Source organism: Talpa occidentalis, unplaced genomic scaffold (genome assembly GCF_014898055.3).
Source record: "Talpa occidentalis isolate TD23 unplaced genomic scaffold, MPIMG_talOcc4v2.1 talOcc4.2, whole genome shotgun sequence".
Classification (NCBI taxonomy): domain Eukaryota; kingdom Metazoa; phylum Chordata; class Mammalia; order Eulipotyphla; family Talpidae; genus Talpa; species Talpa occidentalis.
The window spans coordinates 97,403,312-97,547,490 of record NW_023602073.1 but is presented as its reverse complement, the minus strand read 5'-3'; the positions used below and the strand labels follow the sequence as shown (position 1 = coordinate 97,547,490).

General features: G+C 35.8%; 1 long non-coding RNA gene across 4 annotated transcripts; it reads left to right on the top strand.

Annotated features, from left to right (window-relative positions):
• The first annotated feature begins 73,221 nt into the window (after positions 1–73,221).
• On the top strand, positions 73,222–133,224 carry LOC119252704 (uncharacterized). Of its 4 annotated transcripts, XR_005126895.2 has the most exons (6): positions 73,222–73,355; positions 116,511–116,761; positions 121,461–121,508; positions 129,482–129,530; positions 129,923–130,239; positions 130,607–133,224. It is a non-coding gene; the product is annotated as an uncharacterized LOC119252704 (long non-coding RNA). The 4 variants fall into 4 exon arrangements; XR_008553287.1 differs by having other exon boundaries at positions 116,672–116,761; positions 129,923–133,224; XR_008553286.1 differs by having other exon boundaries at positions 116,514–116,761; positions 129,923–133,224.
• The last annotated feature ends 10,955 nt before the right edge of the window (positions 133,225–144,179 follow it).

Here is a 144,179-nt window from a genome sequence, read left to right as displayed (position 1 = left end):
GGTTACAGGAAAAAAGCAGTTAGAATGGGAGGCTAGGGCATGAAGAGTGGGAAAGCACAGATGTGGAAACAAGTTGATTCTAAAGGAAAGAAAAAGAAAAGTTGAGGGACTTACAGGCAGAACTAGCTATATGTGTTATGAAATGCCAGTGCCAACAGCTGAGAAAGGAACCACAAACATCTATGCAGATACAGATTAAGATAAAGTTCTCCAGTGGAATTATAAAAAATAACTAAGTGATCACACAATGAGAGGGAAAATATTAGAAAGCCATAGATCTGTAGCCTCACACAATCATGCACATTTTGAAGAGTCTGTTCAAGTGGAGTATAGATTTCTACAGTAATGATGCATTGGAGTCTTGGCATTTGTAGCCTGTATGTTAAGCACATTCATGAACAAAAACTAAGACTAAGGAAAAGATAAAATGAGAGGAGGATCTCTTTAAAATTCAACAATACACCGAGCAGTGCCCGGGCACCAATAACCAGGATTGAACTATATACTCTGACACCGTTATATTTTCAAAATGGAATCATAACTTTTTTGACCTATACCCATAAAGCATGATTTTATAATAATATAGTAATAAAGAAATCATAAAGGCATATATAATGGTTTAAAAAATAATGGAAGAGATGAGATGAAATAGAAGAACTTCTGTCTTCCTTCTTTTTCTCACACTTAGATAAAAAGGGAGACAACTCTAATGAAGAGAATCAAAAATGAAAGCAGAGATGGCACAACAGGCATCTCAGAAATACAGAGAAAAGATGTTCACACTAATGAGCATCTTTATAACTATAAATTGAATTACCTAGGAGAAACTGACAATTTTTTAGAAGCATCTAATCTTCCAAGATTGAATCTAGAAGAAATAGAAAACCTAACATACTAATTATAAATACAGAAATTAAAAATGGAGGTAGCACAATCCTAGAATTCAAATTATACTACAAAGTTATAGTAATTAAAACAATATGGTATAGGGAGAAAATAGACACCAACCGATAGAATTGAAATTTTGGAAATAAACACATACTTCTATGTGTAATGAATCTATGACATTGCTGCCAAGTATAAACAATGGACAAAGGAAAGTCTAACAAATGGTATTGGGAAACTTAGACAGTCATATGCAACAGAATGAAACTAATCCGCTATTTCACATCATAAACCAAAATGACTCCAAATGATTACAGACTTAGAATCATTAAAAAAAAAAAATAAAGCAAATAGAGAAAACACTTCTGCAACACTGGCTTAAGTGTGGTCTTTGGGGACTCAACTCCAAAGATAGTGGAAATAAAAACAAAAATAAACAAATGGGACTGCATCGACATAAAAAGCATCTGTACACCAAGAGAAATGAGCATTAAAATGAAAAGTCTCTATAAGAGAAAATATTTGTGCACATCTGATAAGGAGTTAATATTCAGGAGCCACAAGGAATTCAGAACTTGAGAACCAGAAAACAAATAATCAAATCAGAGAATGGGTAGAATAGCTAAAGAGCTGCTTCTACAAAGAAGACATACATGTGGCCAAAAGGGACATGAATAAAATGTTCATCATCCCTTTATCATGGAAATGCAGATCAATCTTAATTGATTACCATGGCATTATATTACCATAACAAAATATTTGTCAATTTTGCTAACAGTAGCTGAGACAAAGGGAATTTTATGTCTAAGTGATCACTAACTGCTTCAAGAGAGTAAAAAAGGTTCTTTTGATTTCATGTCACCTCCATTTTACCATCTTTTTGAGGTATAATTGACATACAATAAACTGTACATAACTGAAGTATAAAAAATGTCATCTGTTGCATGGTTCTTTTATATTCCATTTTCAATAAGACAAAATACACCCATGTATACATATCTAGATATATTATCTATCACATGTGATAAAATGGCCTACAACTACATATTATTGTGCCAGTGTAAATGATATTGTGCCAGTGTAAATTTCTGATTTTGATATTGTACCATAGCAACGTTAGATATCATGGGGGGATGCAATTGAACCCTTTCTGTATTACTTTTGTGACTTTCTGTGAATCTATATTTATTTCAAAACAAAAAAACAAAAACTGCATTGACAGACACAATGCATTTATTATTTATTATTTATTTATTTATTTATTAAAGATTTATTTATTTTTATACAAGAACCCCAGTACAGGCCAGATGTACGGGAGGGTGAGAGGATTCACTGGAGACAGAGTGGGGAACAGAACAGGCAGACTGATGAAATACACTGCTGAGGGGAGCAGCGGGCGAAAGAGGAGAGGTCTGCTTTGCCATGTAGGATTCTTGCCTGGCCAGGATCGAACCTGTGCTGCAGAGGCTGAGGACAGCTTCATAGTGTGGTGCTCAACTGCCTGCGCCACCAGGGAGGCCCTATTTATTTTTTTGAAGTGGAGTATAGGCCAGAGTCACGGGGGGGCAGTGAGAAGATTCACCAGAGAGAGTGGGAAGCAGGACAGGCAGATGGACCGAACTCACTGCTGAGGGGAGAAGCAGGTGAGACAGGAGAGGTCCGCCAAGCCATGTGGGTTGCTCCTGGCCAGCAAGGGATAGAACTCACACCTCAAAGGCCACAGACAGCCTCACTGGGCTGTGCTCAACCCCCTGCACCACCAGGGAGGCCACACAATGCATTTATTGACCACATATTGCATGATTTAAATCTTGTAAAATTCTGAAAAAGTCAAACCTATAAAGACAGAAAATATTACAATGATTGACTGGCTGAAAGTGGTAGACTAGTAGAAGGAGTAGTGTAAATGGTCTACGATTGTATCAAATTGGATATTGGTGATGGTTGCACAGTTCCAAAAATTTACTAGATCTCACTAAATTATATACTTTAATGGGCATATTTTATGTTATGTATTTTTTCTTTTTTTTAAAAGATTTATTTATGCATACAGTAACTGGGGTATAAGGCCAGAGGTGTGGGGGGTGAAAGTATTCACCAGAGACAGAGTGGGGAACAGAATAGGCAGACTGACAGAAATCACTGCTGAGGGAAGCAGTGGGCGAGTCAGGAGAGATCTGCTGCGCCATGTGGGTAGCTCCCTGGCTGGGGATAGAACTTGGTCTGCAGAGGCTGCAGATAGCTTCACAGGTTGCATCTTAACCCCTTGTGCCACCAGGGAGGCCCCGGTTATGTATGTTATATTCCAAAAATCTGTTTAAAATGCAAGGTTCCTTTGTATGCATCAATAGAAACTAGAATTTTGATGCTGATCACTTTGCGGCATATACAAATGCCAAATTATTATGCGTACACTTAAAACTTACGTAATATTTAATAAAAATATTACCCGAATTAAAAAAAAAGTACATGGCCTTAATGACCATGAGAAAATAAGGTCATGTTGAGCTGTTCTTTTTAGAATTTTGCAATTTGAACTGCTTTAGTATCTGTGGAGGAGCGAGGGAGAGCACCCACAGCTTTTCTCTGTCTAAGGATTCTGGGGTCTTTTCCCAGCACAGGTGTGTACATGTCAGGGCAGGTGAACAGGGAGGGAGTCATGTGGGACACACTGAAGGGAATCTTTTATCCCCGTTGCTGCATTGGTTAAGAGTTATCATCTGTCCCTATTTAGAGGAGAAGATACTAATATCAGAATCTACTATATATGTTTTATAGTTTGCTGTCTGTGGGTATATTTTTCCTACATAGAAGAGGCTGTAAAATAGTTGTCATCGCAGAGTGGATGCTTATTCATTGTCAACAAATCATTTTGTCATCTTTACAAAACCCTAAGGAAGAAGACAAATGTTCACACAAACAAACAAAAAAACCTCTAACCTTTCTAATCAGGGTTGACTCTCTCTGACTATTTAGTATCAAGATTCCAGTGTCTAGCATGAGAAAATAAGGCCAGTGTCACACTTTGCAGACAGTCTTGTAAAGATTTATTTCTGCCCAGATGCATTTCACTTAAAATAGCAACATTTTATGCTACTATCATTTATTTATTACTCTGACCTGTAAGAGTCTGTTTATATGCTCCACTAGACTGCTAGTTTGTGATGGAATGAGCAGTAGGAAGGTGAGGGTTATCCTCTGTATTGATAGTACCTATGAAATGGTCTAAAAAATTGCTTGATGTGATTGCATAATTAATGGGTAGTTAGTGAACAGGCTATTCTAAGTGAAAGTGGACACTGGTATGAAATTTGGAAGTCAGAAACTCTGTAGATTTCAAATTGACAGCATAATATTCATACTAGACAAAGTTGAAGTAAATTCCTGTGGTTTTGCATTTTAGATTAGCAAAACCATGTCTTATCACAGAGGTAGGAATCTGAATTATTCAAGAGAAAATGAGCTGGGATAAATATTTGAAACAGAGTGGATTTAAAAGGTAACTAAGCTAACCAAGATTCTAAAGAAACAAAATGCCAGCAAAAAAAAAAATTATGTGGGAAGTGAAAAGTCTACCACAATTTAGTAGAAAATGGCAGTAATGATAACATTATTCTGAAGTAGCTTATATCTCTCTTAAATAAAAAATAAACCTAAATTAAAGTATAAATCATTTTTCCCACCTATGTCAAAATTACCTACTTTGGTGGGACTGTCTACCTCAAATTCATATATTGAAATCTTAACACCGAAACGTGATGATATTTGGAGATGGGACTTAGGGGAGGAATTAAACCTAAGGGTGAAGCCTTCATGAATGGAATGAGTGACCTGGTAAAAGGCCTGCAGGGAGATCTTTGGACCCTTCCAACATATGATGACACAAGAGGGATGGGCCGGGTATAAACTGGGACAAGAGCCCTCACTACCCCACCATGCTGATACCTTGACCTTAAGACTTTCCAACCTCTAGAACATTGAGAAATACTTTCCATTGTTGATACCTGCAGTATCCAACAGTCTAAATGGACTAAGAAGCTACCACAAATATAAATTTAGAAGGGGGATGTCTGCTTGGATAGTCAAAACAAAATACCATAGACTGGGAGGCTTTGACAAAAATATGTTTATTTTTCACAGTTCTGGAGGCTGACATCCAAGATCAAGTTTCCAGTTGACTTGGTGGTTTCTGGTGAGGACTCTTTTCTTGGCTTCTCTATGGCCCCTTTTTGTTGGGTCTCCATATGGCTGAGAGAGATGAGCTCTAGGTATCCCTCTACTTATAAGGGTCAATCCCTACTAGTAGGGGTTCCGAACTTATAACCTCATTTAACATGTATCAATTCTTCAGAGTCCCTGTTTCTAACCATAATCACACTGGGGCTTAGGAATTTAATATATGAATTTTAGGTGGATGCAATTCAACCCATATCAGGGTTTTAATTGCAAATAGATACAGTGTTATGTTAAATCTCTATCATGGCCAATACTTGAACTGAGTATTTTGATTTAATATTCTAACTGCATTTAGTACTCTACTGCAGACTAGTTTTATATTATCCTACATTATTTATAAAGAAACAATGAGGGAGATATCAAATACATTTACCAAGATTGTATAGTTAGTATTATGATTTGTAGCCAGGTATTTCTGGCTTAAAAACTAGTTTTCTTAATTTATTAACATTTGGAAAATGATAGGTAAATGAATTAATTGCTAGTGCATAGCTATTTAATTTTGCATATTTTTTCACTTTTTCCCTATACTCAAGACACTTTATCTCATGAATTTTCCCTGTTAATATGCTCTATGCCTTCTCAGCTAGCAGTCAAGTTCAGCTTTAGCAAAGTAAATAGTTGCCACACACACTGACAGCCTCCCATCACAAGTATTTCTATATCTCTGCTTTTCTTTATGGGGACTTTACCTGGCACCAATAGAATATGCTGAGCCAAGGGCTGGGCAGCCTAGATATAGCAGGTATTTAACACACTTAGATACAACTCCCCTTTCCCCCAAAAAATAGCTCAAGAGAATCTTGGAAAATACTGTCAGTGAGAAACAATTCTGAGGAAGGTTCTCCAAAATTCCTTGAAGTCTCCCCTCATGCCTCATGGATTAAGCCAACATTGCTCACAGTAGTTGCATATTCATTACCCAATATCCCCCATTCAGCTCATACTTCCTGGGATTCCCTCCCACACACCTTCCTGCACTCAGGATCTGCATTTAGGAGCCCACTTGTTCCCTGATGGTGACCTCTTTTGTCTTCCTACCCTCAAATCAGAACTTCTGCATTAATTTCTCAAAGCTAATTACTCTTGGAAAAGCATCCATTTAATTAGTCAATTATTTTTTAAAATTGACATTACACTGAAGTGTAGATTTGAATAAAATATTAAAATAAAAGACATTATTTTTCTAAGTGATAATGGCTGAAGAAAAACCATCATCATCATCACCATCATAATCACTGTACATTAACAAATGTTTTTCACCCAATGACTATTATTTCCACATCTATGGCAAATGAATCTACGTAACCTGAATCATCATCTTCCTATTTATATCTGTACAGGATATTAACAGTTTTACATGGCTGTCATGCATTCTCTCATTTGTACCTCACAGTAATGAGTTCAATAGGACAGATATTATTGTGATTTTTAAACCAATAAATCTTAGAAGGAAGTTAAGCCAAATTCAGTTATATTATACATTTCATAAAAACAAAAATACAATGAAGCATAATCCATAATTCTGATGCTGAATAGAGCTATGTTGTCTTGTTTGTAATAATTAAACATTTTAAAAATGCATTACTTTTCACTGAAGGAACATTGCATTATAACACTATATAAGTTTTAAGTGTGCATCATTATAAATCGACATCAGTATATACTACATTAAGCTCATAACTAAAAGTCCAATTCTATCCTTTACCTTAGAAGTGACATTATCATAGGATTTATGTAACCACTAATTTAGTATTTGTAGTCTTTGAACTAATTGCTTGATTCCTGGTTACTATCACTCAAATTCATAGTGCAGACCCTTGTGACCCAGAACACCAAAGCAAATACAATTTCTTCAACTTGGAGCTTTTGCTTTCTTTAAGATTAAAGTCAGCATCATTGTTCATAGCAAGCATTTTTTCCTGAGATATTAAATATCAAATTGTAGTGCCAGGAAGGGCACTGAGCGGGTTTTCTAGGATACGAGCAGATCAGACTGGGTAAAGGAGAGTCCTGGAGCCCCAGGTGGGTTTCTCAGGCTTTTATTGAGCTCTTACGTGTAGTGCAGCAACCAGGTACACAGCAGGTGGGGGGTGGGGGGCAGGAGGCCAGCAGGCCTCCAAACCCCCCACAAGTCTTCACTCTGGGCTTCTCTGGCTTTCTCTCCTTCCCTCTCCTGCTTCTCCTGCTTCTGCTTTTCTCTGTGACTATCTCAATACTCCTCCCATGGCCCACAGAAGTGAACAACACAACAATGTAACAACTGCAGCTGCCCCATCAGAGGAGACAATCCTAATGGTGGGAGGGTAGAAAAGCCTGGAAACCATTTATCCTACACATATCTACTTAATCCACTTTGATATCCAATAGGGAATGTGTCAATCCACAGTGGCTTGTTATTTATTTATATTTAGATTTCTGTCATCCACCCATCTAAACCTTTCTCTATAGGCCTTGCATAGTTTCCAGCCAGAGGCCTTGCTTTACTTCTTTGTTTCATATTTCTTATAAGGACTGTCAGTGTTTCTGTATATGGCAACTTCCATATGAGATGGCTGCCACTTTTCAACATAGAGACCCTACTCCCAGTAACACCCTCACCTCTATCATTGCTTGTACAGCACCAACATCTCTCAGCCCACCTGCTTCTCAACAACACTTAGGAGACATGATAGTACTTGGTAACTTCCTGCTGAGGAAAGTTATAATCTTCAAACTCTTTCAAAATACATAGTACAGTATCAGATATAACTGTAGCCTTAATAAGTGATATTGTGGGTTGTGTTAATGTGTACACAGGCAGATATATTGAAAAGAAGAATTTACTGGACATCTGAAACCATGATACCATCATAAGGTTCTGATATAAGACTATCTTGCAACCATACTCTGATAAACGGGATTGGATAAGAAAATCCATTTTACAGAATTCATTTTTTTACTAATTTCAGCAGCTAGAGTAGGTAGATATTCAAATGAAAAATTTTTTTAAACAGGCTCCAGATCCCTTAGGAATTTGATCATAGCCCCAGGTGCACTTCAACTGGAAAAAATCTTCTAATGTCATTTAACTTAATGGCTTTGTTTTCATTATATTTGATTGATTTCAAATATAGATTGTTATGATTAATAGTTTAGTAGGAATTTATTTCAGAAATAAAACTGTAGAGTTTCCTCAAATTACCAAAAATGCATCTACTATATTACCCAGTGTTTCTACTCCTAAGAATCTACCAAAGGACACAGAGACATTAATTCAAAAGGATACCTGCACTCCTATGTTTACTGCAGCATTATTTACAATAGTTAAGATATGGAAATAACCTAAGCACCCAAAACGAGATGACTGGATCAAGATGTGGTATATATACACAATGGAATATTATTCAACAATCAAAAAAGATAAACTCATGCCATTTGCAGCAACATGGATCTAGAAGGGATTATGTTCAGCAAAATAAGTCAAAAGGAAAAACAATATCAGATGGTTTTACGTCCAAGAGGAATATAAGGAAACCAAACAAAGGGTTGAAATTAAAAAGAGAGAGACAAAGCTTGCAAGCAAACTATAGATCTAAGGCATATAGTAGGGTAGTGGGAAGGGGAGGGATCAAAACAGGAGGGATGAGCACAAGGGACTATGGGGATGGGTTCACAGGTGATGGGGTGGTGGGAGATTTATGGGGACTAAACCTAAGAAGAGAAATCAAATATTGTGCAAAAATGAACAAGAACGTATGAAAATTAAAAGTTTAATCAATTAAAAAAATTCAGAAATTAATAACAGAAAAATATTTTATCTGAAAAAGATCTTTATATTAGGTAAGTCACTCTGGTATCATCTGCTTAATGATGTCAGTAACATTGAAACTATTAACTAATAAATCAGTATAACCTCAAAATTATTGTGACACACTACAGTTTCAATTAAGATTTTAATGGTGTCAGATCCTCATTTGGAGAATTATTTTTGATAAAGTTTTCAAATGCAGCTATTTTGTATTTTTTTTAATTTTAGCATTATTTTTTTTCTTCCATCAATTAGATTCTAAGCTTCAGAACCAACTGCACCTAATAAGAAAGAAGAGGGATTGAAACTTTGATTTATTATGCCCTAGTTCTTTTTAAACATTTTCTAAGGAACAAAGACTGAGACTTATCCAGAATCAGAGCTTTATTCCTCCTAATGTTACTTAGGCTGCTGTGTCTCACTGAGGAATTCACTGAAGTGAAAATCTGATAAAGCAATGATGAGTTTAAAATAAGACATTCAGAAACAATGAAACCTTAGTACCCTGTTAAGTGATAAAATGAAGTATTTCCACACTTTATACAAAAAGATTGAAATAAACTGATTGCCTGACTTGTTAAATAAAGAAACATATGTCAATAAACATTTCTCAATATGTGTTTGTATTTCACATAGAGCAAAATCTTACTGAGGCAGATGTGACAAGAATGTCATTTGGTAGGTGCCTTACAAACAATAAAACTTCATTTAAGTTGTCCTCATGCTCTCTTTGTTAGCATATCTGATACATATCTGATTCTTCATGGAAAATGATAATTTCCTCAGCTTGGCTTTATTGATTCAGCCAATGTTGCATGTTTGTTTATTTTCCTTTTTCTTTTTTTAACTCTACATTCTGTCATTTAAATTCAGAGATTCTGAGGTGTTCCTTTGATTAAATCATGAGGAGTATTGCTTAATTCTTTTGGAAACTTCAAAGAGAGAAATATTTACTTTTAATTATTAAATTCCTAAAAATCTACATAAGAGAAGGCATCTTTATGGTTTGGTACAATAATAGACTTGTTCTAAAGCAATAAAACTCAGGAGCTTTTCCTAGGTACACACATCTACTACCATCAATGAGATGGGAAATTTTCTATTAACTCAATTAATGGTTCAGAATTAACACCTGAAGCATTTTCATTCTTTGTATTTTAACTGCTATAGATTTTTTTTTTCAATTGCATTGTGTGTTTATTCTAGAAACTGGCAAAAATTAATACAAAAATAAGAAACGAAAGCCAGCATCATTGACATTTTGTTATATTTCCTGACATACAAATATGCACACATACACATAAAGTTGAATTGTATATTCTGTTCCATTTATCAATATTTTTGGAACACTAACTAGCTCATAATGTTCATTGCATTAAAATTCATCATGGTGACATGTCATAGTTTAATTAGTCTATTATCAAAATTACTTTCCACTTCTGTTTTTATATATGATGCTATGGTGGTCATCTTTGTACTTAAAGATTTTTCATGTTTCTGATGTTTTATCAGGATAAAAAAATTAAAGATTCTCAGGACAAATGATGAGAAATTTTAACCCTTGAAATCCATATGGCTAAACACTTCTGTGATCTTTCTTTTTTTCCTTTACAAGGGCTCTGAAATCACGCATATACTGAGTTCTGCCAAATGTTTCATTACGGCATGTTAATCCCAAACTGCTTTTGGCTTTGAATTTCTCCATTATTCTTTCATGTTACAGTGGAACTATTCCAAGATTGAGGAGGATAATTTACTACTATTAAAAAATGTGAAAAAAATCTGTGTGCCACTATTTATCTATAAATAAATAATGATACATTTGCTAAAACTTTTATATTGGCCAGGAATGCAATGCTCTGATATTAAAATACTGTTCAGATGTATAGTCAATTCAAATGTCGCTTATCTTCACAAAAATCATTTTAAAATCAGCCCTCAAAATATTTCTGCTTACTAGCCATATCATGACAACACACTGGAAATATACACTATCGAAGACAGACGATCTTGAAATGTTACAGAATTTGTCACATCCTTATTGTTTGACAATCAAGTTGAGTAAGATTAGGGTCATATGTCAATTTGAATCAAAGAATTCTAGATAAAGCCAAAAACCATTGCTGGAAACAATGAACCATAACATCTTCAGTTAAATTTTGCTGCCTCAGAAGTATCTTGTCAAATGATGCACAAATAGACAAGGGATTAGAAAGCATACCAAGATACCCTGACCATCTGTTGGTAGATTATCAAACAGTTTGGTGCCAATAAGGCAACAAATGTAACATCAAGGTCAGCATCTAAAAGGTACTATAATTTTAAGAACTATTATGTGGGTTTAGACCCAAATTCTCTTCCTGAGATAACAGAAAAATTTTAGCTTCATTTTGCATATTACAATCAGTATCAAGTACAGAAAGAGATCATCTTCTCTATTAAGTAATATATTATTCAGTTTATTGCTGCTGCCTCCCAAAAAAGCAAGACTACATTATTTCTTTGAGCTCACACTTCTTCACTCTGTCCAGCCCTGGGGTTATATTTACAGAACAGGAGAAAGTAAAATGCTGAGATCCTCTCTCCAACTTATTAATGGACTCTGTACTGTGACCTTAAGGTAATGCTTGGATTCACATTCCACATAATCTTTGCAACAGCCTTTATCCCCACTGGTAGAGTTGGTAGAACAGGCCTGGTTTAAATACACATCTATTCCTAAAGTCAGGCTAGCACAAAAGTTGATGTGATGGTTAATTTTATCTATTAACATGACTGAACCTTCAAATGTCTGAATATTTGGCCAAACATTACTCTATGTCTGTGAGGTTTCTAGATGAAATTAACATTTGAATGGGAAGACTGAGTACAGTGGATTGCCCTCCCCAGATTACATGAGCATTGTCAAAACAATTGAAGACCTGAACAGAACAAAGAGACTGAGTGAGAAGGAGCTCTTACTGCCTAACTGCTTGCTTAGCACATTGGTCTTGCCTGGCTTTCAGATCCAGACTGGAGGATCCACTCTTTGGGTTTCCAAACTGTCATCTTCCAGACTGGAACTACACATTACATCTACTGGGTCTTTAGTTCTCCAACTGTATATCTTGGAATTTCTGATTTAGGGAACCATGGCAATTTCAAACCAGGTCACCATGTGCTCTGCTCTGAATTGGACTTCTGTCCCGCAAAGTAGCATGGAAAGTTTAATAGTATATTCAGAAGCTTCTACCCTCTTCATTGCCAAAATATTTCTCCAATTTTGGATCTGCCTTTATTTCTTGCTTAGAAAAATTGCAAAAGCCTCCTAATTTTCTTCCTACTTTGGCATCTGCCCTCAACAAAATAGCCAAGCGATCCTCTTAGAATATAAACTATACTATATCATTTCTTTGCCCCAAACCCTCTGATAGCTTCCATCTCACTCAGAATAAAAGCTGGTCTTTACATTAATGTGTCTTGGTCTACTTGTTATGGCTACTCATTATCTTTCTGATCTCATACATATCTTGCTATTCTTCCTTTCATTATCTCTGTCGACAAAACTTCTGTCCTCCACTATCTCTTAAATTCAGTGGACACATGCCCATATTAAAGTTTTGGCATATGTTTCTCTGTTTGAAAGATTCTTCCTTATGGCTTGTTCCTTAAACTTTTTGAGATTTTTTATTCAAATTGCACCTTTTCAAAGGTATGTGATTTCCTATCAAAATTGTTACTACCTTTTGAGACACCCTAAGCCCTTAAGATGTTTTGTTTTCCTTTATCATTTACCAACATCTGAAGTAATATATATCTTACCTTTTAATCTTAGTTATTATTTCTTCTTTTCATGAAATGTATCCATAGAATCAGAGATTTTTAACTGCTCTACCATTAGCCCCTAGAAATGTACCTAGAGTATTTTATGTGCCAAGTAAATATTTAAAGGTTTACAACTTAGAAAGTCTGTATTTTTTTTTCTTTTTTAATAGAGGCATGTTTTATTTATTTGTTTGTTTGTTTTAGAAAGTCTGTATTAACATTGGCATATACTGAGTTGGGTTCACAAGTCTTATAGAAGTTTGTCTTTGGAGCCATCCTCACAATATACTTTTCTATTTTCCTTGCTCCCTCCCTTCCTCCCTTCTTTCCTTTCTCTTTTGCTGAATTCCAGAATTACAGACAGAATCCTTATCCTGAAAACTCTAACTGGCAAGAAAAGATAATTGCAATTGTAATATACGCTTTTGTATGACAACAAGGCCAGGAAGTTTTCTGAGTGTATTACTTATAGTTGAATAGGCTCAGTGTCTTTTATTTCTTCTTTCTGGCTCAAAAGTTAAGAGGGGAACGTATTGGAAATTGTCATCTTCATCTTCTTTTTTTTTCTGAGAACCTATAAAACTCCTCCTTGACACCTTCCTAAGAATTCCCTAGCCTATTCCAGCCATTGGCACCACCAATTCTTTAATTTGCCCTCAGTGAGATTTCTCTACTTGCAAACGTTTTGTACTATAGGTTCATTGCTCAGTGCCTGGGGATCTGGAAAAAAAAAATGCTCTAAAACTAATGGAACTTCACACTACAGCTTTTCCAATTTGTTGCCTTGCTTCCCTCTTTCTCCCAACCCAATGGTGACCAAGTCCCCTCAATTTTGATTCTGAATCATGCTCAACTGCCTCCTTCCTATTGACTCCCTCAACTTCTCACTTCTGTCGGCTGCATCATTTCTCATTTGAATTATTGTGACTGGACTTTCAGGCCCCAGGCTGCTTGGGCTTCTGATCTTTTTCTATAGTCTACTTGCAGAAAGATGAATTAAAAATTCAAAACTCTGAAAAACCTAAAGAGCTATTACTTAACTGCTTAAAACCCCTTCGAAGCTTGCCAATGCCTTTAGGATAAAATTCAAAGTCCAAAGCATAGACAAGCCAGCTTATGAACTGGTGTCTGCAAAAATCTGCGGGCTCAACTTTTTTGACTCAGGAACTTTTAGCATCCAACCGTGATTAACTATTTAAGTATCCTTCAAAGTATTATGCTGAATGTGTGTGTGCGCGTGTATGCACACATGCACGTGCACAGAATATTATCTCCTTTACCCATCCCCTTGCTGGCAAGTTCCTTCTCATTATCAAAATTTAATTGAGATTTCATAATCACCAAGAAACCATTCTTGATCATATTTTGCCTTCTTCTTCCTCCTAGGCCTTCTTTCTTTCATTCTAGCTAGAATACCACTTCTCTATTCACCTTGTACTTATTTATTTAATTTTTACATAGCTCTAGTTACACTGTGCTGTAATTACATGCACTCTTCATACTTCATTTCCTATTTAAGCTGCAAAACCTTCAGGACTTAATGAACTGTAACTTCTCATCGTCCATCTGCAGCTCTGCTTCTGGTATCGTCCTGGATGTAGCTGATTCTCTCTTCCTATATTAACCCTCTAAAGATATCAAATGAATATTTCCTTGAATAGAATCTTAAGTTTCCTTCTAGAATGCTTTTTAATCAAAGAGGAAGTAAATCATTTTCAAATAAAAACACAAAGTATTTTCTGATCTATTTTGTTATTTATAAAATGGGAAGGGAGGGAAAAAAGCTGTGACAGTTAAGTGTGGAATATACTTAGAAAGTTTGTATTTTTTAGAGTAGCAATTTGATGTCACATTATTTCACTCTACAAATTTCATGGTAACATATTACTATAACCCTCAGATTCTTTCTTTAATACTAGATTAGGAGTCTTTTGTCGTTATAGGAATTACAGTGGTGCTGAGACCACTTGTCCCCAGTCAACCACAAAGTAGGACTTATCTGCTTTTGGAGTGTCCAAAGTGCATCAGATGCCTGACTTTGATATTTTTTTTCTTCTTGCCAAAGAATGTGAAAGCTGAAATGGAACTGCTGTTAGCTGGCTTGCTTCTCTCCTGCTCATGCTTCCTGTTGGGAATCGCTGCCTTCATTTGCGTTTGTTGGTCCTCGTCAAAGTTTCAGTTTCCTTTAGGAGAAGTCCCATGACCAGGGTACTTTGAAGTGATCCAGTCAGCAATCTCTCAATTGGGTAGGTTTGTTTTCTGAGAAGCAAGGTGAGAGGAAACCCTTGGTTATCTTAAAAGAGCTAAAAGTATGAAACTAGATATGAGACTGCATAGGTTAAATATTTAAATGCATAGGCATTATAAGTCATAGCCATTCAAAGACTACCATTTGAAAATATAAGTTCATGGAAAGTGATCACAAATAATCCTTCCAAGAATGCTAGAAAGACAGAACTTAAATTACAGGTTCAACATGGAGAAGTCCTAATCATAGCAGAAAAGACAGAACTTACTAAATAGCAGATAAAAGGAAATCAAGAAATATACTTTAATTTGTATCTTAACCACTTTTTTGGGCTTCCTGGGTACAACACAAAATTTCAAACAGTATTTAGTGGTTAAAAATAGACTTTGGAGTCAGAGTACCTGGATTCAAATCCTAGTTGGACCTCTTCTTAAACTTGGGAAGTTATGTATTCTCTCTGTGAGTCAATTTGCTCATCTGTGAAAAGGTGATAAATATAGCCTGAATTAATAGACATAGTACATAGGAAGTGCCATGTTATAAACTATGCAAGAATGATAATGTTAACTAGCATTATGAACTTTATTATTTATTTATATTAGCCTTTAGATATACACCTAAAGTGCTTAGATACTCAGAAACTTATTTCTCTCTGAATAACAAAGAATTTGGAAAACATTTCACAGATTATAGTGTTCTTTTAAGAATCTGAAACGCTGCAATAGCTCAAGGGTCTATTATTTATAGGACTCATTTGGAGCAGTCCAAATCTGTCCTACTGTATATCCTCATATATGCTATTCTCCTAATTACATATGTTGTTAAAGAGGAAAGAAAGCCACCCATGTTTCTTTAGTGTCATTTAATAAAATTAAACCAATCAATCAATAAATCTCATCTTCAGTTGTGTATCGCTTTGCCAGCCAGCAGATTGCCACTGTGAAGTGTGTCCTGGGACCGGGATGAGTGCAAGGTCCCCTCAGATCACATCATCTCACAACTTAAGCTGTTTAATCCATAAAGCCTAGAACATGGTGAAATACTTTTATTAACCATATTTTTGGCCAGGGAAAGAGAGAATAAAGGCTTTTCCTTTGTGGGCATGAGTTGAGCGTTTTTGAATTACTATCTTATGAGCACTGATAATGCAGTGGCTCATAAGCTAGTGTTATTTGGTCCCTTGTTTAGGTTGCAACTCTGAGCTATTTAGTTGCTATGGTGACAGTAACGATAAAGGCTGATTGGAAGAAGATAACATCTTATTTGGGAGTTTTTTTGTTGTTGTTGAAATGTATTTGAGAACACATTCCATGTTGTCCTATTAGACAAGATATTGGGTTACATCCATTTTGATTAGCAAGTCTCACTTTTTATACTACAGATTGTTTCAGTGTGGTACTTTATGACTAACCTCTGTAAGACTTGACATGGGATTTAGCAAGCTTAAGATAACCTAATCTTCATCTAATGGGATTTTTCTAAAAGTAGTTGCTCAGTATATGAATTATTATAAGAGAAGAAATACTAAATTTAATATCAAAACTTCAACTTCAGAAGTTCAAGCAACAGTACAATATACCTTTTCCAGTGATTAAATTATTTAATAAGAAACTATTAACAGTCAAGAAACTATAGGAACTCCAGCAATAAGTAAATTATGAGGACTTATTTCCTTTTAATTCTCTGATCCCAGCTGGAACAAGGTGCGATTGGAGAATGGTTTAATTGTTCCTGGACATCTGTCTTTGGAGTCAATTGAAAAATAATATCCTGGGCATAATATGGCCTACAGAATTTTTGACATTTTTATATCTTTCACAATCAAGGCTTTGTCAAAAAGTCAGGTAGTGAAACTCCTAAAAACTTATGGATACATTTAGAGTAGAAGGGAATAAAAAACTGGTAATATATCAATATGCACAGCTGGAAAGCAGATGTTCAATTGAATGATCTCAGTACTTAGAAAAAGCTATTAAAACTGTTACTTACTTAAATGAGAAATTCTCATAATTTATTGTCCTCATATTTGACTTGCTTCTTTTTGCTCCTTTAAATTAACTCTGGGATTATTATTTCTATTATTATTGTTGTTGTTGAAGCCAATTACCATGAAAGTTTGACTCCATGCAACAGAACACATGAGTGCTAAGAAATGCCCAAGGCTGCTGTCAATCAAAGTAACCGGTGAGTTACAAGTTGTTTACTGTGCTGGGAAATGAAGTGATAAATGCATGCCAACCAGTAAAATGTGGCATTTATCATTAGCTCTACCAACTTTCAATAGGCCTTTTTTTCATCTCTCAGAATGCCAAAACATAGTTTCAATAGATCCTTCATTATCAAAAGAGATATCTAACATTCAGCTATTTAAAGTATTGGTGACTGTGCAGTTGAAACTTTTCAAAGCCGGCACACATGGGAAGAGGGCTGACATACTTCTATCAAGGCCCATTTTTATCCTTTGTATGAGTGCCAGCCAATCACGTACACTTCCACCAGTTTCTTTGATTCAACCAAATTAGTGGGATGAATCATCGCTGGCTCATAATATTACTAATTCACTGAACCTGAAAGAGAGGATACTTCACAGGGGTTTTTATCATCCTTAAAAAAAATTAAAAATCATATCTGAGAGCGTTATTTGACCTTATATAGTCATTTTAGGTTCACATCGAAGGCCTTTTAGTCCATGATTTACTAACAGGATTTCTTAAAGGGTCATATTGGAGGGCAAAACTGCCCTATAGTCCTAGAAACACTTAATGAGATGCCCAGAGGAACTGGCAAGGAAAATTCCAATTCTAAAAGTACCACTTAAGCATGAGTACTGCATCCCCCTCCAGAGGGAAAGAGATCCCTTTTCTCATAGTCTCTTATTAAAAACAAAAATTAAATGCTTGTGAATTGGTGCTCTATGAGTCTAGCTATGCCATCTCCCAGAACACATAATTAGATAATTACATTTTAGACAAAAGAGTATTATAATAATTCACAGCACAAATTCTAGCTAGGGAATAGAAATTGATACATGAAATATGTATCAATACAAATATAAATACTTGCATATGTGTTCTATGCAGGCTTGAGCTATTAAGGGCCATTAAAAATACTGGAGCAAATAGCTCCTGGGGATTAAGCACTAAGAGCCCTCTTTATAATCAGAAGGCAGCTAATCCCTGCTCACCTATTTGAATGCTTAGCCTCCCCAATATAACATTAAACTATTATTTTTTTTTATTTGTGATGCTGCATGAGCATGCAAATATTGGCAAAAAAAAAAAAAAAGCCATTCCCAAAAGATCTTGTGATGCTTTCAGATGGAATAAATATAGAGGTAAAAAAATACAGTTTTAGGCTAGAGAATTTTTTTGAAAAGGTTAACTCAAGGTTAAATCCATTAACTCACCTAAACCAGCTGTCCTGCCATTTTCCATGACCTTCCTTTATTTAACCCCTTCCTCAAACTTCTGTTTACCCCCCAAAGCTGAGCTTCCAGTTTCAGAGAATCACTCCTGAATTTTTCATGACCCCTACCTGTACATTCTGCAGCACTAAGGATCTTCCAGGACAGGGCTTTTGTTTCTGATAAGCCTAAAGAAATGCAATGACCCACAAATTACTCCCTCAAAGAAGTCATTTTCTGTCTGCTTTGACCAAGGGACCATTGTTGGAAGTGACTGTTAGGGTTCTCCTAATGAGGAAACTAAGACATTCTTGAGTTTTTCTCAAGTATTTCTGAGCTTTATGTGTAAACTTTTGGTATGAAAGGGTATGTCATAAATATCATAGATATTAAATACCAAGACCCTATTTTACTATTAGGTTCCCACAGAAATGCTTCTGCACATCTTCCCACTCTCCAATCTTGGCAACTTCTTGTCTAACAATTGGGATGTAAAATACTTATCTACATGTACAAATCTGCTCAAAACATGGTAAATTAGTATGAACTTAGTAGAATCAATTGAATACAAATTTAGTAGAATCAATTGTATTGCCTTGAAACTCACAGTTCAAATGCTCTATTGTCATGTCTTTTATGCTAGAAAACAATCTCAAGGAGAAGCATTTTATTTTTTGTCTCCCTCCTTATTCTTACCCTTGGCTTTTAAGAAGATGCTCAATGGCTTAGATTTTCTGGGTAGTATTTCTTTCTTAATCCTCAAACAATACTTCTTTAAAGGAAAGTACATTTTGATAATAAGTACAACTAGATTTCATATGTATGCATGTAAATGCCACTATATATTCATATAGATCCATATCCATGTTTACAACACTACTTCAGTACATTATGAGGCTGCATTTGCCTTAGAAAGCCATGTCAATGACCATGGATGGCATCATGTATGAGACTATAGACACAGACAAGGGAATCCTTTGCCATTTGCACTTTAGAGTATCTCATGGGTCACAAAGTCTCAGAAATAAATGTATTAAAAACTGCAGGTGCCTCTCTTTCAGGATCAAGCAGTCAACAATAGCACCCAGAACAGCCTGGAACCCCAAACACCTCTCTGGTGACTAACATCTTTCAGACTCCAACTTTTGGCCTTGTTCAAATTGAGATATAGTAAAGAGTTGTAACTAGTATCCCTGTGCAATTTAGAGATGGGCAGTATTGGGGGGGGGGGAGGAACTATGAGTGTGCTTAGGTAAGAAATATTCAAATTAATTACTTGTCAAATCTTTCCCTCAAATAGTAGGAATACAAGAGATTCTTGCATCTCAAAATGCTGTTTCCCAGTAGTACTGAGCATCCATTTATTTTGTGTCTGTTCACATTCCAATTCATGGCTCCAGAACACTAAGAGTTAACACATCATGTACATAATAGCTGAGAAATCTTTTGCAATGTTAAACAATTCTTATTATTCTTAAACTTTCATGTATGTTGGTATCAACTTAACATGCATAAGGTGAAAGACCAATTCCTGAGAATGCCAACTAGAGAGACATGCTAAAACTGTGAATGGTTTTACTTGTATAAAAAGTATATAAAATTCAATTGATTTGCTAAAGTTAGTTTTTTCATGTATTTGTATCATTTGTTATTCAATAATTATATATATTATGTTTTGCATAAATACATTTTAAGTACTTAAAAGCAAATGTGAAAATATAACAGTTTTTGATTTCTTACATTTCTTTTAATTTCTATTCTATTAAAAGATTAAGAAAAAATAGAATCATGTTTAATAACTACACATTACTATCAATAAAACAAAAATTTAGTACATCATAACATTATTTTGCTGAATAAAGGCAAGTAAAACATTTTATGAAGGAATATATAAAAATTCACCAGATTATCTACATCTTTATTTTGCTCCTTTTTAAAAGACCACCAAGTTATTAATGATAGTCATAAACAAAAATAAATAAAAATAACTAAGTTCTGGTGTCTTTGTTTACAGTGTTATGTCAATACCATAGCTGAAACAATTTTTTTATATTGTCATCATAAAAGTACATATGTTCAGGTAGATGGATATCATGATCTGAACTTTGATTTATATTTTTTAAATATGTTGGTATATGTATTCCTTTAATAACATTCTAATAATATTCTATATAATAATAAAAAACATTAAAATGTTTTAAATGTCTTTAATGACATTTGAAAATACATGCCTAACTTTATATGGGGATTTTGTTATATTGGGGATCACAAAACTACTCTCCATCCTTTGTCAAGCTTCTACTTGCAGAGGCATGCAACAATTTTGTGATATCTGGTTACCCTCCCATAATTATTAAGCCATCAAAATTTTAATCAATATCTTAATAACCCCAGAATACATACTCATGTTAAAACACAGTTGATTTGAAGAAATCCTTAACTGAAGAAGCAACCAAACTTTGATGAGTTTGGAGTTTCTAGAAATGCTAGAATATGGCTTCTGGTGGAGGGTGGTGCACTAGATGGTGAGAAAATGTGGGCAGGGTGGGAGGGAAGGAGATGCTGTTGTCAGCTGTCTCTACTCCCTGCTAGTAGGGTTATTTTTACAATTGTTTGCTGAGATCAACTTCCTATGTCATGGATTTTATTCTTCCATTTGTATAATATTGTGTTCTGGGCTAGTTGGTATTGGTCTGTCTGCTGTCATATTCTTGGCAGATTTCCACAGGGATTCGAAAAATTAAGGGTTGGTAGTTGACTTGTTACTATGGAACATAACAAAGGCTATTGAAAACTTTGTGTAAATGCTGTGAGTTAAAGACCCTAATGATTATTATTTTATGCCTATTTGAAGAGACAATGCTGGGTGCTTTAAAGAATAGTTCTATTACATTTAAATATAGAATAGTTATATAGAAGTAGTTATTTTGTTTTTGAGGCATTTCACATATTTGTTATACTTCAACACCAAATAATTTTAGGTTAAAACATGTAATGAAAATTGTGTAATAAGAATAGCCAAAAACACTGTAATTCTTATTGATTTACAGAATCAATATCCTAGCATCCTAAAATTTGTTCAGCTTTTCAATTTTTTCTTTAATGTGGATAGCCACATTTGAATTAGCATATCTTTTTATTATCTATGAGGTACTTTTGGTTTTGAAAAGGTTTATTTAATTTTTTAATTAGGGTAACATTCAATAAAACTCTAAATAATTTTTAGTACACAAATATGAATGAAATGCCTTTTATTTTATTTTTCCACAGAAAAATCTTAAAACACAAGACATAATAAGACATGTGATATTTATTGGATTATATATAATTAATTAGAGGCATAAACAAAAATTCAAAGGCTATTATTAGTTACCCATATTTTGACTGTCTTCTTTCCTACCACTATGCATTCGCTATATCCAAATAACCTTATTCTGTTGCAATAGCAATAATTATGGTGCTTTTCAAGGTTATTCACAGAAGTGCAGTTTTCCTTTAATATGATATAAATTTATCCTCAAGTTTATCTCTTTTGAGAACTTGGAATATAATTATCTTCAAGGTTAAGGAACTTAATTAGTAAGGTGGGTGTGGTAGAGTGAGTCGAGGAAAAAGAAAAGAGAAGTTTTTGTGGGGTTTCTTTTTTGGCTATAAAGTAAAATCATGAGTTGTGTGATTTAATGGCATCTAGTAAATGCAGTTGAAAAAATTCATATAGTTTGATCACAAAATTTGATCAAAGATTTACTTATATAAAAAATGTCATTAGGGAACATAATAGGCATGCAGAAAGATGTTTCTGACTTTTCTACGCCCAAAATATATCTTGCCAGTTTTCCCAAAACTGAGTATTGTTTTATTCTGGATAAAGACCTCTTTACTGCTGGCTGACATTTATGCTTTCTTTCAGACTGAATATGTAGCTTTCCCATTTCCAACACTTCAACTTCTTTCTTTTCTATAAAGAAATATGTATTAAAATAGATTTAAATACCTACCCTAAGATATCAATGAAATTTATGGAGATAACGTTTTAATGATGCTACTGTTGATTCTTAGTAAATATAATTTTAAGTAGGATACATGTTATTTTAAATGTATCATCATATATTTGGCCTTGTTGCAGTTAATTGTGCATTGTTGTTCCTATAAAGGATATCTGTTCTTCTACTGACACTTTTGTACTCCTTATGAAGTTACGAGTCTAAATCATATATAAGGCTGTAAATCAATATTACCTCAAAAAAACATGCAGGAGGGAGAAAACTTTGGATACTTTTAACTGCATAAATGTGAACCAGGAGGACTAAAGTGGCATTTGCAGTCAAGATAAATTTTCCCAAAGTAGAAAATCTAGGAAATAATATTTTACACATTATAGTTCCTGAGCTAAATCTATTTATACTTCACACAGTATATAAATGCATCCTTTTTACTATTAGACATTGACTATTGCCTAATTAGCACAACCATATTAGGTGGTATCTTGATCAACATTATATCTTGTTCTTGAATGTCAGCACATCAACTGCTTTTCCCCACTACTAAGCTTGCTTAGAAACTGGAGGGGAAAGAAACTCAGTTTAAAAAATTCTGTACTTCTAGTTCTAATGGTATTCATTATTAGGTATTTGCAAAGTAATGCTTTCTAACGTGGAAATTTTTAGACTAAACATACTAAATGAATATGCTTTCTAAAATATATAGAATATGCTTTTCAAAATATATAGAAATCAAAATAAATGTGAATCCACATGTCAGATGTTCTATGGTTCTTTTCAACCAAGTATTTTAGAATGATTTTTTGATAGTTATCAGCCCAACAATACTCAAATGACACAGGTTAGTGCTTTTGAAAGTTCTATTATAAATGGAAATAATAAAGAAAAGTGGACTACTCGATGTGACACAGTTGGTCCACAGAATTGGTATTAGGAATAAGAAGGAAATATATAACCATAACAATAGAAGAATTCACATGATTATGCAAATCACAACTTTGGATCGAATGTAATATAATTCAAGCCTCTGCCAATCTTTCAGATCAGTGTAGACAGATGGAGGATATTGGATTTATTGAAAAGTTAAAATAAAAAGTGATATTATTTCAAATAAAACATAATACATAAAAATGTAATTTATATTTGTTAAACCACAATGCTGCTGAAATAGAAATCTACTTATGATTATAGCATTCTCGCATATTTGACAATATAAATAGCATCTGAAGTTCCATAATAGAGTATACTAACATGTTTTTATTTTCATCCTTGCACAATACTCTAAAATATGTCTAACAATAACTTCTTAACATGCAGGAGTAATAGTGTGTTGTCTCTTAGAAGCGTATCAGTGTGCTAAGCATAGTGTCTTTATAAAATCTTTTAGAATTGTTTCTAAAAATATGAGCTACGTTCAGAGGAAGAGTTTCATTTCAGCAAATTTAACAACCACTTCAATTGTCATTTAAATCACAATAGAAACATATTGTATCAACAGTCCTTAAAATTTTATATATTTTACAAGCCATTTATAAAAAGTGTCTTTATAAAATATTTATAAAAATTTTAATAAAGGAAATGAGGCAAGGTGTTTTAAAAAATTGAAAGAATATACATAGAGAGAGCAATTATATGTGAATTTGTATTTGATAGTTGCACTCACAATTTTTCAGAACATATTGAGTATATTTAGTCTTATATCTAATGTATTTTATAACTTAGAATCCTTTCTTTTAAATTTATTTTCCAAAAATGTGATCAGTGGAACTGATTATTAGAATAATATGATCCCAAAATTAGGAAACATTGTATTAAACTATGAAAACTTTGATAAATTACTAAGAATTATAGTCCCTAAAAGTTCTGTGGTATGCTTCATACTTCAAATATTTTGATCTTGAAAACTGTTTTTTTCCCACTAAATGCATTTAGAAAATGTATTCCACAGAACATTTTAAATAAGATATCTAGAAACCAATCTCAATGAATAATTATTGGTTATGTATCTATACTCTCCCATTAATCATAATATTTATTATTATTGCTATTATTATTGGGTATTAAAGTCATAGATTTTATTGGTATTAAGTAACAAGTAAAGTCATGGAATTTTATTAAGTATTAACTTCAGCTTGATTTTAAAACATCATTTGGTAATTTCATTTTTTATGAGTATTAATATTTTGAAATGTTTCAATTTCAAACATAAAATTATTTTAGGAAAATTTAGTTTCACTAATAAACATTCTTACACAGGAAATAGAATTAAAATAATAATTAGAATATGAAACTATACATCTTACTCGCATTAATTATTGATTTTGGGGGTTATTTAAAATCTATAAAATGAGCATGCATTTTTTTTTCAAAGATTCATTTATTTATGCATACAAGAGCTGGGGTACAGGCCAGAGATATGGGCGGGGGTGAGAGGATTCACCAAAGACAGAGTGGGGAACAGAACGGGCCGAATGACTGAAATACACTGCTGAGGGGAGCAGCGGGAGAGAAAGGAGAGGTCTGCTGCGCCATGTGGGTTGCTCCTTCGCCAGCCAGGTATTGAACTCGTGCTGCAGAGGCTGTGGATTGCTTCATAGTGCAGTGCTTAACCTCTTGCGCCACCAGGGAGGCCCGAACATGCATTTTCTATGAGAAATTGACTAGAAAAATGAACCTGGTAAGTTCTTAAGCATGAAAACATTCTATATAAAATAGCTGGTTGATACATACATATATATATAGCAATCATATCATTTGCAATTTATGTAGTTTATGTTAAAAGGAACACCTACTCATTTTTTGTTGAATATATCAACATTATTATAGTAAATTTAGTAGCCCTTTTACTTATCCTTACAGCATTTTTGTGTTCTAGTAGCAGAAATAATTAAGACAATACATTTTGAATTAGAATAATGCAGTTAGAAGAATTATATATAAAAGATTCACTTATACATAAATTTCTTTACTACCTCTTTTCAATGATAATAACTAAACCAATTAATTTTCATAATAGTTAAATTTAATCATTTTACATGTAAATATTAAAGTTGAATTATCTAATTGTTAGCTATGTACATTTTAGTGATTTTTTTCTACTGTGTTAAAGATATTATTTCTATTTCAGGTAGGAGAAAATACTTCAGGGTCAAGTGTAAGAGAAATCATTAGGGAAATGTTTTCTTAAAGGATGGCTAAAATTTTGATGAGCATGGAAAAAATGCAGGTGGAATGGTGTTCAGTTATTTCATTAAGCCATTTAGTATTTTCAGCAATAATGATTTCACTTATCTCATAAGGTTTTTTATGGAAATTTAAGTGCATAACAAGGTAAGAATACTTTCAAAGCAAATATCATTATGCAAGTAGCAGGTATTTATTTTCAGAGTTCTTACATTTAAACAGATGTTTGGAGAGAGAAAAATGATGAAAAATTGCATGGTTACCTGTTACATATTAAGTATTTAGTTTGCAAAATATTCAAATAAAGTATCCTTTAAATGCTCCCACTTTATTAGGTAGGTTGCAAAATGATACAACTTTTTGCAATTCCTCCCAACCTGACATAGAATCTATGTCTTCACTTCTTGAACCCAAATTGGATTTGTACATTGTTTTGGTGGAAATGATGTACAATATTTTAAATGAGTCAAAAAGAGCCTTTGCATTCTGTTGCACTCTTGGGACAATTTAACCCTTATCTACAAGCTGTGAAGGTTAGTAAAAGGGCTATTTAATAGATAAAAGTAAACTTAAAAATGGAGGTGAAGGATCTATACAATAAAAACTATGTAATGTTGCTACATAAATAGAAGACACAATGAAATGGAAAAATATTCCATGTTCAGTAATTGGTTAAATTAACATTGTTAAAATGATCATCTACCCAAAGCAATATAAAGATTCAATGCAATCCCAATTAAAATCTCAATGGTGGGCCTCTCCGGTGGCGCAGCGGTTGAATGCTGAGCTGCGAAGCTGCCCATAGCTTCTGCAGCTCCAGTTCTATCCCCAGCTGCTCCCCGGCCACCGGAGGAGGGTCCCACATGGCGCGCAGACCCCTCCTGCCGCCCGCTGCTCCCCTCAGCAGTGTACTTCGGTCCTTCTGCCTGCTCTGCTCCCCGCTCTGGCTCTGGTGAATTCTCTCACCCTCCCGCACTTCTGACTGTACCCAGTGCTTGTATAAATCAATCAATCTATAAATAAATAAATCTTTAAAAAAAAATCAATGGTATTCTTCAAAAAAATAGAACAAATATCACTTAAATTTACATGAAATCACAAAAAAAACCCAAACAGCCAAAATAACCCTGACAAAAAAATGAAGCAACATAATCCCAGGATTCAAACTATACTATAAAGCTATAATAATCAAATCATTTTGCTACTGGACTAAAAAATAGACACACAGACCAATGGAATAGAATTGAAAACCCAGAAATAAACCCACACTTATATGGACAGTTAATCATGACAAAGTATTTAATAGTGCGCATTGCAGAAAGTCTCTTCAACAAATGGAGTTGGGAAAACTGGACAACCACATACAAAAGAATAAAACTAGACCACTATTTTACACCATATATAAAAATTCTCCAAAATAGATTAAAAACAAACAAAAAAAAAGACATGGACAATAGATATAAGACATGAGACCAAAACATACATAGGAGAAAACAAAGCAAAATACTTGACCACATTGACTTCATTTATGTCTTTGTGGATTCATCTCAAACATTGAGAAAAACAAAAGTGAATATAAGCAAATGGGACTACATCAAACTAAAAAAGTTTCTAAACAAAAAAAGGAACTTTCCTACACTGCTGGTGGGAGTGCAAACTGGTCTAACCACTATGGAAAGCTGTCTGGAGTTTCCTCAGACTACTAAAAATGGAGTTACCATATGACCCAGCCATTCCACTCCTAGGGATCTACCCAAAGGACACAAAAACACTGATTCAAAAGAATACCTGTACCCCTATGTTTATTGCAGTACTATTTATAATAGGTAAAACCTGGAAACAACCCAAATGCCCAAAAGTAGATGACTGGATAAGAAGATGTGGTATATATACACAGTGGGATACTATTCGGCTACCAACAAAAGATAAACTCATACCATTTGCAACAACATGGATGGAGCTAGAAGGGATTATGCTCAGTGAAATAAGTCAGAAGGAAACAAAAATATCGGATGGTTTCACTTATAGGAGTAATATAAGGGAACTAAACAAGTGATCAGGGAAAAAATAATAACAAAAAAATGGCAAGCAACTATAAATCAGAGACATTCTGCAGGAGAGGGGGAGGGAGAGGGATCAGAACAGGGAGGGAAGAGCACAGGGGACTATGGTGATAGAGTGCAGGTAAATTGGTGGTGGGAATTCTATAGGGACTACATCTGAGAGGAGAAAGCAAACGTTGTACAAAAAAGAACAATGATGTAAAATATAAATAAATAAATAAATTATATATTTTTTAAAGTTTCTGCACAGTGTAAGAAACTGTCATTACAATGAGAAGACCTTCTACTCAATAGGGGAAAATATTTGCACATCACATACCTCGATTGGAAACATGATCCTAGTATTTGGTATTTCTCCAATATCTAATATCCTCAACATCCTCATATAAAGGAGACATAGGTGGTGTGGAGTATATCAGTAAGGGAGTACAGAGGGAAAACTTTTAAGTGATGAAAATTTATATAGAGTAACCAAGCAAAGGAAAATGCAAACAATAAGCTACTAATGTACAATAAACAATATACAATAAACTACTAAGCATACTCAAGTCTTGCCAAGTCATATGCAAGAGTCAGTACAACTTTTAAAAGCTATGTGTAGAGGAAGGTGTGCAGAGAAACTTCCCACCCATATATTCCTTAGGTTTTGTGCAACGTTCATCCTCAGACGTTGCAACATAGATGATGAAAAATTAATGCAAAGGCTGAGTGGTGAGGCTAGGAAGTAAGAAAAAGATGTCTCTAAATAAGATGATTTCATCTTCAAATCTGGTATCCTGGCATGTCAAATATATTTTATTCCAGCATTATAATTTTACATTTTTGAATAAACTAACTTTGCAGTTATAATGCCCCCCTGATACATTTTTTCAAAGAAGAAACTAAGAATTTTCTAATCATGAGATAATAAAAAATGCAAAACCTTATTATTTGAATTGAATTTTGTTAGCTGTAAGTAAAAACGTTTGAGTGTTTACTTATTTGTGTAGTAGTTGCTTATAGAAGAGTAGACATTGCTTAAATTATGGAGAAATCTCACAGGAAGGATCTCACAGATCCATGGGTTTTAGCTTTCATATACAAAAATTTGATTTATATCTTTCTCTTGGTTAAAACTAATTTCCCACAGAATCTAAATCATATATATTTTCCCAGCTAAAAGACTGACTCACTTCTCAATTTTTTTCCTTATAATTTATATTTCAGCAGATTGAGCAATTGGTGCAGTAACTGTTCGATGCAGCCTCCTGCTGGGATGAAGTTCATGCTGAGATTGCTGAGCAGTGGACCAACCCCTCACTTCACCCAGGACACCTTGTTAGAAAAATTTTAACTACAAATCAATGAAAAACAGCCAAAGCTACTCATGTTTTCTTTAAAACAAGCAAATTAATCTCAGGCATGCTAGGGAACAGTTTTAAAAGATAAAACTACTTACAATATGATAGAAAATTTAAAAGCAGATGACATTTTAACCCTACTTTAAAAATAGAATATTTATGTAAACCTTCAAATTCTTGTGCTGTAAAGTTATACTTTGTGGTAATGAGATATTTAGTGAACAGAATTTATTTTGAAGTAGTGAGTACTATAGCAAAATCAGATAGTCAAAATTATTCAATACATATTCTTTATGAAATAATTTTTGAAACTGCATTTTTGCAATAGAAAAAATTGAAAATCATACTCTTCCCAAATGTTCAAACTTATCAAAACTAATAGTGGGACAAGTTGGAATTATGCAGCTCACAAAGTAGTGCAATATAATGTATACACAATGATGATTAATCTGAAGCTAATTAAGCCTTTAGATTTAACTTTTAGTTTACAAGAAATGTAGGAGATGAAACTAACAACACAATGAGGAAATAATCAGGCAGAGCTTAAACAAGGGGACATTCTGCAAAACCAAAGGCTTAGACTCTTCAAAAGACAACATTATGAAAATAAATGAGCTACTTGGAAGGACAAATTAAAAGGGACTGAAGAAACATTGTAATCAAATCTAATATGTGAAATTACCCAAGCTTAGGAAAAACATACTATAAAAATATGTGGGCCAAATGGAAAATTTGCATATGATTTGGATACAGGATGATATTACAGAATCATTGATAAATTTTCTAAATATGATAATGACATTTTGCTTATGTAGAAAAATGTCTTATTCTTTTTTTTTTTAAACATTTGGTTGAGTTAATCGTTTTTTTTCATTTATTTATACAAGAACTGGGGTACAGCCAAGAGGCATGGGAAGGTGAGATAATTTACCAGAGACAGAATGGGGAGCAGAACAGGCAGACGGCGGATGAAGACAGGATGAAGACACTGCTGAGGGGAGCAGCGGGCGAGACAGGAGAGGTCTGCCGCACCATGTGGGAATCTCCCTGGACGGCCAGGAATTGAACCGGCACTACAGCGGTTGCAGACAGCTTCACAGTGTGGCACTCAATCCGCTGCACCACCAGGGAGGCCCGAAAAATGTTCTTATTCTTAAGAGATGTATGCTGAAATTTTCAGTAGTATTATAATTCTGCAGTACCATATGTGCTCTGTGTGTGTATGTGTGGGTGTATGTGACTATGCACCATATTTTCTGAAATGTTAACCATTGATTAACCTAAATGGAGCATGTACAGGTATTTGTTGTGCCATTTTTTTAAATTTTGTTTTGTGTCTAGAAATTTGTATAATATCTGTTTAGAAACAATTATCATATATTTGCATATATGTATAGATATAAAGGTAGCAAATATTTATTACAAAAATCAGTTTAAGTGAAACAGTATGACTTTTGTTTCAGAGAATGTGCAACAATCTCTGAGGCTTTGATCTTGAATCTAGTCATGTTGTTAAGTACCCAATTCTACACCTCCTTGCCTTCTTACTCAGAAGCTGGTGTTGATCTCTGTGCTGAGATGTTAACATTGACTTTTGTCTCCCTGTGACATACATGTAGGATAGTTAATCAATACTTTCAATAATGCAATACCATTTTTCAGAATCATCTGAATTCATGCTTAACCCAGACTCTTCTGATTTCCAAAGGATAAACAATGGCTATGAATTGAACACAGGTGTCCAAATTACTCAGAAGGAATCCTTATAAAGCAATCAAATCTGAAATTACTTAATTTAATTGATTCTCTTGATTTTAAAAATGCTAGAGTCTGCTAAGGAATTCAGGTGAGCAGCTTTGCTTTCCTCCTACCTTTAATTCTGAAACACAAGCATTTATTGAGCAATCAATAGGTTCCAAGCATGGTACTAGGAACTGCACATAAATCCCAAATATTGAGCTATTTATTGATTATTTCTCACCCTTCTTCTTCCTTGATTCACTCACAGACAATACATAAACTTCCAGAGTAACATGTCTCTCCAGCCTCATTTTAAACTCTTGATACCTGGTAGTGGGTGTGAGCTGTGATCTTATTCATCCAAATCATATACAGTATTATAAATGAATGTTACCTCAATTAAAAAAAAAAATTAAACTAAATTAAATGAGTAAAATAATTATAAATAACCTTCTTCTTTCCTTTATCACTGTATGGAAATGAAACACTTTACAAAAGGAGATAATCTGTTTACTATGTTTTAACAAAACAATTATAAGAAAGTAGGAAAATTCCTGCTTCTCTTTGGAATGTCCCCTACTTGCCAGTCCTTGAGAGAGAATGGAAGGGGAAGGATTGTGAATGTGGCATGGAATGGTGTCAAATGACAGCCACAAGCAAGCCCTGGAGTGTGTGGATTGTGCTGATGCCATTGGAGAGTAAGCAGAGGGCTCATTTTGGCTCTGCAGCTTACACGGGATAATAAATGTAACTGACTGATTTAGCTGTCTCTCCAACAGGCATGACTCACCTGCCTTCTAGATAACAGAAGTTTCATTTTTCGCTGTGCTTCCATGTGCTTTTTGGGAGGCTCATTTCCTCTGTAAACATACTGATTAAATTATGATTGATCAAAGCCAATTACTGCCATTCCTTTTACCAATAATGGATTAAATCAGGGGCATAAGAAGCAACAATAACTAATGATTCAATAACAGATACCTTCTGAGAGACCATTGGGAGTGGTTTTCCTCATGGGTGAAGATATAGGCAATGGAATTAAAATTCCTGTCTTTCTGCCTTTAATGCCATTATGGTACCTGAAACTGAGACAAACAACTTGAAACCACAAAAGGAGTCAACTCTTAAGAACAAACCCACATATTATAAAAACAGAGCAGAAAGACGAAAGTGTGTAGTTTCTTGATGACATCATTGAACTGCTGAATGAAACTACCCTACCTCCACACTCCTATCATGTCTAAAGACATCATAATTGACTGGCTGGGGGTAAGAAGAGACTGGCACCAGTCCTAGACTTGAATCCATCCATTGGAAGCAGAGAAGGCTTTTATGAAAAGGTAAAATTCTATTATTTCCAGTCTTGTAGTCTCATCTGAGTATTCCCTGTGAGGTCCAGAGACTCAGGCCTGTTGCTGCTACAGGTGTCTTGGCAGTATCATAAGTCCCCATAGTCTTCACTGGTAGCAGAAATTATCATGCCTAGCTGACAACAGGGGGATAGAGGATATGATGTAGGACCTGCTCACATCAGTGAGCCACTGAATAAATGACTCATGCTCAGCCTTAGAGGCTGTGAGAAGCATGGTGTAGATGGGATGTGGTAGTAGCAGAAGTGGGGATCTGGGGGATGGGGTGCAGGCAGTGGAGGTGATGGTGAGGAACTAGGAGAGAAAGACTGGGGGGAAGTGAGCTGTGCACTTTTCATTCCTGAATTCCTAGCAGATTGCCTGGCACACAGCAGGTCCTCAATGCATAATTATTGGATGAGTGATTTAATTAATTGAGGGTGTTTTGTAGCACGTTATGATCTAAGGGTAATACTTCACAGTGAGAAGTGGATGTTTATTGCTGTGTTCCACAAGCTGACCTGAAGTTTCTTGGCCACTGTATCGTCAACATTTTAAACTGGCCATATTTCTTATTTTATAAAATGAAACAAATGCTAATGTGCTAGCAAGGGAATGTAAACAAGTGTTGTTAGACAAATTCAATGTGACTAAAAAGAAACTGTAGCAGGTGGATGAAAGTGGTCCCAATTAAGATATATTTGCTTTTGTGCCACAGATTCTGATTTTCCAAATAGAACTGTTAGATGCTAAGGGAATGGGGACTATTTTTGACTCAGTTGTTTTTTTTTTTTTTAATCTGTGAGAAATACATTTTCTTGTAGGTATTTTATGTTGTTTTCTTGTCATACTTTGCTTTTGTGATGCTTCCTTTAAAGACTTCTTGTTCCTTTTTATTTTATGCCATTGTTTATGCTGAATTTGTTGTTATTTTTGCATTTATATTCTATAGAGAAATGGTACTTAACAGTGTAAAATCCCAGAACCGCATCAGGATAAAAGAGGTGATTTATAAACACATAATAGTCGTTTTTGATACTTTTCATCATTAGTCAAGCTGAGAGAACAAATTGGAATTTGAGCTTCTGGTGGGCTTTCTGAAGGGATCCTCAAATAGCCAAAGATAAAAGATAATTCCAATTAAAAGATAATGGATATTATACACAATTATGGTTGTGGCCAAGTCAAAGCACTTTGAAATTAAATGTCTTTGTGTGAGAAACCACAGTGTTAAATAAAATAATCAACAGGAATTTATTCTACTTTCTCTCCTCAGATCTACACATATGCTCATTCCCTATTTTGGTAGGAAGTTACAAATCTGTTTAAATAAAAGAAACCAAGTTTTCTAACCTGGAGTAAAAACTAACATTTAAATGAATATAGTATTAGACTTATTCAAACTATTTATAATGTAGCATTTACTTATATTTGTGCCCATTTAATTTTGCTTTGAGTCCCAAACCAACAAGCTTCTACATGGTACATAATATCTGACTCTGAGGCCGACTCCTCTGTACATTTTAAATCAGCAATTTACCTCAGCTACTTCTTATTTTTATGAGGAACTATGACAAAAATATACAATAAAAAAATCATGGTGGGATTATCCCTCTAAATGATATGGTCCCACACATCACTTCACAAGTATATACTTGAGATGCACAGAATTTTGACAAGGAGAGAACTAAATTATAAAACAAAATGAGTAATATGTGTACTACAATTCATGCACACCTACCAGAATCTAATTTAATATGATATGAATGTGTCAACTGCAGATCTTAAAAAAAAAAAATTAAATTCTTCCTTGCTAGAATGTTAAACTTCTGATATTACAAATAATAAAGCGGAACAATTACAACTTCATAGGAATTTTGTTATTTTAGCATGTAGTTCCAACAAAATAAAAAAGAAAAGGCAGAGATATGTCGATGAAATACAGAGCCAAGGATTACCATGATTTATCACCTAATTCTTGATTTAATTTAAAACTCGAAAATTTTCTCAAAGTCCAAAGCAACTTAATCTTTTGTCACATGGATCTTCTCTGTGTACTCCCTGCAAACCTAGCTCAAGGCTCTGTGGCTAGTGGCTGCAGTTTTGCCAAAGCTGTCCTGGTAGAAAAACAAATCAGATCACTGGACACATCTATTTTGTTCTATCCAGGCTATGATAGGTCAAGCAAATAATAGGAGCTGCTGCATCTGTCTAGAAACTAGTTATGCAGAGATATGCCTATTAATTTAATTTCTTTGTTTTGTCCAGCCCCTCAATTTCAAAACATATAGCATGGGAGGGAGGATTTGAAATTAGAACTGGCTATCAAGACACTCCCCAAATTGGGCTTGGGGGACATTTTGGGAAAGGGTACAATAGGGCCCCTAATGTTTATTGCTCCCACTGCAAAGAATACAATTAAGGCCCCTTAATGTTTATTGCTGCAGCTCTGAAAGAACACCATTAAGTCAGAAACATCACCTGGTGGCATCCTCATCAAGCCACACTTCCGTGAGCACAGATGGGACATTATGTAACACAAAGAGAGCCGGGCTGCTCACCCGGCTGCATTTGGGAACCATGGCAGAAACCTTTCTTCAAACAAATCCAGTAACATGATAATGTGGCAGTCAACCTCCCCACCACCATCTTGTGAACTCCGTGGCAACGTGAAAAAAAAAAAAAACCTGTATTAATATTCATGACTCGTGTTCTTAAGAAAAAATTGAAAGAAAGAAAGAAAAAAATACCACCACTGTATGCTTTGCTGTATTAGTGTGTCTAATGAGAATAAATTAAAACCCAGCTGAGACATGACCCTGAACCCTTTGCTTTCTCTTAACTGTCAATTTGACTTTCCATAGCACTGTGATCAACTGCATTCTAAGTGGAAGTTGACACGGCTCAACTTCCTGTGAGAGCAGGTAAAGGCAATGGGAACTGCCTGAAACTCGGTGCTGATGTAACCTGGTTCTGCACCATTACCCGTAATCTGTGTCTTCAGCTTTGTGTAGCTCCAATTTCATTTATTTAATAGCATGGCTTTTGATAAGAATCTTTCCTTCTCTCCCCCTCCCGATGCCACGTTTCCTTTGTGGTGTCATTGCTAACTTTGTATACAATGCAACTTCATTTCTCTAAGAAATTCCCATCAGTGGTCTTTAATAGCAGGTTAATGGACTGTTAAATATCAAATTTTCCTGAACGATTTTGTTACTAGAAGTAGCCTTCCTCCTGTTTCCAATGTGGTCAATAAGAGGCTTGTTTTAAAGGCACTTAATGTTTCACATACCAAGGGACTGTGCCCCAAACAAGAGATATTTTTTATTCCCTTATGATATCAACACCATTTTAGGGGAATGTCTGCCATGGGCCCTATTTGTTATTCCTACATAAATCAATAAAGGCTCTGAAAAATACAGGAAGCTTTGCCAGCTGTGCGCTTACAAATATTAGATGAGAGGGTTCACAGACAGCAGATCATCCATAAGCTGGGTCTCAAACCTGTGTTGTCATATGCTTCATGACTTGTTTCATTATCTGCCACTGCTACTTTATGTTGGCTATTTCTTTCTGAATCCCTCATAAACAAAATCCTTAATGATATATAGTCCAAGTGAATTCATTTACCAGAAAAATAAAATAGAGCACACGAATATATATAAACCAGAACCCCAGGTGTCTTGCTGCAGAATTTCGGTGAAATAAAAGAGACTGCTAAAGATTTCCACAATTTCTAATTATTTAAGTACTCTTAATAGTTAGAAACCAAGCCAATGCAGATATCAAATTATTCCCAATGATTTTTAAGAATGGGAAGTAAGTATTAAAACCATGACAGTTAGAATAGGTGGCAAAGAATAAATGACATAATAAAGTACTTTCCAATACTTCTCGGTCCTGATACTTTTGATAGATACCTTGGGCTAAAACAATTTAACACACAGTTTTCATTGACTTCTTAAAACAAAGGTTGTCATGTGTCATTTCTTAATATATAAACTTAAGGAATTTACTCATTTTTTAAATAACACAGTATTCTTTCTCATTTAATAGAATAGCTTTATGAACATTTATTAGGGGTTTAGTGGGTATAGTCAAAGGAGATATTTTTAAACAAGAATCTCAAAATATAGTAGAGAAAATTTTACAAATATAACAAGTACTCACTTAACATTATAAATAAATTCTTAAAAAATGGAATTTTAGAGCCTCCCCGGTGGCGCAGCCGGTTGAGCACAGCACTGTGAAGCTGTCCTCAGCCTCTGCAGCGCGGGTTCCATTCCCAGCAGGCCAGGGAGATTCCCACATGGAGAGGCAGACCTATTCTGCCTCGACCGCTGCTCCCCTCAGCAGTGTTTTCCGTCATCTCCCTGTTCTGCTCCCCACTCTGTCTCTGGTGAATACTCTCATCCTCCCGTGCCTCTGTCCTGTACCCCAGCTCTTGTATAAAAATAAATAAATCTTTTTTAAAAAATGAAATTTTAAGCAATGTATAACAAAACTAACCTTAACATATGCTAGTTAACATAGTTAAAATTTAAGTTCTTACACCACTTTTTGGGTCACATAAACATCACCAAACTTCTAAAAAAGACCATAAACATTTTTAATATTAAACAGCTTGCATTCATTTGCTCATTCATTTTCCAATCTGCTTAATCCAGTCTAGGGGTTTGGATGGCCATAGACTCTCAGTAGCTCAGGGCAAGATGGAAACCAATGTTGGACAAGATGCTGTCCTATCACAAGGGCCACTCACTCACACACACACACACACGCACACACGCAAATGCACACACACATGCATACATACGCATTCTGGGACAAGTTGGACACACCAATTAAACTGGCATACACATATTTGTAATGAGACAAGAAACCAGAAAACCCACAAAATGCCCCTGCAGATGTGGGAAGAACATGCAAAAACTCCACACAGAGGCACTGACCTAGAATTGATTTTTTTTCCTCATCAAAGATATAAGAAATGACATCATTTGAGGACTTGTTATACACATAAGAGTAAAGCACAAAATGAAAATTTAAAAATGTTTGAGCCACTCTTTATTTCCTTCTCAGTGTATCATTAATAAATGAGATATAACTTAAGTTCTTCCTAATAGAACATAGGAAGGAAAGTATAAGGCAACAAATGCAACGGAAGATAATTTCCCATTCACAGAAGAGTTCAAAACAGGTAAATATCTTGTATAGATTTAGGGAGCCAGTGCAGCTCCATCTAGTGGGTCCACAATCCCGGAAGACCCCATTGTCACTTCATCGAACCTTCAGAAAAGGAAAGAAAAGCTGTAAGGTGTATACCTGCTTCTTGAAAGTCTTGGCTCAGAAATAGTGCATGCTGCTTACACTCATATTTCATTGGTTAAAAGTCAATGGCAAGGGCATCTCAAAGGAAGGTAGGAAAATGATCTTAGTTGTAACCTGGGAGGAAAAGAAAATGAATTGTCTAGTTAGTACTGCCATTTATGGTTAAAGTATTGTGACATTGAAAATTTCTCTACTGGATCAACTTCTGCCACTCCCTGAATAGGGAACTTTTAAGTAGGAATTTAGAAGCTCTTTCAAAGTGAGGAGACAAAACAAACTTCATAATGAGTAGATATGAAGTTGAAATCAGAATGCTATCGTGGTACAAGTAAAGTGCATTATATAATTTTATTAGAAACCATTGGGGGAAGGAGTAAAAGAAGCAGACATCAGGGATCCTCAATGTTGGGTTATTGGGGTTGAATAGCAAAAGGGTAAAATAGTGAGTCAATCCTTATTTGCCAGAAGTAGATAGTATGACTGAGAGGTGGTTTAGATAAAAAAGGAAGGGGAGATGAAATCCAAAAGGATATGATAAACTAGCAAAGTAGTGAAAAAATCTAAAATAAAAATAAAAAACCTTCTAACTAAAAGATTCAGTGGCAAACAGCTGAATAATTCAAAATTATTTCCATAAAAAAAAGTAATTTCAAGACAAGATATTGGGTAAAATGTTATTTTTCTCAAAGATTTATTTATTCATTTATACAAGAACCAGGTTACACTGCTGAGGGAAGCAGCAGGTGAGACAGGAGTGTTCTGCCGCGCCATGAGAGTTCAGACCCTCACCGGCTGGCGGGATTGAACCGGTGCTGCAGAGGCTATGGACAGCTTCACAGCGCGGCGCTCAACCGCCTGTGCCACCAGGGGAGGCCCCACAATATTATTTTTATTGATGTGGTTGTGACATGAGTTTTTGCCATTGGATGACTGAGTAGACATGCAGATTAAAAGAGATCACACTCAGGGCCTCCCCCGTGGCACAGCAGTTGAGCGCTGGGTTGCGAAGCTTCCCGCAGCCTCCGCAACGCTGGTTCGATCCCCAGCTGCCAGGTGAGGGTCCCACATGGTACGCAGACCTCTCCTGCCGCCCGCTGCTCCCCTCTCAATATACTTCGTCAGTCTGCCTGCTCTGCTCTCCGCTCTGATTCTGATGAATTTTTTCACCCTCCCGCGCTTCTGACTATACCCAGTGCTTGTATAAATAAATAAATAAATTTAAAAAAAAAAAAAAAGAGAGATCACACTCAAAGTACGGGAAAGTAGGGTAATAAGAGGCATTGATATAAACATGGAAGGCTCTAATGATACAGGAAAATGGAGTCACAAGGAGAAAAGGTAGTTACCCAGAGCTTGACAGTGGGGAGGAAGAAGTATTTCACATCACTTTTCATTTGAAAAGAATTATACCTTAATGAAGGTCGGTGTAAGAAATGAAAGTATGTAGGGCAATATTTTGTCACATTACTGAAAGTTAGGAAATGGGATTTAGACTAGATGACAATGTTGTTTAGGATGTTTCTGTTCACAGGGATAGTAAATAAATCAATAAAATATTCAGTCCAAATATTTTTTAAGCTAGATTTAAGATAAGATGTCATAATTCATTTCTTTGAGAGCTCAAAAACAATGCAATTATTAATTGACAGTACTTCATTTAGAAGAAAAAAATGAAATGCAAATCCACAGTGTCTTTGTCTTTAAATCTGCTTTCAGAATATGACCTCAGTTAGCAATCTTTGCTAAATAAAAAGTGTTCATGGAATGTAATTACTTCTTGCAAAATGATCATGGGCAAAGTATAAGCTTATTTTTATTTACTAAAGGCATAATAAAAACAGCTGTTAGCTATTTTTAGCTGTCTTTAGGATTAGAAATTGTGGAACAATATAATAAATTATTTGACTAATTAATCTTTGTTTCCATAAACTTTAAATGTATAATTACAGTTTTTAGTGATAGCTTATAGAAGGCTCAGAGGAATTTTCCAGGGTAAGCACAAACTTTGATGGGAGTAGCATAGTGGGTGGGAGAGTTGGAGGGCCTGTGTCTAGTACAATATCTAAGTGTTGTTCATATGATACGTGTATTTCCATTAGTAACCACCTAGATAAACATAAAAGTAAAAGTTAGAGTTCAAATCTGTAGAATATATGAAAAAACAGAGAAACTTTTACATAAATATTTCTGATATCTGCATGAAATAAAGATCATTGAAGATTACATAGAAAAAAGACAGAAAACGAGTAGGAGAAGATGGGTATCACGTTTGAGAAACAATTTGTCTCATTTTAGAAAACTTAATTACACAATTATATATGAAATTCTCACTAACTTCAGTGGATAGTAATATGATTTTTTAAAAATATGCACTATTTCACAGCAGTTGTTTTTTGACTTTTTTGTCTACAATATTTACTATTATTAAGAAATCATCTACACATGACTCTATGTTGAATAGGCACTTGATAAATTTTCCTTGAATAGATGAATGATAGGCACAATGGACTTTATTTCAAGGAGATCAATAAAATAGTAAAAAGATTATAAAATTCATCTTACACATTATTAATAGTCATGTGCTTTCTTACCTTTCAAAAAAACATTTCAGGAATCTTTTATGGAGAAGAAGAAATTAACTATATTGGTTTTGTGTATTTTTAGAGTAAGAATTTCTGTGGGAAAAAGAACAGACATGGAGTCCAAGCAATATCATATTGGTTTCTTAATAATAAAAGAAACTACCATATTCAACTGATGTATGAGACACAGCCTCAAGAATATGAAAGCTGCGCATGGAATTCCACAGAGACCCATTGAAAAGTTGAATGCACTTTCTTTCTCTCCATGAAGTTAAGAAAGGAGTGTCTTAAAGACTGGCTGCTTAACAAAATCATGGAGTTGGGTAGAAAGAAAAAAGCAGTGTCACAAGTAGACAGGCAGTCCCAGGGTAGTGCTTTGGTGTAGGGAGGTCAATCGAAATCTGGACTGGACAATGGCACTTCAATAACATTTTCACAATAATTCTTGTGAGTCTGTACAAGAATTCATTTTCTCTCTCATAAAAGAATATAATTTGATATAGCTTTCTCCTTTTTTTTATTGTCTCTGCTTTCTTCTATGTTTCAAGTTTATTTCTCTCTCTGTTTTCTACATATTAAATACAAATTACTGAAAATGCCTTTGTTGTTCCCATTTCTTATAGTAACAATGCTGCACATGTGGTCGTCTTGTTCATCACTTATTCATTTCTGAGGACCTCAGGAGGCAAAGTAAGCAGACTTTCATATACCAGTTTTACAGTTTTGCTGCATTCAAACATTTACTAATGCTACATTTGGAAATGTGTATTTGTTAGCTGCTGGTAGTCCTTGGCGGTCTTATTACAAGTGTCATTAAAGCATCATAATATTTGGAGGAATCGCTCTGCTTCAAGATATTCAGGTTCATTAATGAACATTATCCATCTGACACATTTGGTAAACACCAGAGTTTCGGAGAACAGCTCATCAGGGATAAGCTCGGCCCTCTAGGCTCACTTGGAGAAGCTCACGAACTCTCTGCTGTTCACCCTCATTAGGCTTGAGATGGAGAGAAAAAAAGCACTGAAAACTGCCAATATTTGTACTGTAGAATTTAGAAAGTCTAATGTCTTCTTTTGTTGTTGTTATGGAGGTCAGTGGCCAAGAGAAAAGTAATACTGTATAGCAGTTATGTTCGTTTCCCTTTGGAAAATGTTGGTGTTACCTTTAGGTTAAGTTCAGAGAAAATAAAACAAGCTTGGAATGGGAAAAAAAATAACTTTATATCTTTTTCTTAGGTTTTGAAAAAACCAAGAGCATCTTTCAAGGCAAAAGAATTGTTGAGGAAAAAGTCATAGAAAAATATGAACATTATTTTTCTTCAAAATGACAATTTCCCCAAAATGCTGGTATATAAAACATAGCCGTGGGCCACATTCAGCCATGGCCTGTGTACACAGCACATTCAGCCATGACCACATTCAACTATGACCCTATAGAAATATTCCATAAAATAGAATTAAGGCAAATTTCTCAAAAGCAATATAATCTCAAGTATTTGGACACTTCGAATACAAGTGCTATCCAACAACTAGACAGGCTTTTATTATTGTCATGTATTATGGATTAAAATATTTGAATAGAAGTGTAATTTTCACACACAAAGAATATATACAACCATATCTTAGAATCATTACATGGGAATCACTGAAGAATATCTTCAACATTACATGTTGACATTTTCATGTCGATTTACTATAGCACCTGATAAAGGCACAACTAATTTCTCATTAAAATCTTAAAAGTTCTGGGCTTCCCCGGTGGCGCAACAGTTGAGCGCTGGGTTGAGAAGTTGCCAGCAGCTTCTGCAGTGCCGGTTCCATCCCCGGCTGCTCCCCGGCCACCAGAGAAGGGTCCCGCATGGCGCGCAGACCTCTCCTGCTGCCCGCTGCTCCCCTCAGCAGTGTGCTTCGGTCCTTCTGCCTGCTCTGCTCCCTGCTCTGGCTCTGGTGAATTCTCTCACCCTCCAGCGCTTCTGGCTGTACCCAATGCTTGTATAAATAAATAAATCTTATAAGATAAATAAATAAATAAATAATGAAATAAAATAAAATCTTAAAAGTTCTCAATTTAATATGTGAAATCAGTGAAGTTGCTGATTTTAAAGGTTTGGGGGATTTAGCCTCTCAAATTCCCCCACCCCAAATCTCCACATTCCAAATGGGTCTATGAAACCATCTAGATAGTTGCTCCAGACTATAAAAATAAGATTCCATTATATTATCCAGAAATATTTTTAATTATCATGAAAATAGAAAACAATAGAATTATTGGTAATGAAGCTGGAATCAATTTTATACTCAAAACTATATCCAAGAGAATTTTAGTTCTTATTAGTATCAATAACTTCATTTGTCAAATATTTACATTCATATTTTCTCTCATTTTAATATGGCAGTTGTAATAAAATCAAAATAAACAAAATGGATTATTGAATGAACAAAAACTGTACTGGCAAGTTGATAATTTTTCAAAAACTTAAGGGGAGTGTATTTGATTGTTGTTATTTGTGCATTTCATGTCCGCAAGTCTGCTTACTTGCTAAAATTTATTTTAACTCCAAAATCAGTACTCAGAGTGCTTTTATGATTATTTGCATTCATGCATAAAACAACAAAAAATTTGAGTTGCCCTGTGCACATGTTCCCAGCTGAGGTCAAACAGGTGATTCTCTGCCATATTTCAACTCTCATATAGTAAAACAAGTGCCCTTTCTAAGGTCTGCTTAGTGCCAGTTTTTTTCATTATTTTGCTGTTTTCTGTTTAAAATATTCTCTAAACATAGTTCTAAAGTTTTATCTAGTTTTTCTAAACACTTCATATGTTTTATGATACATTGGTACCGAGAAAATATGTTCAAAAATAAGCTTTGTTCAGGCATGGATTATGGTGCTGTTAGCTATGAGTACACTGGTAATGAATCAACAATAAAACATCTTAAAATAAGGTGTCTCTAAACAGAAACACACATAAAACATGGTTATGTATTGATCAGTTGATAAAAATGTTGTGACCAGAGGCTCGCAGGAAACTAACCCTACATTTTTACTAGGAGCACGAATTGCATAATTTGCTAATTCAGTGTTCATGGGATTGCATACAACATCTTTACCATGAATAATAAGAATTAGCTGTATATGTTTTTGATATGTCCTCTTAGGTGCCACTGGAACTGTAGACACTGCTCTTTCGTTTAGCTATGTGAGATGCAAAATTCGACACACCCCCAAACAAAAGTCTTTGTAAGGATATGATGAGTTCATTGTAAGAAGCAAATGCAATACTATGACTATCCTCTCCACTTTTCTTTGGATACCTAAGCATTTCAAGGAAAATATACAGAAATTTATGAGGCCTCTTATTTGATCAGAACAATTCTCTTGTAAATATTTTGATTTGATTGTGTTGTGGTAAGTCACATTAAGTTGTTACCATCATATCTTATCAGAATAGATCTGCTCTTTTCCAGATCTATCCTCACCAGAATTTCCCCACATTCTCTGGTTCCTAGGTACTCTTTTTTCTAGTTCTTCTGAGGTGGAGGGGGAGGTCCTCTAGAAATGTCATATAGTTCTACTTGGAACTATGCATTGGAAGGAAAGAGGAAAAAAAGAGGGTTGTCCCCATTCCCATAACAAAGGCACCTTTTCTTCATTCTATTTCAACATATTCACTGAAATATTTTATGTGCTCACCATTAATCCATATGACAATACAGCTCTGGATAAAGAGTTCTATATTGGGTGCCTCCCCGGTGGCGCAGCACTTGAGCGCTAGGTTGCGAAGCTGCCCGCAGCCTCTGCAGCGCCGGTTGGATTCCAGGCCGCCAGGTGAAGGTCCCACATGGTGCACAGACCTCTCCTGCCACCTGCCGCTCTCCTCAGCAGTGTACTTTGTCAGTCTGCCTGCTCTGCTCTCTGCTCTGACTCTGGTGAATTCTCTCACCCTCCCGCGCCTCTGACTGTACCCAGTGCTTGTATAAATAAATAAATAAATCTTAAAAAAAAAAAAAGAGTTCTATACTGTTCATGTTAAATAGCAAAAGACAAAATGTTATAAGTAACTAATAAATCTGGTACTGTATTTATATATTGCATATGTGTGCTATATGTACATATATTTGTGTCATATTTTCACTTGTGGAAGCAAAATATTCATATTCTATGTGCCTATGAAAATTTATATGTACTGGAATTATCTCAAGTAAATTTGAAGATAATATTTATTATATTTGTTAAAGAAGTAATCTAAGGAAAACATTTTAGTCCTTTCAACATAACTAGTACTCAGAATTGAGTCAAAAAATTAATAGATGAGAAATAAAGATTTGTTATAACAATCAGAAATTTACAAATCCATCCTATTAAAGCAACATCTTTGAAAGATTCAAATAAGGGTCTCCCCGGGAAGCAGCGGTTGAGCGCTGGGTTGCAAAGCTGCCCACAGCCTCTGCAGCGCTGGTTCGATCCCCGGCTGCTCCCCAGCCTCCAGAGGAGGGTCCCATATGGTGCGCAGACCTCTCCTGCCACCCGCTGCTCCCCTCAGCAGTGTACTTCGGTCCTTCTGCCTGCTCTGCTCCCCACTCTGGCTCTGGTGAATTCTCTCACCCTCCCGCGCTTCTGACTGTACCCAGTGCTTGTAAAAACAAATAAATAAATAAATAAATCTTTAAAAAAAAAAAAAAAAGAAAGATTCAAATAAAATATTGTTTCAAATCTCTAATTTCTGAAAATCTAGTTGGCAGTTGTTTGAAACTATCTTGCCCTTGGACTTCACATTGCCATAAAGAATAAGATAAATATAGCATCAAACGTTAAAATAAACAAATACATGCATAGTAATAAACAGCATGTAATCGTGAGTAGAGGTGAAAAGTCCAGTGAAAGAATGACAGGAAAGACCACAAATTGGAATAAGTAACAGCAAACAAATTGGGCTCTGGAAAGACTGTAGGATACAAGTGAGGCTCAGAAAGAGGGAGTCAGTCTGGTTCCTGAAGGGGCCTGGGGTTGGGGTTGAGTTTGCAAGTGGTGGTAATCGAAGTGGAGTTTCAATCTTGGCTCTCAGGAGATTTCATGCCCTTGTGCATTGTTTTCCTTTGAGAGGTACCTTTCATGTCTCGGACTCTTGCCTAGGGTTCTCCCTGCAATTTGTCATCCATAGTTGGCCACTCAGCAAGCAACAGAGCTTAAGAAGCAGCATTTGTTGTTCCAGAAAGATTTCTGGGTAGTTATACCATCAGACCTGTCATAAAAACCAAGAGCACTGATTTAAATTCTTCGGTGTGTTACTTAATTACCTTTTTAATTAGGATAAAATGTCTTTTCACCCTCTCCTATTTGAATACCGCCATCCCTGCTTTCAGGGCCAAGTTATAAATACACTGCAATGAATAGCTCTCCCCCCTCCCATTCCTTTCCCCACTGAGCCAGCTGCTCCTGTGTGTTCAACTGTCAGTATCAGCGCTGCAGAGACGCTCCGAGTGCTCCCTAATAACTCGGGGAATCGGTGCCGCTCATGGCGGAGGCTGACAGCTGAACACAGCTCAGGGGAACTGAATGTGCAAGAGGAGCAGAAAGACGAGGGTAGATTGATTCTCTGAGCTGCAAGGATAAAATGCCGACGAAAATAGCCATGATCTTGCTGGGTGGGTGATGAGGGTAAGGACCAGGAAATGTGTTAGTCAAAGTGGAGAAGGGAAAGGAAAACTTGAGTTTGAAAGTGGAAGAACAGATAATTTTCAAGGAACACTTGATTCATTTTTTCTCATGGAAACGTGTTATCAGTGTGGAAAGAATTAGAAAATTTCTTCTGCCTTCTGGGACTCAGAACTGGGAGACCTGGGTGACAAGTTGAAGACAATTTTTTGCCCAGTCCTGCTTAAGAGCCCAGTTTTCCTTCAGGGAAGAGTGTATGAGGCTGAGAAAAAGTCTGCAAATAGCTCATTGCCGGGTTTTAAGGAGAGTCCTCGGAATTATAAAACATTCTAACAAGGAGAATACTATGATAGGATTTAAAGAAAAATTTAATTGTGATAAAATACATATAACATAAAATTTACTATCTTAGCTAATTTAACTGCACAGGTCAGTGGTATTGAGCACATTTATATCGTAGCGCAACCCTCATTACCATCCATCTCCAGAATTCCTTTCAACTGAATGTCTGTACGCATCTTTTCCTACCTCCACCTCCTGCCAACCTCTACTGTCTGTCTCATCCAGATTCACTATTTTAGATACCTCATATAAATGGAAACAGAGTATTTGTCCTACGTAACCAATTTATGCCTTTAAGCACAATGTCCTCAACATTCCTCAATATTGTAATGTGGCCAGCATTTCCTCCCCTTCAGAGACTGACTAACATCCTACCAAGTATTACCAAACATTTTGTTTACCCAGTCATCTGTCTGTGTGGACACTTAGGTAGCATCTGCATTTTAATTATTATGAATGATGCTGCCATGAACATGGGTGTACAAATACCTCTGCAAGATCCTCTTATCAATTTTTAAAATATATATCCAGAAGGAGTTGCTAGATACTCTCCATACTTTTTTCCAAAGTGGTTGTACTAGTTTTCATTCATTTAAACTATTTTACATTAATTTACACCCACTAGCTATGCACAAGTGTTCAAATTTTTCTATATTCTTAGAAATGGGGTACTTGAAAAAAAATACCTCCAGAGTAGTTATAATTTAAACATAAGTGAGTCAGCAGTGGTAACAGGACCAATAGAGTGAAAAGGACAGAAAATAACCAAGAAAATCTTCTGACAATCCTATGTAGCATCTGAAACTATAGGATCTATGACAGGATAATACGTGGTAACACTGGATGAAAATTTCTAGTTGATAAGTTGAAAGAAATCATGTTGCCAGAAGAATGTATACAGTGGAAATTTCTATTGTATGGATGTTCTTATGAATGTTAACCTATAGGAAAGAATAATGCATAGATACTAAAATGCTACTTTCAGATTTTGTGATCCATTTGTTAAACAAGTATTAATGGAATACCTGTTGCAAGCTAAGGAAATAGCAGAGAACAAAACAAGAAGGCTTCTGGGGGCCTCCCTGGTGGCGCAGCGGTTGAGCGCTGGGTTGCGAACCTGCCCGCAGCCTCTGCGACGCCGGTTCAATCCCCGGCTGCTCCCCGGCCACAGGAGGAGGGTCCCACATGGTGCGCAGACCTCTCCTGCGGCCCGCTGCTCCCCTCAGCAGTGTACTTCGGTCCTTCTGCCTGCTCTGCTCCCCGCTCTGGCTCTGGTGAATTCTCTCACCCTCCCGCGCTTCTGACTGTACCCAGTGCATGTATAAACAAAAAAAACCAAACAAACAAACAAATAAATAAATAAGCATGCCTCTATAAAAAAAAAAAAATTGAAAAAAAAAAAAAAAAAAAAAAAAAGAAGGCTTCTGGTCTCTGGAACCATCTTTTCCAGAGGGAGATAACTTTAAAGAAAAAGCAAATAAGCCAGATAACTATTGTTTGTGATGTCCCAAATATCAAATGTGTCACCAGTGTGCCAAATATTACTAGCAGATTATCAGTTTTGTTTGGCATGCAGGTATATATTTTTAAGTGCAAATAGAAGACACCAGGTAACATTTAAAAATTTGAAATCTTCATATAAAAATCCAGATTTCTGGCTTTTCTTGAAAAATTTGGAAAATCTTCATACAGCATACTTAAATAGGGCAGTGGGAAAAGTCATGCTGATAAAATGATTTTATAACTAAAATTTGAAATATGAGAATTAGTCAGGTTTATGCAGTTCCAAGGAAAAAGTTTTTGGTTTCATGTTTGTTTTTTGTTTGTTTGTTTAATTTAATTTTAAAGATTTATTTATTTATTTACACAAGCACTGTGTACAGTCAGAGGCACAGGAGGGTGAGAGAATTCACCAGAGCCAGAGCGGAGAGTAGAACAGGCAGAGTGACGAAGTACACTGCTGAGGGGAGCAGCGGGAGTCAGGAGAGGTCTGCGCGCCATGTGGGACCCTCTCCCGGCAGCCGGGGATTGAACTGGCGCTGCAGAGGCTGCGGGCAGCTTCGCAACCCAGCGCTCAACCGCTGCTCCACCGGGGAGGCCCTGTTTGTTTTTTTAAACAGAAGAAATAACAAACCCCAAGTCCTGGAAAAGACAAAAGTTGGAAAAAGATGGGACAAAGAGGTGGCAGTTTCTGTGAAAAGCCTCCAAGATATGACAAGAAGTTCAACAGTAAAGAAGTTCATTCTAAGAGTAAAAGATGTTAAGCCAGAGATAGAGTGATTTATTTCTTTTCCCCTGTCTATTCCAAATATGTCAATATGAAGATCCATATTATTGTAAAATGAGAAATATTATTTTAAAAAAACAAAGAAAAGGTATCTTCTTGGTGAACAGAAGTTTTAAATAAGATTTGGAATGGGGGAAAAAGTAGGATTATGATATTGTCCTTATTGGATATAATTATGACCCTAAACTTAAAGTCATTTTCCTCATATAGATATGTTCCTTATAGGAGAGATAAAGGAGATAAGATTAGATGGGTCTCACCTGGGAAAGTGACAGGAGTTACCAATACATTGCATGTCACCATTTCTAGACAGACTAAATTTAACTGGTCTCTAAAGATAAAACCAAGCACTGGCCTCAACCATGAAATGGAAATGTACTGTGTGGGGACACAAACTGTTGATTTACAAAAACAAGAAGTTTTCTAGGCACCAAAAAAGAAAATTCTTCGAGTTAGGGGAAAGAATGGAAACAAAAAAAAGGGAAAATATGTAAAAGATATGTAAAATATATAAAAGATAGTAATTCAAAGGAGTCATGGAAATAAGCTCAAGGATATTCAAAATAAGGCTGGGTTTTGTTCAGGCCCAAGTTGTACATCAAGCATCCATGTAACTGATGACTGGGGGAACTCAAAGCCCCCAGGCTTGAATCTGAGCTCTTTGATGCTCTAGAATTATACTTCATTGCCTCCCACACTCATCTCTGAATCTACCCCACAATCACCTTTAAACTAAAACCTGTGAAACCAAGAGGGGACAAGGCAATTGGGATTTTATAGCTCTTTCAACCTGGAATTTTCTTTCATATGTTCACTTATTGTATTTTGTGTTTGATTATTTTCCTAACATGTTTTCTTAATGTTACTGGAAAAGATTTGATGAAAATTAAAATATAAGCAATAAATATCAGACAATTTGTGAAATGCTCCTGTCAGAGTAGACCACTGTATATAGAGAAATCTGAAGAAAACCATTGGTCTCAGAATTTCGTAATGATTTCTTGAAACAGCCCTTCTTTCAAGGGAAATAATATAGTCTTAAATCAGTGCAAGAGTATTAATCTGAAATATAGGTCAGCTGAGTTTGTGGGGTTGTTTGAAATGTTATCATGGTATTAGATCAGTTTAAAATATATATGTATATATATATATATATGAATATCTATGTATTCTTAAAATCAGCCTTAAAGCTGACATTCAATAAAATAGAAAAATCTTACATCACAGTAGGTGAAAAATATTATTTTTTAAAGAAATAATGATTAGTCACTAGAGCTTTTTAAATTAATTATGGGAATAAACAACTTCATAAGTAATCAACATTTATAATAATAAAAAATATTTTCAATACCCTCTTCTCTCATTCAAAAAAAATTATGAAGTCTTGCCTCTGAATTTTTAAATGTCTCTTTCCATCACCTCTGTTTTACCTACCACTGTCCCTGTCCATCTACCTGAGATATTACATAAATCAGACTCTTTTATTTAAAATCCTATTTCTATCATTTTGGGGAAAGAAATGAAAAATAAATCTTAAACCTGTTGTATAGAATAAGATCCCCCATGATCATCTCTTCTCCTTCTTTTATGTTCCTGTCTGTTTCACTTGTTCTCATCTTTTGCCTTTATGCACTAATATTCTAGGCACATGGAATTAATCAACAACTGTTTTTGTTCAGTGTCTGCTATGGGAATGTGGTGATTCTTGTGCTCAAATGAATTATTCTAGAGAGCAAAGTAAAGACAGTAAACCAATTATAATTTCACTTTTCTCAGAAGAGTTAAACCAAAAAAAGAAAAGAAAAGAAAAGAAAATAGGCAGTGGTTGTGGGTGGGGAGAACTTTGACAGTAGGTAATGGAGGGTCTCTTGGAATGAGTGGCATTTGAGCCAGACATGGAGTTTAAGAAAGACCAGCCATTTGACGCACAGAGACCAGGTGATTTCTCCTTGGGAAAACCAGAAGAGCCAAGAGCATAAGAGGAAGAAAGGGGTGTCTGGAGCAGGATGTGAAAGGAGTCCCATGTTGGAGCTGTTTCCAGAGACAGATATTTGACAAGTCATGTAAAAGCTTTTAGGCCATGAGGAGGAATTGGGATGTTTTTGCTATTGAGACGGACTATAGCAAGAGAGTGACATCTTTTTTTCAAATCTCACTATTGCTGCCATGTGCATAATGTGATAGTTAGAGAATGTTGGCAGGAGTACCAGCCTCTGGTCCCTAAACAGGAATTGCAACACAAGGAATATTCAGAGCAAAGACACTTTGATGTTAAGTCCCATATTACTCTCTTATGCTGGCAGATGATTTGGGGACTGCAAACCTGAAAGAGAGGGAAGAAGCCAGGGAGAGTAGTGCTGGTATCCCCTGCAGAATGGACACTGCAGCTTGGAGTCTCCTAGAGTAGAGCAGCTGTGGACATTGTGTTCCAGCTCAGCCATGTATCATAACACAGGGCTTTGCATTTCATGAATCTCTAATCCAGCAGCTTTTCTAATGGGTCAGTGTATAAAACAACAGCAGTTATAGGTAAATGATAATAACCAAAATTAAACACTCACCACTGCCTAGGTATTTGTGATGGAGAGTTTATTGCAGAGCAGCCGTGGATATTGTGTTCCAGCTCAGCCATATATCATAACATAGGGCTTTGCATTTCGTGAATCTCTAAGCCAGCAACTTTTCTAATGGGTCAGTGCATAAAACAACAGCAGTTATAGGTAAATGATAATAACCAAAATTAAACACTCACCACTGCTTAGGTATTTGTGATGGAGAGTTTATATTGTCTTTACTGTTTTTAGCAACTCTGCAAGATAAATAGTTTCCACCACCTTAGAAATAAACTTCTGGGGTCTAAGGTATTTAATCTCAAATGACAGAGGCAACATTCAAACTTTAGTCTTGCATGAAGTCCTTTCTCTTTTCACCACATTATGTCAATGAAAAAAGGTTTTGTTAGGGGTTTGTGTTGCATTGTTTTAGAAGAGAAAATAATATGGTCCTTTTCATTTCTTCTCTTAACCACTATAGTAGTTTGCAAGCAAAACCGCATTTAAAATGTCCAAGTCAGAAAAATAAATAAGAAATACAATTATGAGAAATATAGAAAAAAATAATAAAAATTTTGAAAATGAAAAAAATCCCTGGTATTAAAAAAAATAAATAGGATCTCCCTGGTGGTGCAGTGGGTTGAGCGTTGCGCTGTCTGCAGCCTCTGCAGTGCAGGTTCAATTCCCGGTCGGCCAGGGAGAGTCCCACATAGCGTAGCGGACCTCTCCTGCCTCGCCCGCTGCTCCCCTCAGCAATGTACTTCAGTCCTTCTTCTGCCTGTTGTGCATCCTGCTCTGTCTCTGGTGAATCCTCTCACCCTCCCACACCTCTGACCTGTACCCCAGCTCTTGTATAAAAATAAATAAATCTTAAAATAAATAAATAAATAAATAAGTAGAAGGGAGATCTAACATGGGTTGGCCTACTTTGGGTCTCCCTGGTTAGGGAGCCCTGGCTGGCAAGAAAATGCCTGCTAGAGAGTTAGACTTCCCTTCCTGAAGTGGGTCAGGCATTGCGGTGACATGGATGGCTCCAGGTGGGCCTCAAGTTTGACACCTAGAACAAAGACCAAATCCCCTTTTGGGTGAATCCAAAGGACAACAGACGCTCTCAAATAAATATCTCCAAAGCTGGTCATGGCATCTCTGGTATTAAAACTAGTCCTGATAAGGTGGGGATGAAGATATTGTGTCCTGATGAGAGATGCTGATGACTGCCCTTGCCTCTCTTCTCACTTAGCACCTAAAGCGTGTTCAGCTTCACCCCAGTGCTGGAGAAGGCAGCTGTTAGAACAGGCACCAGTCCCACTGTGTTCTATTCCTAGTTTCCACATTTTATATCTCATTGCTGGAGAGTGAGGTCAGGGGTCAAATATCATAATAAATAACTCTTTGGCTGAGTGCTGATAATGGCCTTGGGAGAAGAACAATAAGAATGATGTTTTTTCTTTGAGTATTTAACTTTTTCCTTTTTTAAATTTTATTTTCTTACATCATTTTTCATTTTTGTACAATACTTGATTTCTCCCCGCAGGTATAATCTCCATAAATATGAAACCCTTCATAAAACAAAAAATAAAAACAAAACAATAAAAATAAAAGAATGACTAATAGATATAGGCAAACTTGTAACCCAGTTTATATTTTTGGGAAAGAAATTTTTTTAAGATTTATTTATTTATGCATACAAGAACTGGAGTACAGGCCAGAAGTGCAGGGATTGGGAGGATTCACCAGAGAGAGGGGACCAGAACAGGGGAGCAGTGGGTGAGACAGGAGAGGTCTACTGTGCCATGTGGATTAGTTCTCTGGCTGGCTGGGGAAGTAACTCTTGCTGCAGTGGCTGCGGATAGCTTCATAATGCTGCAACTTAACCTCTTGCACCACCAGGGAGGCCCCAGGAAAGGAAATTTTTAATCAATGGATGGGCACAAGTTTTGGAGTGAGACAAAACTGTATTTTAACATGGAGTTCCCAGTTTTCCTGTGACCTTAGGGAAGTTAATTGAATAATGTAATTCAATGTGGAATCACAATATTTACATAATGAGAATAATAAGCAGTTGAGAACATATAAAACAGTGCCTTACAATTAGATAGTATTCAATAAATAGTTATTTCCCCCCTTATTTGAAGAGTTTCTGGCAGCAAATAGGGGTTTAACTACTAAATAGTGCTTGTTCAGACATGGCATATTGAACAAAATCATCAAGGATCTATATGTCCTTAACCAACTCATTTAACTTCTCTGAGTCCTAGTTTCAGTATCATTCAGAGAAAGGTATATTCCCTCAAAGCAATTATGGAAAAAAGATAAGAATAATTATTATTCTCTTAATCTTTGTTCAGAGATCTTTACTCAAAGAGTTTGAAGAAAAATGTTAAAAAAATAACAGGTACTTTGATTATAACATCGTCATATCTTTTTATTGGGGCTAATAAATACCCAAAATAAACACTAAAAGTAAGAGATATTTGAAAAGCAATGTTTACTTTTAGAAGTTGCTCCTTTCCAAAATTTAAGATGATTTTGATGTTCCCTTAGATTGTTTTTTGTTAGAATTGTTTTTATATAGATACATACCTATCAAATCCTTAGCTATAATATTAGTACAAGAATGCGTTTTCTCGCTGAGATATAAATGATGTTCAAAGGCCAATCACTCTGTACAAATGTCACCATCCTCCAGATTGATTTAGCATTTCTTCAACCTTCAACAGATTCTTAAATCAGTAATACTTAGAGACACTGTGCACATCAAATATACTACTGTAATGCTTACAGAATCAATAGATGGTGGTCTTGTGAGTCTAGTTATGTCTATTTTATTGATTGAGTTTTTATTATCCTGTAATTATAGTTCAAAAATACAATTTGATAAACTTAAAAAAAGTTTTAACTCTTAAATTCTCTTAACCATAGTGCCTTGACTTTTACCTTTTTCCTATTATTCTATAGCTTAACTTATTCCACATCCAAACAAACTAAAGAGCCCCTACAAAGCTGATTTCTCTAAGGTCCAGTGGCTGAAGTGGAAGCTCCTGATTGGAATGATCAGATTCACCTGTCTATAGATGGGAGTATCAAGAGGGTCCTTTGACTCAGAACTTCCAGAGATAATCAGGAATCTGTTGAGACTGATGTATCCCACATGCTCTAATGAGAGTAATAGTATACATGTATACACAAACCCTAACAGTGGGTGTTGATTTCTGATAGTCTTCAGTTTCATCAACAGATTGGGGAGTTATTGGTGGCATAACTACGTAAATGGCTTTCTTCAGCTTGACTCATCTCTTTCTCCAACTTAATTTTCCTACAAGAAATGAACCAGCAAGAATATTTTCTCTGTTTTACACCATTCCTATCATCACTTCCTATGATGATTAAAATTCACTTTTATAAATAGATTATTGAGAGCCACTTCAAAGGTGGTCAGTTGCCCTAATAATAAATTCACTCAGAGGGGCATAAAATATCTAATTTCAAATTAGACCATTGCTAGTAAATACTTAATTTCTTATTGGACACCACTAGATGACATTTTTGTTCATCAAACATGGTTAAAGAGGGTCAGTTTCCTGTAGTTCAAACTAATATAAAGGTTTCAATCCATAATCTTGATCAACACAGAATCTTATTTAGCTTGATATGTTTTTCTTTTTTATTCTTCTCGTTATTTATTTATGCATACAAGAACTGGGGTACAGTCCAGCAGTGTGGAGAGTGCTCTCACCTGAGACAGAGTGGGGAACAGAACAGGCAGGCAGACTGACTAATATATGCTGCTGAGGGGAGCAGCAGGTGAGACAGGAGAGGTCTGCTGCACCATGTGGGTAGCTCCCTGACCGGCTGGGGATGGAACTCCTGCTGCAGAGGCTGCGACAGCTTCACAGTGCTGGGCTTAACCCCTTGCGCCACCAGGGAGGCCTTTGACATGTTTTTCAAGATGGATTTTCATTAGCAAAATTAATATTTGACATATATTTTAATGTATTTGGAAATCATCTTTCTCTGGTAAAGTTAACACTATTTAAATGTGTGACTAAATTTAATTATTTCACAGGCAATATCTACTTTTTCATGAACAGGGTAGGAAGACTTTTATAGGGCACATCTCGAGAGCCCTTTAGGGTACATCCTTAGAGATGGTGCAAAGACTCGATCCCTTCATGGTCTTGTGTCCATTACTGGTCTCTAGAATGCTGTCATGTTTTTTGAAGTGACCCATACCTGCAAAGCATGATCATAGCACCCACAAAGATGAGAGATTGGGGTTTCATTCATCTTACAGAGTAAGTTGTTTGGATTTTTTTATAACTGCTTCTAGTAAATGATTGTTTAATATATGTCCATGTGGGTGGTAGAATTAGAGCTGAGACTTGCTTTCATTATTACTTCGTTAGGAAATATGGGAAGCAGTAACTACTTTGTTACCTAAAATACCCTAACAGTTGTGCATAGCAAAGTTTTCTTGGATCACTTTCTGACACAATATCTTATTCTTCTAAATGTGTCCTTGATCAAAGTACAATTTGGATGAGGTAATTACTCACTGGTCTCTGTGGAAGACTTCCTTTCCTTCCATAAGCCCTGTCCTGTGCTGAGTGGCTCTGTGATGCCATGGTTCCTTGGCTGTAGCCCAAGAGCTCTGTGTTACAATCATGTGGTTTGTGTCAGCACTCTCTGGGATCAGCCTGCTCTCTGAGAGGATTTAAGCCCTTTTAAGTTGGAAGAGTCACTTCTTGCTTAGGGCAGTACTACAAACAGACATCCCCTTATCAGTTTGAACAGTGTTGGAAAGGTGGTATTCAATGTTGACACTATTTTACTCTGCCCCAAAGTGTGGAGTATTACTGCTTTTGGGTTCCATGTCCTATATCTTGGGGAAAGGCATTATGTGTGTCCATGTCTAAATTCTATTTTACAAACAATGTGGAAATGAAGCGCCATGTGCGTTATATATAAATACACATATATCACATATTTATTTTGGAACACACATGCCAGGTTTGGCTTCCCTGGAAAACAGATACTGGTTTGCATCAACTAATCATTGTATATGAGCTTCTCTCACAAAAGGGACATACTATAAAGTGAGGCAGCTTTTTCTACCAAGGACAATTCCTAGGGAGGAGCCTGACTGTAACCTGTCAACAGCCAACACTCTGAGGAACCTGAAGAGTAAGTGCCAGAATCCTGATGGGAGTCAAGGCGGCATATCACAGCCTCATCCCCAATTCAACATCAGGTTTGCACTATTCCCAATGAGCAACAGGTCCCTTTCTTTTCCTGGTCTGAACTTGACTCAATGTCAATGTTTGGTTTCTCCAGTACTAGTTTAATTATTTGGGCTCCCCCATGTCATCTCATAAATATCACAAGCCCTAAGGGGACAATATTTATCAAAAGAATAGTGGAGTCTCTCTTTCATGTTTGACATTAACCCAAATTGCTACCAGCACTAACTAATAAGAAAAATATAGAGATAAACCATTGCTAAAGAATAAACATGTTTTTTTTTTGCTTTAATTTTTGCCCCCTCCAATGTGAAAAATCGAAACTAAGAAAAATAAAAGAAGTCCATCATGGAGTCAAATGTTCCTGAGAAATGGAAGAGGCAAAAAAGATATTGGGGTAAGTCATTATTTTACGTGACTTATTAAGTTAAGGAATGACTTAAAGACTGAGAAATTGTCAAAAATGAGTTAACTGTGAGGAGATTAGCATTGTATCAAAACTAAAATTGGAGGCTATGGTAGCAAAAAATAGTTAAAAGTGATAAATTATTTTAAATTAATATTTATGACAAACCAGAGAAATTAGGAAGAAGATCAAAGCACAGATGCAGTGCCTTCTCTTGCAAAGGTACTAACAGGTATTCTTATTAGGTTCCTGTTGAAATCTGTTCTATTTACCTCAGATTTACATGATTCCACATTAATGTAACTCATGTTCAGGGACATTAAGATTGTGATTAAACATAATACTAATACTTTCACTAAATGTTAAAGTAATAATATTAATACTTTAGTGTGCTTCTTTCATGTGCCTGTTGGCTCCCTGTATGTCTTCTTTGGAGAAGCGTTAATTTAGCTTGTCCACCTATTTTGAGATTGGATTATTTGTTTTCTTGTTTTGACTTATAGGAACTCTTTTCACAAAGGAAATGTGAATCAAACCAAAATGCGATCCACTTCACACTTGTAAAAATTGTCCATATGAAAAAAAGACCAGTAACAACATAAGTAACAAATAAGTCAGAAGGAGAAAGACAAATACTGGATGATTTTACTCAAATGTGGAATATAAAGAAACAAAGTAAAGGAACATATAAAACCAAACCAAAACAAACCCTAGTAATCTCACTACAGAATTGAAGCTGCCAGAAAGAAGATGGGAGTGGGGAACTAAAGAGAAGGGGGCCTAAAGGATGACGGTGGAGGTCTATGGTTTCTTTACTGGTGGTTTCATACAATAACATACATTTGAAGAGGTGTGAACTGATATCCCTATATCATATACAGTGTTGTAAACCAACATGATTTAAGTAAAAATAATTTGACTTTTAAAGAGCATACTTTTCCAAAATTTCTAGATAGCTTTTTAAATTTTGACATTTTTCTTAAATCTTTTGCAGGGGTATCCTACTAATCATCAAGTCATCTTTTCTCCTTTTAAAATTTTAATTAATTTTTATTAATTAATATTTTATTGGCATAATATTGTTTAAGATCATAAAATTCTTCAGATTTTCTTTAATTTAAATTGTTATTGAAAGAAATTGTCACTGTGAGGTATTATTCCCTCTTCAATATTTTTGTTTTGCAGTCCTATCTAATTTCAACATTCAAATGTAGGAATTCTTATCTTTAGCCTGGTTTCCTATACCCTGAATATGTGACCTATTGAAATTAAACATGCTTTATAGAAATCTATTCCCTAGCTTTCCCCATCTAGCTCACAACCACATATCGTTGCAGGCAGTTTTGAGGCCCATGAAATATGGCAGAATAAGAAAACTGCAATGATGGCACAGTTTGCACTCAAATGATATCTATTTTAAGTCCCTTCCTGGTCATATCTTACACAAAGAATACATATATCAAAAAAGTTAGAAATCCCTGTGAGGGGTCACTAGTCATCCCTCAGACTTTTCACTAAATTCATTCTTTCTATATCTGTATGTCTCAACATGAATATCAATATCTCTAAGTGTGCATATCTAGATCTCTAGATATAAAAATAAAGACAGAAGAGGAATAGAAACTACTTTTATATCTACTACCATCATCTTTAAATACGAAAGAGCAATGATCTTCACGGATTGTCTCAATTCAGAAGAAAGTCCCCGTAGAGAGGCCTATAAACAGAACGACAGTGCAGTCACGACGCTTTATTCAGGGAGATCGGTGTTTATTTTTAAACAAAAAGGAAAGCTCTCAAGACCCATTAGTTTTCTCTTAAACACAGACAAACTTCACCCACCCCCTTTGGAAGCTGTGATAATATTCGTAGTACTCTAGATCATTTCAAAAAGAATAAAATATAATGAAGGGCTGTACTTACAAATACAAATTTTATAGAATCCTTTGGACTGGCAGCTTTGGAAATTCTTCTCTCAGGGGAAGTAAATTTAAGTGGAACTGCACTTGAGTTCAGTTTGTATTCCCCTCTCAATTACCATCAATGCAGCTGAATCAGGAGCTACACCAAAATTCCTGAGATAGCTTTTTAAAAATCTAAAATAAAGAAGAAAGTGTTATTGCAAACAGAGGTGAAAGAAATCTTGATGCAAGTGGGACAGAATCTCTGGAGAGAAGGAGCTCAGGGCATGAAATAATGAAATAAAAACTTGAAATACCCAAAGCAGAATTTTGTCCTCTTTGTTCTTTCTTGTAATTGTTTAGGTCTGCAAGTATTTGATGTGATTTGGCTTGACTTAAGATATATAGTAATGTTTAACAGATATATAATAAACAACCCAGGTGATTATCTTAATGTAGAAAAGGAATAGCCAGTTAGTGTAATCTATTTGGGAGTTGCTCCTTCTTGTGTGATTAGAAAACTCCTTGACAACGTACCCCAGGCAGCATGGAGTGGGAGAGTCTTGCCATGGCTTATTGCTTAAGCATGCTGCAGGCGACTACTATATCAGCATTTAATGGCTCAAAACAATAAGATATGTTTGTAAGACACAGGACATTATTCAGCAGTGCTTCTCTACTACCGATAGATAAATCATTGGCTTGGGCTTTGAGTTTTCAATAAGTAAGAGGTATTTGTACTAATTAAAATGTGAAAGTAACTTTCAGAGCTGGTTGCTGGATTTAAGCAGTTGCAGAAAACAGCTCACTTGAAGATAATAGTGCAATCTGATATTTATGAAATACTACTGAAATGTAATCGTCAAAATGGAGCAATTAGAACTGGAGCTATTTATCTCTTATTTACCTTCATGCCTTAACGGAAGCTCCCAGTTCCAGTCATACAAAATATTCAACTATTTTCTGAAAGCTTTAAGTGTTACTGTGAGAGGGTTTTAACATAGCACTTAGAATACCCATGGGAGCATCATTAAAGTTGCCCGGAATGTGCATCTTGATGCATTATTTCCATCGTGACAGCTCTGCTCTGCAAAACACATTCTGGTTCAAGCACACTTGTCAGTATCACCACAGACTTCCATCTGTTGACCCAAGGTACCAATGAGCAGGTCTAAATTGTGTCTATACAGCCAGAATGGGTGTCTGTTAGGTAATAGAACCAGGTTTATCTGCAGCAGTTTTTTGAGGGTACTTCAACAGGCATATAGAAAAATAGAATTTGGTTCACATTTTATCAATTGATCAAATAGGTATCAGATTTGAGGTAGTAAATGTAATCTGTGCATTGTGATTCTCATTCTCTCTCACTATAGATGTGATCATTTCAGCTGAGTCCATAGTAGGTAATGCACTGATTACTGTGCATAAGGAGATGAAACAGATCAGGGCTCCAAGAATGACATTAACATACAGAATACACAAAATATGTAAATTTAAGAATTGAGTGAATTTAAGATTTTAGTAGATTTAGTTGAGACTTTGGTGAGAGCCAGAGTTGGAGGCCTGGTTCTACAAGTTACCAGCACCATGATGTTGGATCGATACTTCATCCCCATGAACTTCAGTTTCTTGATCTGTAAAATGGAACTAACAACAAAACCTACCTCATTGAGTGATTTTTGAGATTTAAGAAACTCATTATGCATCTCATTTAACATAGTGCCTTGATGATAATAAATGCTCAATTAATGTTAGCTAGAATATATTTTAATCAATGGTTTTCTTTTTAAAAAAACAGACTTTGTGTTTGAACTTGCACATACACAACAATCACAAAGGTCCTGGTGAAAGTGAGCAATACGGAGAGAAGTGATAGCTAATGTGTGTTTCTCTATAAGCTGGCCCCTTTAAGTTCTACTTCATAGGACTGTTCAAGAACATAATAACGGGCCACAAACACAACCGCCCTTCAATAACATGAAGGTGAGCGGCACGCAGAAGGTGGGCAGAAGGACTACAAAGGTGCAGTGAAGCACAATGGGAGGAAACATAAAATAGCTGTTGATCACTGGGAAGTAGTAACAGCAAATAGTCAGTGCTGGCGGGGACCCATCAGAGAAGAGGTGGCTCAGAGGAAGGGAGACAACTGAGCTTCCCATGAGGCAAATTTGCTGAGCTCCAAACAGCAGGCAGCTGGGCAAGTCAACCAAAGGATTTCCACTTGTACTCTGGCCTGGGGTACTGCACAGGTCAAATAGTCTTATTTTTCCCCCGCAGTTGGTATATAGATCTAGACAATGTCTTCTAGAGACAGCCTGGGAGAGTGAAAAGAGCAGAGGCTGTGTACTTTTCTCCCAGCACCACCACCTACCAGCTCGGTGAACTTGGGCAAGTCACTTGACCTCTACATTTCTGTAGCACGGTCTATAAAATGTGAGATATTATCAACCCAGCAAGTAATCAATACACGTTAGTGTCCTCTGATCTCCCTCCCACATCCATGTAATTTAGCTTTTAGATTATTTATTTATGTGCTTTTATTTTGGTACAGGATCCAGCACTTAAAGCGCCTGGGAATTCCTGAGATAAATTCGTTGCTTCTTTGGCACAGGGACAGAGCAGATTTCCCTTCTCCCTAACAATGGGGAAATCATCACCACCGATCATCCCGCCGCAATCAGTTCAGCTGCAGCAGAAATCGTTCCCATTCTTTATCTCGGGATTACTTTTGCTCTGTGAAGCTCTCTAGAGCTTCAAAATTCTTGGTGCATTTGACGAATTTTGTTTTCAATCCAGATCCCAGATGCAGACCTTTTAAAAAAAAATATTTTTATTTTTTTAAATCCCCGGCAACCAAACTTCAAGTCTTTTAAGACCTGAAGGAAAGCCGGCTGTCATTGGTTTTGCCCTTATCCAAATCTGCATGTACTTCCTGACCACAAATTAGGTCACAGATAAGTTTGGAACTGCCAATCAGCCTTGGATTCATCAAGCATTTTAAACTGCTGGTGCTGCAGTACAAACGCCCGTGTGTGCCACAGATAACGGTATCATTTGCATAGTTACAATCAGTTAGTGATAGAATGCCTGAGAGGCAGAGGGGATGCGTGGCAAATGCAAAGTCACTTTCAGATTTGCATTCATTTCAGTTTTAAATGGGGAACAGAGGACCTGACAGAAAGGGGCATCGCCTCCTGTTCAGCTTGATTCTGCAGAGTCTGTGCCTATAGAGCATTTCAACACTTTGAAAGTGCTTTGTGATCTTCCTATGTGCTATTCTTCTCAACAATGTATGACATACCTAGTAGGCATTATTATCCATAATTTAGTGAAAGGGAAGTGAATCAAAAACAGGTTGAATGACTTGTTCGCCACTGCAGGAAGTCACAACACAGGCAGAGGAAGAACCCACAGCTCTGTACCGGCTCCCCATCTGTTGCTAAGCCCCATTAGCCATGTTTCCTACCTGTACCCTGTAATTAGTCAATCTAGATGTTGCCAAATAAGGACATGGCATTGATTTTTCAGCTTCCCCCCCTCTTTTGAACTTACTCATTTGATTTGCAAAACTGTACAAATACCACTATCACCACCAGCAGCACCCCAGAAGAAAAGGGGAACAATAAAAGGGAGAGGGAGCTAGAGTTGATTTATTCTGGGGATTGAGAGCACAAGGAGTTAATGTTTCTAAATGCTATGGCTGGTGCTGTGAGAAAGCTGGTAAACCTTGAGAGAATTGTGCTCTACTTAAATGACAAGTACCAAGATCTGATTGATATTCTCTGTAAAGTTTTCCCCAGTTACATGGTTTTTCCTTGGCACCTATGATTTATGGAATATCCCTGTATTAATTAGGCATATGCTAGTTTTTGGAGGGAGAAGCAATAAGACAATTCTCTAGCATTTCATTGCATAATATATACAATTTATTGAAAAGACATGATTTCAGAAACTGGGAGAAAAGGTTAAATACCTTCTTCAGGTACCATAATGGAAAATGCTGTCATGAATAGATAGCAATCCCCTAAATATAAAAAACAAAAAGTAAGTAACTTCTTTAGTAGGGGAAAAAAAAAGTTTAAAACCACAGCAATCCCTGACTCAGCAAACAAAAGCAGTTGATAAATGCACCTGCTACCCTGTCTACAGCTGATCTAGCCTTTTCAGGGTGGCCTTATCAAGTTAAGATCTTGTTGGAGAGTAATGAACACCAGGAAAGACGCTGCTCCTCAATTGCTCATCATTAGAGCTCCTCACTCGGCTGGAGGGCGAGCAGCGACTGGGATAAATCAGTGCTTGGAACCTCCTGATAATTGGTGCTCAAATCTCAGAATCTTGGTATTATTCTTGGCTAAAGTATCTGCCACATAGTTGGATTGCTCTGTGCATTAGTATGTTGAAGACAAAGTGGTGAAGGCATTGCTCCTTGCAAAGGGAATTAGCAGAGTCAGACCACAGAAGAGCCCATACCTAGTGTGTCACTAGAAGAATGCACATTGTGCCTCGGTTTCTCCGACATGAAATAAGAATGACAGTCACTTCTGCCAAGAGCAAGTGAGAGCATACAAGAGGAGAGTCCCCTTTTAATTAAAGTGTCCCATAAATAAAGAAAAATTCTATTTTACAGAGCTAGAGATGTGAATGAAATATTTGTTGAATACCTACTTCTATGTGAGCCCTAGGCACCTTATAGAAGATAACTGTAAACATCACAAGAACTTTGTAGACTCAAATTAACCTGCATAGGTAGATGAAGACAAGAAAAGAGAGGGCTGTAACTCTGGAGTCAGATGGCGTTATGTCAGAAGTTCTGCTTAAGGTCTTTGGGCAATTCATCAGAAATCCAAAAATGAGCTTCTTTATTTGTTATCTGCACTCTCTTAGCTGCTCAGCCCTCAATCAATTTTTATTAATACCCTCCAGGGACATTGGATATTCCTTACAGTTGTTCTTGTTCTGTCAAATGTGTCATACTCGAATGTCCTGAACCAGAGACCACAGCTTCACAGATACCTTGCCATAGTAGGAGTGTGTGCTCTGCCCCACTCTTACCCTACTCCATAAGTGCCATATCTTTTCCCTGATTCTCACTGTGATCCTGTGGATGGACTGCTGCTAACTGCCTTAAGCCAGGGCATGATATTCATTTAAAGTTCATATCAGATAGGTCTAAGTAATTTGCTACTTTAGGGTGATTCACTTAATGATTTGTGGTAGCCACAAATGTACAGGATCAGGTTTTTCTAGTGTTTCTGAGATGGCAGGAAATATTAGTGCAATGAGTTCTCAGCCTAACTTAGAAAAAGGTCTGCTGATGAGTAGCAGTTCCAGAGGGCCCAATTATTGTCTAGGCTGTGAGTGGTGGGAGGTGAATTAAACCAGAGTGGTCGCTTTGTCAAGCATATACATGTCTTTATCTAGTATAATTAAAAGAAGTTCTTCAAATTTATTTTTCCCATCATATACATAGTCATCCTGTATTGGATAGATCAAATACTCTGCACAGTGGGCAACTAGGGTTTATTTGTTTGTTTGTTTTTAACTAAACTTGTCCAGGACATGTACATAAGATATATCATATTTCCAAAAATAGTAAATCTTAATTCCCTTATAATAAGGTGATTAAGAGTTTAGGTTCTAGAGTCACTGGCCTTTCTTTTGTTTCCTTCCATGTTAAAATAAAAACAAACTTGGGGAACTCCCTGGTGGTGCAAGGGGTTAAGGCTCAGCACTATGAAGCTAAAAGCAGTCACTGCATCATGAGTTCGAACCCAGCCAGGGAGCTAACTCACATGGTGCAGCAGACCTCACCTGTCTCTCTTGCTGCTCCCCTCAGCAGTGTGTTTCAGTCAATCTGCCTGTTCTTCTCCCCTCTCTGTCTCTGGTGAATGGTCTCACCCCACTGTACCCCCACAGCTCTGGCCTCCACCCCAATTCTTGTATGCATGAATAAATAAAATAAATCTTTAAAAAAAATAAGTAAATAAATAAATAAAAACTTAGCACAGATCCCAACATACTAAAAACCTGGTAATTGTAATTTGTAATAGATGTAATTGTAAATTGTAATAGACGTAATTATGATTACATCTACACACATGTATACTAAGGGCACACACAAGGCCAGCACTGAGGCTCATCTGTGGGATAGAAACTTACTCCTAATTAAAATAGTTTCAATAAGATGAATTATTGTAATTCTCACAGAGATTTAAGCACACGAAACAGTCCAGCGAGGCCTAAGACTTCCCAAATACCATTTCTTCAGCATCTAGCAGTTAATGCCATTTTGGTTTCTCCCTATAACTGCTTCATTCTCTCCAATCCCCTGATTGCAGCTTCTTTGCACTTAACCCAATATTCCCACCACTTAACCATTCTTGGGGATTTCAAATCCAAACACTACTAAAAGTTCAATATTCATATTATCAAAAGATATTCTGGCTGGTTCGGCGCTTCCCTGTGGATTGAGGTCTATCTAGTCTAATCAGTCAGTCTGAGTAAAACATAGTTGCTTCCAGAGGCTGTTGGAAAACCTAGTAATAAAACTTTCCAAAGCAGAAATGAATGCACAAGAAATGATTTTAATCTTGAGGATTTTTTTAAAGTTCTATTTATATCTACATTTGATTAGCTATTTTCACATAAGTCTTGCTTATACACATAAGTTTCAATAGAAAGTGCAGCTCTTGTGTCTCACTTTATATAGGTTTGTATCATCCTTATTGACTTAATGAAAATCTGCCTTTTCAGTCATCAGTATTGATCTTCATATGGGTGAAAGTAACTATTAACTCTCAAAATTACCTGTAAATATTTAGTCATTTCCATTGATACTGTAAAATAGATCAAGTGCTATTTCTTTTACAATAAAAGCATTTAGCTCTGTAAATAAAAGAAATGTGTGTCCTCATACTGACAAAAAGAAGAAAAATAGGGGATTATTAAATTTTTATAAAATATTGAGGGCATATGAATATCACAATTAATTTTTTTCATAAACACTCATTTTACCTCACTACTAACAACAGACATCCAAAAATATCTGTTAGAAGCTGTGGTAAATAACAGCAGCTTGCCAGTGTTTCCAGAACAGTAAGAGGCCTCTTCAGGTACCCTTAAATCAGGGAGGACCATGGGGCTTTCATTGATTACTTAAATGTTAAAAAAAAAAAAAGTGAGATATTCCAATCTCCAGTGTTTTATTACCAGTGTTGACTCTAATTCTTCTTAGCCCTTTGAGGTTGATTATGGAAGAGGCCTTGTATTGAGATGGTGAAGAAACCCAATCTGGTGAAGTTGGCTGTCTTGGCTCATAGATGGTTTTGAGTGATTGAAAAACTACATTTTTATTTTGTAAAGACATTGCGATTGATATTGGGGAGCAGGAGAATGTTATTACAGTTTAACCAAACCATCCTGGCTTATTCACACAGCTGTAAAATATTCATTTCACTAAATTCGAAGGTTTAAAAAAAATACCCAAAGATATTTGGTCAACTTTTGACCATATAAATGATTGGAAATGAGATACAACAAGAATTAATGACATAAAATTATTTAGCCAATAATTCAATCACCTCTCTAAATTAATTTTTATTCAAGGTCAGCAGTCATTGAAATATACAATGATTATTAAACTTTCTCAGATCACACTATCTAATAGTTTCAAATAAACAAAATAACTGAAAAGAAAGTCAGAGATGTAAAATTACTCACTATTATTCTCAAATAATTTTAAAGGATTTAGAAGAGAAAGGAATGAAGGGAAATATTTAAAAAGTGAAAAAAGTTCTACTAGAATAGAGTACTGTGATGACTTTATCATTATTCCAGTTAGTGTGTTTTTATGATTTGGTCACATTTCTTCACATTTCTTCTTCTTCTTCTTTTTTTTTTTTTTTTTTTTTTTTTTTTTTGTGGGACCCTCGCCGGTGGCCAGGGATCGAACTGGTGCTGCAGAGGCTGTGAGCAGCCTCGCAACCCAGCGCTCAACTGCACATTTCTTCTTTTCTTCCTTGTTTCCCTCCTTCTGTCTTCCTTTCTTCCTTCTCCCTCCCTCCCTCCCTTCCTGTATCCCTCCTTTTCTCCCTTCTTGGTTTAAGACAACACAAGTTTATTTAGTCATAGTTAGATTGGGTCAGGAAACTGGTCCCAGCTTATCTGGATCCTCAAATTCAGCTCTCACAAAGGTTCAATTACATTATCAGCCAGGAATACCTCACTATCCGGGGCTTGTTTGGGGAAAGAACTGCTTCCAAATTCATATAGTTGTTTTTTATTTTTTTAAAAGGTTTATTTTATTTATTTCTGCATAGAAGAACTGGGGTATAGGCCAGAGGTGCAGGAGGTGAGAGGATTCACCAAAGGCAGAGTATGGAGCAGAATAGGTGGATCTACTGAAATACACTGCTGAGGGGAGCAGTAGGCAAGACAGGAGAGATCCGCAGAGCCTGATGTGGGTTAGCTCCCTGACTGAGGATTGAACTCAAGCCACAGGAGTGTAGTGCTAAGACTTAGGCCCTGGGCCAACAGGGAGGCCCTCATATAGTTGTTGGCAATGTTCAATTTCTTCGAAGCTGTTGTACTCAAGTGATCATTTTCTATCAAATTATTGGCCAAAAGCCACCACCAGTGGAATTGGTGGGTTATACACTAATGCTAGTTTTCTTTTTTTTAGGTATATACTGTCTCCACAATGGATATGCCACTTTACTTCTCCATCAGTAGAGCACAAAGTTGCAATTTTCCACATCCTTTCCAACACTTGTTGTTTTCTATTTTTTTTTGATAGTAGTCATCTGAATGGGTATAAGGTAATAAATAGTTCATTATACTTTTTATTTACATTCCTCTAGTGATTAGTGATGTCAAACAGCTTTTCCTTTACTTATAGGTCATTGTATTTCTTCTTTGGGAAAAAAAAAATCCATCCAAGTCAGGAAGGGGATTTTTTTTTTTTAAAGATTTATTTATTTATACAAGCACTGGGGTACAAGGTGCAGGAAGGTGAGAGAATTCACCAGAGACAGAGCAGGGAGACGAACAGGGAGAAGGACTGAAATGCACTGCTGAGGGGAGCAGTGGGCAAGACAGGAGAGGTCTGCTGCGCCATGTGGGAATCTCCCTGACCGGCCGGGAATCGAACCAGCACTGCAGAAGCTGCAGACAGTTTCATAGCACTGCATTCAACCTGCTGTACCACCAGGGAGGTCCAGGAAAGGGGATTTGGAAACTAAGTGTTAAAAAGAATCACAGTTGCCCACTACACCCCCTTCTGATGCCTCCCTCAGCTTGGAGTCAGAAAAAGGGGGTGTTCCAGGGCTAAGGGCAGATGAGGCAGAGAAACTCCAGATAAGGACCAACAGCAGAAAATGTGAATTATATGCTTAAGAATATAAGTGGCAATATTATGTTTTCAGTGTCCAAAATTGTTATTGATGAATAACTGAAAGGAAGTAAAGAAGGAAGGAAAGAATAGTTCCTCTGCAGTTCTCCTGTAAATCAAATTCTATATAACACAGGATCTCAGAGGATCTAGGATTTGGTTATCACCAAATCCTCAGTAAATATCTACCAGTGATTTCCCATAACTTTCTCTTTGCCCCCACCCTGATATATCTGGCTAGATTTGAATGCCCTCCTCTCAGTGTTTGTCCCCCAAAGTGGGGAAAGAGAAAAATTAAGGAACTTGGGGAAGCAATAGACCTTTTTTTTAATTAATTAATTTATTTATTTATACAAGCAGTGGGTACAGTCAGAAGTGTGGGAGGGTGAGAGAATTCACCTGAGCCAGAGCAGGGGGCAGAGCAGGCAGAGTGACAAAGTACACTGCTGAGGGGAGCAGTGGGAGGCAGGAGAGGTCTGCTCGCCATGTGGGACCCTCCTCCAGCAGCCGGGAGCAGCTGGGGATCGAACCGGTGCTGCAGAGGCTGCGGGCAGCTTCACAAGCCAGCGCTCAACCGCTGCGCCACCGGGGAGGCCCGGGAAGCAATAGACTTTAAATCCCTGGAAGTACTTTAGTTAGAAGGAAAGAAGTTTGGAAAAATAGAAAAAAGTGGAATAATATTGGCAGCCACTTCTGTCTGTACCTCTGTGATTAGAAGCAACAGTATTTTCAGAGCACAGATCTTCTATATTTGGGGAATCCTCTTTGCCATTCCTGACTTCCACAAGCTTGTGCAAGTTGCTGCAGGAGAAAGTACAGACCTGCATGCCACAGGGTTAAGGCTAGGGAATGTGCTAATATTTGTGGAACTGAAATCGACAAAACTAACCACAATTTATCATTCCAGCCTCCCCACCCTGTATTTTTCAAGACTTTGTAGTCATCAGGGTTCCCAAATTGTTCCATCAGACAGATTCTGCCAATATAATTTCAATCTAGGTAGGGGAAAGATTTCTGGGTTTTCAAACTCTACCATTTCCCCAGATTCCTTCTATTACTTTCAATAAATTAGCATAACTATAAAATTAAATAAAGACAATATATACAAAAAGGATGGGGGTGAAAAAAATAATGCAGATAGCATAGAACATTAATCTTAAATATCCAAAATTTACCAAACGTTAATTCCCACTGAATATTGAAATGTTAGCATGCTAGAGATTTTGAAATATACATCTCATTGTGATAAATGGAAAAAACAACCTTTTATTATGCCCTTTCAAAAAATTTACACCCAAGTAAATGGTGAGTAAGATGCAGCCTTCCAGAAAATAAAAATATCTACATAAACCTTCCTACTCACATAATTTTTTACCACTCTTACTCATACTAAAGAGTGTGTTTCATCTGATAGAAGCAAGGATTCTGCAAATCACTGGTGCTTTAGACCATATTTTCTATGGAGATTGTCAGGTTTCCTGTCCACCACTAGTTTTAGTTTTTCTTCCCAAAGTAATTAGCTTGTGGCCCCTATTATTTAAACTGCCTTCACATTTTATTCAATTAGAAAAATTGGGGGAAAATGCACTGAGGAGATATCAGGATGCACAGTGTTGTCTGCAGAACAGTTTTCTTAGACAAATATCTTCTTGGTATTATTTATTCAGCTGAGTCCATAAATGGAGTTATGGACATTATGGACATGTTATTCCAGGATAGCAATTTTGAAGATCTGAATAAGATATGCCTTATTTTATTATTTTTTAAAGATATATTTTAGTTTACTCTTGTGTTCAAAATCATCAGTGCTTAATACCATTTGCATCACACTATGAATTTGAAGCTTGCTTCTTTACCATTATGGAGACAAATTTCACTAAAATTCCACAGAAATAGAAAATATAGCATTATCTTTGGTATTGAAAGTTACATATACATGAAGACTATGTATTGTTAATGCCCCACTTTGGTTATCATGGACACCAAAGATTTAAATAAAACATAATGTAGTCTCTAGAACTCAGCTGAACACAACTATAGGAAGGGTAAATAGTAACTGTGGAGGTGAGTAAAAGGATGATGCAGCCTCAGTCTTTGAGCAAAATGTCCAAGAGGAGACTGTGTTTTTAAGGTTTTGCAGAAATAGGGCCAGAGCCTACTTTATTCAGGGACAGAGTAAGGAGAAGCCCCAGTATTGCCTGCTAGGGAGAATTTAAGGTTTATCTTTCTCTGAAAGTTAATGGGAAGTCACTGGTAGATATTTACTAAGGAATTGGTGGTAAGACAGCAATCTAGTTCCTCTGAAATCCTGTATTATGTAGAATGTGAGCTACAAGGGAACTGCACAGAAAGTATTCTTTCCTTCCTTCTTTATTTCCTTCAGTTATTCATCATTAACAATTTTGGACACTAAATACATATGATGTTGCCACTTATATTAGATTCTTAAGCATATAATTCGTATTTTCTGCTGTTGGTCCTCATCTGAAGTTTCTATGCCTTATCTGTCCTTAATCCTGAAATATTCCCTTTTTCTTTCTCCAGAATAAGGTAGGCATTGAGAGAGAGGTGTAGTGGACAATTCCCATTTTTTTAATCCCTTCGTTTCTAAATTGCCTTTCTTAATTGGAAAATCCCATACCATCTGAGTCATGGGAGAGGCAGACATCTTTGGTTTCTCTCCAGTTACCCCTGCAACTAAAATACACAGATATGACTTGAGACAAGCAATAAAGGGACTAGAGAAACCAGTGTTCAGTTTCTGTAGAATCAGAGGAGCCAGTGTAGTGATTGGACCCAGCCACAGTGGGGTTTTTTGCAGGATCGTGAAGTGAGGGACACTGGACAAGTTCCTGCACCTCTATTCTATGTCTCCTACTTGTGAGACTCTCTGAGTCATATAATATCGCATAATGGATTACATTTCTATTGAAATGAACTAAATAAGAATTCTGATGTTTGCAGTTAAGGGCTGAGCCTCTAAATCATGGAAGATAGAACTCAGTAGTCTCAGACTGAAAAGTAAGTAATAGGTTGTAACCCATAGTTCAATGGAGCTCTGAGGTTGCAACATGAACTAACAGAAGCAACTTGGTTGGTTGACAGTGAGTAATGATGAGGACTTCCAGAGCAGATAATATCTGGGAGTATAACTAACCAAGTTGGCAATTTCAATAATAGCAGCAACAGTCAATAAGCTCTACTTAGGAGATAATAACTGTACTAATGTATGTACCTTAATTCAGTGTTTCCAAGATATCCCAGGTCATTTACTAAAATTTTGAATGCTGAAATTTTGGATGCTAAAATTTAAATCTTCAAGTCAGATCTATTCTATCAAAATTTGAAAGAAGCGGTTGAGGCATCTACATGTCTTATAAGCATTTCAGATCATTCCAATATTCAGGAAAGTTTTAGAAAGTAGCATAGTATTTATTACACTATTGCAAACACTACAAATATCACATATTTTATTTTAAGTTGAGGACACAGCTTCAGAGAAGTTACTAATTCAGAGGCAAAAACAGGTGAAGAGTAAATGCACATTATGGATTCATATGGACTTGTCCGAACCTGATTTTCCTGCCATATGTCATAAAAAGACACACCAAAGATGTCTGGTAGATTCTTAAAGGACAGATACTCTACAGTTCGACCTCAGTTTTGACAATTACCACCTATATGATGTTTAACCTATTTAATTTTCTGGGCTTCAACCTCTCTGTTCAGAGAATAAGAAGTTATAAGTCTTTGGGAATAAATTATTTGAGAAATAATCTGAAATAAAATTTGTGAAATTTATTGTCATGCATGTACGCTCAATGAAACTGAAGGTTTTATAAAATATACCTTATTTTTAGTTGACTATGTGTGTGTGTGTGTGTGTGTGTGTGTGTGTGTGTGTATAAAAGACCATTTCAATGATCTGATCTGATTGGGAAATTTCCCTACTGATTCGGACTGCTACTTCCCACCTCTTGTAGGTGCCATTTTAGTTGTGCTCTGGGCAGTAGAAATATGGGACTTCTTTCCAAAAATATGCCCTAAGACGTATAGATATTTTCCCTCCAATTTTCACTTTGTGTTCCTAAAGTTACTCTACATAAGTAAGTAGCACAAGACTGAATAGTTTTAAAATTCAAACAAAAGAAAGTTCCTTAAAGCATCTCAACATGTAGATTCTCCCACATCAGATAAGACACAGTTTTATATCTGCTTATACCTACATGGAATCCAATTACCCAGCAGAATATCTTTAAACACCCTCTTCATCACTCTTCCTTTACTCAATGGACTCTTTCCTACTTCTGATCTATAGAATAACATACATGTTCAAAGATTCATCTCATGTCACAGGGAGATCCTGAGAACCAAAAGAAACAGCAGATATCAGTTCTAAATGTTCTTTACCTGTCACTCCACCCATTCTTAACCGATACTCCCTCAATAATCTCAAATCACTCCTCTTCCTCCTGATGGGCTTTTCTATTTATTTGATGACCTTCTGCTCCCCATTGTTCACCTTCAGTCACTATCAGGGATCAAATCTTTGGACCAGCCTCAGCCACATGAAATTCAAATTATCTTGGATATTTTGTTTCTTCTGATATAAACCTGAGCATAACCACCATTTGCTCAACAATTTAATAAGTGATCAAGACCTATTCCCTGATGAAATGATTTTGAAAGATTTTTTTTTATCATAGTCAAGTTCTATTTATAAAGTGTTGAAATCCACAGCACCCCCCAATACCCTCAAATATTAAAGTTAAATATCACTGCAGTTATGTAAGATTTGCAAGTAATAGATGTCATCTTTCTGCTTAATACTATGCAAATCTGCCTCAGATAACTTTGGAATGTCCCCAGAATACAGGAGATATAACAAGAATTGAGGGGAACTCTTTAACCTTAACTTTAGTAGTGGGAAAAAGTACTTAAATGTTCAGATGTGTAAAACCGCCCCAAAATAACCTTTTATGTTCCCTCTCTCTGCAGAAATATTTCCTAAAGCTTAGTAGAGCTAGGTAGAAATGGGCTCTGGATTAATTTTGACCTTCTGTGGCAATGCATTTTCAAGACCAAGAATTTATGTGTGCAGAATATTAAATGTCAAATGCAAATATGAAAATGGAGCTACACAGTTGCAGATAGCCCCTAATTGATATTGAGCAGACTATTCCCTTTAAATGTTAATGAAACTGTTGTAATTACTAAATGACCAAAACAGCGCAGAAGCCAGGGTTCACAGCTGTAAACCATTACTTCTAAATTACTGGCACAGGCCCGCATTAGCAGATGGCTCAGCCCATGGAAGAAAACTTCCTCAAGATGCTTTTCTTTCCAGGTCTGGGCTCACGAGCAAATTAGATGAGCATATTAGTGAGGGCCAGAGTGTCTGTTTGGACATGTTGCTGGAGATAAGCACCTTCTTTGATCTTCTAATTTTTTTCATTACATTCTTTGCAGAAAGTGCTGAATACCACAGAACACAAAGAAAAGAGAAGGAAAAACTGACAGAGCTTATAAATGTTGCAGGAAGGTTCAGATATGCACATTGCTGCTGGCTTTTTAAGGAGCAGTGAATTTCCTTTATCCTGAGGTAGATGGACATGCTGGAATGGAAGGTAAATACTGACGTGGGGGAGGGAGTGTGTGTGTGTGTGTGTGTGTGTGTGAGAGAGAGAGAGAGAGAGAGAGAGAGAGAGAGAGAGAGAGAGAGAGAGAGAGAGAGAGAGAAAGAGAGAGAGAGATGGTGAGACCTGCTAACAAGCCAGTGGCAGAAAGCAATTAGAAGAAAAATAGGGCATTTGAATGGGCTTAGTACCCTCCAGACAGAGAATGCCTATAAAGCTGTGTAAGCAAAACTATGCAGTAGAAACAAGCGATGTCTTTATTAGAGAAGGCCTGTGGCTCTTCACAGCTTTGTTCTGTAAATTCCATACCAGCTTTGCAAACTCTCTGAGGTTATTAACTTTAGAGAAATTTCTTTTAAGAGTTAGGTGAGTCCTGCAGCCCAGCCTTTCATTAATATGAAAGATAGATTAATTAAGACATCTGCCAGAACAGGAGAGAGGAATTGTTTTTGATGTATACTATAAACTATCCTAAAATTGAAACAATGGATTTTTTTCCTTGCTATAAATTAGTCCATAGAGAAAATGTTTGAGGGTTAAGATGTTTACAACCAAACCAGAGAGTACGTGTAATTCCCAACTTCCCAACAGTTTGAATCCCAAAGTGATATAGAAAGCAGTTGTGTGGGTTTCAAACTGTATCTTCACAGAAAAAGAGGTTTCCAGAGGAAATATCAAGTTATCTAAATAATCTGACCTGACAGTGACAGAAGGGACAAAGCATGGAGGTATAAGGCAGGGACCAGGATGTGGCTCAGATTTGCTATGAAATAATCAGCTATGAAAAATTGAGACATAATTTGAGAATATTGTCAAGGTAATGCATAATATTGAACTTTCTGGAATACTTATGTTTTATGTCTGAAACCTATGAGACCAGAATAATCAGAGTTAGAATTGACCCATAAAATCAGTAATGAATGATTAATGTGCTGACAGAGTTAACTTGAGTCTGGACCCTATGATTAGACAGCACTGCATTGCATGAGAATAAAAGCATGATGAAAAGACGTGAATTCTCCTTTCTGGATTCAGAACCTGTTTGGGGCAGTGTTTTGAAATATTTGATGTTGGCATTCAGTATCCTACCACTCTCCTGCTTCCTTGTAGACCTCAGCTGAGGGTTCCATAGCAAAACCCCACTGCCAAAGCTTTTTTCTGATGTTCCTGCCCTTTCACCCAAGTCTGAACTGCTCTTTCTTTTTTCTTTTATGACTCCTCTCCCTTCATCACGGGAGATGAGTTTATTTGGGTTTTAGGAGAATTCAAGCAACTATGTGAGTAGTTTTCTCCAATTCATAATAGGAGATGGTCAATCAATCTTTAATCCTTCCAGAGGTGCAAAGCATTTTTGGAAATGGATCATTATTCAAGGACAGTAGTTTAGCCTGTGGACACTGAAGTTGGGCAGAAATGCACTCCTCAACCTGACCCTGATACTTTCCATAAGAATGTGTGACTTTAGGCATATCACACAATTCGTCTATCCCTTATTTTCATCAACTATATATTGAAGTGATATTAGTACCAACACCATGGGATTAAATTTAAGAATCTGATAGACACTAAAATGATCAATAAATGTAACACAAATGATTTTTTTAATTGATCAAATTTTATAAAGTTTCACATAGTGAAAATAAGAGATTCAATCATGGGAAAAGTTTTATGTCTCAGAAAAACTAATAAAAATCAATTTATTTCCTGTTTTGATAATGTTACTATTTCATGAAATGTTACCACTGGAGGAAGCTGGGTGATAAGTAAATGGAGCATCCACTATTTTTGCAACTTCTTGTAGTCTACTACAAAAAAAAAAAAAAAGTTTAAAAAAATTAACTAACCCTGACTTGATTTTGTTCTGAGTCAAGATCACTGAACTATTTTTGATTTTCTAAATTTTGCCCTTTTATGTATTTGAACCATAAACTCTTGAAATCCTTCAATATTTTCTAAAGATTTTATTTATTTATTTATTTATTTATGGATAAGAACTGGGGTGTAGGCCAAGGTGGGGGCATTATGGAGTGGGGTGAAAGGATTCATGAGAGAGAGAGTGGGGAGTAGAACAGGTAGATCTACTGAAATGCACTGCAGAGGGGAGCAGAGGACGAGACAGGAGAGGTCTGTTGTGCCATGTGGGTCAGTTCCCTGCTGTGGGATTGAACTCCTGCCACAGTTGCTGGTGATAGCTTGATAGCACTGAGACTCTAATCCCTGCACCATCAGGAGGCCCAAATCTTTCAATATTTTTAAGCTAATTCCCATATCCACAAAACATGGTTTCAAAAAAGGAGATTGTGTATATGGATTCTTGCTTGTGTATATCTATGTGTGTATGTTGGGGGCAGTGATATTTGTACATTAATATAGGTATTATGGGTGAAGGGATAATTATTTATGATCATTTCAATTGGTCTTTGTACAGATTTGTTGTTTAAAAAAAGAAAGGGTTATTTTTGTATTCCCTCTTAAAATGTGAAGGTCTCTACCTTATGTTTTAGCAGTTAGCATACTGCAAACATGCTTAGACATTTTGAGGCCATGGGTCTTTTGGAGAAAGGTTAAAAGAAAGCTTTTAGTGAAAGCTATGTAGTCTTTCTCAGAAAGTGTGTTAAATCAAATTCAAGCAAAATGAATTTTTATTTATTCCCATTGCATACCATTATTGAATTCCTAGTTGTAACAGTAATAGAAATGGGGTCAAGGAGATCGGGGGCATATGAAAGCAAATAAGATAAACTTTGTCCTTCATTTAGAGATGGAACAGTGAAGAGATATCATAATGCAATATAACTAGTGCTATCTATTAGAGTGCAATGTGCTCTCACATAGGAGGAACAGCTAACCTAGACCAGAAAAAAAATCAAGAAAGATTTCCTGAGGAAGTGGTCTTTTAGTTGAAACCTGAAGGAGAAGTAGGCATTAGCTAGTAGATGAAGGAAGAGTTTGTTTTTAGCATAGAAAAGAGATTATTTGAAGATGTGTTTCAAGAGAGTAGTTGCAGAACATTAAGCAGTTTAGAAAAGCTGCAATATTACATATGAAGGTCATAGAAGCAATATATAACACTGGGGAACTGCACAGGGCGGAGATTATGCAGACCCTTGTAAGTCCTATTAGGAAATTTTAACCCCATTGGGGAATCTTTGCAGGACAAGTGGAGTCAGATTTGCAATGCAGAAAGCTTACTCTAGGTGCTGTGGGAAATGGAATAGAGGGGCCATTACTAGAAAGTGGGAAAGCAGTAAGAAGTAAATTGCAGCAACACCAGTAAGCTATGATAGCATCTTATACTCTTGGCTATGGACAAAGAAGTAGATGGATTTGTGAGATTTCTGTAGGAGGTAGAATTGATATGATATCATTTATTTGTATGTTAGAGGTATGAGAGAGAAAGAGCAGTTGATAGTTAATCTAAGATTTTCACTCTAAATCACTGGGTCACTGATGGTGCCCTTCACTCAGCTAGACAACAGAGGAAAAAGTTTAAGTAAAAAGAGATTAATTTAAGATCTGAGCTTGTTGAATTTGAATTTCTATGATTTATCCAAGTATCCAGCAGGGCATTTAGATATGCAGCTCTGGGCTGTGGAGAGTGGTACTAGAATTAGTAACATTTGAAAATAACTGAAGCCAGAGTAGTAGATGAGATCATACAGAAAGAGTGACAGAATTTTACTAAATTAGAGTAAAAGTTAAATTATTATAATAAAAGAACCCTAAAATACCCTGACTTGGAGGAAAAAGAAGTTTCATTTCCTCTCTTTCCTCTCCTATAATAGACCCAATGTGAAGAGACTAAGTAAGCTGGTAGGACAGCTTCAAGTCTACACAAGCTTTGGGACACAGGCTTTGGGTGGTCTGCTGTTGCATAGGTGAAATAATTAGCATGGTTGAGGCTGGAATACTGCCACCTCTGGGTCCCAGCCACTTGTACCAATTGTCATTATACCTAGTGAGAAAGGGGACAGGGTAGATCTATAAATGCATCAGTTTGTAAGTTTGGTAAAGAAGTTGAGAAGATCTCTGTGAAGGAGAAATCAAGGTCACTAACGAAGAAAGAGGATATGGCAGAGTTATAAAACGAATGTGAAGAAGTTCTGATCACCTCCATGAAGAACTAGTTAACAAAGTTTCTGGAAGAATGTGAGTGGTCTAGATTGCCAGTCATTTTGGAGGACCTAAGTTAAGTTTGTAAATCACGACTTTATAACTGTCGTGCCAAGCTATTAAACCACAAAATGATTGAGACATAATATAAAATGTCTTTAAAAAGATATATGCCTTTCTTAATCCTTAGGCATTTATAAATATAATCAAAGATGACTTACAGCAAAATTTTAGCCATCCAAAACCTAAGATTCAAATTTTGCAATATGACAAATAAATTCTGCTCCAAAGGAAACATCAGCAAGAATCTGCTCATATTCATTTTTTAAAATATTTTATTTAAATAAATTGCCATTTATTTAAAAGCATACACATGATCTTTGACTTCTTAATCTGATATTTTTGGTGTTTTGTTTAGGTATCTTCTTGTGCTAGTAACCTCATTTGCAAAAACATTTATATCAAATCACTGTTTTCACAAATGACTTTACCAAGTGAATATACAAGGTCAAGTAATAACTGAATTCTTTGGGACTTCTTGATTTGAAATCTGGACTGGCAAATCCTTACCCTGAAATTGTCTAGCTGAAAGTCTGCCATAGCAATACTCTATTAGCAAGAAGAGGATTGTGACTCCAGACTTCAATATTTAAGTTGTAACCTTGGGAAGGACTCTATAGTTTTTCCAGGGAGCTGTAGATTTCCTCCCACAGATAATTTGGCAAGACTCTATCACCATCAACAGAAACTAAAAATCTTATTTTCTAGAATTTCTAAATTTAGGATACTTCCTGATTTTAGTCGTCTCAGGTCAGAATTGGTAGCTTGAACATAGCAGTATGTCGTTTATAGTGGGTAGGGATGGAGGTGTTTTGTTTGGCTTTATTTTCAGCAGCATCTATGGTACTGATTTTGTTTTGAATGAGATACTTCATTCATATTGTCAAAAATACCCTTCCCATAGCCAAGGTATGGACCAATTCATTCTTGTCAAGTAATTCTGACAATAATTTTTATAACGCTTTTCTTTTATAACACTTGGTCTTCCACCTGTCCCCTTCCAAATCATTAATTAATTAATGGCTTACTGCAAAATAATAATTACAGAAAGAAAAAAGGTAACAGCGGCAAAAATTAAAACTTGCCTGAACAGTCACGCACTTCAAATTTGGCTTTTAGAGTATGTAGTAAAGTTCATATTCTTTCATCCTTTGACAAAACAAACTGAAATGAGTGATTGAAATCCTTGCTTCTGATCAAGTTGATATTTAATGACGTTGGGTGAGGCTTCTTGCAGAATTGCTGGCAGAATCTCTATGACATTGCACACCAGTGTAGAAAGCAGCGAGTCATTACGACATGTGGAGTGCCTTTCTTCAAGAAAGCAGCCAAACCAGATGTGTTGCCAAGCATCGCAGGTGCTCCACCTGTGCAAAGAACACCAAGATTTGTCTTCCAGTGGAAGCTTTCCCTGGCAAAGAGTCTTGCAGTTTTTGAAGACTTTGACATCTTTTCCAGGTTCCAAAATGGGCTCATAAAATGCAAATTCTTCTTTGATGGCAACAATGTGTGCAGCAGAGATGAAAGCTAGGAGCTGGCCTTACTAAGGGACGCCAATATTTTTGTTCGGTTGTATGCAGAATGCAAATGACATAGCTGCCAATAACTTCAAGATTTACTTGAAAATAATGGAAAATACATCAGTATTTATGGAGTGGGTGACATTTACAGACAACGGTAATTTTCTTTGACAGCCTAGAGACACAAAACAGCTAAACATTTGACTCCATCACAGTGTGGTGACTTATTTTGTTTGGGAATGAAATAAGCCAACTTAGGGGGTACTCAAATATATGACTTCTCTGTTGGGAAATCTAAATTCTGAAAAATATCCAATCTTAAAAATTGAGGCTTTTTCTCATAGATATATCATCTGCTATGTTTGTATGATGACCAGGTGTAGGATAATCCTTCCATTTGGTTAAATTTATCACTAGTTTTTGTTTGTTTTATCCTGTGATTTTCAAAAATGTGATGTGAAAGACCAAAGGATTTATAGGTTCCTTAAACTTTTTTTTTTCTTTACTTATATTTGCTAGCTTGAGCTGGGCCTGATGTCCATAATCTTAATACAAGACAAATTTTGACATATCAATCGAAAATGTTCTAGAATTACACTATGAAAAATATGATCATTTTATTATTTTTTTTAAATCATGATATCTATTATGGGCCAAGAACTTCTCTGAGCATCAGAGATAAATTAGTGAACAGAACAGACTATCATCAAGTGACATCGTAGGGTCACCAGTGCTCCCTCACACTGGAGACAACAGCATGCTCTATCACTCAAGTGTCTGAAGAAAATAAAACAATAATAACATTAACAAAATTACTGCTCAAATTATTTTTATAAATAAAAAACAGCAAAGAGATTAAAGGAATAAAAGATTAAAGGATAGGCTCTTCTGATTTATTTGTTAATTTATTCAGTAATTTTTGTGAGTTCCCTACTCCCTGAAACCCCTCCCCTGGTCTCTGGGGTCTCACAGATCTAGCTCATAAAGCACATTCACAAAAGAAAAATTATTCATTGTTTAAAAGTAAAAAGTTACCATGTATTCAAAGTGGAAAAAAAAATCTTGTTTGTGGAAACTATTGCAAGATAATAACTACTGACCCTTGCCTAAGCAAAACACTTATTTATATTACAGAAACTCTGTATCATAGTTTCTGTTCAAGCATTAGATACTGTATCATACAGTTTTTCTTTAAGTTACTATTTTTTTAATTTTAACATTTTTAACAATTTTTTTAAATTAACATGAAAAACTCCAGAGAATAAAATTTTCATGTCATTTTCTATGATATCTGTTTACTCACCATCTGCCTCAGTCACGCTGCGCACTGTCACAGAATGCCATCATCAATGTGGCTTATCAGCAACAAAAACTTACTTGCTCTCAGTTCTGGAGGCTGGAACTCTGAGGTGCTGGTGCCAGAAAAATGAGGTTCTGGTGAGAGTACTCTTCTATGCCCCAGATTTCTGACCTCTCAAATCTCACATGATAGAAAGAACAAGCTAGCTTTCTTGCCTCTTTTAAGGGCATTAATTCCAACTATAAGGCTCCAACCTGGATACCTGGTTACCTCCCAGAGTCGCACCTTCAGATCTCTTCACATTGGTGATTAGATTTCAACATATAAAATTGGAGAGCACAAACATTTCATAACATCACAAAGTTACTTATCTTATTAAATTGCTTCAAGTGAACAGTTTTGCTTTAGAACTAAGCTGTGTTTTCATCTCTGTGTAACTGACAGTATGCATGAGTTAAACTATTTCATTTGCCAACTTAAAATTGTGGAAACCCTTTTATTGGGTTGTAAAATGAATTAAACTAACAAATAGTTGTTTAAAAGAATCGGTTGTTTTCTGTGTCTGGCACAGTAATTTGTCAAATGTGCACCACACTCCCATCAATTCATCTAGCAATCTCCTAGTTCCAGCACTAGCTAAATAATCCCAAAGGAAGCTGCCATCTTTGTGCAAATTCTGATCTGCTGTTCATAGTGTATGTTCCTGGAGTCAACATCTGACTCAGGGAGGACCAATAAGAATGTGACCTTGGAATTATGAATTTGGGACCCATTGGAAGAACTCCTACCTCCTCTTTGGTTTCATGTGTGTATTAAGGAACTTGAATGTAAACACTTCTAGTAACATTATGCCTAGCAATTACAGGAGAAGTCGACAGAGAGAAACAGAGTGAAAAAAGTAACACTTATCCCTTATCCCTCATTACAGCTTTGTCCTTACCTTACTTATTTTAGCAAATAAATCATTCTTGTTTGCTAGAGTTAGTTCAAAATTTATGTTACTTTCAGCAAAAATTATCTTAATTACATAATCGGTCATAGTATTTTCAGTTTGTAAATTTGATTTTATGTCATTGAGAAAAGATAAATTATATCAATGAAATACATCTATTTTGTCATTTACATGGTACCTTTATCTCTAATAGATGATAAATCTATTTTAGAAGATTAAATCCTATTATCTTAAAGATGTCATTTCACATCATTATATTGGTAATAGTAATAATTAACGGCTTAATAAATCATGTAGAATTAGAAGAAAAGAGATGTTTAACAAAAATTTTAAAGAACTTCAATGAGGAACAGTAGGAAATAAAGTTCTTATCCAAAAAGTTGATGTTTAGCTTAAAAATAGGAATGATAGCACTTGAACTTAAAACATGTTTTTACATATAATTAGGTACTTACTTTCTCAATAAGATTATAACGTAATCAGATCTCTAGACCTGCACATCTAAGACGTTTCATTGTTCTTTTTAAACTTATCATTGTCAAATGAATATTGATCTCACAGATACATTCCATGACAAGTACTGTTCATCAACATTTTGAGACTGTATGAAAGCTGAGAAAATAATTTCTGTACATTATTCAGAAAATTATGAAACTTGAAATTGCTACATAAGCTTTTCCTCCATGTATAGCAGAAGAAAAATACTTTGAAGACTGACCGCAGAATTCCTTTTGCAAGAAAATTGAAAATAGAAGAATATAAATCATTAAGAATCTTTGGTCACCAGATGAGCTCCTCTGAGCAGAGTCTGTTATTTTGGATGGAGAAAAGTATCAGGGAAATTGCTCTGCATAGGGAAATGAAGAGCTATTTGGGAGTTGGAAGATGGCAACACAGTCTTATTAGCAATATGATAGAATTACTAGATGTGTTGAATGAGCATTTGGGATTGATTATCTCGTGTTACATAGTGGCAACCTTGCTCTATTTTTCTAGCCTTGTTTGGTGAGGGCAGATGACTGAATCCACCAGAGGCTTCAGGTTTACCCAAGATTTCCCCAAGGAGGAAAAGGCATGAATGTGAGGCCATGGCAGCATGAATGGATAGAGGAAAAGGTTGAAGTGAATAGAATGAACAATTTAAGGAGATTTGAAAAAAAAATTCCAGACAGTATCATTCAGCAAATACAGAAATAGTGTTCATCCATTCGACCAATGTTCATTAAGCATTATTTAACTGCTAGACAATCTTTCAGGTACTAGAAAAACCCTATTGTGGGGAGGGAGAATGGGGCAAATGGAATAATATCTAGTGATCCAGAGCTTACATTCTACTGAGGAAATACAAGCAGCAAAAAAGAGAAGTGAAGTACATACATGCATACATATACACACACGTTTGTATATATGTGCATGTATACATACATACATACATATGTGTGTGTTTGTATGTGTGTACTGTTAGGTGATGATTAATGCTATGGAAAAAAAAGAAAAGAGTGAGGAAGAAACAAAAGGTAGGGAGAGATTGTGAAATTTCACAGATGGTAACCGGAAAAAGACTGAGAAGGTAATATTTTAATGAAGGCCAGCCAGGTAGATATCTTAGGAAAGAGCTATCCAGCCAGAAGAAAAGGCAAAGCAAAGCCCCTTAGGTAAAAATATGCATGGTATGTTTAAGGAATAACATGAAAATTTTATTTGCTAGAAGAAAGTGAGAAGCAGAACAGAAGATGGAATCAAAGTGATGATAGGAGAGGAATGTTGACAGAATGTGTAGGACCTTGCTAGAAAAATTAAAGTGTGTATGAATCTGGCATCTTATTAACTAACTAGTAGATTCTGGCTGAAGTTGCATTAGAATCCAAGTTTCTGAATTTTAAAAGCTTAAAGGTGAGAGTCCCCACTTTGAGTAGTGAAGCTATATAGTATAAAGGGATTTTGACTTTGTTTTGGAAAGAAAAGTCATTAGATAGCTTGAAGCATAGGTGAGGCATTATATAATGTTTTTTTAAAGATTATTCTGTCTATCATCCTAATGACAGACTGAGGTATTATGAGGCTAATGAAATAATTCAGATGAGAGCTGGTGGTGACTTAAACCAGAGGGGTAGCAGAGGAAATGGTGGTATTGAATCAATATATTTTAAAACTAAAAATGAAAGAATTTCCTAAGAGAATAGATTTGGGGAATGGATGAGAAATACTTGAGGATATCTCTGTTGTTGTTGTTGTTTTTTTCCCTGAACTACTAAAAATGAAAATGATCCTTATTGAAGGGTCAATGACTATGTGAAGTAGACAGGGATGAGGAACTCAGTTTTGCACATGCTAAATCTGATATGTCTTGGCTAAAGTTCTGGTGGAGATGGAGAGGAGGCAGCTGGGTACAAAAGTCAGGGTATATTTAACAGGAGATAGGAGTCACAGATTCAGGAGACTGAAATGTCATGATAACCCAGAAGATAGCGTATCAGAGAAGAGCAAGTGCTCAACTGTGCTGAAGACTGCTGATAAGTAACATATATAACTCTAATGTTCCTTTGGATTTAGTAAGAAGGAGACTATTGGTAACCTAGACATGAATACTTTCTACTGAGTGTCCAACAAATATTAGAAGGGAGATGATTCAAGGGAAAATTGAAGTGACTAGTTCAGGATAATATTTTTGAGGGTTTTTTTTTTTTTTACATTGTAAATAAGAAAATTGGTGTGATTTGTAGAATGATTCAGAGGCTTTTTCTTTTTGTTTTGTCTCTGTTATATATATATATATTTTTTTTTAATGTGTACAAGCATATAGAGAATTTGTATCACATGCTCACAGGCAACAATTACCTAGCTTTGCTATTTATCAACATTTTGAACAAATTTGTTAACAGACAGATTTTTTTAAGGTCAAGAAATATTAATAATGTTCACATACTAGTGAAAAAATTGGATATAAGAAAAAAATTCTGATGCAATAAAGATAGGCAGATTTACTAGACAGAATTCCTTGAGGCAAAGAGAGCATAGGGTCTTATATATGGAGGAATTAGCCTTTGTTTGGATCATGAACAGCAAAATATATATTTTTTTTATATACACAATGCAGATGGGAGTTGGATGTGGAAGTTTTCTTTTATGTGCTGGTATTTCTGAAATGAGATAAAGAGGTCAGTAACTGTAAATGTTAATGAGATTATAGGTGCTGAATTTTGGGGAGAATGTATACAATCATCTAGGAAAGTGAACAAGTATGTAGGCTTGGGAATTTATAGTATATTGTCCAGCCATGTTAGGGTCCACTTAATCATGAACTTAAGGGACCTTTCAGTATGATAGTGTTTATCTCCTGTGACATGAAGTTATGTTGACATTTCGGTGGACTAAGAATGTAGTTCAAACAAGTTAGAACAATGAAATTAGGTGAGGGGTATTGTAATCTAATCAAGGGACAGAATCTTGTGATAAATGTCAAATCTAATGTGAATAGAGACTAAGGGCCCAATGGAAGTAGAGTTCGTGAGAGATGGGAATTTTTGCAACGTGTTGTGTGGAATATTTATATGCATAAAAAATTGCAACGTTGGAATAAAGACTACAAAAGAACTTACGACAATTTTCAAATGTCTTTGTGGCTTCTTGCACTTTAAGATAGTGTGCATATAATCTCCTTGTGTCCTGTGTATTTTGTTGTTGTCATTGTTCCTACCTTTAAAATGAAAGCAAAAAAGTCACATATCAAACATTTGGGATGTTTTTACTTTTTAATGTTCAATATTGTAAATTGTGAAAGAAAGTCAGATATTGATAACATATACTACATATTCAACCTTAACTCTTGTTTATTTTTAGCTCCCTCTAGTAAAATAATGACAGGAGAAAATGGGAATGAAAATAGAAACTTTCTCTTTACAGATACAACACAGTGGTGGTATCTTAGCTTTATTTTTATGAACAATACTTCTTCACAGTCAACTGTAGTTAAGAACACAAATTCTGGTATCAGATTAGCTGGGCCTGAATTTTTCTAGTGTTAAGTCATTTTGTTACTAGTCACTGAATCTGCTTCAATGTAAATGTGAAGCAGAATGCTACTGCCTTTGTTCATAGTCTCTTCCTCTCTTATTTGCACTATTTCCCAGCATTTCCAGCTCTATTTTATCATCAAATCGACCAGTTACCTGAAGATCCATATCTGAGTTCGTCATCTGTACCATCAACTCAGCTTTGAGCTCATTAATTTCCCTCCCTCATTCCCCTAAGTTGAGTCTTCCTTCTCTTCGAATTCCTAATTTTGGTATATAACATGACTTACTCCTATCTCCCCAACCCATAACATGTGAATCTGAGTGAAAATGCAGATAAAACTACTGTATTTTGGAGGGGGCGGAGCAACATGGCGGCGAGGAGACGCTGCGAGTAAGATCTCCCATTAAAAAAAGTGAATAGGGAGGAAAAGCGGCAGGTCCCAGTGAGAACTGGGACACGGAAGATAAACGGGTGACGCCAGCGAACTGCCCGAAGAAGAAAGTGGCCATAAAAGAGGACTAGAAGGGAGGGAAGCGCAGAACCCTGCTCCCCTCCCCCGCCCACAGAGGCGGCACTCTCCGACCGGCAGAGAGGAGGAAACAACAAACCAAAACAACCAACAAGAACAAACGACGCAGCAAGCGGGACTGTGAGCGGAAAGGAACTATTGCAGCCACCACACCCCATGAACGGGAGCTGAGGCGAACCCTGCAGGATCCGCCGCGGCGGTGAGCGAACGGCTCCGGGCGCCATTAGAGAAGAACAAAGACCCCGGGAGACGCGCACACAGCCCGGGCTGCCGGTAAGCCTGCGCGGGAAACGCGGCGCGCCTGGCGCGCTTGAAAAGCAAGTGCAGACCGGGATCGCGGCTGCCCAGGTCCCCGCGCCTGCGACCTAGGCTTGCGGGGAGACGACCTAGGCTTGCGGGGAGACGCACGGAGGTCCTCACTGAGGTGAAGGTCCCTCCCTGAGTAAGCAGGAACCAGGCGCCCAGGCACTGGAGCCGGGTGCAAAAGGCGCCATTCCCGCGCCACTGAACTGGGCTACAGCCCGCGTCCTGGACCTGAGGGCTTTGAACTGAGACCCGGGGCACGAAAATTCGGGGCGTGGGTTCTCCACGACGGTGGGGCACAAGGCAGACACAGCACCCCAAAGCTGTTGAGGTGTACCCTACCATTCCCGCTCTGTTCTCTGTCCCACGGGGTGGGGGGAGGCGAAAAACAGCCCCCCAAGGACAATAGGAGAGATCTCTGGCGCCACCTAGCGACCAGGAAAAAAAAAAAGTCACTAACACCCTATAAAACAGGACATTTCTTAAGTCTGCTTGAAAAGGGCAGAAGGTTTCTGGAGGACCCAGTGGCCAGCCGGGAAGTTATTCCATGCCAGGCCCCTTCCGACAGCAGTCTGAGCCCACAGAGGGAGCAGGCACCCACGTCCGGGGCAGACCGGGTGCGCAGAAGAGTGTGCCTGAAACCGGAGGCGCAGGGACTGCATCCCGCTTCGCCATTTGAGAACAGGGACATTTCTTCAGTAAAAACTGCCTAAAACCAGCAGAAAGCTCCCCCAGAAGACAGAGATGGCTCCTGGAAGAGCCAGAGGGGAGCGGAGAAGTTCACCCAAGATGTCAGTCAGTCCGAGCAACACAGTGTCCCAACGCATACGACAAATTAGAAAACAGACAGTAGGGAGTAGAAGAACCACACGCAACCTAAAAACTCCTCAGGAAAGAAGCACACCACAAAAAGAAAACCACTCCCCAGATTGCAACGACAGCAACTTGGAAGAACTTCTGAGCCTTCCAGAAAGAGAATTTAAAATTGCCATGATTAAAAAAGTGATAGATCAGAAGAAGGAAATTGAGTCCCTAAAGAGGGAAGTAAGAGAAATGCAGGAGATCAAAGAATTAATGGAGGAACTAAAGAACTCTGGGAAAAGCAATGAAAGCAGAATAGATGAAATGGAAGAACGAATAAGTAATCTTGAAGACACAGAAATAAAAAGAACCAAAACAGAAAAGGAAAGAGAAGTACGAAGGAAAAAGAATGAAGAAAGACTTCGGGAACTATCTGACTCCATGAGGAAAGGAAATATAAGAGTTATAGGAATTCCAGAAGGAGAGGAGAGAGATGTAGGAACAGAGAAAATATTCATGGATATAATTGAAGAGAACTTCCCAAATGAGAAGAAGGAGCTGAAAATTGATATACAAGAAGCAAGAAGAACACCAAACTTCCACGACGAAAGGAAAAACACAGCAAGACACATAATAGTAAAGCTCCCAAGAATCCAGGACAAGGAAAAAATAATGAAGCTGACAAGAGGGAAGAAACAGATAACATTCAAAGGAAAACCAATCAGGCTGACATCAGACTTCTCTGAAGAAACACTACGGGCAAGGAGAGAGTGGAGGGACATAGTCAACAGACTCCAAGAAAACAGATGCCAACCAAGAATACTCTATCCCGCAAAGCTCTCTTTCCTCCATGAAGAAAGAATATGGACCTTCCCAGACAAAGAGAAACTCCGGAATTTCATTGCGACTAAACCCCCACTCCAAAAAATACTACAAGGAATCCTAAAGCCAGAACCTCAGAGGGACGAATAACAACGAAAGAAGACCAAAAAAAAAAAAGTTATTAAAAGAATAAATAAATAAAATCAAAGGAAAGACAAACATAATGGCAAATACAGATGCTAACATATCAATATTAACTCTAAATGTAAATGGACTAAACTCTTCAATAAAAAGACACAGAGTTGCAGCCTGGATTAAGAAACAAAACCCAACCTTTTGCTGTCTCCAGGAAACACATTTAGCTACAAAAGATAAAAATAGGCTCAAAGTCAAAGGATGGAAAACAATCCTACAAGCAAATGGGCCAAAAAAGAAAGCAGGAACAGCTATACTTATATCAGATAAAACAGACTTCAAACTCAAAAAAATAAAAAGAGACCCCAATGGTCACTACATTATGATTAAGGGGACAATACTTCAAGAAGAAATAACACTCATTAACATATACTCACCAAACGAAAGAGCACCAAAATATATCAGACAACTGTTGTCCTCTCTGAAAACAGACATCAGAGAAAACACATATGTAGTGGGAGACTTCAACACACCACTATCAACAATGGATAGATCAACAAGACAAAAAATAAGTAAAGAAACTAAAGCTCTAAATAAGGACCTAGAGCATTTGGGCTTAACAGACATCTATAGAACACTAAACCCAAAAAAACGGAGTACACATTTTTCTCAAGCGCACACGGATCATTCTCCAGGATCGATCACATACTGGGGCACAAGACAAACATCAACAGATACACCAAGATTGAAATCATACCAACCATCTTTTCTGACCACGAAGGCATCAAACTAGAAATAAATCATAAAAAGAAGGCAAGGAACTATCCTACCTCATGGAGATTAAAAGCCACACTACTGGAAGACCACTGGACTAACGAAGAGATCAAAGAAGAAATTAAAAAATTCTTTGAATTGAATGACAAGGAGGACACCAATATCCTAAATGTATGGGATGCAGCAAAAGCAGTAATAAGAGGAAATATATAGCAATAGAAGCTCACATCAAAAAACAGAAAGAACTCAAAGAAACAACCTAATCTCGAAGCTCAAAGATCTAGAAAAAGAACAACAAAAAACCCAGAACCAGTAGAAGAAAAGAAATAATAAAAACCAAAGCAGAAATAAATGAAATTGAAACTAAAAAAACAATCCAAAAGATCAATGAAACCAAGAGCTGGTTCTTTGAAAAAATAAATAAATAGACAAACCCCTAGCCAGGCTCACAAAGGAAAAAAGGGAGAAAGCACAAATACACAGAATCATAAATGAAAGAGGAGAAATCACAACGGACACAGCAGAAATCAAAAGAATAATCAGTAACTACTATGAACAGTTATATGGAAACAAGTTCAACAATCTAGAGGAGATGGACAAATTCCTACAACTCTACAATCACCCAAAGCTAGATAAAGAAGAAATAGAACACCTAAACAGACCAATTACAAGCAGCGAAATTGAAATGGTAATTAAAACCTCCCCAAAACAAAAGCCCAGGACCTGATGGATTTACAAATGAATTCTACCAAACATTCAGAGACGAATTAGTGCCTATCCTTCACAAACTCTTCCAAAAAATTGAGAAGGAAGGGACAATACCAAACACGTTCTATGAAGCCAATATTACACTAATACCAAAACCGAATAAGGACAACACAAAAAAGGAAAACTATAGGCCAATCTCCCTAATGAACACTGATGCAAAAATCCTCAATAAAATTTTAGCTATCAGAATCCAACAATGTATCCATAAGATAATTCACCACGACCAAGTTGGATTCATTCCAGGGGCACAAGGATGGTTTAACATCCGAAAATCAATCAACGTTATCCAACACATCAAAAAGAAATATAAAAACCATATGATAATATCAATAGATGCTGAGAAAGCTTTCGACAAAGTGCAACACCCATTCATGATAAAAGCCCTTGAAATTCTTGGGATACAAGGAACATACCTCAACATCATAAAGGCCATCTATGACAAGCCAACAGCCAGTATCATTCTCAATGGTGAAAAGCTGAAAGCAATTCCATTAAGATCTGGAACAAGACAAGGATGTCCACTCTCACCACTGCTTTTCAATATAATACTGGAAGTCCTAGCCAGAGCAATAAGACAAGAGAAAGACATCCAAGGAATCCAAATAGGAAAAGAAGAAGTCAAACTATCACTATTTGCAGATGATATGATAATATACATAGAGAACCCCAAAATCTCCACAGAAAAACTAATTCAACTCATCAATCAATTCAGTAAAGTGGCAGGATACAAAATCAACACGCAAAAGTCAGTAGCCTTCCTATACACAAACAATAAATCTGAAGAAGAAGAAATCAAAAAAACCACCCTTTTATTATCGAAACAAAAAAATCAAATATTTGGGAATAAATCTAACAAAAGAGTAAAGGACCTATACAAGAAAACTATAAAACACTGTTAAAAGAAATAGAAGAAGACACAAAGAAATGGAAAGACATCCCCTGCTCATGGATTGGAAGAATAAACATTATTAAAATGGCCATCCTACCAAAAGCAATATACAGATTCAATGCTATTCAATCAAAATCTCAATGGCATTCTTCAAAGAAATAGAACAATTATTGATGAAATTCATATGGAATCACCAAAAACCCGAATAGCCAAAGCTCTACTGAAAAAAAAAGAAGGAAATGGAGGCATCACACTCCCAGACTTCAAACTCTACTACAAAGCCATAATCATCAAAACTGCATGGTATTGGAACAAGAACAGACATACAGACCAATGGAATCGAATAGAAAATCCAGAAATAAACCCACAGATTTATGGTCAACTAATCTTTGACAAAGGAGCAAAGACTATGCATTGGAGCAAAGAAAGTTTGTTCAATAAATGGTGCTGGGAAACTGGGTCGCTACATGCAAAAGAATGAAGCTTGACCACTACCTCACACCATACACAAAAATCAACTCAAAATGGATTAAAGAACTAGACATAAGACCTGAAACCATAAAATACATAGAAGGAAATATAGGCGAAACACTACGGGATTTGCACATCAAAGACATCTTTACAGACACATCACCCAAAGCAGTGATAGTGAAGAGAAAGATAAACAGCTGGGACTACATCAAATTAAAGAGCTTCTGCACAGCAAAAGAGACAATAACAAAAACAAAGAGAAACCCCACCAACTGGGAGAACATTTTTGCACCCAACACTAATGATAAAGGACTGATCACAAAATCTGCAAAGAGCTGATGAGACTCAGCAACAACAAAGAAAATAATCCAGTCAAAAAATGGGCAGAAGAGCTAAAAAGAAACTTCTCTGAAGAGGAAATGCAAATGGCCAACAGACATATGAAAAAATGTTCAACATCACTTGTAATCAGGGAAATGCAAATCAAAACTACCATGAGATACCATCTCACACCAGTGAGAATGGCACATATTAAAAAAACTAGCAACAACAAATGTTGGCGAGGATGTGGAGAAAAAGGAACTCTTGTGCACTGTTGGTGGGAGTGCAAACTGGTCCAACCACTATGGAGAGCTGTGTGGAGATTTCTGGACCTACTAAACATAGAGCTTCCATATGATCCAGCAATTCCACTCCTAGGTATTTACCCAAAGGACACAGAAACATCAATTCCAAAGAGCACCTGCACTCCTATGTTTATAGCAGCACTGTTTACAATAGCTAAGCTTTGGAAACAACCCAAATGCCCAAAAATAGATGACTGGATCAAGAAGATGTGGTACATATATACCATGGAATATTACTCAGCATTCAAAAAAGATAAACACATGCAATTTGCAGCAACATGGATGGCACTGGAAGGGATCATGCTCAGCGAAATAAGCCAAAAGAAAAAGAAAAATACCGGATGGTCTCACTCATAGCAGGAATCTAGAAAACTTAAATAAGGGACCAGGAAAATGAATATAAGAAAGTGAAAATCAAAATCAACAAAAAAACTATGAACCAGAGACACTTTTTGGGGGGTGGGGGGCGGGAGGGGAAGGATTGGGGTCAGAATGGGGCGTTTGCAATTGTATGGGGGAATATAAAATAAAATTTAATAAAAAAAAAAAAAAAAAAAAAAAAAACTACTGTATTTTAGCAGTAGTTAAAAGATTAAGCTACTACTGTATATTTTTTTATTTCATCAATTGGGAGAACTTATTAAGGTTGCAACGTACAATGATAGAATAATAATTGTTATTAATTCATTAATATTTATTAAGAAACTTTGTTTGAACCCAGAATTTAGTTTTAAACATTTCACTGAAATTTATTGCAATTGATACTAGAATACTTGGTATTTGAGAGCAATATAAACTTGATCTTGATAAAAAGAATCATGATTAAAATATGTATATATCTATAAATGGTCCACATCTTCACAAACCTGGATGTATATGGTAAAATTTTTTTTTTCTCACCATAGTCAATTAATATCAGTTTTGCTCAAAGTACCAGAAATGGATTCGATCTGAGTAGAAGTGAGATAAGAAGATTAAAATTACCATAGAAGGTAAACACTAAGAAAATGAAGAAACCCAGCTCCTTTAATTATCACAAGAGCCCAAAGGACTTAGTCCAAGTCAGCAACCATGTATTGGTCACTAGCAAGATAAAATATACAAAACATTCAGAGTCATACCTTTGCAAATTTGGCAAGCAGTTAACATTGCACATTCTTTAATGTTATTTGATTATCCTTGTCTCAGAGTGTCTGTGTTGAGTTGTGCAGAAACTTATTTATTTTCTGACAGTAGGAGAGTAGCCATTCCACTTCTTGTGAAAAGAAAAATATGGAAGGCCTCCCTGGTGGTGCAAAGGATTAATCACAGCAATGTGAAGCTATGCACAGCCTCTGCAGCATGAGTTTGATCCCCAGCCAGGGAGATACCCACATGGCACAGCAGACCTCTCCTGACTCGCCCACTGCTCCCCTCAACAGTATATTTCAGTCAGTCTGCCTGCTCTGTTCCCTACTCTATCTCTGGTGAATCCTCAACCCCCATACCTCTGGCCTGTACCCCAGTTGTTGTGTTCATAAATAAATAAATCTTCAAAAAAAGAAAAATATGGAGACCAATATATACTGACTCTATCACATATCAATCACATACAACCCATTTCAATCTAAGCATTTTTATACTTCTTGTATTTTGTTCTTATTATCTACCTCTAGGTGTACAGTATTTATGCCAGAGCATTTAGTTATTTTTCTTGACATTTTGTAACATTACAACTCAATGTGTACAATAACTATATTCCTGAAAAGCAATATATAAACAAAATCACCTTTTCACTTAGACTTCCACCATAACTTCAGTTATGTTTAATCTTCATGTCTGAATTTTAGTTGGAAATGACTCCATGCATGCCATCTGGTTTACTGTACCGTGCCTCTAGCCATGACTTTTCTTATTATTCAAAAAACTAATTGTTTATATCCGACATTTTGTGTTATAAGTAATCACTGGCATCACCATCAACAACATAGACCATGTCAAAGAAATAATATAACATGCACTGTAAAATCTGTTTTCTCAATGTTAAACATATGTCAATAAAGGCTCCTTTAGATTACTTTTTCATCTATAAAATCCAACCTAAGTAGTAGTATTCAAACAGCTCCAAATTGCCCTATTTTGTTCAGATGTTTCGTAGCCAAAATCCCTTTTTGTGTAGACATTTTAGCAATATTAGAGCAATTTTTGTTATCGTTAATATCATAAATTTATTTTAAAATGCCATCTAAGGTGCATGTTCATTTTTCCTAAGTAATGTTGCCATTGAATTAAAATTTTCATTGACTCTAAAGCTATGCAGTTGCCTCTTGTCTAGTAATAGGCTGAAAGTTTTCCGATCCTGATTCTAGAATCTTCTGCTCTGTTACTGGATCCCTGGGAAAAGACAGTATCTAAATGTTAGATAAATGAAGAGTTTCTTTTCTTTCCTTTGGCACAGTGGATAACTCCTGGGAAAATGCAGTTAAAAAAGCCACTGTGTTCCAAGAATTGGAAGCAGGTTCTTCTCTCTCTCAGCAGAGTCCTTGTTCTGGTTCCTCACCAGCTGAGACATCATCTTCAGACCAGTACTCTCTCTTCAAAGATTCCTTTCTGCTTGGCAGAAAGGTAGACTCCAAGTCTACCTTGCCCTGGAGGCTTGTAACACCACGTTGCTGCAGGTAGCTAAGCTCCCTCTAATAAGGGAACTCTGCCTCTTTGCCTTGTTTGTTCCTTTAAATAGTGTAGAGAAATGCAGAAAGTTACAGAAAAGATTTTTTATTCTTTTTCTGCACTCAAGAATGTGTGATAAGTTATCATGGTCAGTCTACTTCCTAACTTTTTCTTAGGTATCTTTGCAGCTAAGAAGACAACTGACTTAGAGAAAAAGACATGTCAATGTCATTAGTTTAGTTTATTTCCTTTATTTTTTTCTTTTGGTTCTCAGAATAATGATGATGGCATTTGTTTTCACTTTCTTGCCATCAATGAGTTAACAGATATTTCTGGAATGATTATTGCATATGTTGGCAAATGCAGATTATGGAAAAGAATAGTGAACAAAAGAGACCAAGTCTTGCTCTCATAAATTTTCCAATCTCAAAGCAAGTAGAGAAGCAAATCAACTTAATTATTTCTCCTGACCACTTAGCAGTGATCTCATCCCTCCTCCATCTTCAGTTGTGGTCAAGAGGCCAGATGTGGGACATATATATTTCTTTATGTAATTATTAGTACCTTGATCTGTAGCTTTATTCTTTATGTCAGAACCCTTGTCTACACACCCTAAAATAAATCCAAGTCACTTCTGTGTTCTACAACAATATACAAATCATATGCAAATATCACGTCATAATTTGACTTCTCCACTCTAATACATCCCATCCGTGAGGAAGTTTTATAAATGCATGAAAATCTATAGTGGCACAAAAATACAAAGCTAAATATCTGCAGTATAGAGAAATGCAAATTGACTTAACTACCATATTATTTTCCTAGCAGGAGATCTTAGCTAATATAAAATTTTATGAGGCATCACAGCACCCATAAAGTATAGGAAATAAATAAGTGAATTCCTTAACAATGTGGTATAAATTTTATGTTACCTTTAAATATAAAAAAGAAGTCTATGGGGTGTGTGTGTATATATATATATATATATATGTGTGTGTGTATATATATTATATATGTATAGGTGTATATATTTATATATGTGCGTGTATATGTATATATATATTGTGTGTGTGTATATATATATATATATATATATATATATATATACACACACTATCAGAATCTTGGATTTGTTTAACTGGTTATCACTAATGCCCCACTGAAATGCAATTGAAAATTAACATATCTGGCAATAAAAAAATGTGGCCATTAAAGAAAGTTCACGCATGATATTTTTATAGACTTGTTAAATCTCTTGAATTCAGAATGTGGGACAGATGGTCACATGGTGAATTGTTCTCACTCACTAATGCTTTCTGCTGCTTCACTGAGTTTTGATCTTCAGATGACTCCAGTCTCATTCAGGGTATGTGGCAAATGAAAGATTCCCAATTGTCTATACAAAAGATAAAAATCTTATTCTATCTATGACAGAAAATTATGTCAATTTTATAGCCATAAGGCTATAAAAATTTCTAGAAATGATTTTTCTAAGAGTAAAAATCACTCAAATATTATTTTATTTATCAATTATTTATAAGCTCATAATTAATAAATATATTCAGTTATTTATTTATTCACATCATCATAAATTGAGGGGTATTAGTCTGCTTAGGATACCATCGCAAAGTACCACAGACTGGGTGACTTAAACAGCAGACGTTTATTTTTTTCACAATTCTGGAGACTAGAAGTTCCAGAACAAGATCTGGCAGATTTTGTTTCTAGTGACAGCTCTCCCTGGCTTGCATATGGTCTCTCTTGCTGAATTTCCACATGGCCTTTTCTCTGTGGTGTGCAGAAAGAAACAAAACTGGGGTCCTATTCTCTTCTTACAAGGACATTGGTTCTATTGAATCAGTACCCTATGAACTCCTTTAGCTTTTATTCCTTTCTTATTGGCCCTGTCTCAAAATACAATCACAGTGAAGTTCTAAAACTTCCACAAATGAAATTTGAGGTGACAAAATTTAGTCCATAATACTAGGATACCCACTTTTCATCATTATAAAATAAAATGACTGTTACTTTTGACATTTTGTAATTGGCTATAAACTTTTCTATTCTTATTTCAAAATATTATTAAAAATTAAATATTATAGCCACTGAGTGGCAAAGGTGTTCTTAGTGCTGAATTGGCATCATTTGGACCACAGTGACAAACAGGTTGTAAACGTCATTTATACAAGTTTCAAAGTCAAATGACCAATAATGTGACTATGAAACAAAAGAACAAGCTTTCTAATATAGCCTAAAGAAATCAGCCTACTCTCACTTAGCAGTCTTTAATTTAAATGCTATTTATACCAGGTCCTTCATACCTGACACCAATGAATCAGGTACTTCATGACAGGCATAAGTTTTATTATGCAAATGATAGCATTTAAGATAATTACTTAGAAGGGTGGCATTGGTTAAGTATCAATGATCCTTTGCTCTTGGTCATAGCTGATTGGATGAAGGCTGTAATCTGATCAAAGGACAGACAAATTGGCACACTTGCCAGACATCCTGAATAAGCCCTAGTTATAAATAGTTTTGTTCTTTCTGTGAAACCAGATTGTATGGCCTTTTTCAGGTATCTATGAGGCCTAACCATGTGACTAGTCTTCTTCTATGTTTCAACAGATGCCCCTTCATGAACTCTCCCATTTGAACATATCTAAAGAAGTATATGAAAGTATAACAAGCCCAGCATTGTAGTAAAAGAAGTATTGTATATTTTAGATTTCTTTGGTTTCCTTGAATGATACTTGTAACATGCTGCAGTGAAATTCAAGTATTTATAGGAGAGGTTTGTTATGGTCTATGAACTCTGCTAAGGAAATGTGAGATGAGGACAACAAATCCACAGGGAGAATCATAGAATAACAACAATAAAAAAAAAAAAAAGCTGTTGAAATTTTGCTCTTTGCATTTAGAGAAGAGTTATTCTAAGGCAGCTGGCAAGTTTTATGAGATAAGAAATGGCTTTTGGGGAATCCTTGTGTTTCTTCTCCTGCTACTGTAGTGGCTCTAAGTGCGTTGGATATTTCCCATCACATAGATTCCTTCATGAAAAAAACATCTGTTCCGTGACACATTTCCCTGGGACACTGTTCCTTGATTTCCAAGGAAATAGGTTGCTAAAATGATAATTATTCCTGATTATTTGGTATTGTTGGGTTAATATAAAACCACCCCAAGATAACATCTATAATTTTGGCTACCTCTATTGTAATGTGTAGTCACAAATAAAAAGAATATATATATGTAATGGTAAACCTCCAGGAAGACCAGTAGTGGGGATCTTTGGCTGCAGGGATTTTGGAAAAGCACTAGGAGACCTGTGTTCTATTCTGCCACTTGTGAACTGTGGGGCTCTGAACACAGTATTTAGTCCTCTCCTGAATCCTCATCTGTAAAATAAGAGATTAGGTCCCACAATCTTACACACAGGCGGACTGCCAATAATTCACATCTTTTCTCTATGTAGGATGATATATCTGGGTTTGGCGTAGACATTGATAATTTATGTCCATTGCCCAAGCATACCCCCTGCATGCTTGAAAGTATTCCAGCTTGGATGATTTTGTGTCAAATACCGAGTTTGCTTTCACATTCTCATTGTCCTAATTACCCCATAATAGAGAGCACAGATAACACTTATCTGCTCAAAGATATGTAGCTAAATCTTACCCCAGGTTAAAAGCAAAACTCTCCAGTGCCTGACGTAGGCAATATCTTCATGAAATGGTTACAGTGACTCAGCCACTTTATCCCAAAATTCTTAATATAAAAGTTTTATGTCAAAAATTACTTAGAGATTGGTTTTTAGGAAACCAATAATGTATTTTTCCTTCATCCTTTTTTCTTTTCTATCGTTCACCCCTGCCAATACTGTAAATCAAAAGGGAGCAAAAGTTATCTAACTCTAATTATCTAGGTTTATATTTCTCTCAATTCATTGAAATGTTCCTTTTCTGAAAATCCCCTCCGTCCTAGGAGACTCCAGTGAGCATATTCATGTTTCAAACAAATCTGCCTTTGTTAATCATCAAAAGGTATTTTCTTTAATAAGTGAAGCTTGGCAGGCCCTGCAGCTGTGTTGTTTATTTTATAGCAAGAAGCACAAAGACAATTTATTTTTTTAAATACTATAATTAGATTAGTGTTCTCTTTACTGAAGCATCTGTAGGAAAATGAGAGTGTGTTTCTTTGAATGAATGAGCAGTCACATTTATTTTTATTAAATCTGAACTTGTCCTTTGAGATAGCTGAATTTAATTTTATGTTCTAATACAACATGTAATATTCCAACTTTTTTTCAGAGAAATCCATGGCTTCCCACGCACCCCCCCCCAAAAAAAAGGAGGCTAGACTAAATTGAATCTCCTGATTCCAATTTTATGAACTGCATTAAAATCTCTCTAGGGTGTAGGATTATGTTTGTGTTGAAGAATGACTACATTAAGGTATATATTTGCATACATAAACAAATATATCGGGTGGTTATCTATGACCTGTCATTGACACAGAGAGTATCATAGAATATAATAGCATTATACCTTTGTTTAAAACTTTTGGAAATGCTGTTTATAAATCAAAAACTAAATTATCAAAATGGAGACATTTTTAAAGTTTGGAGTCTAACTTATCAAACTTGTATCAATAAAATGATTCCTCAGAACTGTCTAGACAGCAATTAAATCATCCAGGGAGTAAGTCATCGCCTTTTTTTTTTTTTTAACATTAGGATTTTCTTTTTTTTAAAGATTTATTTATTTATTTATTTATACAAGCACTGGGTACAGTCAGAAGCGCGGGAGGGTGAGAGAATTCACCAGAACCAGAGTGAAGAACAGAACAGGCAGACAGACGAAATACATTGCTGAGGGGAGCAGTGGGCTGCAGGAGTGGTCTGCGCGCCATGTGGGACCCTCACCCTGTGGCCAGGGATCGAACCGGCGCTGCAGAGGCTGCGGGCAGCTTTGCAACCCAGCGCTCAACTGCTGTGCCACCAGGGAGGCTCAGTCATCGCCTCTTGAACAGCCATTATCCCTTTTCACTTTAGCTTAGTCAATAAGGACAATATATAACATCCTCTATGCCCTTTTAATCTTAGTTGATGAAAGCAATTTACTGTTGGTGCTATACCCTTAATAAAGGAAAATTATTCTAACCTCTATGGCTAGAAAGAAAACCGCAAACTTAGTAGCTTAAAACCACAATTGATTATTCCTTTTCTGGTCTATGGGTTGACTGAGTTCAACGGGAGGGTTTTGCTTATTGCTTCTCAAGGAGTTACAGTAAAATGGTAGCTAGAACTGGAATTATTTGAAGACTCAACTGAGCTGGATATCCAAGTGGTTTCTTATTACACAAAACTGACTTTTCAGCTGAGATGACTTGAACAACAGGGAACTGTCCAATAATCACTTTCTCCCTCTCTCCCTCCCTCGCTGCTTTCCAAACTCCCTCTCTGCCCCCCTTCCTTACTTTTCTGCATGACCTATCCATGAAACTAGTTTAGGCTTGCTCACAACATATAGCTCTCACAGTGATTCAACTTCTTAGAAAGGAGCTAACTACTCCCAGAGCAAGTGTTCTAAAAGAACAAGGCAAAAGTTACATTTATTAAATAACAAAAAATCCAGCTACATTAAATTTAAAGATCTAATTGGCTTTAATAAATGACTCATGAATTGGGCAGCATCCCATTTAGCAAATGGAGAGGTGCTCCCAAAAAGCTGTACAAAATGAAAGGTTTTAACAAGCAAAAAGAAGGCGAGATAAGGGAGGAGGCAATTCTTTTGGGCTTTAGCAACCTACCTATGGGGGAATGGATAAAGACCTTATGACAGAAGGTCTCATCTTCCTTTGGGGAATGGAAAAGATTATCACATTTGTATTGACCAGAAAATTCCATATTGACCACTTTAGACTATCTTCTTAGGAGAGGCTGAAACTACAATGGAGTTGAATACAAGTTAGGTTAGGGATTAAGTCTTGAGGGGATTAGGATCACTGCCTCCATTAGAGACTGTCATTTTCTTTATAACATCAGTTCTGCTGCTTTCTATTTCTTATGTGGGACCATCACAGATTCAATATGGAAAGACCTACCTAGAGACATGAGCCTGGAAGGCAAGGTTCAGTGAGATGTGGTGGAGAGGAAGAACAGAAGTTTTATGGAAAGTTTACTACAAAAATAAATGAGCAATAATAACAACAACAACAACAACAACCCATGATTTCAAAATACATTTAGTCATACTAAACAATAAATGCCATCCATTCACCAAGCATATAAATTTGCTAAAAAGCTTCCTTCAAAATTTTAATAAGTCTGTATTTATCTCCTTAAATAACTACAGTCCATTTTGCTATATACAGATTTATTATTTTTCTAATTTAAGTGTAATACTTTTACATTCTGCTAGTTTCCTTTAAAAATGTAATTTTATTTTAGTAAAATTATGACTGAAATAGGTATTTATGAACTGACCTAAGGATGTAACAAAGCTTCTGACAGAATTATCTGTCAACTTTTGGATCATAATTTAAGTGATGAAATATACTCATAATAAAATATCCAAGCAGTAATGCCACTTGCTGCAAAGAAAATATTTGAGAAAATATATTTATGATTGTGTTAAGATCTAACAAAGGGACATATCAATTTCTCAGTGGTAGCAAGGAGATTATCAGAATGCATAGAAAATCATCCCATACCCTGCTGGGTTCCTCTAGGCTGACAAACAAGCATCAGACAGATTGATAAGAGAAAAACAGTCAAAACAATGTTTAATACCAGCATGTCTACCTAAGAGAGACCTAATACATATGAGTAACCATGTGACTTCAGTCACCAATTTAAACAAACTCATCTAAGACAAATGATTTTGTTTTTTTTTTTTTTTTTTTTATAGAGGCATGTTTTTATTTATTTATTTATTTATTTTATTTGTTTGTTTTGTTTATACATGCACTGGGTACAGTCAGAAGCGCGGGAGGGTGAGAGAATTCACCAGAGCCAGAGTGGGGAGCAGAGTAGGCAGAAGGACTGAAGTACACTGCTGAGGGGAGCAGCGGGTGGCAGGAGAGGTCTGCGCACCATGTGGGATCCTCCTCCGGTGGCCGGGGAGCAGCCGGGGATCGAACCGGCGCTGCAAGAGGCCGCGGGCAGCTTCGCAACCCAGCGCTCAACCGCTGCGCCACCGGGGAGGCCCAAGACAAATGATTTTGAAAGAGGATTTTGGGTGATGAAAGAAAAAGGAAGGTGAGTTATGGGAGGAAGGCCAAGGAGAAGGTGTGACTGTTATGCAAATTTAAGTTCTGCCTTCATTCAGAAGAGTTAAGAAGATGAAATCTTCCAGGTACAGCCAGGAAGACTCCCTGACAGAGTTTTCCCTTTGTACATGTAAATGTTCTTTACAAAAAATCAACCTCTCCTAAGCTTCAGAGCCCTGAAAGAGGATCTGTGAGGAGCAACCTCTAAGCCAGTGAGTGGCTTATAGCCAATTCAATAGTACAAGGTGGAGCTTCCCAGACTACCCCCTGACTCTGAACAGAAACTTCTGTAAATTAGGGCCAAAGCACAGCAGATCTGCCAAATAGAACTTAAACAGATTAAACAGATGGGCCACCTATTTATTTGTTTGTTTGTTTGTTTATTTATTTATTTATACAAGAACTGGGGTGTAGGCCAGAGGTACGGGGGCGGGTGAGGGGATGCACCAGAGTCAGAGTGGGGAACAGAATTGGCATGTCTACGAAAATACACTACTGAGGGGAGCAGCAGGCCAGACAGGAGAGGTCTGCTGCGCCATGTGTGTTAGCTTCCCGGACAAGAATGGAAGCTCATACAGAAGTGTCTGGCAATAGCTTATAGCACTGAGATTTTAACCCCTGTGCCATCAGGGAGGCCCCATGCTTGTTTGACTGCTGCCTGCACCCTGGTTGATGGCCTCTGCTGGTTGGACAGTCTGCATCTGGTCACGTGCCAGGCAATATATTTGTTCTCCTTCTCTCTCTGAGCTCTCCTGTTTCTCACACCCCCAATAAATACTTTTGGCTCTTGTCATGTATTCTTAAGTGCATAGGTGAAGACTTACAAGCTAGTCACCCCATTTACCCCAGTTTTGCTCTGCAGCAGTTCCTCCTATGAAATAAACCTTTTTGCCAAAAAAGGCATAGGGAGGGTAGTGTATTTTGGCTCCACTAGTCTGGTATTTTATCCTAGTTTTCGATGACAACTGCTAATATCCAATGAAAAGAAAATAGAATTTAAATAGTTTTTAAAGCACATATTAGATATTAAAATATCTAATTTCTATTCACAAGATAATTTCTATTTCAATTGCTAATCTCGTCAAATTTAAAAGTATAAGCGATCAAAGGAAATATGTTATTTTTATTATAATTTCCCAAGAAAACTCTAAAAGCTTCTTACTTTGGTGAAAATAAATATATATTCTATGGAATGGAAACTTATTTTCTTAGAGAGAATATGGAAGTCTTATGAGCTACACAAAAATTTTAGTATTTTCAAAAGTAGCTTTATTTTTGTTTACTATATTTTCTATTTAAATCAATATATTTAAAATCCAAGCAACTACCATTTCATTGTAACTTGCTCCCCAAATCATTTGTGTTGTAAACACAGAATGTTCCATTTAAATAAAAGTTTAAGTGAAGTTCTGAAAGCAATACAAAATGTTAAAATTCTTATCTTTCCACAATTGATCACAAAGCTATTCAGCTTAAGAATCATTTTTTTGAAAATAGAAGTAATATACAAGAGAAGGCTGACTTAAGGTAGATTTTGAAATTTGTGAATAGAAAGTTTATTGAAAAACCTTTTAGATACTGTTCAGTAAAACAAGGTTCAAATCTTAATGTGCTAACTCCCTCTTGGACAGGAGAGGGTTCACTTATGATCCAAGGCAATCACATGTTGACTTACAATGAAATAAAACTTTCTTTTCTCTAAAATGAAACCCCAACCTGTTTTTAGACAGCTGTTCAATATGACAGTTCCACTCAGTAAACATTTTCTCTGGTTTTCATTCATAGATGAATTGGCATTAAATTTGCCCAACATTTCTCTGCAGTCAATAGCTCTATTTTATTCTCTTTTGGGATCATAGTTCTTTTAATTTCTTACTAAAGTGATTATTTTTTACCAGATTATTATTTTTTTTCTTCGCAGTTAAGCTTTACATCACAACTTGCTGTGGTCAGTCAATGGGCAGAACCTGGGGAGATTTGATGGTGTGTGTATTTTAGAGATGTGAGACACGTGGGGGTATTTTGTGTGTGAGACACACACACACAAAAAAACACTAAAGTGATAATTCTTGCAGAAAAAAAGTTTAGTTTTTTTTTTTTTTTAAATATAGGGAATGGGTATATTCAGTGTTAAATAATTCAGAGATGATAGTGAGTGTTTTCACTGGTTCAGATGGAGCAGCTTATGTGGGAAGCCATATTTCCAAGACAGTAAATGCCTAGAAGTGTCTTTCTTCTGGGCTGAATTACTTTTTTTTTAAATTAATAATTAATTTATATTGTATATCATTGTTCATTTTTGTATGGGCTGAATTACTTTATGTTGAGCCTGCCAGGATCTGTGACTCATTTGTTTTTTTGTTAGAGACTGACTCAGCTTTGCTGGTAGACTCATTCCTGTTTTCTTAGCTAACCATCTGATATTCTGCCTCTGCCTCGGGGCATCCTCCAAAACTGTCTTTCCCCAATTGTTCCACTACAACTCAGGAATCAAAAGCTGCCTATGGTTCTTGATCTTATCTTTTCTCTTCACAGCTCCTGCCTATGGGATATTTTACTACCTTGAACATTGATTTAAGTTGGTGGCATTTGCCATTCTGAGTATTCTTGGTTGTGCTTTTATCTTGCTGATGGATAATTCTAAATGAACTACTCAGGAAATACATTATGTCCATTTTGATAGTAGCGTTCTAAGAAAGTTGAGAATTCCTACATGAAATATACAATAATTATTTTTGAAGAAAAATTTGTACTTTCTCCTTTTAGTATTCTCCTTATCTATAGACCAAGTCTTATCTCTGTACAATTAATTATGCTTCAATAAAATACTGATCACTAGAAAATGATACTCCAGTCTATTTCATTAAATAATGCAATAATTGTCTAATTAACATAACTTATGGTTGATACATTGCTTACAAAAATAAATACTAAATGAATGTTGAATAATTATATTTTAACTTTAAATAATTTTGTTTTATATAATTTTTTACTATTTTGAACTTCTTTAAACCATTCATTTAACTGACTAACTGATCACCCTAGGGGTTTTTTTGTTACATTCATTTCTCAATTAAATTTTTATTAAATTCTCATTGTTATTGGTCACTCAGTTTAAATTCATTATCTTATTCTAGTAGTGACAATGTACATTAGAAAAAATTTATAGTATCAAACATAATAGAATCAAATCACCCACAGCCCTAAACTTAATACCTAGTAATAACTATGTTGGAAATTCTAATTTTTGCTCCCTTATGTTTGTGCCTGTGCCTGTGCCTGTACTTGTGTGTGTGTGTGTGTGTGTGTGTGTATGAAAGAGAGAGAGACAGAGGAGGATGTTTCAATTAGATTCCAACTGTGTTTTTCCCTTTTGTTTTTCTCGCTATTAGAGCTTTAGTGATTTTTTAAAAAAACTAAGTAGTAATCATAGTTCTTATATTTTGCTTTTCCCCTGCTATTTCACAAAGTGCAATCACTGCACTATTAAGTATTTTTCAAAAATATGGTTTTCATTGACTGGCTAGTATTTTATGCTATGGATTGTAATAATTCACTTAACCATTTAATTGTTATTGACTATTGACACTTTCAAAATTTTGCTCTAATTAATGTTGTGATGAGAATTCCTGAAAGCAAATCTCATACTGCCATTCTGATTATTACTTTAGGAAAGATTCCTAAAAGTAGAATTAGAGAATGAGTCCACTTTTGACATTTGTCACTTGTTGTCAAAGTGTTTTTTTAGAAAGATTGTATTTTGTTGCATTGTCACCCACTGGCAATGTATGAGAATGTCTATCTCACTGCATCTCATCAAGTCTGACCTTCTGAAGTGTTAATCTCCATCAAGGACAGGCCAGTATCTTTATTTAAGAACCAGTACAATTAGACCACCATAGTCACTCAATAATTGCTTAAAGAGAAAATTTTAAAATATTTATGTCTTTACAAGTTAAAGAGGCAGAATAGAAAGTTCATTTTCTTAAAAAATACCTACTGATGAATGATGTATGACAAACACAAAGGTGAAAATATATGACTGGTGATGTTACAGGGTTTGCAATCTGATGTCGAAAGCTTTGTGTTTTAATTTGAAATCTTGTATTGTTAATAATGTTTTCCCTTCTTTATTGACTTTTTCTGCATTATTTCTTTTGTGAAATATCTATTCATAGATTTCACTCATTATTCTATCAGTATTTTTGAGTGCTTTTCTAAATATCCTATGAGAGCTCTTTATATATTATTAATGGTTTGCCATATTGCATATAGAGCTGTAGTGTAGTTTAATATATAGGTTGTTATTCAAGTTAAGCATATCTTGGAAGTGTTAATTACTATAACTCTCAATTGAGATTAAAATAGAACCTACCTCAAAAGTTTATTGTGATTAATGATTGGGATATTTCATATAAAACATAAAGCACAGAATCATAAACACTAAGTACTCAATACATAAATATTAGCTTCACTATTAATATATTACTTATATTTCTATAGTTCAGACGAGATCGGGCGCGTTCAGGGTGGTATGGCCGTAGACTATATTTCTATAGTTCAGATAGGCCTTTCTCACACAAACAGCAATCAAAAATTAAACCACTATTTTTATGGTATAAATTATACAAATTTTCTCAGTTCAAAGTTCCTTAGTCTGTCAATAATCTTTCAGGGTGCCTCTAGATCAAAAGAAATATCTATTACTCATGTTTATTAAATTAATATGGTTTATTAAATTAATAAAGAAGTATTTATGTTCTACTATCAGTTTAGTTTTACCAAAAATGCATAAATGGGAAGTGTTATTTATTGTATTCTTATTTAACAATTACTAATAGGGTCTGTGCCTATTAGTAATTTAACAATTACTAATAGGGTCTGAGTATTGCACGCTTCCCAAATCTTAGAATTAGATTGAAATCCACAACTCTTAATTCCTTACACACATTGACTTTTATACTGTATTTGCTTCTGTCATAGCAATTATGAGATAAAAAGATAGGATGTCAATGAAACAAATACAGCTCAATATAATGAGGGAAATGTGTACTTGTGGTTAATAGTTTGTGTCATGTCCAACTAACATCAAATAATTTCCCCTATGTTTCTCTTCAAAATTCAAAATGTCATGATGTCCTGGGACAATTTGGTACAAATTTTGAAAACCATGAGGCTATGTTTTGTTTTCTTCTTTATATGCAATCCCTTACCAATAAATTACTTTCATTAAATTAATAATATAATTTTCTTCTTCCATGGTAATAATTACCAACATCATTGAAAATATTTCTTTTGGTATAATATTTGCTGTGTCACATCAAAATAATACATAGACCTTGTTAAATGAGACCTCTGCCTCTATTCTCCTTTCTCTCTGTCCCCAACTCTTTAAGTGTTATATCCAATAGAAGAAATAGCCCAGAGTCTGAATGAAATCTTTCCACTGTTCAAGGTCCTAGAGTGGGAAAAGGCAAAAAAATTAGATCCTATTACCTGCCCAATTCCCCAAATCTCCAACCTGTGCTGAAAGAAAAATTTCTATCAAGTATAAGATAGAATTCAAAATGGACAAGGTTAAGTTTAATATTAAAAAGAGGGTTAGAAAGTTTTGGAATTTTTCATATAAAGAAAACATCACAGAAAATCTACATAAGATAGTCAAAATATTTTGTAAAAAAGTTAAAATTAATTTAGGTAAATAATCATATGATCTGAGACTTCTCAACAACCAGTTTTATCCAGTTTTGTTTTATGTTGAATAACAAAACAAGTTTCCCAAATATTTTATTCATGCTACCAATATGTTCTTTATATCAAATATACAATTTTTTAGTATTATATATATTTTTCAGCATCACTGCTCCCAGTCATATTTTAGAAAATTCTCTACAGGTTACTATTATATACAAGTCCAGCTTTTTGTTTTCTCAAGTCTTATATTTTTCTCTCTCATAGACAAAAAAGAGGCAAAGAAACTGACATATGAAATTATACAAACATGGAAAGGATGGTACAAGTTTATGAATATATGAGAAAAAAGTCACTGACTAGGTAAAGTATTGGTACGAATTAGACATGGCATCATAACATTTTCAAAGCAAGCACAACAGATAGACCAAGAAAGCATTCAAATACAAAAGTCAAAAAAGTGACATTTGATCATGATCACAATAAATCTTGGAGTGCATGCAAAATTTGTCAGGAAAATGAACAATCTTTTTCCTTTGTGAACCAACATTTATCAATTTCCCACTCCATGTTTAGTGCCAAACATGGTGTTCCCACATGTCCTTCAGGCCCCAGGGTCTCCTTCCTGCTCTTCCCTTGATGGTGGAAGTGACTTCTCAGAGGAAGGGCAGAGGAGGGGTGATAAACCGCAAAACTTGGGAGAGGTCCTCACTGTAGTCTAAATAAGCGCTGTGTTTTATGCTAAAATGCCTGATGCTATTCAGAGCAAAGCTACAGACTGGGCAACTTCAGTCAAGGAAGATATTAGGTATGCAGGCAACATGATGGAAATATCTAGTTCATAATTCTTATCATCTTAATCCTTTTAGATAGCGAGAACGGAAATGAAATGGCAGTCAGGGAATCTTTTCCTTCATGAACCAGCTCTATGACCTAAGCCTGCTCCTTTGAATTCTTTTATATTCAATCTCTCTGTGATTAAGGGCAAGTGGCACTGTCCTACAAAATAATTTTCAGTAACTTTGGAAGGAGAGTAGAATACAATAAGTGGAAAAGGTATATCGTTATTGTCTTTGTTTAGGTTTTTACAGAAATCTATTTTTTTTTCAGATTTATTTATTTATGCACGCAAGAGCTGGGGTACAGGCCAGAGGTGTGGGGGTGAGAGAATTCACCAGGGACAGAATGTGTAACAGAACAGGCAGATTGACAGACATACACTGGTGAGGGGAGCAACAGGCGAGGCAGGAGAGGTGTGCTGTGCCATGTGGGTTGCTCCCTGGCTGGCCGGGGATCAAACTCATGATGCAGAGGCTATGGATAGCTTCACAGGTTGCGTCTTAACCCTTTGCACCGCCAGGGAGGCCCCCAGAAATCTATTTCAATGAAGATTTTAAAGTCTAATGCATCCCAGAAAACTTAGAGCAGATTAATACTTTAATAATTTGAGTTTAATTAGATATAGCCACCATAATTTTTTGAATTTTGAATGAAATAGTTTTCATTTAAAATTTTTGCTTTTTTTTTTTTAAAGATTTATTTGTTTATACAAGAACCGGGGTACAGGCCAGATGCGCGGGAGGGTGAGAGGATTCACCAGAGACAGAGCGGGGAACAGAACAGGCAGACTGATGAAATATACTGCTGAGGGGAGCAGTGGGCCAGACAGAAGAAGTCTTCTACACCATGTGGGATTCTCACCGGCCAGCGGTGATGGAACCCGTGCTGCAGAGCCTGAGGAAAAATTCACAGTGCGGCGCTCAACTGCCTGAGCCACCAGGGAGGTCCTAAATTTTTTGCTTTAGTTAATACTTGTTATCTTCAGTTACAGAGACTAAAGTAAAAGTTAATATAGAAAGGTATTCAAATTGTGAAACAAATAAATGTTTATTAAATGTAAATAATGATGCATTTAAGTGAGCTTTTATATAAGCTCTTGTATAAACTTTTTGTATAAGCTTTATACATCTGAACTTATTAAAACTGCATTTATACTAAAGCTACTGGCACAGTGTCTTTGTGATGTAGGCTTTCTGAAGTTATACTGATAGAGTCAAAACCTTTTAGTCGTTTTTGAAATAATTGTTGATACATTTCTAACATTTTTGCAGCATTTAAGGCCAAGGCTTGGTTTTTGTGAATTCTGAAAATGTAGTTTTTATGAGTGGCTTAAACTAAGTCAAGCTGAAGGCGAAGGGTGAAAACTGTACAGATGGATATTGAGAGAACAAGCCAGGGCATGAGGGGCAGAGGTCCCAGTGAGAGGTAGAGAGGAAGGGGTGACATTCTCAGTACAGGTCAGCCAGCTGAAGTAACCAGGCAAAATCACTAATAAACAAAGACCAACAAAGGAGATACAGAGGAATCAGAATGCCCTCTGTGTCATGTCAGAGAATGTGCTCTTCATTACTACACACTTTACCTGTGATGTGATCTGTATTTTTACATTTTTTATTTTATTTTTTATAATTTTGTTATATATATTTTTTACACAATGCGTGCTTTGTATTTTAAATGAATTTCACAACACTTCTCTAAGAAAGCACAAGTCCTTACTTATCTTTTCTCATGATGACACTTATTTTAAGTGTTGATTGCATTTTGGAAATTCAATAATTCAAACATCATTGTATATTGTGTGTGTATATGTATATATGTGTATGTCTATACACATATGTTTACACACATATGTCTATATATAGACACATACATATATATTACATTATCTTTTCTGTAAATGAAATTTCACAGGGTTTTATGTATACATAGAGTTTATTTTTTTTATTTTTTTTTTTTATAGAGGCATGTTTTTTATTATTTATTTATTTGTTTGTTTGTTTTGTTTTATACATGCACTGGGTACAGTCAGAAGCGCGGGAGGGTGAGAGAATTCACCAGAGCCAGATCGGGGAGCAGAGCAGGCAGAAGGACTGAAGTACACTGCTGAGGGGAGCAGCGGGCGGCAGGAGAGGGCTGCGCGCCATGCGGGACCCTCCTCCGGCAGCCGGGGAGCAGCCGGAGATCGAACCGGCGCTGCAGAGGCTGCGGGCAGCTTCGCAACCCAGCGCTCAACCACTGCGCCACCAGGGAGGCCCTATACATAGAGTTTAAACCATGTTAAATATATTAACTCAAGAAATTATACAGTGAGGAAGAAGCTAATAGGCTCTAAAGAACTGTATAGTAGTAGAAAACATCTTATAGTAAAATCATCAAAAGCTAAGAACATTATTTCCCTCCTCTAAAGTAGTTTTCTAAATCTACAATGATGCATTTTCTAAACAGTTATATTTTCATTTGAAACATAGTAACATATATTATACCTCCTTTATGGAAAAAGTTGCATTCTTTTAAATCTTAGTAGCCATATATGGGTTTTGGAGAGTGTGTTGGATTGAGAAGATGAGATTTCTTTGAATTCTCTTATAAAATCAAAAATATACTATGCACAAGGCAGTCCAAACTTTTGATAAATGACCATACTGAATACAGTTTGGCTGTCACTTCCATGTCCTATTCTCTAAGTATCACATACCTGATATTGACATTTCCAGGGCAAATTCTCTGACTCAATATACTCTAGGTTTTATTCATTTCTTATGGGAAAAACTGACATTCTCCTGATTCTGTTTTGATGGGTTGCCTCTTAAAATCAACAACCTGAAGATTTCTAGGTTTATCATACCACAAAGGACTCATACATCAATTAGTAAAGTGCTGAAGCAAAGTAAATTATTGAGAGCGATTCATCACTTGCATTTTTTAAATAAATCAGGCAGAAAGTATTTATGTAGAGTTATTTCAAGTCTAGAACTGTGTTAGATTCTGTGGGGGAAAGAAAGTTCCAGAACACAAACCTCTACTGACTAGGAACTTAAAATCTTTGCAAGCGTTGTCCCTCTTACTTTTAGCTAGTCCGTTCTGATGTGGTTTCTTTGATTGAGACTATTTGAATTGAAATTGTTTGATTCCATTTGAAGCAAGAAATGTCAGAACAAGCAAAAAACTTTAAAAAATTACCTACTAGGCAGAATTGCATGTGAAAAATTGGATAAATTTATTGTTTTATCCTTAATTCCTAATAGGATACTTAAAGGGGTGATTTCCAAATACTTCATGTTTTACAATAAAGAAAATCTGACTTTTTTTTTTAAATTTTCTATATATTTTTAATTTATTTAAATGAGAGGATTACATTAAAAAATAGAAAATATAGACAGCCAAAAGAAAGAAAATAGCTAGAGATTACTATTTTTTAAATTTTACCATTACCTATTTGTATTAATTTCCTAGGACTGACTTAAAGTACAAGAGACTGGGTGGCTTAAACATTAAAAATTTATTTTCTCACAATTCTGGAGGTCGAAAGTCCAAGACAGAATGTTGGCCTTATTTTTTTTTTAAGATAGATTTATTTATTTTATTTATTTATACAAGCACTGGGTACAGTCGGAAGCGCGGGAGGGTGAGAGAATTCACCAGAGTCAGAGCAAGTAGCAGAACAGGCAGAAGGACCGAAGTACACTGCTGAGGGGAGCAGCAGGCGACAGGAGAGGTCTGCGCGCCATGTGGGACTCTCCTTCGGTGGCCGGGGAGCAGCCGGGGATCGAACCAGCGCTGCAGAGGCTGCGGGTAGCTTCGCAACATAGAGCTCAACTGCTGCGCCACCAGAGAGGCCCCTCATTGGTTTCTTCTAAGGCTCTCCCCTAGAGTTGCCAAGGCCCTCTTCTCTCTGTCTTCTTCCATAAGAAAAATGGATTAGAGCCCATTTAATCAAGTTCATTTTACTTTAATTACCCCTGCAAAGGCCCTAATTTCAGATACAGTCATATTCTGAGGTAGTGGGACAAAGAACTTCAATAAACATATGTTGGGGAACACAATCAGCTTATGACATCATCTATATTAGTAGAAAATTGAATGATAAATACAGTCATACACATATAATAAATATCCTCTTTGCAGTTAATATATAATTTTTCCTATAAATGAAAATGGCTAAGTACAAATATATTTATATGGATCTAACATAATGTATTTAACAAGTTTCCCACAATTAATCATTTTACTTATTTCTAATTTTTTTCTGTTTAAGTACTTCTGTATGAATATTATTACCTGTGTACTCTGATAGATTTCCTATTAGCATTATTTTCATACATGTCTAGTAGTCGGTTCTTTTGGTCAAAGAATATGCTTTGTTTTCCACTTAAAGATTTTTATACTTACTGCAAAATTCCAATCAATTTTCACTCCCAGTAAGAAACACAAGTACTGGTAAGCTACAGCCATGTCAGATTGTTGTTTTTATCATTCATGTCTTTTCTAATAAACAAATGACAACTTACTGTATTGCTATTTGTATTTATGGAAATCAATTTATTGACTGGGGAGGGTGGGAAGGAAGGAGTAAAAATCTGTATCTTGCCTTTTGTGAAAGCAGTCCTCATCTGAACCCTCCCACCACTACCATCACTGAATACAATAAAAGCTCATTATTTTCTTCAATGAACCACTCAGCATAAAATAAGTCATTGTAATCACTAGGGAAACTTCTATAAAGTTAAATGACCCTAGTCATTTTCCTTGCATCATAGGTCCTCCTAGTGACAACCATAAATGCTGTCTCGCTTAAGACATACTCTGAGCAGTCACAGTGCTCTAATAGAAATCTGGCCAGGATTATAGTTTGGTGAATGTTGTGTTCCTCCATATTTTTCCAATATTTATTGTGACTATTATTTTTAGACATTGAAATATTTCAACTACAATACTTTTATGCATCATTGGTTGCATATCGTGAGGTACTGTGTGACATTACATAGTTTTGGGTTAATGTGGCAAATAAAACAAAGTTTTAAATATTTTACACAGAGTTCTCTTTTTCTTCCCTGCTCTGTTTCCTGCTATCTTCCAGTTATATTTTAAGTGGAGATTCATTCCTTGGAGAGTTAGAAAAATGGTCGAAAAATGATATCATAGATAGTTGGTAAGTCTCTCAGTGGTGGTTTCTCAGAAATAAAAGAAAAATAATAGATTTCCTCAGAGATACTGACACTTGAGTTCACAGGCTGTTCTTGGTTTGTTTCTGTTTCATATTGAATCCATCTAGGTGTTCTGTATGATCGATTTAAGTGTTCCAGACTGCTGACACCATATGTGTGATGAGAGTGTTTTTTCCAAACTATTTTTCATAGATTCTGAATGAGATAAATTATACAGCACATTAAACAAAGTGCAAGATTGAAAAAAAGAAAAGAATAAGTGCAATATGATTCCTCTGCTTTTGAAAAAATTTACTTACCAAACTATCCAATTACCTTTTCAAGAACACCAAAGCCTTCATCACCATCTCTGTCATGCCCACATTTATCATAACTCAATACTGCAGGATAATCCAAAATCTCTGTGTATTTCTGGCCAAAGTCTTTGAAACAGTAAAATCTTCCTTACTAAAAAGGAATAGACAGCTTTGAGAAAATACCTAAACATTTCCTAAGTGAATAATTTATTTAATCTCTCTTTCTTATTATTTTTGTTTTACTTTCTTTTTTCTGATTCTCGGTATCTCTTTCCATTCTTGGACACATTGCGCTTCTTACTTTTGGGTCCCATATATAGCAATAGAGTGGTAGAGATAGAATGTTGAATTTCTTCTGACTGTAATAGGAATGTAGATGCCTATTTCTGATCATGATGAAGAAAGCTCTCTTCAAACATTTGCTGAACATGTCCTCCATTCAATACATGTGAGTAGTTTCTGTTACTTTAGCTGAACAAATAGGCTTCAAAGAAGGTATTATATTTATTTAATTACATTTAAGTACTAAACATGGTAAAAGGTTTAATTTTCTGAGAATTGAATATTTTCCTTTTGACTGGTTACAGCATAATTTATGAAACTAGGATCAAGAGAAATTCACAACCAGTGGAAAATGATCAATATTTTCTAATTGTTGATGTAAACCATGTTTATCTTACAAAACATCAAATAATCCATATTCATTTGATCAAATTTGATCTTTAATTATAAGAACCAAAAAAATCAAAAGAAACACAGGGTTAATTACTCAGCCCAAAGTAGGTGTTGGTAAGGAAAGTGATAATAATATCACACACACACACACACACACACACACACACAACTACTCTCTCTGGACATTTGGAGGGTGTCATTTTATCACTCTACATTCTTAGGGTTTTAATTAAGACACACATCCAGCAAATCATCCTTAGCAAGAATGGTACTGTTGCATTAGAACAAAATGAATCACCAAGTAATAAATAACACAAAAATGGAACACAACAAAACCAATTATTTTTGTTTTAATTTTCAGCTAAACCAATAAATAAGCCAACAATGGAAGCAATTGATAGCTACAACTTGATAGTATCAATCCATCACCCCCTGATACTGCTTCCCTTTGGTATATGAAGCTTTATCTCTGACTCCAAATGAAGTGACGGCAAGATACCAAGTTTAAAATTCTCTAACTGTCAACGGCTGTTTTACTAATTATCCAGATTCCAAGGCAATCATACAACCGTAATCATTCACCTCACGCCTGGAAACATAAGTCTTGTTCTTTTGATGAATATTTATAAGACAGTGTAAAGCAGTCTACTTTCTTTTCCCTTCAGGCAAGACAATTTGGAGTTCATCAATATGTATTACCAAGGACTTTTATAAAAGGCACTTCAAAGAAAATTCATCAGGCATTCCTTTTGTCTTGATTTCTGTTAGACTGATACTTCCTTTTGACAAGTATCAATAAATTATCCTCTGATGGCTAGAAACTTGATGTCTTATTCAGAAACTTCCTCACACAGCAAAATCTGGGCATTGAGTTTCAAGAGAAATTATTAAGATGCTGCATCTAATTTAATGACAGACGGAAGATATGCAAATTAAAAACAATAAAACAAACATGTATATAGTCACCCTACAGCACACAGGATGGAGTTTTACCAGAGTTGAACATTTTCTTGCTGTATACAACTTGTGACTTTCCCATTTACCATGCAAACTTATTTACAATTCCCTCACAAGTTAAAAGAAAGAAAAATGCAAGCCTCTGTGGCTTGATAATGGAAGAACTACACCAAATTAAAACCAAATTAATGTCAATATGAAAAGTGGAGAATTAGAAGCTATCTCTCTCCATAAGGCTGATTAGTTTCTTTTTTGAATATTACTGGATAGGCTCACATTTCTGTAAAAAGAGGCTGAATAAATGCAATTATCTAAAATAAAAATTAAAAAAAATCACTGTCGCATTTCACAACTTAGGAATAGAATATAAAAATCATTTCATTTCTATTCTTTATTAAAAAACTAGTGATTTTTTACTAGTCTGGCAAAAGGTACTTGCAATATAGAAACACAATTGACATATATTTCTATAAATGTGTACATAAAATAGCATGCGAATAAAGAGTCCATTGTATTTTATGGCTTTACTCACTCTTTAAAAAGTAACTGTGTTAATTTTAGAAATATTTATACATTCTATGAAATTGGCTTGCCATTAATTTGTATAACATAAAATAAAATATCTAATTTAAACTCAATTTTAAAAAGGAGGGAAAAGGTAGCATTTGAACATAAATACATACTTTGCAAACCAACTGCAATTTAATCAAGCAGTTATTCCATAGAAGTTCATTTGCATTACCTATATATATATATATATATATAATTTATGGGAATTTAATTATCAATAATATGAAATATAGTTTGTTTTAGAAAAATAAAAAAAATAAAAGATTAATTGATCGGAGGGAGAGAGGGAGGAGCACAGGGGACTGTGGCGATGGTGCACAGGGGTGAATTAGTGGAGGAAATTCTATGGGGACTACACCTGAGTGGGAAAAAAAAGCACATTGTTTAAAAATGAATAATGATGTAAAATATATATAAATAAATTTTTAAAAATTAAAAAAGAAAACAGAAATAAATAAAAATAAAATAAAATATTCCTTTCACACGAAAAACAAAAAGAAAAGAAAGGATTATATGGGAAATACTCATGACAGAGATATGTTTTGAGTCCCAAAGAAAAGGGATATGTTATTTAACAGAATTATAAAAGTCAGAAAACATAAGAGTATTATTCGAAAATATTTTATTTTTATTATTATTTGGTAAGAATGGTAGCATTGGTGATATAAGTCTGAGCTATATTTTCTAATTTTACAACTCCAATACACCATGGATTGTTGTTATATTCTTGACAAAATGATTATTAATTTCTCTAAGTAAAAATAATGAGAAAGGATACAAGATCTGTTATTTCTTATCATATACCTTATATCCCCCTACACGCTAATGTCCAAATAAAAGCTGCCTCCAGTGTTGTATTAGTTATCTATTGCCATATAATAAATCATTCCAAAGTGTAATGGCTTCAAACAATAATTCTCTTTTCTCATTATTTCCATTGGCTGTATAAAGAAGAACTGTTTAGCAAGATGGTTTTCATTTAGAAACTCTCATGAAGATGAGGTGACGGCTCCAGCTGGGGTTGCAGTCATCTGAAGACATGACAAGGACCTAAAGAGCTGCAGTCATGTTCACACATGTAGATATTGTGAGGTGATCTCTGTTTCTCACAGCTTCTGCCTGGAGACATCCCTTTGTACCTCATGGTCCTGTCCATACAACTGCTTCTGTGTCCTATGACATGGTCACCCGCTTCCCCACAAGTAAGTGCTCCTAGAAAGAGAGTAATGCCTTTTATGTCCTTTTCTTCAATGTCATCCACTGTCACTTTCACCAAATTTGACTCAGTAGAATAGACACAAACCACAAAGTCCAATGCATTCTTAAGGGAAAGGGAATGAGGTGCCACTTTTGGAATTAATTATTATCCAAGATTTGTGAACATAGTTAAAACCTCCACAAGTGTGCTCACTCATGGTATATGAATCTTCCAATGCAAATTACAATAGTGTATATATAATGACAAGAAAATCCATAAAAATTTTAAATATATTCCAGTAGGGAAATCTGGATTGAGTTCCTCAAATTTGTCATAACTATTTGAAAAATGTAATAGGACAATTAACTACCACTTGCACTTTATATTTGATGTTCTAATATGTGGCACTTTATTCCCTTATTCATTGATTTCTTTATATTAAATATATGTACAAACATAAGAGTGGGCATGCCTATGCATTTTTTTTTCTTGGTCAATCTGGATAAGGAATAAATTTTAATATCTTTTAACTTTCTGGAGGGAAAATAAGAACTCATGCAAGTTTGGGGAGAGGGGTGACGTGATTATCAGTTTAAAAATTTTGGCAGGTGTCATGCATGAGAGTTACTGAAGGTAGACTAAAGATGAAAGGTGAATTGAGAAGTATTGAAATAATTTAGCAAACAGTCAACAAGAATTAAAACTTATGTTGGTGGGGGCCTCCCCTGGTGGTACAGTGGTTGAGTGCTGGGCTGCGAAGCTGCTCACAGCCTCCGCAGCACCGGTTCGATGCCCAGCTACCAGTGAGGGTCCCACATGGCTCAACAGACCTCTCCTGTCTGGCCCGCTGTTCCCCTCAGCAGTGCATTTCATCAGTCTGCCTGTTCTGTTCCCCACTCTGGCTCTGGTGAATTCTCTCACCCTCCAGTGCTTCTGACTGTACCCAGTGCTTGTATAAATAAATAAATAAATCTTAAAAAAAAAAAAAAACTTATGCTGGTGGCCATGGAAAAGATAAAAAGGAAATGGATTTAAAGATCTGATGAAGCCAGTGCAATTATCCAACACTAAGTAAGATTCTCGTTATTTTTCTTATGGGTGTTTGAGAAGAATTTGTATATCCATTTCACAACTAAAGCACCTTCTTTTGTCATCATGAATGGAAAACAGTCTTAATTGCAAAACTGTGTTTGAGCATTCTTAACCTCTAAATGGAAAATGCACAGCCACACCAAAGTTCATGTAAGCAGAGGAAGCATGAAAGAGTAGAGAAAGTGAGAAACCACCATCATTAGAGCACTCCTATTCTTTGTCATCTTATAGTCTTCAATAAAATGTAACTTGTGGATAAGCTTTTCTGGAGGGACAGATGGTACCAAATCATTAGTCAGAGTTTTAGTTAGTGGTAGAGCTCTGTTGTACTCATACTGTTAATGTATTTTCCAACATATTCCCTGATATATTTTGGAATAAAGTTAATTATAAGATAGAAATATGTATAAAGAATAACAAGGAGGAGAAGTGCTTTGTAACTTTACACACTGGTTCCTATTTGGCTCTGTCACTTTCTATAGTTGTGTTCATGGACATTTTACTTGAAGTTTCTAAACTATGATTTCTTTAAAGACAATAATTCACATTCACTCAAAGAGGAATAAATAAAATAATTTATGTGTGTGCTAAGGACAGTGTCTGAAAAGTTAATGGACACTGATAAATATTTATGACTAACATTATCTTAAAGATTTTATTTAGAAAGATTTGTAATATGGAATGAGCTAAGCTGGTTGAGCTAAGGAAGAGAACTGTGAGGTTCTTTCCTGAAGCTGGAAACTTGACAGTTTGGGTTAGGTAGCAGCAAAACAGACTTATTTTCTTTTTTAATTTTTTATTTATATCTTTCACATTATTGTGTAGTCCCCATAAAATTCCCACCATCAGTTCACCCGTGAAATATCACTATAGTCCCTTGTGCGCTTCTCACCCTTGTTTTGATCCCTTTTCCTCCCCATCCCTCACAGAATGTCTCTGATTTATGGTTGCCTGCTAAGTTTGTTATGTTGTTGTTGTTGTTAGTATTCTTGTTATTTTTTTTTTTCATTAGTCCCTTATTTGGCTCCCATATATTCCTCCTACCATTCAATATTTTTTTCTTTTTCCACAGTCTTATTCTAATTATCTTTTGGGATTCACAACATTCAATCACTGAGAATACAGTCATATTAAGAAATTACTATGATATTCACAAACTTTCTAAGAAAAAAGACACTGACCACTTCAAGCTGGCCCTTCTGAGAGCAGGTGGGGTGCAAGGAGATACAGATTATTTTGTCAGTGAAATTTTTTTCATTAGTTAAGGATCTTGATTTTTTTTAAAGATTTATTTATTTATACAATACCTGGGGTACAGTCAGAAGCATGGGAGGGTGAGAGAATTCACCAGAGACAGAGCGGGAATCAGAAAAGGCAGAGTGACTGAAGAGGGGAGCAGCAGGCACGGCAGGAGAGGTCTGCTGCACCGTGTGGGATTCTGCCTGGCCGGCTGGGAATCAAACCAGCACTGCAGAGGCTGCGGACAGCTTCACAGCACAGTGCTCAAACCGCTGTGCCATCCGGAGGCCCAAGGATCTTGATATTTTGATAATTTCTAGGTATATGGTAAATAGCCTTAATCCCAGTGAGAATTTTGGGCACTCTCTCATTTGATACTGGACAAATTATATAAATGGTTTTAAGCAGGAAAGTAATATGGTCAGCTGTGGCCTGATGCAGCATGACTGATACAATTGTCCAAATGTGAGTGACCCCAAATGAGTGAAACAGCAAGTTCAGTGATGTTGTCACCGACAAAGGACAAAGAATGAAGAAGAAAAAAGAAAAAGAAAAAAAAACATGAGAAGATCTCTGTATTTTGAGACTCAGTTTCTAAAAGAAAATTAATATTAACAGAAGTAAATGAGTTCAAAGGAGAAAGTGTGGAAACTGTTTAAAAATGATGAGCTTGGTTATTAAAACAAATATTTTAGGATGAACAGTGGGCAATTTGCTTTCAAAGTAGCCCTGATTGAGTTTATCAGAAAATATCTGATTCTAATATAAAGGACTTGGACTAAAAATGCTTTTTTAATGTAGAATCAATTTTTTAATAAAATATATCATATTACCTATTTAAATGATAATAGATCCTATTCTAATACTTCAAGAATTCACATTTGCTCTTCCATTTATAGCCAAAGGAAGATTAAAATGCTCTAATCCTTGGATCATATGTATCACTTTCAATTTTTAAAAATATCTTATTGATAGTTGAACTATTCTCAAGCACATAGTAACCAGGTCAGTGTGTTAAACATGATTTTGAAAGCACTTATACTATATTCTCTTTGTGACATGTCAAACAAATTTAAATCATCAAATAAATATTTTATAGTACCTAAAAAAAAAAAAACAACAAAAATTCACAGAAGGATAAAGCATATATTTTTTTTAATGAAAATCATATCTGATTTTCATTGTAGCAAATAATTCAATTTGAACTTCCTGATATATTTATAAATCAGTATGCTATAATCATTGAATTATTATTATAGATTTCTATGTATAATGTGATTCTATTTTTCATTCTGATACATACTAAATTATTATAATAAAGCCCATGTTCTATTCATGTTTTGTTTTGAACGTAATTATCACTGAATAGCTGTTAAAAGGCCCTTCTCACTGGGCAAATCAGACTTCAGACTTACTCACTTAACATGTTTATTCACAACTGTAAGCCATTCCAAAGAAATTCAAGTGGCTCCATTCAAATACAAATGTGCAATTCATAATTTTATAGTTATTTTTTAAACTTAACAAAAAATGCTATCAGTGTACAATGACATTAAAATATAGTTTAAAATATTAATGAGATAAAAATTTTGCATTAGCTACTAAGTCATTTGCCATTTAGAGAAATGTATTTATTTTATTTTTTTTAAAAGATTTTATTTATTTATTTATACAAGCACTGGGTACAGTCAGAAGTGCGGGAGGGTGAGAGAATTCACCAGAGTCAGAGGGGAGAGCAGAGCAGGCAGAATGACGAAGTACACTGCTGAGGGGAGCAGCGGGCGGCAGGAGAGGTCTGCAGCGCCATGTGGGACACTCACCACCAGCCAGGATCGAACCAGCGCTGCAGAGGCTGTGGACAACCACCTCGGCCACCAGGGAAGGCCCAGATGTTATCAATTTTATTGACTTTCTCAAAGATCTATTTTTTTGTTTTATTGATTTCCCCTCTTCCACCATCCCCTTGTATCTCTGACTCTTTCTACCTCTTTCTACCTCTCCCTCCCTCTTAACCTCAGAAATATTGTTTCACTTATGAGTGTCTGCTAGTTTATGATTATGTTGCTTTGTCAATACCTCCTATTATGATTCCCTGATTTTCTCATATAAATGTACAGAAATGTCCAGTATTTGTCTTTATTTTACTGAATTGTTCTACTATACATATTCTCTTCCATTATTCTGTAAATAGTGACATTTTATCTTCCTTATAGTTGAAGAGTATTACATTGAGTGGATACTATAACTTCTCAATTCATCCCATGTCAGTGAGCAAGTGGGGTGCGTCCATGCCCTAACTATTATAAATAATGATTCAATAAACATTGTGGAAAATACAGATTTGTTTTAATTGATAACTTCATATTTTTCAGATACATTCACAAAAGTAGGATTGCCGAATCCCCGTTTAGTTTTTGAAGGTAGGTCTGAATCACCTTTCAAAATAACTGCACCAGTCTCTATTCCCAACAACAGTGTATTAACGGTCCTCTTTCTCTACATGCTCTCCAGTAGTTGTTGTGAGTGGTCTTTTTAATTTGTTCCATTCTCAAAGTTGTGAAATAATATCTCACTCACTATGGTTTTGACTTGCATCTTCTTTATTAAAAATGATACATTCATTATTAAAAAGAGATATATTTTGCCACATATCTCCTGGCTTTTTTGCATATTTTCTTTGGAGAATTGTCTATTTAATCTGCTACCCATTTATTAAATAAGTTGTTGATGATGTTAAATATGTTATTTGTAGAGCTTAAATATTAATACCACCAGTTGTGTAATATGTGAAAATTATCACTTTTTTTTTTTAATCTAAGGTATCCCATGGGACACACACATTAAAAAAACAAAACAAAACAAAACAAAAAACCAGCAAATCATTCCTCATCCTAATAAGGATGAAGTCAATGTGCCTTATCCAGTGAACTAAGATATTCCTCTGAAGAAATAAACTTTGTTGGTGCTAACACATGAATGAAGGATTATAGGTCCCTTGTTCTGCATCACAGATCATAACCACGTAATCATTCAACCAGTTATAAGAAATTGCCTACATTGGCTATTGTTTCAGATTTATAGAACAAAATTCTTATTCTTCCTGACATGAGAATCCTCTTCACCTTAGCACCTGACACAGAATTTTTCACAGTTCTTAGAAAGTGATAGTTACCCATTGAATTTTGAATCCCCTTGTTTCAGTATAATCTTTTTCAACCACTAATCCATCAATTTTTATAGTATCTATCACTGAATAACAAAACACCTCAGCATTTAATGACTTAATATATCAATAAACATGTATTCTATCACACAGTTATAGTGGGTCAGAAATCCAGCAGTATCTTAAATAAGTAGTTCCTGCTCAGGGTCTCTGATCAGTTTGCAGTCAAGAAGTCAGCCTGAATAGGCAACATTTGTAGGGTTAGCATGCAGCCTTTAACCACCCCCTCTATTCCTACCCCCACTCCTGTTAGGAAGGAGTGTATTAGGAAGGGGCCTTGGGCCTGGGGCATTTCTTTCCCAAAACAGAAAGAGTCCACAAAATCTGTGCCAGACTTACCACATTCTGTGGGAAAATCTTTCGTTGTTTCATGCTCAAGGAGTACTCTTTTATCTCTGCTTGAAGAGTGCACATCATATGGCACCTGGCCAACTCCACTGTTATAACTGTCTTCCTCAGGGAAGGAACAAGGTCTTTCCACCACAGCCTGAAGCTGATCTTGCTATCTCTTTTCTTATGTAAATAAAGTGTTATGCTATCAAACACTTGACTGAGTGGGTTTTCCTTGATGACTCTAATGCCAAGCAAAATACAAAAGGCACAAGTGTTAAGGGTTCTCCCCTGGGATGATCATACAACTATCTTTTTTTCCTTTTTTTTTTTTTTTTGAGGAAGATGGACATAAATGCAGATATAATTAGTTTTACCTACTCTCTTTTTTCTAAAAACCTTCAAATAAGGAGAAAACCATTCAGCAGCAAAGAAATAAATCCTCACCAAAACACTTGGATTTGAAATGCTCCTATAGATTCTGTAGGTCTATGACACAGCAATTTGGCTCTTCATATACTTCACTTTTGAAGATGTGACATTTAGCTCAAGGGAGAAAACAAATTTAAATCTAAAACCTCTGGTGAAAGATAAGGAAAATGGTATTAAAACCAGTCTCAGTAGAGCACAAGCTGATTGCTGCTCAAGTCTTCCAAAACACACCTTCACCAAAGAATCGTTTTTCTTAGGCACTAAAATCTGGATGTGTCCACTCTGGGCTGCCCAATAGTGCAGGTAGGAACAAATTCAAAGATTCAAACACAACAATAATTTATCAGCAGAATAGACTCTGAAAAACAACATACCACTGAATCATTAGAAGACCAAGAAGGAAAAAAATCAAGATTAAAGAAAAAACAAAACACTGGACTGCAAGGAGGTAGATACTTTTTCTTCACATGTGAAAATTTTACAGAAACTGTGCTAGGCTATAGGCATTTTGATCATTCTAACATGAAATGGAAAACAGATTTTTTTTTTTTTTGTGAGCAGTTATTCATGTTTCTGCCCCCTCATTAAAACAAAAAAAAATCCTTCAGCAGAAAGATGAGAGCATTATTCTTGCTCAGGTCAGGGAGGACCTGAATGTTCACTAATGTTAATAGTCCTACTCATGCCAAACTGGTACCAAATAACAATGGTAAATGCCTTCCCATCAAATTTGCATCCATTAAAAAACTTGGATATACAACAATATATACCACGACACTTAGGATTTAAGAATTGCATATGTACAAATGTATTATCAGGGCCTCCTGATGGACTAGGGATTAAGTCTCAGAGCTACCACCACTATGGCCTGAGTTACATCCCAGGGCAGGGAGCCACATGGCACAACATACCTCTCCTATCTTGCCTGCTGCTCCCCTTAGAAGCGTATTTCAGAAGATCTGTCTGTTCTGCATTCCCTCACTCTGGTGAATCCTCTCACCTCCCCCCTGCACCTCTGCCGGGTACCCCAGTTGTACATGAAAATAATTAAATAAAATCTTAAAAAAAAAAGGGTCTCATCAATTTTTCCCAGTCATTGTGCAGGGCATGCAGGTGTGTTTTGGAATACCAAGCAGCAATCAGCTTGTGTTCTACTGAGACTGGGGATAATGCCATTTTTATCTTTCACCAGAAGTTTTAGATTTAACTTTTTTTCCCAATGAACTAAATGTCACATCTTCAAAAGTAAAGTATATGAAGAACCAAATTGCTGTGTCATAAACCTAAAGAATCTACATGAGCAATTGCTAAAGCTATAATTTCCCCGGGTTGTTAATCAAGAAGGCATTGTGTAGTGAACAAAGGCATGCTTACAATAAAGGACACCTAGACTTTTCACAATCGGATGATTTAATCACAGGGAGTCTCTATCATGGTTTCCTTTCCTCTTTGAAAATCTATAACTAGATAGGGATACATTTTTTTATGATTACCTATTTTTAAAGAAAAGAAATTTAATGTAGATAAATTGGATCCACAAATAAGTCTAGAGTACAATATTCTCTGGGAGTCATCTCTCCAAATATTTATCTAGAAATTTCTTATGAAAGTAAAATAATTTCATCTTCATAAAATCTCGTATGTTTTTCTGCTAATGTTCTACTAGAGTAGATGATTCAAAGAAGGAAAAAAGGGAAAGAGATACAGGGAAAACAAAAAGAGAGAGCAATGTTAATTATCACAGGAACAAACTGAATCGTGATGCTATCTATATTACAGTAGTTTAATTGTTTCATTCAATCATACTGCTTAACCTGATCTTGGCCTCTTACCCATGTACATCTCTAACAAAACTTCGATCCAGTTCTAGGCTTCTGTAGAATCTTCAATGTCATTATTTCCAACTGATAAGTTAACTCACTGTATTCCAAATAAATTTCTTATCCTCAACTAATGACTTAATTCTTGCTTCCCTGATAAAAACAGTTCTTAGAAGATAATGTAATCATCTTTCCATTAGCAAATCTACCAACTTATATATGACCATGTGTTGGTTTCTTTCATCCATAAGTAAGTGATTACCACCAAGAACTAAATCACCAACTATGCCAAACCCCCCACTTTTGGCCAGCATCTCCTTTTAGTCTACTCAAAATTTTGCAGTTGCATCAATTTACTCTTTTCTACAAGAAAATTCTCATGGCTTGTAAATCTCTTGTTGCTCTGATCTGTGTCTATTTTAAAGAAGTTTCTCTAGTCATGTTCCAGTCTTATTGGCCTTCTTGCCATTATTTACCCACTCCAACTCACTTTGTAAGCTATTCTATCTGCCCAGAAAAATTTTCTTCCAAATGTTGAATGTCTCCTTATTTGTTAAAATTAGGTCTCACATCACTTCTACCCTAAACATATACTTAATAATTCTTCTTATTAAAAATTACATAGTATGTAAGTGATCACTCCCCCCTACTTGACATTCTTACCCATTGCATTAAAATTCTGTACACTCTCCTAGTTCTTCACTTTTTTTTAAAAGATTTATTTATTTATGCATACAAGAACAAGGTGTAGGCCAGAAGTGTGTGTGGGGGGGAGAGGATTCACCAGAGAGGAAGTGGGGAACAGAACAGGCAGATCAACTGAAATACACTGCTGAGGGAAACAGCGGGTGAGTCATGAGAGGTCGGCTGCAACATGTGGTTTGCTCCCTGGCCAGGGATCAAACTTGTGCTGCAGCTGCTGCAGATAGCTTCATAGGTTGAGTCTTAACCCCTTGCGCCACCAAGGAGGCCCCTAGTTCTTCACTTTTTGTGTAATTTTTGTAATTTTTTACTAAGATAACATTCTTTTACAATGCTATATATGACTCAGAAGTATAAGTTCAGATCTCTTTAAATGTATGTTTACCATACCACACTCATCACTAAGGCACCCATAATCTTCCACCATAGCCCTGGTTCTTCTTTAAACATCCTCCTTTCTCATCTGCAGTGCCACTTTTTAAAATCTTATTTAACCTCTTAATGTTAACATTGTCAGGGTCCTTTTCTCTTTCATTCTACAAATGTTGTCCTGCTATTCTCACTCACTATCTGCTGAAATTACCTTTAATCTCTGCTATTATCTATGCCTGTCATCTCAGGAATTGTATGCAGAAATTCCTACCTATCTAATTATTTATTAAGCATGTCAATTTAGACTAACAGTACATTAAACGCGACATATTCCAAACAATTCATAAACTTACTCTTTCCTGCTTTTTTCCAACTTACCTTTCTTATATTTTCTGTCTTGGTTATGCCACTATCAAGTTTCCATTTACCCAAACCACAAAACTTGAAGTCGTTCTTCATCTCTCCCTTTTCCACACCTGTCAAATTCAATCAGTTGACACTTTATCAAAACTTCCCACTGCTAGCTATTTCTACTTTTAATATATAAATTCAAGTGCTTGTCATTTCTTGCCTGGACGTCAATGAGAGTTTTTCTTTTATGTACATGTACTGGTTGCCTACCTGGTAGTCATTTTTCATTCCCTTCTCTTTTTTCAAAAAACATAGAATTTATACTTTACTTTTGGAAACTAAGTCTCCCCAGTTTTTTAGCTATCCCCCAATATGGTTTGGATCAATATGACTACAAGTTCTAGACATAGTTCATATTGATCGAATAATATGCATGCTCTCATCATCCCTCACACTGTAGAGTTCAAATTGGGTGAATAAAATAAAAATTCAAAATCAATGTTTAGTTATTTGAGGAAAAAACACTTCTCAGATTTGAAAGAGTATGTATGTAATCACAGTCCAATGAAAGCTCTCTTTTTTACCCTGAAAGGAGCCAAAATGAGAGCTCATTGAGGAGACCATGGAGGACTCAGAGAAAAATGATGTCTAGGGCCTCCCTGGTGTTGCAGGGGGTTAAGTGTCAGCACTACGAAGCTATCTGCAGCCATGCAGCATGAGTTTGATGCCTGTCCAGGGAGGTTACTCTCAAGGTGCAGCAGACCTCTCCTGTCTCACCCACTGCTCCCCTCAGCAGTGTATTTCAGTAAATCTGCCTGTTCTGTTCCCCACTCTGTCTCTCGTGAATCCTCTCACCCCCCACACCTCTGGCCTGTACCCCAGTTCTTATATACATAAATAAATAAATCTTTAAAAAAAAGAGAGAGAAATTATATCTAATCCCTGACCAAACCCACACAGAGTCCACTTCAACACTGCTTAAGGCCCAATTAATCATCTTTAAGCTGTAAATGAGCTCATGTCTAATTTTCTGTTACTTGCAACTAGGCATTCACTAACTTAGTTTGATTGCCCTCAAATTTTTCATAGTTACTACAGGAGTGATATTACCCTCTTACCAACAAATTTAATTTTGTCACAGTTAAAAACTCTTCAGTGGATTCAGGATAAAATGCAAACCCTATAATCAGCAAATGCTGAAGTTCTACCTTTTCTGTAGATCTGCCAAAATTGTCAGGATATAGTACTTTAACTGGTGATTATTTTTTGTATTAATTGTATCATTATTTACTTTAGTAATGTTGTCTACAACACCCTCCATAAATGACGTTATGGGGTTACAACTCTTCAAATGTGTGTTACTATACCAACCCACCACCAAAGCTCCCATACTCTTCCACCATTGTGTTCCCTTCCCCCTGGGGACCCACCCCTCATACTTACCTTCTGGTAGACTCAATTCTACACTAGAATTCTAGGGCTTGTTTTGGCTTAGCTTTTCTATTTTGTTACTTTATGTTCCACATATGAGTGAAATCATCCAGTTTTGTCTTTCTCCTTCTGATTAGTATAACTTGGCATAATCTCCTCAGGTCCATCCATGTTGTTGCAAATGGCAGGATTTCATCCTTTTTTGTAGCTGGATAGTATTCCATTGTGTGCATGTACCACAGCTTTTGGATTCACTTATCTGGTGTTAGATACTTAGGTTGTTTCAAACTTTCAGGCATTACACATGCCATGTTTTGCAAATACTAATTTATGCCTGTGTGCATATATCCCTTTGAATTAGGGCCTTTGCTTCTTCAGTTGGATGCCTAGCAGTGGAATTGTTGGTGTATATTATAGACTGAATCTCAATATTTTGAGAATACTCTATGTTATTTTCCACAGGGGCTAGACCAGTCTACATTCCCACCAATAATGTAAAATGGTTCCTTTTGCTCTACATCCTCACCAACATCTTTTTTTCTCTGGTCTTTGTGATGTGGGTCAACCTCAGAGCTGAAGTGATATCTCTTTCTGGTTTTGATTTGCATTTTAATAATGTTTTATAGTTTTCATTGTACTGGTCTTCCACCTGCCTTAAACTACAAATAATGGGGATAGACAGAGAATACGTAAATATAATGAAGGTCGTATATGGCAAACTCACACACACCTGACATATTCAATGGTGAAAAGCTGAAAGCTTTTCCCTATGACCAGGTATAAAACAAGGATGTCTGTTTTTACACTGTCATTCAACATAGTATAGGAAGCCTTAACTGGAGTGATTAGGCAGAAGGAAAATATAAAAGGAATCCAGATTGGAAAAGAAGAAATAAATCTATTACCATTTGCAAAATGCATGATAATATGCATTAAAAAAAACCCTAAAGACTCTACTAAAAATATATTAGAACCAATAAATCAGTGAAGTGGCAGGCTACAAAATCAATATGCAAAAATATGTTTTCCAAATGCAAACAACTAGAAAGAGAAATAAATCAATAGAATAATCCTATTTATAATCACATCAAGAAGAATTAAACACCATTTTTTTTTTTCTAAAATACTTTCCTCCTAGGAAGTCTATAATGCAATTCACAGTGCAATTGCCTCTGTGAAATATCAAACCCTTGAGCAAATTCACTTACTATCTGTGTGGACTTTCCCACCAGATTTACAGTATGACTAAATTTATGTTTTAGAAACACCACTCTTTCCCATAGTTCCTGATACAGTCATGATTACTAGTTTCTTAACTTTCTCCTTAACTAGATCACCAGTCGCGTATTTTATTCATTCTTATGCTCCTACAATATTTGTCATATGCTCAAAAATGTTTCTCAAATGAACCAAACACACAAAATTTACCTAAGTAAATTTTATATTCTATTTGTAATATGCACATAATCTTTAAAACCAAAATCAAAGTCCAAAATCAAAATCAAAGTCCATGGGGATACTCAAAGGTGATTGCCTCACAAGAAGTGGTACTCTTTCCGACTGAGATCATTCAAAGATAGACCTTTCAGATAAAATATAATGAAACCCAGAAAGGACTCTTCCATCTCTGCCTTCTATGTGACATTCTCTATATGTGATAAATTTGAAATGAAGAACCACAAACAGAGGTAATATAGGACAAATATATTCTTAATGATGTGATCTCTTTCAGCATGGAAGACACCTCCTTAATCTTTTTTGTAGAAGCAATATGTTCCCAGGTAAGGTTTTCAATTTTACCAGCTTCATTTTATGCCAAGAAAATGATCCCTATTATTTGCATTAGTGAAATATAACTTAAAACCAGTAGAGACAAATTTTAAATGGCCAATATCTTATTGCTTTTTTATAATGATCTGTTTTAAGTAACTCTCTTCTTTCAAGTAGCTTTTATTTGTATTTCTAACACAATTCTGTATGCTTAAATGTTTTTTGCACATGTGATAGTTTTAAATATCAGTTCTGTTATTGTATTTTCCATTTCTAGTGGAATCAGCAAAAGAAGACAAAACTTGTATAAAACTGAATGAATTCATTCATTCATTTTATGACTCTTCAATCATACCTTATAATCTTTTCAATTATTTTAATATTTATATTATTTGTCTTACAGTGTAATTTGTATCAAGTTGACAACTGTGAACCTGAAAATTAAGAACATATTTTGATACTGCTTTTTGAATGTGGGGCATTTTGTGGTGCAGATGTTCTAGTAATTGTGAGATACTGGAAAAAATCCCCCTTCAGTGGTGCTCAGATTCATGCTTCCCGCTGTGGTGTGGTGAGCAGCCTGACGCTAGCACACTGTGCCCCAATGTGAAACATATGAGACTAGAGCTTGATGCAGTCTCCCTCCCTTCAAGGTGTGTTTCCATCATCACCACCACTGTTTTTCTCCCCTGACAGTCTCCCACTCAACAATCTTAGAAGGTAGGCATTCCTACATTTTTTGCTTTATTTGAAATATGCATCAAAAAGTATAGTTCCATTATGAGAGGATATATTGACTACAAACACACTAAAATGAGTATATTCTTAAAACTAGTAAATGTTTACATTTAATTTTGATTTTAAAGAAATATACTTGCCACCTGGTTTCATATTATTTATTTATAGCCATCAAGAACAGAAATTTGATTCAAAGGGCTCTCTATAAAGATCTTATTGATAAAACACTTATTTCCACACCACTGTTATTTCCATTACTCAAGGCGTAGATTTAACCAATCTTTATATACCTATAGTAGGGTGATTCTAAAGTAATTAATTCAGTTGTTTCATTTCTTTCCCCACACAGATGGAGAGTTGGGACCTTCTGTGTCCTGGGATGGGTCTGGGGCTGTGCTCAGAAAATGTTTGATTTCTAACTCTGGCACACACTCACCATTTGTGCAAACTCAGCATCTTGTTGGGCAGATGGCTTTTAAGATTGCAATCAAGTGTGTCTGTGATCAAAATGGAAAGCACAATGACTTCACTTAAATCCAGATAAAAATCAAATCATTTTTACATATTTGACTACTCTATTATTTTCTTAATGATTCATAAGAGGAAATTCATTATAAGTTTTTGATGATACGTTTCAAAACCTGAAAGTATTTAGTAAAATAAATTATCTTTTTCTTCTAGTATCTTTTATTAAGACGAATGTTTAGTTTATAGATTATTTGGAGATGTGCTCATTTTTCAGGACACAAGTAGATGATGTGCAAGATGGGACAAGCTATATCTAGAGGATCTTACTTAGGGATGCTTGCAGGGGTCAAGGGATTCCCAAAGACTTTCCAGGAGCAGCAGTTAAGAGTCTTGCAATAGATTAGCTAAGAAAGTATAGGAATTGCTCTATGTGTGATACCTTAGGGGTCCCCAAAGAATTAACAGAAGTATCTCATGAAAGTTAGAGAAGTAGAAGATTGGTGGTTGCCAAGGAACGGGGAGACAAATAAGTAGAGATGTTCAAAGGGTACAAATGTTATAAGATGAATAAGTTTTTATGCACAGTATTGTGACAATAGTTAGCAATACAGTTTTGTGTATGTGAAAGTTGCAAAAGAGAAGATCTTAAATGGTCTCACCACACACACAAATACTGTGACTATGTGAGGCCATGAATGTGTTAACTAACCTTATTGTGGTAATCATTTCACAATATATACATATATGAAATTATTACAATGTATAGCTTAAACTTATACAATGTTTCATATCATTTTTATCTCAGTAAACCTGGAAATATGAAATAATAAAGGAATCAATCTACTTTTTCTGCCTTTCAGTTGTTGGAAAATTATTATCTGAGACCATAATAGGGACAAGTCTGTAAACAAATGTTAAGAGTCTATAGATGACAGGGTGAAAGTTAGGGAAAGCCTGGATCCTCACATCCTTAACATCATTGTTAAGTTATGGAATTAATCTTTGCAACTCACATGAGGATATGTTATGTGACAGCAACACACACACATATATATGTCATAGAGATAGCATATCCAATATATTTATGTTTAAATTAATGTGGACTCAATATAAACAATTTATATGGGCTGTTACCTGAAGTTAAAGTCGTCCATCCCACCTCATAAATGTGCTAAGAATTATACAGACATATATGGCCAACTTAAAAAGAAGTTGGGAAAAGTTTATATATTCTACTGTCTCATTTGTATAGGATTGACAATGAGCTCTGGGATTCTTTAATTATCTATCTATTAGTAAATGGTGAGGGGTTATGTAATATCCAATTACTCAGTTAAATCCCACGCTATTAATTATATGTCACACAGGACATCCATATACTGATTGATTATACTCTGAACTGGAAACCATTCTCACCTTTTTCCTTTTGGGACTTTGCCACTATATTGTTATTGCAACACCTGTAACTTTGTTGTCCATTGCACAAATATTCCATGATACCATCATCATTTTTAATCATTTTGTAATTATGGAAACATGCTAGATAATTCCCAAGGCCAGACAGAAATGTGTTATTCCCATTAGCATTTTCTTGCTTAGCATTTAAAGGCAATATAGTTAACTCTGGACTATTTTACAGTCAAACACGATTTATAAGAACTGCAAGTTTGTTTATTATTCACATAATAAACCATTAATAAGCAAGTGGTCAATATAAAATTACTGAGTGAGAAAATTAAAATGCATATGGTAATAGGTCAAAATTTTCCTCAATTTCTACTAAAAACAGCAGAGGAGGGAAAGGGGAAGTTAAAACAGTGATAGTAATGGTTCTTCTTGTAACAAATGCTGCAACTGACAGGTATACAGAAAATAGAGGTAGCAGTGTATTTTTCATTACAAGTCAATAGACTCTGCAAAGCTGTCAAATGTTAACTAGCTTACCTTCTGCTCTTTGCAGAAAGGTTAATGGATACAGCACATTTTCCAATGTGACTCTGAAAAACAAAGAATTACAAATAGTATGTTGTGGTATTTGTTTTTCTTCTTTTTTAGCCTACCCTATGTAAAATCTAGAAGTTGAATGCCACATCAAAGCTTCTAGCTATCAAAAAATTGTTAGTGATCACCTAGGTGGGGGGTGGGGTGGAGAAGAGTTAGTGCTGGAGTGGTAAATGAATCTCTGGTTGTTGCAATGTGATGTTAGGAACGAATCTTTATTCATTTGAGGATCAACCCTTTAACTTTAACCTTTTGTAGGAACATGTTCTTTATTTACCATTTGTCTTGTTTATTGGAGAATATTTTATAACTCTATATTGTAAAAACTCTATATTGTAAAAAAATAACATCAAAGAGTATGGCTAAGCTGTATGTACAGAATATAATAAATGACAGGTTAACAAGCAGCTTTTTGTCACTCCTGGTAAGAATGTAAGAATGAGAACATTATCATTATCATTACTAATATATAGTGAAACATATATATCTCGATCAGAACAATTACAAACACATATGTATTCCTAAATAAGATTATATTTAATCTTATATGTTTTTAGATATTTTATCCATGGAAACATACCGCATATACTGCTGTGTGACTTGCTTTATCAACTGAGATTTCTGCTTTGGACATTTATTTTGATGGCTGGATCATTCAATTATCTTCACTCTAGAATTTGTTGTTAGACACATGGCTACTTTAAACATTATTATGCCTGTTTCCCAGTGCACTTGGGAGTGTCACTTGGGTGTATATTCAGGCATGAAACTACTGGATTACAATATTTGTGTGAAATTGACACTCAGAGCAACAAGGAATAACAGTTTATGACCTACAATTTTAAATATTTTAATTTTTGTTGGTCTGATACATGTAAAATTATCCAGATTGTAATTTTATTTGCATTAGATGAGAATATGTTGAACACACTTTTCAAACATTTATTTAGTTTCTTTGTTGAGGTTTAGTTTCTTTGTTGAGGTTATATAGAATTCTTTTTGACTTTTTATTATTTTGGAGTACATCTCTACTAATTATGAGAAATAACTTGTGTATGGTCATGATTTGGACTTTCACTGTTTTAAGGCACACATTGACATACAGATGTCAATTTAAATGCACTCAGATACAACAACTTTTCCTTACACATTTTATACATTATAATTTTTCCTACCTTAGCTTTATAAAGATTAGTTCAAGTTTTTCTTAGATTATTTCAGATATTGTCTTAGACATTTTTTTTAATTTTCCTGAAATCGTTTCTATATGCTTAGGAATAAATAATGCCTTTGTACCAGTTCCTAAATAATATTCCTAAATAATATTCACTAAACTTCAGTGCTACATTTGATATAGCCAAGTTTCCATATTTATATTTATCTATGTGACACATATAAAAAACCTTAGACATTTATGTACACATATTTAAATACACATAGTCACAAAATATTTTAGAAATGGAAATAAAGCTAACAGAATTTCAGCAAATATTATGTTTTGAAGAATATTATTAAAATTTAAGGAATTTTAGGAAAATTAAATAGAAGATAGCATCTCATAGAGAGAAAGATTCAGTTTTAGCTCTGCAATATTGGTCTAATATTCCTATCTCTGTCTCATTAGTATCCTGATTTAAGTATTATTTCTTCGCAATGTGTCATCTGACAGGAAAATATCTCCTTCTTCAACAGAAGAATATTAAATATTGTAATCCTTTTCTTTTTTGTAAATAGTTTTAAAATATATATTCATTTAATGAGAAAGTTGCAGCTTTGATGTGAATAAAATTGAATTTAGAAAAAAATAGACCTGGGTCTTTCTTTAAAAAAAAAGATTTATTTATTCATTTATTTATGCATAGAAGAATTGGGGTGTAGGCCAGAGGTGTAATGGGGGGCGGGTTGGAGGGATGTGTGTGTGTGAGAAAGGAAGAGAGAGAGAGAGAGAGAGAGAGAGAGAGAGAGAGAGGATTCATCAGAGACAGAGTAGGGAAAAACAGGCAGATCTACTGAAATATACTAAGGGGAGCAGCAGGTGAGACAGGAGAGGTCTGCTGGCCATATGTGGGTTAGATCCCTGGCAGGGGTTGACCTCAGGTAATAGTGGTGACAGAAAGAAAGCAATGAGACTTAACCTCTGCGCCACCAGGGAGGCCATGGACCTGGGTCTTTCTAAAGCTGAGTCTCCCTACCTACGAGCGTGCTTTCTTCCTCTTGCCATCTATTTAATTCTTCCTAAATTTCTTAAATTTTAACAATATTCTTCAAAATGCAATACTTGCTGAAAATCTGTTAGTTTTATTTCCATTTCTAAAATATTTTATAACTGTGTATATAAATATATGTACGTAAATGTTTTAAATTTTTATTGTGAATATAAAGTAATGCAATCAAATTTTATTGATATATCTGACAAACTTGTTTAAATGACTTCATAAATTCTAATAATTTTAGACTATCAACTACTGCTTGCAATTTTTATTTTTTATTAAAGAGCCATATGGTCTCTAGCAATTATTCAGCTGTGCCAACGTGGAATGAACACAGCCATAGACAATACATATATGAGTACGCATAGCATGGGTGTGTTCCAATAAAACTTCCTTACAAAACAGGTGGAAAGCTAGTTTGGGCTATTAACCCTTCTTTGTTGATTTCTGCTCTAAGCTATCACATAAGCTGCCAATAGTAACAATTTTGTTTCTTCTTTTTTAATACCAATTTACTTTATTCATATATTTTTCTAGCTGTACTGGCTAAGAAACCTAAAATCTTTGATGGGAGAGTTGCCATAGGACATCTAAATTTTGTATCTGATTTTTTTTTTATTTTTATTTTACCTTGTATTTTTTTTTAATTGAGATACCATTGGTTTACAACACTGTATATGATTTAGGGATACAGGTTCACACCTCTACAGATGTATGTCACCACACCAAACCCACCATAAGAACACTCATCATCCTCCACTATAGTTCACTGAGCCCCCGCAAAACTTTGCTCCCTACCTCTACTCTCCCTCTCTGGTAGTCTCAATTTTACAGTCAAATTTCTAGAGTTTGGTTTGGTTTGGTTTTGTCTGCTCTTTTGTTTTGTTTCTTTATATTCATACATGAGTCAAGTCATTTGGTATTTGTCTTTCTCCTTCTGAATTATTTTGCTTAGCATAATCCCCTCCAGTTTCTGATTTTAAAGAAAATGTTCCTAATACTTCACAGATGTATGGTAGTTGTGGTAGATCTGCATGGATTCATCAGATTATGGAAGTTTTCGTCTATTCTTAGAGAGTCTATGAGCCCATTTATGATTTTTTCTCTTGCTTCTACTAGGATGTTTTACTGTTTTTTTTTCTTTAATCTGTTCATGTTCAAATTCCACTAATAAATTTTGCTATATTAATCTATATCACATCTCTTGCACATAATGCTATCATCTTTAAAAGTGTTCTTTGTTTTCTTTTCTTAGAATTATAGCATCTATTTTTTAGTTAATTTGGTCTGTTTATTTTCTTTCTTCCTTTCCTCCACTAATTTAGAATGGAGACTAAAATAACTACTATAATAAAGAGTTTAAGGGATCCTTCTTTCTTTTTTATTATCTGAAAATTTTTGTATATTGTCAAATTAAACATTCCTTGGATTTTCAGTTTATTTCTTCTATAAAACTATCTATACCTACATTATTCTCTGAAGAAAGATTCTTAGCAATGATTCACTTTTTAAAACAATTGCAGGGGGCCTCCCCGAGGGTCCCACATGGCATGCAAACCTTTCCTGTGTGCCCACTGCTCCCCTCAGCAGTGTATTTCATTGGTCTGCTTTTCTGTTCCCCACCCTATCTCTGGTGAATCTCTCACCCTCCCAGTGCTTCTGACTGTACCCAGTGATTGTATAAATAAATAAATAAATATTTAAAAAAAAAAAAAAAACAATTGCAGTATTATTGATTTTTAATACCTATTTATTTTATTCATATTTATTTTCTAGCTATGCCATTGTTTTATAATACTGCATATGATTTAGGGATACAGGTTCACACATTTAGAGATGTATGTTACCACACATCTCCTTATTCAGTCTTAGTTATTTTTTTCTCTTGTTGATTCAGTCTTAGTTATTTGTAGAAAGACATTATGACCAAGCTTTCAGATTTGTTGCTCTGAGTTTATTCATTTTATTCTTTATTTTTTTTAATTTCTGCAATATTTGTAATTATATACCTCTTTTCATCCTTATATTACTTGAGCCCTTTCTGTGTGTTTGATCAACTTTGTCAAAACATTGTCAATTTTATAAATCTTTTCAATATCTTATATCTCAATTTTCTATGACAAAATCCTTGTCAATTCTTTTGCTACCTCTTCCAATTCACCCAGCATTTCAACATCTTATTATTTGACTTGATTTTGTTTAGACCACAGAGGGAGTGTGAATCCTAATCTCAAATCCACATTAGGCTCAGTTAGAAAATGAATTCTCAGCAGACATCTTCCTTTTTATCCAGTTTCAATGTCCAGAGCAATATAGAATATATCTCTCTGAAAAATAACTTAACACTCTTTTAGTAGTTTAAAAAATTTTCTTCCCATGAGGTGGAGTTATTTCCATAGGTCCTCCTCTCATTGAATAAGGTCCCTTTTAGAGATCCTGGCTTTGTAAGATAGTAAGGAGATTAAGAAACAAGATAATAAAAGTGAACACATTAAGTATTCATCTGAAAAAAACCTCTCGAAAGAGCGATTAAAAGGAAACAGTATGGAAATAGAGTACTAGGCACTATGAAAACACCAAAATTTCCCAAAATCACAGAATTCCCAAAATCACAAGCTTTGTCTTATATCCCCTGAACACATAGCCTTTTATAGACAATGCTGCAGACCACCTGACAGAAGCAGATGCCTGGACTTGCATAGATCCAGGCATGTAACTATGTATGAGGACATGTAACTTCTTTGAGAAAGATTTCCTGAGTGAATGAATTTTGGATAGTATTTATGAAACAATACACAATATGTTTTCAAGGTGTCTTCCCCAGGTAACATTGACCTTATTTCTTTCTAATCTATACTAGCTTATTTCCTTCTCAGTTTAGCTGTTAGCCTATTTACTTAGCAATATAGTAATATGAAGGGATAACATAGACTTTTTTTTTATTATAGAAAACATGTAAATTTGAGGAAATATTTTCCAGCTATCTTTATTTCCCTTACCAGTTTTATTGAACCTGAAATTACCATAACTTTAGTTGTTGTATTTACTCTATAACACAACTTCTCTAATATTTCAAGGAATGCTATATGCATTTCATCTTATTTGGCTCCTAGATAAATACTCTTTTATCCTTACACTTCACATCATTCTTTAATACATTGATATGCTAAGTTATAATGGAGTGCTAAAATTCTGTATCTTATGTCTTACTACAAATGTCTTTTTGACATTGGAAGAATAGCTCTATACCATCAAGATCTCCAACTGTAAATATCCATCAGAGATTAAAATTTGGGCTTGAGAGTCCTTGATTAAGCATGAACATGGAAAGATATTAACTGATCCAATTCATTAAAGTTGTTTAAAGTGTATGACTCCTGCTCTAGCAACTTCAATGAAGTTGATACCCAGCTACCTGAAAAATGCAAACTTATTCCACATGGAGAAGGTAGGACTGGAGAGAATTCCAAATTTTATATTATATTCAACTTTACATGATGCCTAAAAGTTCAATGTAGAAACATATTTAAAACTCTGCCCTGATCTTTTTCAGTGAAAATGCATTTGTATGCAAATTATACTGTACAGTGTATACCTGAAAGTGTATTGCTTTGCATTTTTCCTAAGCCCTAGCAAAACAGTTAAAGGACGTCTGAAGGATGTTTGATTTGAAAACGCTTTTGAATAAGAATGTAAAATAAATTTAAAAACAATTTCTTCATGCCTGCCACAAGATTGGTATGTGGTATAAAACTGGCTCAATATTCAAAAAGCATTGTTTTCAATGACCTTATTAGTCCATACGATGGCCCATGGCATAATTTGTTCTACATGCACAGGCAGTGTGGAATGTGTATACTGTTCCCAACATTTTAGATGAAGTAGTGTTATCTTACTAAGTCAGTAATGGAAAGACCAGAGGTAAAAGCAGTCTAAAAGAATGGCAAGAACACTCCCTGGAAACTAAAGTACATGATTCAGTAATTCAGATATTTTCTCTGCCATCCTTAAAGTTTTTTTTTATTTTTTGTTTGTTTTTGTTTTTGTTTTTTTGCATAAAAGAACTGGGGTAAATGCCAGAGGTGAGGGGGGTGGGTAAAAGGATCCACCAGAGACAGAGTGGGGAACAGAACAGGCAGATTTACTGGAAATACACTGCTGAGGGGAGCAGTGGGTGAGACAGGAGAGGTCGGCTGCACCATGTGGGTTAGCTCCCTGGCCAGGATAGAACTCAGACCTTAGCAGTGATAGCAACTAAGACTTAATCCCTAGGCTACCAGGGAGGCCCAAGGGTATATTTTTGGGTAAATTTTTAACTACCCTAATAATTTGATTTCCTTATTAATAGATGTATAAAATATTTAAGAGTAGATGGAAATGACTTTTGGTGGTGATCATAATGTAGTAATTATAGATATCAAAAGCACAAAACTATACAGTGAAACATATCCAATACTATAAACCAATGTTACCACAATAAAAACAAACATTGAAAATAGTTTTTTGACATTTTCTCTCCTATGCCCACTTACCCTTAGTATGTATAATGTCAGGAGCGAGAATACAAATAGAGATGCATATATATTATTTGTGTAAATATTTTAAATTAATAAGGATAAAATATTAAATATATTTAAGATAAAAATATTTAAAATAGTCATCTAATATTGACAGGTTATCTTTCCTATCAAATATTAATTTAAATTGAATTCAGGAGCAAATCTTCTGTCTCAAGACCAAATCTGATACAGTAGTGGCTAAATTTACTTGCATTATTCATTCTAATCTCTACCATTTAGGGGGAAAGAGATATACTGAGATACTTAAAATTCAGTTGTTTCTTGAATAAAAAATAACACCTCCAAAAATATAAAGGCCAAACCACGTGGTGATCCTGCTGGTCTATATCTTGTGTTAATAATGATATCATATTTAATATCAGCATTCAACATACATCCCAGTTAAAATTTCTTATGTGAACATTAAGAGATTTTTGCAGAACTGAGCAAAGAAATGTATAGTCATAGTTATCACTCTATTTATTTTCATACCATTGTCTTTCAAATTTTATTTTAGATAGAAATAAATGAATAAGAAAGAAAACAGAAAGAGAGTATCAGGGGCGGAGCAACATGGCGGCGAGGAGACGCTGCGAGTAAGATCTCCCATTAAAAAAAGTTAATAGGGAGGAAAAGCGGCAGGTCCCAGTGAGAACTGGGACACGGAAGATAAACAGACGACTCCAGCAAACTGCCCGAAGAAGAAAGTTGCCATAAAAGAGGACGAGAAGGGAGGGAAGCGCAGAACCCTGCTCCCCTCCCCCGCCCACAAAGTCGGCACTCTCCGACCGGCAGAGAGGAGGAAAACAACAAACCAAAACGGCCCACAAGAAAAACGGACACAGCAAGCGGGACTATGAGTGGAAAGGAACTATTGCAGCCACCACACCCCGTGAACGGGAGCTGAGGCGAACCCTGCAGGATCCGCCGCGGAGGTGAGCTCCAGGCGCCATTAAAGAGAGCCCCGCCCAGGAGGAGACCAGCCCCAGCACACAGCCCCGGCCGCCCGGTAAGCCTGCTCGGAAAGTGGCGCGGATCCAGACTGGATCGCAGCTGCCCAGGTCCCCGCGCCTGCGACCTAGGCTTGCGGGGAGACGGCGGAGGCCCTCCCTGAGTGAGCAGGAACAAGGCGCCCAGGCAGGGGAGCGGGATTCAAAAGGCGCCATTCCCGCGCCACTGATCTGGGCTACAGCCCGCGTCCTGGAACTGAGGGCTTTGGAACTGAGACCCGGGGCACGAAATTAGGGGCGTGGGTTCCCCACGACAGTGGGGCACAAGGCAGACACAGCACCCCAAAGCCGTTGAGGTGTACCCTACCATCCCCGCTCTGCTCCCTGTCCCACGGGGTGGAAAATCAGCTCCCCAAGGGCTCTAGGAGAGATCTCTGGCGCCACTTAGCGACTTGACCCCAGCACAGGCTACTGAAGGAGCTAGTGGCCAGCTGGGGAGTTAGCCCACACCTGGCTCCTTCCGAACAAGTAGTCTGAGCCCACAGGGAGAGCGAGCACCCACAGCCAGGGCAGACCAGGCGCGCAGAAGAGTGTGCCTGAGACCAGACGCGCAGGGAGTGTGCCCCACATCACCATTTTAGAACAGGGACATTTCTTCAGTAAAGACTACCTGCAGAAGGCTTCCTCAGGAGCCAGAGGTGAGCGGGGGAAGTTCGCCCACTCCAGACCCCCTCTGGCCTGCAGTCCAAGCCCAGAGGGGAGCAGGAACCCACCGCCGGGGCAGACCAGGCGCACAGGGGAGTGTGTCCCCACATCGGCATTTTAGAACAGGGACCTTTCTCCATTAAAGGCTGCTTGAAACTGACAGATGACTCCTGGAAGAACCAGAGGGGAACAGAGAAGCCCACCCAAGATGCCGGCCAGTCCCAACAACACAGTGTCCCAACGCATACGGCAAATTAGAAAACAGACAGTAGGGAGGAGAAGAACCACACGCAACCTAGCAACTCTCCAGAGAAAAAGCACACCACAAAAAGAAAGCCAGCCCCCAGATTGCAAAGACAATAACTTGGAAGAATTTCTGAGCCTTCCAGAAAGAGAATTTAAAATTGCCGTGATTAAAAAACTGACAGAAGTCATAAAGGAAAACAATGATAAGGGAAAAATAATCAACGATCAGAAGAATGCAATTGAGTCCCTAGAGAGGGAAAACAATGGTCAGAAGAAAGAAATTGAGTCCCTAAAGAGGGAAGTAAAAGAAATGCAGGAGATCAAAGAATTAATGGAAGAACTAAAGAATTCTGGGAAAAGCAATGAAAGCAGAATAGATGAAATGGAAGAACGAATAAGTAATCTTGAAGACACAGAAATAAAAAGAACCAAAACAGAAAAGGAAAGAGAAGTACGAAGGAAAAAGAACGAAGAAAGACTTCGGGAACTATCTGACTCCATGAGGAAAGGAAATATAAGAGTTATAGGAATACCAGAAGGAGAGGAGAGAGATGTAGGAACAGAGAAAATATTCAAAGAGATAATTGAAGAGAACTTCCCAAATGTGAAGAAGGAGCTGAAAATTGATATACAAGAAGCAAGAAGAACACCAAACTTCCACGACGAAAGGAAAAATACAGCAAGACACATAATAGTAAAGCTCCCAAGAATCCAGGACAAGGAAAAAATAATGAAGCTGGCAAGAGGGAAGAAACAGATAACATTCAAAGGAAAGCCAATCAGGCTGACATCAGACTTCTCCGAAGAAACACTACGGGCAAGGAGAGAGTGGAGGGACATAGTCAACAGACTCCAAGAAAACAGATGCCAACCAAGAATACTCTATCCCGCAAAGCTCTCCTTCCTCTTTGAAGAAAGAATATGGACCTTCCCAGACAAACAGAAACTCCGGAATTTCATTGCAACTAAACCCCCACTCCAAAAAATACTACAAGGAGTCCTAAAGCCAGAACCTCAGAGGGACGAATAACAATGAAAGAAGGCCAAAAAAAAAAAAAGTTATTAAAAGAATAAATAAATAAAATCAAAGGAAAGACAAACACAATGGCAAATACAGATGTTAACATATCAATATTAACTCTAAATGTAAATGGACTAAACTCTTCAATAAAAAGACACAGAGTGGCAGCCTGGATTAAGAAACAAAACCCAACCTTTTGCTGTCTCCAGGAAACACATTTAGCTACAAAAGATAAAAATAGGCTCAAAGTTAAAGGATGGAAAACAATCCTACAAGCAAATGGACCAAAAAAGAAAGCAGGAACAGCTATACTTATATCAGATAAAACAGATTTCAAACTCAAAAAGATAAAAAGAGACCCCAATGGTCACTACATTATGATCAAGGGGACAATACTTCAAGAAGAAATAACACTCATTAACATATACTCACCAAACGAAGGAGCACCAAAATATATCAGACAACTGTTGTCCTCTCTGAAAACAGACATCAGAGAAAACACATATGTAGTGGGAGACTTCAACACACCACTATCAACAATGGATAGATCAACAAGACAAAAAATAAGTAAAGAAACCAAAGCTCTAAATAAGGACCTAGAGCAATTAGGCTTAACAGACATCTATAGAACACTAAACCCCAAAAAAACGGAGTACACATTTTTCTCAAGCGCACACGGATCATTCTCCAGGATCGATCACATACTGGGGCACAAGACAAACATCAACAGATACACCAAGATTGAAATCATATCAACCATCTTTTCTGACCATGAAGGCATCAAACTAGAAATAAACCATAAAAAGAAGGCAAGGAACTTTCCTACCTCATGGAGATTAAAAACCACACTACTGGAAGACCACTGGACTAATGAGGAGATCAAAGAAGAAATTAAAAAATTTTTTGAATTGAACGACAAGGAGGACACTAATATCCTAAATGTATGGGATGCAGCAAAAGCAGTAATAAGAGGAAAATATATAGCAATAGAAGCTCACATCAAGAAACAAGAAAGAACGCAAAGAAACAACCTCATCTCGAAGCTCAAAGATCAAGAAAAAGAACAACAAAAAAACCCCAAAACCAGTAGAAGAAAAGAAATAATAAAAACCAAAGCAGAAATAAATGAAATTGAAACTAAAAAAACAATCCAAAAGATCAATGAAACCAAGAGCTGTTTTTTTGAAAAAATCAATAAAATAGACAAACCCCTAGCCAGGCTCACAAAGGAAAAAAGGGAGAAAGCACAAATAAACAGGATCATCAATGAAAGAGGAGAAATCACAACGGACACAGCAGAAATCAAAAGAATAATCAGTAACTACTATGAACAGTTATATGGAAACAAGTTTAACAATCTAGAGGAGATGGACAAATTCCTACAACTCTACAATCACCCAAAGCTAGATAAAGAAGAAATAGAACACCTAAACAGACCAATTACAATTAGCGAAATTGAAATGGTAATAAAAAACCTCCCCAAAAACAAAAGCCCAGGACCTGATGGATTTACAAATGAATTCTACCAAACATTCAGAGACGAATTACTGCCTATCCTTCACAAACTCTTCCAAAAAATTGAGAAGGAAGGGACAATACCAAACACGTTCTATGAAGCCAATATTACACTAATACCAAAACCGAACAAGGACAACACAAAAAAGGAAAACTACAGGCCAATCTCCCTAATGAACACTGATGCAAAAATCCTCAATAAAATTTTAGCTATCAGAATCCAACAATGTATCCATAAGATAATTCA